At 45.1% G+C, this 122143-nt stretch overlaps 5 protein-coding genes across 11 annotated transcripts; 1 reads left to right on the forward strand and 4 right to left on the reverse strand.

The window, feature by feature from the left end:
• Positions 1-1619: 1619 nt before the first annotated feature.
• On the reverse strand, positions 1620-20355 carry MALL (mal, T cell differentiation protein like). Its single transcript, XM_074949754.1, has 4 exons — positions 19482-20355; positions 4581-4748; positions 2790-2927; positions 1620-2015 (listed from the first exon to the last, which is right to left on the reverse strand). Exons 1-4 carry the CDS (start codon positions 19587-19589, stop codon positions 1953-1955), a joined length of 477 nt encoding a protein of 158 aa, XP_074805855.1. The 5' UTR covers positions 19590-20355; the 3' UTR covers positions 1620-1952.
• Positions 20356-22757: 2402 nt separating this feature from the next.
• Positions 22758-63008, reverse strand: NPHP1 (nephrocystin 1). Of its 4 annotated transcripts, none has more exons than XM_074949750.1 (20): positions 62881-63008; positions 62286-62359; positions 59747-59807; positions 58595-58731; positions 57432-57657; positions 55702-55803; positions 54771-54871; positions 54226-54268; positions 53796-53880; positions 53094-53188; positions 51612-51740; positions 50446-50520; positions 48641-48751; positions 43511-43593; positions 39249-39325; positions 37627-37726; positions 35821-35933; positions 29090-29163; positions 27241-27285; positions 22758-25315 (listed from the first exon to the last, which is right to left on the reverse strand). In XM_074949750.1, the coding sequence occupies exons 1-20, from the start codon at positions 63004-63006 to the stop codon at positions 25106-25108; spliced, it is 2067 nt and encodes a 688-aa protein (XP_074805851.1). In that variant the 5' UTR covers positions 63007-63008; the 3' UTR covers positions 22758-25105. The 4 variants fall into 4 exon arrangements, with proteins under 4 accessions (XP_074805851.1, XP_074805850.1, XP_074805853.1 ...); XM_074949749.1 differs by having other exon boundaries at positions 22759-25384; positions 62881-62987; XM_074949752.1 differs by lacking the exon at positions 29090-29163 and having other exon boundaries at positions 25131-25315.
• A 1856-nt stretch (positions 63009-64864) lies between these two features.
• MTLN (mitoregulin) lies at positions 64865-71119 on the reverse strand. 3 transcript variants are annotated; one of them, XR_012638706.1, is made up of 3 exons: positions 70926-71119; positions 70191-70417; positions 64865-67076 (listed from the first exon to the last, which is right to left on the reverse strand). XR_012638706.1 is itself a non-coding variant. In XM_074947204.1 (2 exons), exon 1 carries the CDS (start codon positions 71111-71113, stop codon positions 70931-70933), a length of 183 nt encoding a protein of 60 aa, XP_074803305.1. In that variant the 5' UTR covers positions 71114-71119; the 3' UTR covers positions 64890-67076; positions 70926-70930. The 3 variants fall into 3 exon arrangements, 1 of the variants encoding a protein (XP_074803305.1); XR_012638705.1 differs by lacking the exon at positions 70191-70417 and adding an exon at positions 69912-69980 and having other exon boundaries at positions 64885-67076; XM_074947204.1 differs by lacking the exon at positions 70191-70417 and having other exon boundaries at positions 64890-67076.
• Positions 71120-78540: 7421 nt separating this feature from the next.
• On the forward strand, positions 78541-110003 carry LOC141985533 (two pore channel protein 2-like). The gene is made up of 19 exons (XM_074949755.1): positions 78541-78653; positions 81484-81566; positions 83995-84109; positions 85503-85631; positions 86112-86228; positions 90255-90373; positions 90655-90756; positions 91634-91760; positions 95207-95408; positions 96593-96737; positions 98630-98815; positions 99947-100011; positions 100649-100736; positions 101510-101579; positions 102272-102491; positions 102753-102843; positions 103578-103691; positions 104665-104783; positions 106442-110003. Exons 1-19 carry the CDS (start codon positions 78615-78617, stop codon positions 106585-106587), a joined length of 2277 nt encoding a protein of 758 aa, XP_074805856.1. The 5' UTR covers positions 78541-78614; the 3' UTR covers positions 106588-110003.
• TMEM178A (transmembrane protein 178A) lies at positions 108204-118998 on the reverse strand. 2 transcript variants are annotated; one of them, XM_074949756.1, is made up of 4 exons: positions 118635-118998; positions 113008-113121; positions 111727-111867; positions 108204-109207 (listed from the first exon to the last, which is right to left on the reverse strand). In XM_074949756.1, the coding sequence occupies exons 1-4, from the start codon at positions 118996-118998 to the stop codon at positions 108966-108968; spliced, it is 861 nt and encodes a 286-aa protein (XP_074805857.1). In that variant the 3' UTR covers positions 108204-108965. The 2 variants fall into 2 exon arrangements, with proteins under 2 accessions (XP_074805857.1, XP_074805858.1); XM_074949757.1 differs by having other exon boundaries at positions 108214-109207; positions 111727-111864; positions 118635-118758.
• Between the last annotated feature and the right edge of the window lie 3145 nt (positions 118999-122143).

A 122143-nucleotide genomic window follows, 5' to 3' on the forward strand; every position in this document is an offset into this window, starting at 1 on the left:
ATACATACCTATGTGGGGAACAAATATTTGATGATGGGCTCTTCAAACTAGAAAATAAAAGGGCTAACAAGATACTGTGTCCAGAAACTGAAGCTAGAGAAATTCAGACTGGAAAAAAAAAATGTAAATTTGCAACAGTGAGTAATTAACCATTAGAACGACTTGCCCAGGGTCGTGGTGGATTCTCCATCATGGACAGTTTTTCAATTCAGAGTGGCTGTTTTTCTAAAAGATCGACTCTGGGAGTTATTTGGAGGATGTTCCATGCCTGTGTTATTCAGGGGGTCAGACTAGATAATGACACAGGTCATTGCTGGCCTTGGAATCTATGTATCGAGGAACCCACATTCCCTGCCATCCTTCCCTCAGCAGGGACCATTCTTGGAGGTCTGTTGTGCTCCATAGGCACAGCCCCAGGGATCCCAGGAAATGCAGTTATGCCTGGCTGCTGTGTCGAGGGACAAGGGGGCTGTTCATGTCTTCTCCATGGAGCAGCTGGCCCACTATGACTAATGGTCTGTCTACACTGCAATTAAAAACCCGCAGCTGGCTTCTGCCAACTGACTCCGGCTCACTGGGCTCAGCTGCTGGGCTGTTTCATTGCAGTGTAGACTTTCAGACTTGGGCTGCAGCCTGAGCTTCTGGGTACCTCCCACCTCACAGGGTCCCAGAGCCTGGGCACCAGCCCAAGCCCGGTCATCTACACAGCCCCTTAGCCAAACCCATGCAAGCTCAAGTCTTGGACGAGCTGCAGGTGGTCTAATTGCAGTGTTGACATAGCTCTAACCTCTAGGTAACTGCATTATGGGATTTGCTGCTGTTCCCATGCAACTTGCAGAACAGAATCTCCCACCAGCAAGTAAAGTGCTTAGCCATTCATGTAGATTTCATCCCACAATAGTGACACGCACATGTCTATAGGTAGCACAAATGTCTGCTTGTGAGATTGCTTATTAATAATCCCAGTCATTAATACGCACACACCATTCCAGTGCCTTTCCTCTGAGGATCTCAAAGCACCTAGGAACAATAATTAATGTAGTCTCACAACCCCCTGAAAGGTAGGGAATTGCCACCTGACTTATTTGCTTCCATTTACAGTTATTTCCTTTGGGTACTGTGGTTTCCTGTTAGGGCAAATTGCTGAGAAGGGAACACTGGCTGACACCTCTGGATGGAAGATTACAGCTTCATAAAAACAAGACTATCACGTTGCTCTCTGACCATGCAGTGAAGCCTTGGCCCCACTGACATCACTGGGAGCTCGGCCATTGATGTCAGGGGGGCAGGACGTCACTGCATAGGTGTAAATGGGACTGAAGGGCTGCCCAGCCCTGGTGCTGGCACTCTGCACAGGGATGGATTTCAGAACATGGAGCAGGTGCTGGAAACGGGGCCAGCTAGTCATGGAGGTGAGGGGCGTTTCACTACACAAGCGGCAGGAGATGTGTGAACTTGCTCAGAGGAACTGTAGTTCTAATCAGACCGGAATGACAGAGAAACTTAACTAAAAACAATACACAACAAAGCAGCTGTCATAAGAAAACAAAGAGACCTTTATATTTTCCAATAAGTTAGTTCATGTAACCCCTACCACAGGCATATGTGACCGTCCAGCCAGAGAGCCTTTGGACACGACCAAAAGCTGAGATGTGATACGTGGGAAAGAAGATGTCAATATTCTGTGTAGGGCTACTTGAACAAGCTTTTCCCCAAACTATACTGTTTTCAGACAGAAAATACACAATATGGTATAAAACTTCTTAAGATTTCAATATAGATTTATATAAGTATCTTTTAAAATTAAAATGGAGCAGAGCCAGGCTCCAAATGACCTACATTTATACTGAATTATGTTCTTAATCCAATTAAACCATTGTTTTAGGTACACAAAGTCCAGGTGTCACTGTTGTGTGTCTCTGTCACCCTGTTTCTCTCCTTGACAGCAGTCTTCAGTGGTAGTAGATGCTGAAGGCATGTAAAATATACAGCAGAGCAGTGATAAAAGCAAAGAACTGAAAGGAAAAATGGAAATAACATTACTAGGCAATGAAATTACCAATGTCCTTTTTTCAATGGATTTATGTCCTTAAAATGATCGTGCCAATCTATTAATGAATAAAATCTCAAACCCAAACCGTGGGACAGCTCCAGAGCAGAGTTGAGTGAAAATCAGAATTTTCTGTCTTTCCCGTCCCCAATTATGAGGAAAAGACAAAATATCAAAATTTTCCATGGACCTACAAGTTACAAAAAATTTCAATTCAGAAATGTTGAAACATTTTTGTTTCGTATCCTCCTGAACAGCCACAGTGCCCCATGGGAGTTGTAGTTCGGGTGCTTTGTGCCCACACTTTCCAATGGCTAGATGACATTTTCCATGGTAAACTGTGACCCTAGGATCCTATGATACACCACTGCTGTTCGGCCAAAGGGGAGACCGCGGTGCATCATGGGAGATGTAGTCTGGCCAGGGAGCCCAGTGGGGCGAATAAGGGCATGAGGCTCCCAACTACAACTCCCATCAAGCACCATGGCAGCTCAGACAGACTCAGATTAAATGTCACTCTGACATGACACTAAGTGGTTCAACTCAGTTTGACAAGCCAGACTCTTTCAATTTGGGATGACCTACCTGACCTGAAATATTTTGCTTTGATTTTTTCCAACAAAACAAAAAAAACTGAAAAAATTTCAGCAACATTGAAACTTTCCCATGGAAATTATACAGGAAAGAGAGGTGCCTACAAGAAACGGTGGCTAATCAATACTCTAAGCATTCAACTTACTGAGGCAGCAACATTGATTTGATAGTAACGAGGAATATATTGTGCAAGCACTTCAGTCTCAGAGCGGATTGTTGCATTAGCTTGTAAGACTGCAGCGCTCATATAGAAAATTGCAGTGGCCCCATGATACAGACTATCCTGCAAAACAAGAGACAGAAGAGGAAGGTTTGTGATGTTGAAATACATATTCACAGTGCAGGTACCTCCTCATCACTTATATAACAGCGTAGCTATGGTCCTTCAGCTGTCCGATGTCTGTTTTTCAGTTCTACAAAAGTGGGAAAGGATGATGCCTGCATGACTCAAAAACATCTGGAACAATTTTTCTCAAATGTTCCACAACAACTAAATCTTCTTTGGGTTGGGACCAGGCATGTGACAGTCATGCTCAGGAGGAAAGATTTTGCAAGTCACAAGCAACTTAAGAGTTGGTTTAGAATGAAAGTGTCTCCCCAGGCTTGCAGTCCATGATGCTACGCTATTAATTGAAGCAAAACAGTATATTAATGGCACATTAAGTTTGCACAGTTAATAATCACAAAAAGAGAAGAAAGGCCCAAGTTAAGGTTCAACAGCATCATTTACTCACTTGTATATTTTATTGTATATATTTACTATACATCTGCTTATAAGCCCTACACCATCACTACACACTCTCAGAAATGAAATTACCCTTATAACATCCCTGTATGGCAGGGAAATATTATTAAACCAATTGACAGATGGGGAGCAGAGAGACATACACCAGGTCACCAAGGAACTCTACAGCAGAGAGAAGAATTGAACCCAGATCTCCTGATCTCGTGCCTTAATCCCAACACCAACTTTCCCCTTGAGTTTAGTGTTTTAAAGGCAATACGTTATCTAGCAGGAAACAAGAATGGAAAATGCTGCATATGTTCAACGTAGTTGAGGGCTTGCTGCTGTAAGTGTAGATTCTGCATGTCCAACTTGAGGTAAGCAGAATAGATGGAGCATTGCGAGTTCCTACCGTTTCTGCTGCTCTTGTTTGGGCACAGAGGGAGTTTTTTTGCGAGACTGGCTTAACAGAGCACTTGCCCGTCATGTTACATTGGGATGACTCATTTTTGCAACAGTGGGAAACTGAAGTTTTCTTTTAAGCAGCAGCTTAGAATTTGCAAAGGCTCTGAAATCACAGAGTCCAGGCTATTGCTCTATTATTACCATAGTAGCATTTCAGACCCCCAGTCTTGTCACAACGCTGTCTTCAGCTGCTTTTGCTCTAGCCCTGCTCAAAAGGACCCGGCTAGAGCTTTTGTGTTATTTTCTTTTCTCCTTTCCCTCTCCCAAAACTTAAAAATGACTAAAGAGATTTTCTTCAAACTCAAAAAAAAAAAAATCACCTCATTTCAGCCCAAATGATAAGCTACGAACATGTGAAAGTAGCTTATAATGAAAACTCTTTTGTGGCCTTAAGTACACCAAGGCGCCTCGCACCCTGTTATTAACCAACTGGTTTTTTAGCTACGAAGGAAGTACCAAGAGGTTTGAATCAAACAGAGGATTCAGGTGACCCTGGATCTACCTTATTTTCTGTATTCTAGTTGAATTGCATCAGTTTCACATGCAATGTTAGAAGAAATGTCAGAAGAACATTGCAGAATGACCTGGGACGATTCCATCTGCCGGCCCTGTTGTGTGAAAAGATTAGAAAGTGCAGAATACATGGAAAGTCCATTCTGAAGTCAACTTTCTGCTTGAGAGGGGAGACCTGAAGCTGAAAGAGCCACCACCGGCAGCAACACCCGGAATAAGGGAGTGTGTTCTTACCACTACTTTCCATGAGTTACTGTTTCTGTGAAATCCAAACAGGTAACACAACAGGAACATCAGGGAGAAGAAAAACGAACTCAGTGAGACGTACATAACCCATCCCTGCAGCATAGGGAAATACACTGTGGTGGCAGCTACGAGGATCCAGACCCAGCATCCAAATATCTGCCAAAAACAAACGAGAAACCCAATGAACCCAACTGAGAGAGTCATTTTGCTCTTGTTCATACATTGCATTTCTCAACATCCCTAGCTTGGTTGTCTCAATATTAAGAGACAATACACCCGGCCCACCAGCTCTGCACTCATTATCATTTGCCAAACTCACAATATGAATGCAAGGAATTTATCAAGTGAAAAACAGTAGAAGTTCTAGAATGCCTGCTGAGCAAAAGGAGGAATTGGAAGAGAGTCACAAAATACCGGGCACTAGCATATACTACAGAGCAAAAACTTGCAAAGGTTCCTTCCTATGCTACTTTTCCTGGCTGATATCATGCAGCCAGTATATCCCGGTAAGAGGCTGTGGAGAGGAATTTTATTAAGGGGGAAGGAAGCAAATGCCATGTAGAAACGTGGATGAAATTCATACCAAAGTACAAATGGTAATTCCACTCTCCCGCCATGCAAAGTTAGATCCTGAGATTTGCAGACCTCTCTCCGATTCAGTGAAGGGGCAATAGATGAAGGGAGATAAACGCAATGTACTGGAGGCCTTCAATCACATCCAAGGCTGGATCTTGCTCCCGTGGAAGTCAGTAGCAGTTTTGTCAGGGATTTCAAAGGTTGCTGCTGGGAGCTATGTACGTTGGAAGAGCAGATCACTTTTTTTAGGTGGCTCAATATGGACGTAGAAGCCTGTTAGATATTCATATTTTAAAAACTTGACCAGCATGCCTCGTTTCTTGAAAGCTAGATCTGGTTGGCCTCTGCCTCTAAAGTTCAGAGTACATTAGTCACAATACTTAATGCCGGACTGGAAAGTGCTTATCTACTCCATTATTTCAATTTATTATTTGTATTACGGTAGCGGTTAAAAGCCCTAGTCACAGCCCAGACCCCCTGTAATGAAGCGGAACTGTTCTTAATGTTTCCTCTGAATATTGTGGGGGTGCCTCAGTTTCCCCTAGGCAGTTCTTAAGTATCTAGGTGGTGGGGTAAGGGTGTATGATCATTGCAGAGCCTTAGAGGGCAGGTGTGTGCAGGGGTCTGGACCCAGAGAACGGCCGACACCCTGTTTCCTGGCAACTGATGGCCTGGCCCTTCCCCCCTGCAAGGTGAGAGCTAAAGGGTTGGAGAACAAAGGAATCAGGTGACCTCCTGGCCCGGGAAAGGGACAAAGCCCAGAGGAGGAGGGGCTGGAGAGAGTTTCAGTTGGGGGCTGGCTGGGGACATGGAGTGAAGTGCAGATGTGGTTGTCTGGCTCACTGCCCCCCAAAATGGACCCAGCTGTGGGGTCCTGTTCTCTGCACCTACAAGCTCTGTTTTAGACCATGTTCCTGTCATCTAATAAACCTTCTGTTTTACTGGCTGGCCGAGAGTCCCATCTGACTGCGAAGTTGGGGTGCAGGACCCGCTTGCTTCCCCAGGACCCCGCCTGAACTGACTCGCTGTGGGAAGCGCACGGAGAGGCAGAGGATGCTGAATGCTCCGAGGTCAGACCCAGGAAAGTGGAAGCTGTGTGTCCTGCAGACAGTCTGCTCACAGAAAGGAGACTTCCCCAGAGTCCTGCCTGGCTTCGTAGGGAGCAGTTCCAGAGCATCGCCCGGGGACTCTGACACCCCCGTTGTGCTAGGCACTGGACAAAGACAGAACAAGGAGATGGTCTGGGCTCCATGGAGCTCACAGTGATGAGGACGGGGATCCAAGAAGCTGTACAGCATAGCAAAGGCTAGAATATGGTTTAGAGACGTGGCAATGACATTTGAACGTGAGGGGAATTCAGTGTTGTTCCCAGTTATGTGATGTATTCTGCTAAACCAGGCCATTTTCAAGAGAAATCGTTTTTGCTGCAAAAGAAGGCTCTACAAACTGGAGTCTTGTGAAATTTCTTGCAAATGCCAATTTGGAGATGGGAGGAAAGGGGGAGGGCTATGAAAATGGGCAAAAACTTTCTGCATTTTCACACAGGTCTGTTCCATAGGGTCGTGAGTTTGTCCCTTCATAGTCCTTATCCTCACCCGACGGTCCAATGGGACTCTGTAGCATGCTGGGCAATGCTATCCCCCCTAACGTCATTATCCTACCGACAGCTCTGGCTATGTGGCCTTGAGGGCCAGCGCTGCTGAGAGCATGTCACTCTTTTGCCAAACTGAGCCACAGGAATAGTCAACAACAGACAACGTTGTGTAGGAAACATTATTCACACCCACAGGGCTCCAGTTCACTCCCTCAGCTGTCATTTCTTCTACCCGCAGAGCACAGGTGGTGGGAATAAGGCCAGGGGCGGCTAAGGCTCCCCAGACAGCTGGCTCGCTGCCTTTGGAGTGCACTGCTGCCAAAAGGGTGGGTACCCCAGCTGTGGCCCCGACTGCGCTGCTCTTCCTCTTCCCGTCCCTGCTCTGCCTGCCTGGGAGCCTCGCGGGAGGGCGTGAAGAGACACCGAGCGAGGGGTGAGCAGCCGGCAGGCTCAGCTGCCCAGCCGGTGGGTGGGGGGTCTGTGGGAGGGGGCAAAGAGGCATGAGCAGTGGGAGACAAGCAGGCCTGGAGCAGGGGCAGACCTAGCGGCGGGGCCATGGTCTGGGCATGTGCAACCTCCCCAAATGGACGAGTCACGGGCCGCCCATGCTGCAGGGTATTCAACCTCCCTTTCAAAGCCATCTGTGCTCCTGACTTCCATCCCTGTCACTACAATCGAAAGTCACAAATGTCAGGGGCCCATCCAGCACCCATGGAAGTTAATGGAAAGGCTCCCACTGAAAGCCAGACGGGGCTCACGCTGGATGTGAGGAGGGTGCAGTGCTCATGAGTGCCTCTCCCAGGATATGGTCTTTTATTCCTGTGGTCAGCACCCATCGTGGAGAGAGAATGGCCTTCCAGCATTCCCTCTGGGGAGGAGAAGAATGCTGCCGTTGTGAAATAGCTCTAGCATTGTTCTAATCCTGGCCCGCGAGGGCGTCACACTCTGCTATGCAAAGGCAGCAGAGGTGGGACCATTTATTTATTTATTAGCCGTGACAGGCAATTTAGAGGGGATAATTGCACTTTTCAAGCAGTTGAAACCACTTGACCTTCATCTTTGTGCTGCACAGTCCACCCCGAGGCACTGACTAACTGCTCAGAAATGCTGCACGCATCGTATCTTATTGCTTCCCTAACACACTCTCCCTCCTATCCACTCTCTCTCCTGCGCCCTCCCACTTGGATCTCCACCCCACCTCACCCACTGCCGCACCCAGCTCATCAGACTCAAGTTCCATTTTTCAGCGGAGAGCAAATCAGTCACTTCACAGTTTATTTGCATTCAACTTTCAGGAATGCCCAACTGAATGGAGTAAGACTTGCTCTATAGACCTCTGATGAGTATATTAATGAGTCTACGGGTTGATTTATGAATTCTGGATGCCAAGAGATCCTAGACCTTAATTAATCTGGAACTTTCAGATGGAAAAGGAGGGAAGAGGACTGAATCTAAGCATACTGGGTTCTTTACTAAAGGTAAAGGTCTGGGATAAAGGCTCAAGAACAGCATCAAAGTGGGAGGTGGTTACCATGCATGTGTGTTGGCCTTCCCTTGTACAGGCTGCAGAATGGACATTCTATTATGTGAAGGATAAAATTAAATGTAAGAAAAGAAATAATAATCTGCCATTGACCCAAGCTCACCAGGTGTCACCCACCTTCCACATGGAGACCCTCGTAGGTCTAATATACTCCAAATCCTCCTGCAGTGGCTGTTTCTTCTGGTCACAGGCTCATGCCTGTCAGCCCTGATCTAGGTGGAGAGAGTCCATCCAAGAACTATTAATTTTGTTTCAAGCCCTGTGTTTGCTAAGGCCTTTGAACCAGGTCACGTCAATCTGTGGACCTCTTCCCGGGAGTTCAGAGCCTCTGCAGCGAAGCACACCCCCCCTCCATTATTCCTCAATCTCATTGTTCTCTTGCTGTCCAGGGTCACACACGGAATGCTGGCATTGCCTAACTTTTGAGGGCTTGGCTTTGCGACTGTCACGTTCTTGTGACATCACTTTTAGTGGTGTTGTCTGTAATATTTCATTACAGGGGCTGGGGAAGTATTGAGCTGAGTTATAGTACTGCTACAAAAGCCACAGAGAAAGCAAGATACATCAAACGGCTTGTTACTGGCATTGTTTCAGCATTAGTGACCCCCCCACCCATTGTCTTTACTTCCATCAGGAAGTGTCCTTTGACTTACCCAAATCGCCAGGAATACAGTCTCTAACAAGCTCACAATTACATATAACATTTAGGAGTATCTCCACCAGAGCCAGGAGAGTTACACCAGCATCAAAGAGGTGTGAGAGATCTAGATCTCCTTATCTGATGCAAAACCAATGAGAGACTGACCCAAGGCCTGTTGTAGTCAATGGAAAGATTCCCATTGACTTTGGATTGGAGAGTCTTATAGCTTTGTGAAACTCAGTTACACTACAGAGGCTCAGGGGAGCATTTCTTTGTTTTCAGTCCACAATGGTGATCAAAACGAAACCCAAGTCAAAACTCCATTCACTGTGGTGGGATCACATTGAAAGGAACCCCCTGAGCTGGCTTAGGTTCACTTGAAATGCTCACAAAACCCTAGCAAACCTTCCAGTGGACTTGGTGCGAATCTTCAATTTCTGATCAAACAGAAAAACAGGTGGAGCATCAGCACAGCTCTCATTGTACTGCATGCGCTTAAGGAGGGTGTGCCTGCCTGGGTGCTTCCCCAAGTCATCATTCTTTTGGGAAAACAGAAGAAAATGGCCAGGTGTGAAACAGATGGTGGTACCACCAGGACTGGTTACCATGGTGTGCACCCAGTTCCTTTGTCCCATGTTTGCCATAGCTCTCTGGTCACCTGCTGCTTCTGCTCCCCTTACCCGAGCCCGTGTTTAAAGACAAATAAGAACAGACCTGATTTTTGGAAATGTTCTGATACCAGTAAAAGACCAATAGAAATAAGGTGAACTGTGGCCTGAAAAAAATCAGCCGAACCCACGGAAGCAGGAAAGCAGTGATGAAGCCGGGCATGTGTCAGATGTGACTCTGAAGTCAATCAACCAGGATGAAATAGGTCACAAGTGAGAGAAGAATACATGGAAGGTCACAGATGAGGGTTTTGGACAAGAAAGGATGGTTAGAATTTGATGTGATTCAACAGGCCTTGTACTGCAGAAGGAACAGCACAATGTAATGGGGTTCAGAGGGAGCTCTCTGGACAATTAATGTAAAGCAATTACAAGGTGCCCTGTATCCAACTCCTCTAAGTGGATCAGGAGTATTAGGTTATTCAACAAAGCAACCAGAATTTCTAAGACCAAACACCTGGAAGGGAGAGCCTATGGGAGATACCAACAGAACCACCTGGATAGCCAGGAAACTTGATGGCAGATGGAAAATATCAGTCACTGGACAAGCCACAGAACTCGTATGCAGCGTAATTGTAACCGTGCCCCAGTCCCAGGATAGTAGAGAGTCAAGGTGGGGGAGGCAATAGCTTTTACTGGACCAACTTCTGCTGGTGATAGAGACAAGCTTTAGAACTACACAGAGTTCTTCTTCGGGTCTGGGAAAGGTACTTCATCTTGTATTTAGCTATGATCCTGGGAGTATCTTTCCCAGACCGAAGAAGAGCTCTGTGTGGCTCGAAAGCTTGTCTCTCACCAACAGAAGCTGGTCCACTAGAAGAGGTTACCACACCCACCTTGTCTCTAGAAGCCACAGAAGTGACATTTTCTTTGGAACTGAGACCTCCAAATCTTCAGGCCTAGCAGTTCCCATGGCAATAGTTATGGATCTGTACTGTACCCTGCAGATGTCCCCACAGATAATATTTCTAGTATTTCTATTTCCCCTCTCACAGCCACACAGAGCTTAGGCAAGAAGATTCATACTGAGAAAGTAGGGCAATCAGCTAATTAACTTAGGTGCCTGGACACGAATGCAAGAAGCCTGGGAAACAAGTGAAAAGAACAGAGAGGCTGAAATGAACAATGAACAGTGGCCACTGTTGGAAGACAGAATGCTGGGTTAGACAGACCTTTGGTCTGGCCATTCTTATGTTCTTAAGAAAAACAACACATCTGATTTGGATTTCTGCATCACTGTAACTCCCGTTGACTTCAATAGCTACTCCTGATTTACACAAGACAGTGACATCAGGCCCAAATTATTCATCCGGCAGGTGATACCTGGCCCTGCTGAAGGCCATGGGGGGGGGTTGCCATTGATTTCAATAGAGCCAGGATTCCACCCTTTGTCTTGTAATACAAGCATTTCACAGGTAATGCTCCAGGCAGTGTTGGCGGGATAATGGTGTAAACAAGAACATTGCCAGCTCTCTCGCTCTTTGAATGTTTGCTTCTAGCAAAGCCGCTCAGATCAATGATGTAAATGCAATACATACTTCGCAAAGGTGTTCCCAGACCCACCCTGAGCTATAAAAAGTAGTGCCAAGAAAAATCTGTCTTTGAACTTTTCACCACCACCCCTCCACCGCTGTTACATTAGTTTCAGTTTATTCAGGGCTCTCCTTCCATTTCTAGCAACAAAGCCAGAAGCAACCTGAAGAGAGGCACTGACCCGCCCCCATCAGCGATCAGACAGGTTTTTCAGGATGAGAAAGAAATCCATTTCACCTTTAAAAAACATTAAATTCAGAAATCCAGTAACTCACTAAAACTGTAGATTTATGGCATGAAAAGCCTTATATTGACCTCAAAGGAACCCTGATCATTTGAGACTTTCATTAAGACAAGGGTGATGTGGGACAGGAAACGTTGCAGGTGTCGTGTTTCTGGGATCCGACTTTGATTTCCTTCCATTCCAGTGCTGTCCCAACATACTGCTTCTGCACATTTGGATCTTGGGCAGGCCACGTTTCAGCCGTAGGTGGTGTGGTTTGGAGAGGATTTACACCTGCAGAGTTACAGGGGCACAGTCAGCATTGCTGACAGACAGATACAGATAACCTTTAGAAAAAACTTTCCAAAGATTGTACCGTAAAGCCAGCAGAGATAGGACCTTTCAGACCCTCTGTTTGCAGCTGTCAGCCTAGACCCTGAGAGTTTAAAACAGTCAATCTTCTCCTTAGAAAAGAGATTTTTGGTTTTTCCCAGGGGTTGTGGGCTGCCCATATCCCGGGCAGAGCCCTAGAGATTCCTCCATTTATTTGCCCCCCAGCCACAGAGTCTCATATCCCAGCCCTATGTTCAGAGTTGCGAACACCTGTAGCTCCCACAGGTCCCCTGCTGGGATTCAGAGTGTACAAAAAGGGGCACAGTTGCCAAGGTGTCGTGCGAGGTGAAACACACACACACACACACACACTACATGGTCTCAACCTGTCCCCTCTCTTCCTTTCAGTGCTCCCCTACACGCTTTATTCAACCCCCCTGCTGTCTCTCAGCAACTCCAGCCGCTAGCAGAGTCCTTCCGCCTTCTTCCCCAGAATGGAAGCATGCCGGCGCTGCACACCTCTGTAGCCTTCCTCGTTTCCATGCAGAAAGAAACCCCCCAGCTCACGCACAGACTTTCTCTGCCTCAGCAGCGTATCTGTTTGCTGTACCCCTAGTAGTTGTTTACGAGGGTGAGTGGGCCCTAGCTTATACCTTCTATTTCTAAGAAGAGGTGGATTTCTAGTGGGTAGAAGCACAGGGCTGGAGTCAAATGTGGGTTCAATTCTCAGCCCTGCCACAGACACAGTCTCTCTCTCTGTGCCTCAGTTCCCCATCTGTACAGTGGGGTTAACCACACTTCCCTGCCTCCCCGGCATATTACAAATGCTTCACGCTGTGGCTCGAAGATGCTCTAGAAGTGCAGGGCAAGATTATTATTGATGCCAGGTCTTCAGAAAGCATGTTTCTCAACCCACACCCAGCGCCTTCAAAAACCAGTCGGGTTTTTTGTGCCACTGCTTTCCTGTTGTATCATTACCTTCCTGCAAAGGAAGGCGTTTCCGGGAGGTGTGCATAAGGCAGGAACGTTCTCATGCGGACCACTGATTTGAAGGACGCTTGCAGGCAGGCGGTCCAGGATTTCATACCAATAAATCCTACAGTCGGTGCGTTTGCTACGATTAGCTGATCTGTGACTACAGGAGCCTGTTCTGAACTGTAGTGCTAAAGATGTGCCCGACTCTTGTGGAAGGGAAAGCATGTCACAGAGAAGAGAGTCCGGCTGATGTACAGGGTTTCACACTGTGGGTCGTGACCCCTAGCACAGTCAAGGGACATCGTGCAAAAGTTATAAAATCTGGCAGTACCATTGCTTAATTTACATAATGACAATAAATGGATACACAACATAAAGCCTAGAAGGACATGTCCCTTGAAGACCACCCTCTTGCCGTACCTGGGAATCCTGGCCCGTGGCTCAGGGCAGAGTGCAGGCTGTGGGGGATGGCCCTTTAAGGCCACCATAGAGCTGTAACCCATAGGGCTCCCCGGCTGGCCCCAAAAGGGAACGAAGCCTGCCCTCCAAGCTCAAGCTGGCGACAGCTCAGAATCAAGGGCCTGGATTCTATTCTCAGGTCTGCCCTTGGGTAACACACCTGTACCTCAGTGACAGCAGTGCCGCTCTCAAACGGATCTAACCACAATTGTACCTCCAGGCTCAGTTACTTGTGCCTAAGGTGCTCGGAGATCTTCAAATAAAAGGTCCCAGAGGCATGCAACAGGGGATTACCAGTCTTTTGCAATCAGCCAGCAGGCACCGGAGTAGGAGGAAGTGAACAATTCTTCCCTCACCGCCAATCCCCTTCCTTAGGAGTTTGCACTGCATGGTCACCAGCCCTGCCGCTGCAGTCACTGTGAGCGCTTGGGTACCACAGTGTGTTGGTAACTGCATCAAGCCCCCTGAAGGCAAGCGCCATCACCACTCCAGCTGTTAGAGTCACGTGGGCACCTCCCACCCAGGTTCACCCAGCCCGGACACTCACCTGCAGGGGGACATGCACTAAGAGGCCCTTGCTGTCCGCCCAGCAGAGTCATGCCATGAGACAGACAGGGTAGCTCTGGCAAAGCAGCTGTGCTGAACGGTGGATACCCAAAGGGCATCACACAGTTAACCAGCCTGGTCGTGACCACATGGTCACAGTCACCCCGTCTGCTCTGGCCTGGCCTGCTGGCACAGGTCCCTGCTCCTCATGTTAGCCCAATGGATGTTTGGGGATCTGAGACCCACCTCCGTATGAGTCAGGGTTGCAGCACTCTCCCAACATATGCTAATCCCCCCAAAACTAAGTTAAACTGGGGTATTTCATTTGCGAGACCTCTCTGGAAAGTCTTCACTTTCTTCAGGTCCAGGATTAGGCCCAGGTCATCTGTCACCCTGGGGCACAATGACCCAGCCTACCTGCTCCTTCTGTCTATGGCAACATGACAAAGACACCCTGTCTCCACCACATGTCCTGGCTTTGAACGGTAATGTCCATTTTCTACAGATGGTTCAATCTGAATGGGATGGAGTAGGGGGACTAAATGAAACAATCAATAATCACCTAAAGCAGCACTCTGTTGCTTAAAATGGGTATGTTGCTGCCTAAAATATAGGCAGAGCTGGTATTGCCTAGCGTTACGGTGTCCCGACGCTTTCCATTTCCCTGTGTTCATGGGGACAATGAGGATAAGACAAAATATTGACTAGCTGCTCATGAGCTCCGCCCAGCCTGTGCACTGCATGAGGCAGGGTCCTCTGGAAAAAAACCCAGCATGAGATCATGTAATTACAGACTATCATGAATACACACATGGGGGCCAAACTGCACAGAATCTTAATTCTGGCATTTCCGACTTCTTGGTTTGCAGCCTTAATGTTCTTTTGATGTAGTTTTTTTGTGTGCGTGTCATTATATATTTAGGGCCTGAGCCAGCTCCCATTGATGGCCATGGAAAGACTCCAATAGGAGCTGGATCAGGCCCTTAGAGTACATCTACACTGGGTAGACAGACTCGCGCTAGCTCCACTTGATCGAGCATGCTAAAAACAGCAGTGTGGCTGTTGCAGTGCGGGCGGGCGGCTGAGATGAGCCGCCCGAGCCCGCGCCTGCCCAACCCACTGACTCTGAGCGTGGGCGGCTAGCCCAAGCCACCGCCCAGGCCCAAATGTGCCCACACAGCTATTTTTAGCACACTAGATTGAGCGACGCTAGTGCACACTTGTCAACCCGGGCAGGGAGGCTTGCGCCCAGCTGGAGTGTAAACAGACCCTTAGGTACCTAACTCTAGGCACCCTAGCTTGAAAACCGGACGAGGCCTGTAACATCCCGTGTTATCGAGACAGCCCTGCAATATCTAGTCACAACAAGATGTCTTAAGGCAGAGCAGTGCCCAGACTGCTAGGTCTGCCAGCACTTTCCGCTACGACTCAAACGTTTTACCCTCACTGATTTCTGTGTTTTGCTTTCTCTGTGGTTTTGGAGCATCAACTAAATAACTCCCCTGGCCCGGCAGTGTAACATTACAGACACAGCCGCCCAGCGCGAGGTCACAAGAACGTGACGGTCGCAATGCCAAGCCCTCCAAGGTTAGCCAATGCCAGCGTTCCATGTGCGACCCTGGACAGCAAGAGCACCATGAGCTTGAGGAATAATGGAGGGGGGTGTGCTTCGCTGCAGGGGTTCTCAACCTTTGAGGGCGTGGGAACTATTTGTAAATGCTACTGGCCTGCCGCCACCCAGTACATAGGCCAGGGGGGTGTGAGGGTTGGGTCCTGCCCCTGGGTATGAAGACCCTGGGGGTTTGGGTCCTCTCCCCAGGGGGGAGACAGGAGTTGCAGAGTCCATCCCACACTCTCTGCAGCAGTGGCTCCTGTGGTTCTGGTCCTGAAGGGATGGCTGAGCTCAGCTGTCCAATCCAGGCATTGCAACCTCCAGGGTCTCAGCACTGCATGGGTTTGGCCCCATGCCCTGAATTTGTAGGAGAGACATTGCATCCTGGAGCATGGGGTCGCAGCGCCACTCACTCAGATTTGGCCCGGCCGGCCCCCCTGTCATCATGATGACCCCCGAGCTTGTAGTGATTGGAGCAGGGGCGCTGAGCCCAGCCTGCCACACAGGACCAGAGCTGCAGGAGCCCCCATGTGACTCTTGGAAACATTCTGGTGACTCAATTTGGAGTTGTGACCCACAGTTGAGAAACCCTTCAGCCCCTATCCCCATCTCTACATCAATCCCTCCAAGCTCCTAGCCCCTTTGCCCCTCCAAAATCCTGTCTTCTTCATCCCCTTCTGCTCCTGTACCTCTCCCCTGAGCTTCTACCCCCGTTCCAACTCTGCTTCTATCCCCAATGCCCCCAGCCCACACTCCAGCTCCCGTCTCTCTCTTTCCCGAGCCCTGCCCCCGGCTCATATCCGCTCCCACCCCCTGGCTCCTGCTGCCATTCTGTCCCCACATGTCTGCTCCTGTCACTGCTTTCCTAGCTCCCCTCCCAGCTAGACACCTCGTCCTCCTCTTCCCCAGGGCCCCGTATCCAGCAGGGGGCACTGAGAGCACAGCAGGGCTGTCTCCCTGCTCTCAGTTCCAGTGCCTGGGGCCACAGCCGCCTCCAGCTGCCAGGAGGAGCATTTGTACGGAAAGTCCGGCTCAGCTCCTACATTCCTATGATGGTACACGCTCAGTCATCACACATAGGTGCTGGGAGGGGGAGGAACATGCTCAGTTAGGGTTGCCAACCCTCCAGGATTGCGTCTCCAGGAATTAAAAACTAATCTTTCATTAAAGATTGTCATGTGATGAAACCTCCAGGAATACATCCAACCAAAACTAGCAACCCTATACTCAGGGCCAACAGAAGCTTTGAACAATTTAGCTGTCCAACTAAAACAAACCTCTTCTGAGCCTTTATGAACTGCAATTCGCAGGGGCTCATAATCTGGGCCAGTTCTGGCAGATTTTCATAGGGATGGCAATTGGCACATCCCAAACACCAGAGTGGTTCCCCCACCATGTTTCAAGTCCCTGCTGCAAAGCACGGAGTGGCTGGAGCTTCCCAGTGAAATCGCTGTACGCTTTTTTTTTTTTTTTTTAAAAACATGGGCAAAACCACATATTTTTCACTAACCTAGTTCTTGGGAAGGGCAGAATTCTTTTCGCTAAAACGTTCCCATAAAAATATCAGCCTGAGGCAGACACCAAGTGTGGGAAAACCTCAGCCCAAATGGTTTGGAAAAGTAACAACTGAACAGAGTCTTATAGTGGAAAATGGTAGGCAACCTTAGCTATAAGCATTGATCCGGTCCCCCAGTTAATGCTTTACACATGTGAAGTAGCAGTTCTGTAGTAGGAAGTTTTGACGTGGCACAATGACCGTCTTATAGCAGCTCAAAAGCAATTGTGATGTGTCCATGTAGGCTCCTTTTATCCTCCATAACGTGTAATACCCTCTAATATTATGCATCTGTTACTGGGTATTATTCACACACCAGTTCAACCCCATTGGGCCCAGTTCAGATCTCACACTGAAGTCAGTGGGAGCAACATCAGTTTAAAATTGTTGAGAGGAGACGTGAACTCATTGACTTCAGCCAAGGTCACTCACTTCTGGTTTATGTCTTAGGTTCCTAAAAGCTCATGCTTCAAGGTTTCATCTAGCCATCAGCAGGGGTCAGGAAGGGATTTTTCCCCCTAGTGTATTCTGGGAGGGTTTTTTTCCCCCCTCTCTTTCCTCTGAGGAATCGGAGTTGGCCACAGCTGGAGATGGGACCCAAGAGGGGGAAGGCTACGGCTCTGAGGTGGCACTGAGCATTCTTGCTCTCAGGTGCTTAGCTGGTTGGTTCTTGCTCACGTGCTCAGTGTCTAAGTGATCACCATACGTGAGGTCGGGAAGGAATTTTCCCCAGATCAGATTGGCAGTGACCTTGGAGGTTTTTGCCCTTCCTTTACAGCATGGAGTGTGGGTCACTTATCAGGATCATCTCACTTAAGCATTTCTCTGCCCCTGCACTGGTGCACCTGAGTCCCTCCTGTTCTCTGCCTGTCTTACCATCTAGTGTCCTGTGAGCTGTCATACTTTGGTCTCATTTCAGCTGTTGGGATGAGTGGGCAGGGGCTGGGTGGTAATGGTGGCCTGTGAGATACAAGAGGTCAAGCTAGGTGAGCTGGAGGCCTTAAACACTATCCTGATCTATAGCAGTGTGAGTGGAATATCAGGCCTTATACATTGTACCAATGAACAGTAAGAATGTATGACGGGTTGGGACTTTAGGAGGTATTCTCCTTTTGAGACACAGGAAGAGAGACGCTAAATAGGTATACAATACATAACATGAGATTTAAGAACTTCAGAGACGACAGCTATTGTGTATACAGAGCACTGGCGGTAGAGATACCGTCCTCTCATCTCCATGAAATGGGATCCAATCAAGGGATAAATCTTAGCTAGGCACTCCCACTCCCAACAATATACGGTGCTTGCAAATTTTAGGCAATTCAGGTCATTTAAAATAATTTTAAAGGTGTCCAAAGTCACTAGTTCATACTAAAGAAGCATAACACTGCCTCTGAGACAAAAAAGTACTTAAAATGAAAGATAACACATGCTACAATGAAAGGCATTTCATGATTTACCTCATCAATGCTCAGACTGAGGTTCGCGAGCTGAAAGTGGCTCATTAATGTGTCTCCTACAGCTCTTTGCAGCACATAATATTAAAACACCAATTTAATTATTAACCAGTCTAAGTAATTAACCAATCAGGATGCCTTTACTATACTATTAACCAATTGTAGTTGATAACATAATAATACTTGGTCAGTCATTGTGCTGTAAGAATTTTTATATATATATATATATATATATATATACATACATACACACACACACACACACACACACACACACACACACAATTTTCCCTCTCATACTGTTTAAATATGACTATATAACACTATAGTAAATGAAAATGAATTCACACTACTGTGGCTCTTTTGGGTTACGCTGATCGCTAATTTAGCCGTCAATGGCTCAGGAGCCGAGTATCACTCCTTGACATGTTATTTTATCAGTGTTGTGTTCATGGTACCACAGTCAGCCCTCAGTTTCAGCACAAAGCCAATGATAAAGACAAAATGCTGAAGTTTCTAATGGAAATGTCAGCTTATCTTTTCCTATGGCTGTCTGAATATGAAGCTGCAATTAACAAATATGCCAAATAATTGTTTGGGTGGGTGGTGCAGGCTCTGTGTTATCGATGTAATGACTATGAACAGACCTTAATGATGTATTGTATATCAAAGTACATCAATTGCCATAATCTGACTAGATACTGGAATGCATGTCCAGGACTCTGTACTCAGGAATATTAAGAAAATCTGCCATTGCTTGCGTATGACAAAAGCCGACTGCATGACTACAACCTTTGAGCCCCAGAAAACTTCAATAAAGCCAGAGAAATACAGCCCTGGAGAAGAAAATGACAGACACTTCTTTAACTTCCAAGATCTGACTTAATAAAAAGATAAAACAACTTCTACACCATGGAAGGATGACAAGCTGATTTCAGTGCTTTACATTATTTTGGTTGACTCAAGCCCTGACACAGACCTTACGATTTTTAATGTAAGTAGCTGCAGAAGTAAACTTTCCCCCCACATAGTTTTCTTCTTATCATGGTTGTTTTTTGTGCTAGTTCTGGACACTCTCCCCCGCCACTGCCACACACACCCCAATTTGAAATAGCTTTTAGTTTTTGCCATAGCAATCAATCAAACAAACAAACCAAAACTTTCAGTATACTTACTAGCTCTGGTAGGATAAAAGCATATGGCACGGTTCTAAATATTTTTGCTCCAGATGGCACATCAGGTTCTGTGTGGGTAACAGGTAGAGGGGGATCTTTTGACGCCATCTCTTCTCTGCTTAGACGAGTAGAGGGTCTGCTCCACTATCCTTGGTTATCTGTGCAACACCATTGGCATGCACAGCTTAAAGTACTAGCCACTGACACGCCCATCTGGTTGTAATCAGTAAAACCAGTTCCAGCCTGGCAGGTCATTCCACTCCTTGCAGCCAAAAGAATCATCAGCTACTCTGTGGCTAATTAAACAAAGGGCTCAGGTGAGGCAAGTTGTCATAAATATAAAGGGAACGGTAAACACCTTTACAATCCCTCCTGGCCAGAGGAAAAAACCCTTTCACCTGTAAAAGGTTAAGAAGCTAGGATAACCCCGCTGACACCTGACCAAAATGACCAATGAGGAGACAAGATACTTTCAAGGGAGGGGGACAAAGGTTCTCTCTGTCTGTATGATGCTTTTGCCAGGAACAGAAAAGGAATGGAGTCTTAGAACTTAGTAAGTAATCTAGTTAGATATGTGTTAGATTCTGTTTTGTTTAAATGGCTGATAAAATAAGCTGTACTAAATGGAATATATATTCCTGTTTTTGTGTCTTTTTGTAAGGGGATTCTCTATGTTTGGAATCTGATTACCCTGTAAGGTATTTACCATCCTGATTTTACAGAGGTGATTCTTTTACCTTTTCTTTAATTAAAATTCTTCTTTTAAGAACCTGATTGCTTTTTCAGTGTTCTTAAGATCCAAGGGTTTGGGTCTGTGTTCACCTATGCAAATTGGTGAGGATTTTTATCAAGCCTTCCCCAGGAAAGGGGGTGTAGGGTTTGGGAGGATTCTGGGGGGAAAGACATTTCCAAGCGGGCTCTTTCCCTGTTATATATTTGTTAGATGCTTGGTGGTGGCAGCAATAAAGGTAAAATAGTCTGTACCCTAGAGTTCAGAGTGGGGAAGGAATCTTGACAAAAGTACATTCCTTGGAAAGGGAATAAGAGCATGAGTGACAAAGTGGGAATGACTTGTAATATTTTTAGGATTCTGATATGTGCCTCAGTTTCCTCCTATACCTTGCACAGCTACCTGGCAGGGAATGGGAGGATTAACTCTGCTCTCAGGACAAAATACAAGCCATAATGGGTGTGTCACCTAGCTGTCTGGGCCATTAAAGAACATGCTGAAACCAACCCAGATCAACAGAGGATCCAGCAAGACAAAGACACCCCAATGACTGAACAATCTACACTGAACAGCAGGAAAACCCAGCAGATGGGACATGTGCACTGAGCTGGAGAACCAATGGGGAAAGCGCTAGGCGATGGGGACAAGGACTGCCCTTTGGAGGGACTCAGGAGCAATCACCTGGGTGGACAAAAGGGACGAGAGAAGGAGCTGGAGAGGGAGACCATCACCTCATGGCACTGGTTTGACCACAATGGACTATGGTGTAACATCTGCCTCTCTGTGCTAACCCAAAGGACTTTCAGACTCTGTAGCCAGGTGACTCATAAACGGTGACCTTGTTTTGCAAAGGCTGCCTGTGTCGCTCTGAATACTCACTGAGAGAATTATGCCCTGAAGGGGCACAGTACGATATTCACGCAGGACTCCCGCTTGGCTGGATTCGCTGCAGGGAGCCACGGAAACAGGAATCCCAGCTGCCAAAGGCCATAGACCAGACCCTGGGACTCCATAACAGCGTGTACTTACACACGTATGTATGCACCAGGGCCCCAGGAGTTCGCTTGCAAACCGGCAATGCCACGCAGTGTGTAATCAATGCCTTAATCTTAGAAAAGAATCACAAAAATTAGAGAGGGAAATGTATTAAGAAATCCAGTCTATCACGCTGCCAGGGCAGGAATGTTTCCTACAGTGCGTTATCTGCTAACTCTCAAACCTCCCAAGTTCTGGGTCTTCCACTCCTCCCATTAAGAGATTATTTCACCCAGGCCTTGCCCCTCGGACTACCCTAAATAACAGTTCTCACCCTTTGGTGTGTCCAATCTGTTAACTCCCCCCACAGCACTGCCCTCTCCTCTGCACGTTACAGTACATCTGCATCACAAATTAAGGTCTGACTGCAGCATGGGTGGGCATAGTCACGCCAGTTTTAATGTAGAGGTAGCAGTGATAATGAGGACATGGCAGCATGGATATCGGCCCAGATCAGCTGCCCCAGGATAAGCCTACCAGGGACCCTGAGTACATAGGTTGCTGGCCCATGCCAGGGGCCACACCGCCATGTCTTTACTGCTCTTGTTACCCATGCTAGCAGGATTAAAGCTGGCACAGGTATGCCTACTTGATTTGCAATGCAGGCCTACCCTGGACAGTGCTCACCCAATATGTAAGAGAGACACAAACACCTACATTAAAAAAACATTATTGAGGTTGTATCACAGACTTAAAAGTTAGGAAATGCCAGAGTCAAGGGTGTCTGTGCAACTTTCAAACTCTTGCCCATCTTCTCCAACCTGTCTCTGCCCCACCCCTGGTTCCAGTGCAACCCTTTACCTAGCTAGTCCCAGTATCCATTCTCAAGCTACTCATCTCAGCCCCAATGTCCTTGCCTAGCAAACACTAGTCCCACCTCTCTGGAAATACCGTCCCAGGCTCCTCACTCCCGGTCCCACTTTCCTTGCCCAGCCAGTATCAATTCCATCCCCCTCTGGCTCCTCATCCAATCTTCTCTCCATTTCCCCCTCCCCCACTTCGGTCCTTCAGTGCCGCCGAACACACCGGGAGTGAAGGACCCACCGCCGCTTCTTCTGCTGCCGGTCTTTGGTGGCAATTCGGCGGCGGGGGTCCTTCCGCTCCATGTCTTCGGCAAATCCCTTTCCAATCTCCTCCAAACTGCATTCAGGCCCTGCCCCCAGGCTCCTGGCACTGCTGGCTGCCCCCACCTGTTTCCTGGGCACTCCAGACAGGCCTTGTGCCAGCAGGGAGAGCAGAGAGACTGCCTGGTGCCACTTACTACATCAGTTCCTGGTGACCAAATGCAGCACTAGACTCAGAACAACTCAAGACAATACCAATAACTGATCTTTTCCCAACAAACACATTTAACACCATCTAACAGACTGTCAAGCAAGGAACTTTTCCAGTAAAAGGCTCTATCCAGCGAGAGGGAAAAGAAATAAAAAGTTGTATAAACACTTTTTCTCCTAAGTTTCTAATGCAAGTCTGGGCTTTTCCTTCTTCTTCCAGGAGTTTAATAAAAGATTAAAAGTTGTTAATGGCGGTGGTTACAATAGAAGTAAGTCAGTGATAACTTGACACCAAACCCCAAAACACAAGTATCTGTTTTAACATTGTAAGAGTATAGAGGTTTTATTTATCCTGTTGAGCCCCTGCTTAGCAACAAAACCAGCATACCTTTTCTGAGTGTCCTAAGAAAACACTAAACATATTCTTCTAAAGTACAGTAGTATCCTGCTGCTCATTACGTGGGAATGCATGATAAACACTTATTTCTCAGCCTGATTGACTTTGCTAAACTAGTTCCCTAAAAGAAGTATTTTATTGCTGTTTTCTTTGCATACCAATTTACCTGGTCACTTGGGCATTGTGCCTAGATTCCTGCATTTTTCACATTAAGGAGACGCCCATATTGAAACTGAGAAGTGAACACAGCCATTCTAAATGAACTATAGAAAATACTGTTACATCTAAATAGTTGGCTCAACTTTATGGTCCATGCTTCGTTAATATTATTTGTTATGGGATAAGAGGGAAGGCCCTCTCATGGATCAGAAACTGGTTAAAAGATAGGAAACAAAGGGTAGGGAATAAATGGTCGGTTTTCAGAATGGAGAGAGGTAAATAGTGGCGTTCTCCAGGGGTCTGTAGTGGGACCAGTCCTATTCCACATATTCATAAGTGATCTGGAAAAAGGGGTAAACAGTGAGGTGGCAAAATTTGCAGATATAAAATTACTCAAGATAGTTAAGTACAAAGTTGCCTGTGAAGAGTTACAAAGGGATCTCACAAAAGTGAGTGACTGGGCAACAAAATGGCAGATGAAACTGAATGTTGATAAATGCAAAGTAATGCACATTGGAAAACATAATCCCGACTATACACATAAAATGATAGGGACTGAATTAGCTGTTCGCACTCAAGAAAGAGATCTTGGAGTCATTGTGGATAGTTCTCTGAAAACATCCACTCAATGTGCAGCAGCAGTCAAAAAAGCGAACAGAATGCTGGGAATCATTAGGAAAGGGATAGATAATAAGACAGAAAATATCCTATTGCCTCTCTATAAATCCATGGTATGCCCACACCTTGAATACTGCATGCAGCTATGGTCGCCCTATCTCAAAAAAGATATATTGGAACTGTAAAAGGTTCAGAAAAGAGCAACAAAAATGGTCAGGGGTATGGAACAGCTTCCATATAAGGAGAGATTAATAAGACTGGGACTTTTCAGCATGGAAAAGAGACGACTAAGGGGGGATATGCTAGAGGTCTATAAAATCATGACTGGTGTGGAGAAAGTAAATGAGGAAGTGTTGTTTACTCCTTCTCATAACACAAGAACTAGGGGTCACCAAATGAAATCAATAGGCAGCAGGTTTAAAATAAACAAAACAAAGTATTTTTTCATACAACACAGTCAACCTGTGGAACTCTTTGCCAGAGGATGTTGTGAAGGCCAAGACTATAACAGGGGTCAAAAAAGAACTAGATAAATTCATGGCAGATAGATTCATCAATGGCTATTAGCCAGGATGGGGAGAGATGAAAACCATGCTTTGAAGTGTCCCTAGCCTCTGTTTGCCAGAAGCTGGGAATGGGCAACCGGGGATGGATCACTTGACAATTCCCTGTTCTGTTCATTCCCTCTGAAGCACCTGGCATTGGCCACTGTCGGAAGACAGGTACTGGGCTAGATTGACCATTGGTCAAACCCAGTATGGCCATTATGTTCTTATTATTTGTATTATTGCACTGCCTAGGACCTCTAGTCATAGACCAAGATCCCAAGTTGCTAGGCATAGAACAAAAAGATTGTCAGCTCTTTGAGGCAGGGATCATCTAAATATAAGTCAAGAGACAACAGATGGATGCAGACAAACCCATATGGGAGTACAAGGAAACAATAAGGCAATATTGGTCTCAGCATGACAGGTTGTGGTCTCAGCACACCAGCTGCCTAGCCGGTTTTTGTAGGCATCACGGCAAAGGAGAGTTTTAAGGAGGGTTTTTGAAGGAGGATAATGGGTTACTTTTGCTTCACAACACTCAGCTACACAAAACAGGAGGAGCAATGGATTTCACTGATAACGGTACTCATTTGAAAATGAAAACAAAGCTTTTTTGTAAAATCATGTAGATAAGGAGATAAAATACTTGTTATAAACCAGTAGTATATGCTGTGTAAAAAAAAAAAAAAGTTTGACGTGCAAATATTGTTATGTACAATACAATTTGCTTGCAAAATATGCTTTGGACAAACAATAAACCCAACCCATGTGGTAATATAATCCTCTCTCATTTTGGTAAGATGATTAGTTATGTTTTTAATTTAGTCTTGTACACGCGACAGTGTAAGGGCCTTAAAGTCCACTCAAACTGAGGCACTGCTCTTCCTTGCTTGCCCTAAGAAGTCGTATGTGATCTCTGAAATATCAAAAGCTTTGTGAACACTTTCTGAGGAGAGCAGAGAGTAGAGTGCACTGTCTTTTTCTTGGTTCCGCTTCAGGAAGTCAGCAATCACTTTCCAGCGCGAGGCTTCAGACTCTTCATCTGCCCACTTGTGCTCTGGGAGAAAAGTGGACTGGAGAAGAGGGAAGACACAGTCATGGTACACCAGGAAAAACACAGACTTCAGAAATTCTTGGTCTCTCTAAAAGTAAGAAAATGAAATCGTTCAGAAAGGCCCCCGCAAAAGCCTGTGTGGTTTGAAAGCATTTCTAGTGAGTCATATGTACAAAACTAAAATGAGAAGATATAGTAATTCTGCTGACTGTTATTCCCAGTTCTCAGGAACATCTTTAGATACTCGGTGTTGACAAACCCACGATGCTTCAAAAAATTACTGTCATGTAAATGCCAGCAGTGTTATCATGTACACTGATGTTTAGTGTGCCTAATTTGGTTTATTTTAAAATGTTTAACCCTAACTTTTCTTGCACTATACTTTAATGTACTAAAATACAGTGGGGCCAACAAGTACCAATTCTATTTCATGACACTCCTGATAAAACTGCCTTGATACAAATGGGCTCCTTTGTGAAAGGAGCTTAACTGAAAAAAAGAAATAACATGAAACTGTTAAGTGTAAAGGGAAAAACTGTGTGTGTCCTTTACTGCTCCTTTAAGATCTACCATATAGAGACAGTCTTAAAGCCCCTTTTCTTTTCCCCCAGAAAAATGTTTTTCCTGTTTGTGTTTTTACATTTGAAATACCAGGGATTTCCAGTCTTGTCTTCACTGGTTTTGCTGGAGGGAAGCTTATTTATTATGGGAAAAACTGATGTAATCTTTATACAGTATGTCAAGGACCTGATCCAAATCTCCCATTGACGTCAATGGCCTTTGGTTCAGGCCCCAACAAAACTACAAGGGGTACCTTTTTATTCTTAGCAGTTCAACTTTAAAAGCATGTGGCCTACAGCCAATAACACATGTATGTTCAGTGTTACTTGTTTATAAAACAAAATAGTCCGTCATACTACACTGACCAAAAACCACTAGGGGATATTTACATTTATGGACTATGAGGGTTGCAAAGCAACCCATGACGATCCTATATTAACACTGAGGCAAGCTGGCTATAATTACAAGCTAACATCACATCCCTTCTTTGTTGCTTTGATACTATACTACAAGTGTGGATGAAAAAAGATGGGAAGAACTGCATTTATAGTACTTAATTCTTCTCAACCCATTTCTGTTAATGACAGAAATCAGTTTAAAAGTAAGTACTATAATCATTTTAGTGACAGAAATTATTCCAGCTAGTTACAGCACTGTAGCGGGGTCGTCACCCCGCTCCTGCCCGGAAGGGGTTAAAAGCAGCCCCGGGGGAGGGCTGTGGCTGGGGAAGGCTGAATGGAGAAGCAGCCTCAGCTGTGGCCACGCCCCAGTCAGGGCCTAACTGGCCCTTATAAGAGGGCAGTGGGCAAGGAGCAAACAGTCTCTCTCTGTCTCTAGAGGGAGAAGGCCTGGCAGCTGGGAAGCTGAATAGAGTACTTGAGGGGAGCAGGGCTGGGGAATATGGCAAGGGAGCTCCCGCCTGGAAAAGCCCCAGGCTGCGGCCTTGTCAAAGGCCAGAAAGGTGCAAGGATGCAGCCCAGGGTAGGCAGAGGCAGCTGGTCCAAACCCCCCTTGCCTGTGATGATTGGCTTTTACTGACTGCAGTTGGCCCCAGTGAAAGGGGGCTACATGGTGACTGGCAGTAGCCACTGAAGCGAGGTGGGGATAATGGCTGGGGGTTCCCCTGTGTGGAGAGACCCAGAGAGCGGGTGTAATGCCAGGGGGCAGCGCCCAAGGACAAAGGGCATCGGGTCTGGGAGGGACACGGGGGCCAGGCGCAGCAAGGCACCAGCCTGCAGAGGGCACTCTGGGTCAAAAGAGCTAATTCCCAGGACGACTGACAGGTGGCGCTGCAGGGGTGAGTCTCGCCCTGTTACAAGCACTGATAGCAACACCTTTGGCTTGGATAAGATTTAATATCGCATAGAGAAAATCTGTTCTTACCTTTTCTGATCGCTTTAATGTGCTTTCCTTTTCTGCCCAAGCACTCTAAAATAAAATGCAGAACTTGACATCAGACTGAGTTTGGAAAACTGTGAAGATGCATTTAAGGACATTTTTTGAGCTGCAAAAGACATTTCTTTGACTTGATTCAATCCAGTTGATACTTGGAGTATTGTCCTCAGACATCAAAGAGCAGACGAGGCCACAAAGCAGGATGCAGAGCTTTCTAGCACAAATCTGGGATCTGTCCTCCCTCCACCTATCTTTCTAGTCACTGCCATACATTCTCCAGAACAAGCGTGTTTAGCAGGACAGGACTTGGACTAGAAGGATGAGAGGGAAATGACAGTAGAGAGAGAGAGACCAGGGGGAGGAGAAAAGTTTTTCCTGGAACTTTTAAGTACCTCTGGGAGACCAGAGAGTGACCCCCCACTCAATACTCTAACATTCTTCTCACCATCTGGGAAATGTCATGGACCCAAAGAGGACAAGGAGGATTCAAGTAATAAATAAAGATGGTTTCCATGTCCCTTTTGTCAAGAGGGTGCATAATTATGGTCATTTCCAGGAGCAGTGGTAATCTGCAGGGAGTTTTGATAAAGTCAGCTCAGTCTATTCCCAAAATCAATTAGATTTCATTGGGGGAATTTTTGCCAAAATCTACGGTGTTTCAATGGGGAATTTTATAAGAGTTTATTTTTTGTTTAGTTCACATCTGAACTTGGCCTTCCTTATGTTTAAGGAATCTAAATGTGTATTATCATTATTTAAACGAATGACTGCTGGACCAAGTTGTGTAGAAACCACCAGAAGTTGCCCCTAACTAGTTAGAACCCCATTAAAAATAATCTAAGGTCAATCATTTTTTAAGAAAAAAATTCTAACACAGTTAGGGCCTTCTTCAGACTAGGTGACCAAACAGTGTTGTAACATTTAACTTTGGTTCCTTAATTTGGACTGAGGTGAGTGTAGACAAGGAGAAAACCTGAAGACTGCAAATAATTGAATTTATTTAAATTGTCACTATTTAAATGTTTTAAATTTAAAAAAATTTGTAAATTTTTAATTTGCAACCTTATTTTTGAAGAACATCAACCATATGGCTGAACAGTAAATGTTTCTGCTAAGACCATTAGCAATCAACTTGCTTAATACCACTTTGAGATCATCATGGCAGCTCACATCTCAGAGTTACTACTACAGTGTGGCTGCAGACTCAGGAAGACAGCAGTGCACTGGTTTACATCTGCAAGGTTATATTCACAACTACACAGGTTTAATATTTTTTATTGAAACCCTACATTTTGCAGATAACATTGGAATGCCAAATACTTTCTGATGCCACAAAAATCTGCATTTTACTTGTTGGGCGTGTCCATTTCTCTGACAGAAGAACGCCTGTTGTGTACTGGTTGAATTTAATCCGTTAACAAATTGTGAAGAGCAGTAAATATGAAAAAAAGAAAGATGTTAGTAAAATTAAAGTCTGCTTTTAAACTGTACTATTTCAATTCATTTGTTCAGTTCTTTCCTGTTAAATAGTTCACCCTTGCCCGCCTCCCAAAAGAATCCGTCTCCAGACACTATGGGAAAATTTTGAAGTAGTATTTACACATCTTTCTGCTTTGCTTCTGTCACACATACTTGATTGCCTTCCTTAATTATGATGTAAATGAGTAAAAAAGGAATGCAGGCTCATCGAATCTGCACATGCTTGAAAGAACTGTAGTTTCTCTGTCATTTGCTTTTTCCATTTACTACTTACAAGACAACAAAAAAACCTCACCAAATCACTTGTAATACCTTAAAAGCCTACAAGTGTCATATCAATATGCTATGTATTACATACCCTAAGTGCATCCATAAGGTCAGGCTGCTCCATGAGTTTGGGGAAAGTTGCTAAAATAGGATTACTGATTAAATCTGAAATGGAAAACAATTATCTCTATTATGATTAATGAGATTTTAAATAAGATTACTATTACATCCGCACTAAAAATGACTCAGAATTTCAGCATTAAAAATATCATTGCACTTTCTCATGATTTTGAGTAACAAAGAGGAGTCCGGTGGCACCTTAAAGACTAACAGATTGAACACAATGTAAACTATTGTACTGTTCTATTGTATCCACATTTTAAAGGTGAAATATTCAAGGTTTAGTAAATATTAGTAATTGACCATTTTCAAAATGTATCAGGAAAATGAAACACTGAATTCTTTTTATAGAGTTTAATAGGCATTTTAAACTGCCTAATTCAGGAGTATTCATTATTTTAAAAAATATACAAATAACTTTTACATAACTCTGAACAACATCCATCTTGCCTGGTTTTCCCTACACAGAAAAAGGTATAATGAGATCCATTGGTTGGAAGCTGAATCTAGAAAAATTTAGACTAGAAAAAAAAGAGTTACTTACCTTTCCGTAACTGTTGTTTTTCGACATGTGTTGTACACGTCCATTCCACTGTAGGTGTGTGCGCACCTCATGCACAGTTGTCAGGGAACATTTTCCCTCAGTTAGAATGGCTTGAGTGCCCTCTGCCACAGTGCACCACTGCAGAATAAGGGAGACGTGGGCTCGCAGTCTACCTGACCAGTGATTGCAGAACGATCTGTCCAAAACTGGCATCATTCCTGAACTAATGGAAAATGGCATAATTAGCAGCAAAAGCGTGAACTGATGATCAGGTTGCTGCTTGACAAATGTCTTGAAGAGGAATTTGCGCTAGGAAGGCCCCTGATGCTGCTTGCGCTCTAATCAAATGAGTCACTACTCTTGGGGGTGTTGTGACATTAGCTGACTGGCAGCACAACTGAACGCAAAAGGAAATCCATCAGGAAATCTCTGGAGTGGAAACCGACTTGCCGTTTGCCCTGTCTGCAATTGCAACAAATAACTGAGGACCAAAGTGGTCCGGTGCGGTTGAAGTGGAAAGCCAATGCTTTTCTCATGTCCAACAAATGAAGCTTTTGCTCATCTGTGTGCATATGAGGCTTTTGGAAGAACATTGGCAAATACATTTCCTGGTTCATGTGGAAATTGGAAACCACGTTTGTCAAAAATTTCGGATGAGGACATAGGTAAACTCTGTTCTTATGGGCAACTGTGTACAAAAGTCCTGAGACGAAGGCTCTCAGTTTGCCCACTCCCCTTGTGAGGTTATTGGAACCAGAAACACCACTTTCATAGAGAAGTGGAGTAGGAAGTATGCCACAACAGCTTCAAAGGGAAGCCCCATTAACTTTGTTAGCATGAGGTTGGGATCCCATGGCAGAACAGGTTGTTGAACCAGAGGGCATAATATGTGCAGCCCTTTTAGAAATATGATAGTTATGGGGCTGGAAAAAAACAACAGTCTATTCCCAGTGGAGGGTGGAATGCTGAAATAGCTGCCAAATGTACTTTAATGGAACTAACCGATAGGCCTTGATGTTTTCGGTGCAACAGATAATCCACAATGTGGTTAATGGAAACCTGCCTTGGAGACCTCTGCTGAAACCAGACAGTTTCCATTTGGCCAGGTAAATACACCTAGTTGAAGGCTTTCTGCTCTTCAGAAGCACCTCCTGAATGTTTTTCGGTCGAGTCACTTCTAGTTAGCCATGAAGCATCCATGCCATCAAGTGGAGGGCCTGTAGGTTGGGGTGGAGAAGGCAGCTGTGGTCCTGAGAAATCGCATCAGAATCTAATGAGAGAGGTGAAAGAGGCCTCACCAACAATGCTAGCAAGGCCATGCTGGTGTTATTAGAATGAGGCAAGCACGATCCTACCTGGCCTTGAATAGAACTCCGGATAGTAATGGTTTTGGAGGACAGGCATACAGCAGGGAGTTTCTCCATGATAGCTGGAAAGTGTCCATCAAAGATGCAGGGCTGTGACCCCCCTTGGGAGCAGAACTGATGGCATTTTCTGTTGGTCTTTGTTGTAAACAGGTCCACTTGGGGAATTCCCACAGCTGGAAGATGGGCCTGGCTGTGTCTGGATGCAGCACCCACTCGTAGTGAGCGGAGAAAGATCTGCGTAGGTGATCTGCCAGTGTGTTCTACTCTCTCAGGTTGTAAATCACTTTGAGGTAACGGAACTGGTTATGCAGATCTCCCAGAGTAGAACTGCCCCCTGATACAGTTGGGACGAACGCACCCCTCACTGTCTGTGTACGTAAAACATAGGTGCTGTATTGTCCATTAACACTAGCACACTTTCCCCCAGAATACTTGGGCGGAAGGCTGAACAGGCTACACAGATAGCGCATAGTTCCCTGATGTTTATATCAGCCCTCGGCTCCTGTGAGGACCATAGCCCTTGGGTTTGCAGGGTTCCAATATGTGCCACCCATCCCAGGGGTGGGGCATCTGTGATCAGTGTGAGTGCCAGCTGCAGAAAAATGAAGGGGGTTCCCACACTAACATTCTGAGGGCCTGTCCACCAATCTAGGGAGGACAAAACTACCTCTGGAATGTGAATCGCTTTGTCTAAACGATGTCAACGGGGCATACGTTGACGCTAGCCATCCTAGAGGCCTCCTGAGGTGAAGGCTGGCATGCTGTACCAAATACGTACATGCTGCCATGTGTCCCAGAAGTCTGAGGAAAGTGCTCACTGTGGTAATGGGATGCACTTTTCGATGCAATAATAGGTTTTGGAGAGTTTGGAACCTTTACTGGGGCACAAACGCTCTGGCTTGTGTAGCATCCAGTAGTGTTCTGATAAACTCTATTGTTTGCACAGGTTCTAGAATTGATTTGTCCTGAGTAATACCTCCAGTGCATCGAAGGTCGACTGAATGATTGCCATGTGGGACAGAACTTGAGATCAGGACCTGCCCCTTACTGGCCAGTCTCCCAGGTAGGAAAAGACATGGATTCCCAGTCTCCTTTGATACATAGCTACCGGCACCAAGCATTTAATGAAAGATATTACTTCACCATCTTGTCTCTCTAATATCCTGGGACCAACACAGCTACAACTACACTGCATAAAGCAGTTCTTGGTGAGCCTTGTAATCCTCTGGCGGGGGAGAATCGCTCACCATCTCTACAGCCTCACCTCTTGATGAGGATGCTGAGGCAATGGCTGATCTGCCTCTGCTGGAGGAGAAGCTGTCTGAGCAACTTCCAGTTGCCTGATACTGGGCATGGGGGAACATTGTGTGCAGTGCCAGTGATCTCTGTGCACCCTCGAAGAAGCCAACTCTGATGGATGAGGAGAGGTCCTAGCAGCGGGAGAGACACCTCATGGCATCCAGAACAGCCACTGATATGGTGATGATGGTGGTGGTGGGCCCCATAGCTGTGCTGGCCATTGCCCCTTACTGGGACTGTTGAGACATTCATGGACCCTACAGCTCAGATGGAGGATAAGCTTCCTGTCTGGTATGGGACACGAAAGATCCCACTTCAGAATCTGATGAAGATGACTGAGTGCCATGACAATGGTGGAGCTGAATCCATGTGGACCAGGGATATTAACAGTGGCTTTCCCCTGGAAAATATCAGCCTCCTAGGCACTGGAACTGGCATTGGTACCACATGTTTCTGCAGGGCTGGTGCAGGGATTTCAGTTGCTGATACCAGCTGAAACCCTTCTTGCATTACTAGGGACACTGGAGCCAAGAGAAGGTGTCTAGATCTCTGGCGGCAGCATAGGCTTCCGGTGTCGTCAGTACTGGAACTGGATCCTGGGTTTGATTAATAGAAATTTCAGGGGTTGGCTTTGACGGACCTGACATAGGTTCCAGAGTCAACTAGCCCCCCTTTGCAGGAGAGGAGCACTCTGGGGAATGCTTTCCCTCAGAGTCCCTGGCAGGGGCCTTGCTTTTAGCGGGCCTTGGTACCAAAAGTCTTGCTGAGCAAGGTACCATGTCTTTGGCAGCTCTGTGTCTCTCCTTTGGTACCAGAGACACTGAACGTGGAGCTGAAGACATCTCAGGAGGCGCACTAGCCAGGGCTTTGGAGCTGTGCTCCGGCTCTGCTCCAGCTCCAGGCAAAAACCTGCAGCTCCACTGCTCTGGAACTGCTCCACGCTCCAGCTCCGGGCTCCGCTCCAAAGCCCTGGCACTCAGTACTGTTGCCCCTCTCTGAGAATGCTCTGAACATGACAGCTCCAATGGAGGGCCAAGTGCTGCCTTCATAAGGAGACACTTAAGCCTCACTGCTGTATTCTTTTTTGAGCACAGCTTAAACCCTCTACAAGCGTAACACTTGTCACTGACCTAGGCCTCCCCCAAACACTTTAGGCAGCTGGGGTGTGGATTACTGACCGGCATCAGTCTGGCACAGGACCAGCAGGACTTAAACGCTGGGGAGCAAGGCATGACTCTGGTCCTGAAAACCAAATATGGTCCAAAACGGACCTAGCAGCTAAAAGCCTACCACTAACTGAATACTAAATAAACTCACTACTAAGCATTAAATGAGAAACAGACTATAAACAAAGAGTGAGCGAGATAAACTTGCGATAGCAAGAGTGGAAGCACTCCTACAGTCACTGGCGATAGAAAGAACTGAGGGATGGCTCTGCCCTCTTATATTGGCACATGGTGGCGCGTGGTGACAGAGGGCATTCAACCCACCCCAACAGGTACTACTGAGGGAAAAAGTTCTCTGATAACTGTGCACAAGACAAACACACACCTATAGTGGAATGGACATGTGCAATCACTCAAAGAAGAATAAGGCAGAAACTTTTAACAGTAAGGGTAATTGACCACTGGAACAACTTATTAAGGATGTGGAGGATTCTCCATCACTTGGAGTCTCTAAATAAAGAGACCGTGTCTTTCCAAAAGGCATGCTATAGCTCAAACTGAAGTTATTAGTTATTGCAGGAATCACTGTGTGAGATTCTCTGGGCTGTTAACCAGGAGGTCACATTCAATGATCACAACGGTCCCTTCTGGCCTTAAACTCATTTAGTAGATTATTGGATTTTTATCTTCAGAGTCTAATTTAATAAAATAATAATGAGAGGTTATACATGCTAAAAATTAAAGAAAGTGTCTTATTTTAAGATGTGCTGAGTATCCACAACACAGATTACCTCTCTGGAAGCCATGATGGGAATTATGACTTTGAGCACCTTTGAAAATTAAACGTATTTGGGTATCTAAATATGAACTAGAAATGTTGGCTTCATTTTATTGGTACGAGCACTACAGAAGTCCTTACCCTGGGAGTAGCCTGTACATTATTTAGAAAGTCTAGGGGGGAGATAGAGAAGAAAGCCTCATTCTAAAGTATGAATAAATATCAACCTACTACACCATGGTTAACACTCGTAATGTATTACATAGTGGCTTTTTTAAATAGTCACAATTAGAGAACACAGTAAAATTGTTATACTTTTACTGAAAGGTATATGTCTGAACCTGTATCTATTAAGATTCATTGATTTTATTCTTTCTGCTGTCAGACATAGGTTTTAAGAGCTCCTCTACTCCTCTCCTACCTACCCTCATGATTAGGGAAACATGAGAAGAATTATTAACCATAATGATAGAACCACTCTCCAGTTTGCTTGCAGATATCATGAGAATATACACATCAAAAATGAACAAGTTAGGTTTGGATCCTGACAGTTAAAGGCCCTTGTAAACACTTTCAAGAGTGAAAAAAGCCCTCCTTTAGGGACATTCCCTGTCATGCTGTACACTGCAGAAATGCATACTCAGCATTGTTAAAGCATTGCAGCAGAATTTGGAGATAACCTGGAAACATAGGAAATGCAACATTGTGATTCTGAGCGATGAGGAATTCCTAACTCCTCAGTGAATGTTTGGTGAATAAGGACCACAAGTGTTGCAACAAATACTTCTTTTTCAAAATAATTTTTTACAGTAGACTTTTACACTTCACTGAAAAAACTATGCTTGCAACGTTTGCATTCCACTGCGAGAACTTTAGTCAAATATGACAACTCATTTGATGCAAGTTAAAATATTACTAGCCTGAAATACAAAGACGTACTTAATAAACTTTAAAAAAAGACTCTTGAGTAGAAACAAGGGACTCTAAAAATGGCTGAAGGAGAAGAGAACAGGAGTACTTGTGGCACCTGTTCTTTTTGCGGATACAGACTAACACGGCTGCTACTCTGAAACCTGAAGGAGAAGAGGTTTCATTCAGTTTCCTCTGGAAACTGCAAATGAAGTTCCTCCAGACTGAATGGTTATAGAATGTCTATACACTCTAGATACGGTGTGCTACTTTCATTCATACTTCTTAAAATTGGAACATGTAGGTTAAACAGCATAAGACGGCAGGAAACATAAGGCAGTTAACACAATGGGCCCCAGATCTTTCTTAAACTGGAGTTAATGACAAACGATTACATTACAAAAACAACACACTGCCATCCTAATTGGCTGAGATCTATTACATTGTGCAAATCTTTAAACTTCTTTTTAGAAAAGTAAAATATATACAAACTTGGGTGCATGTATATACTATATTCTGCTAGGCCTAACTTCTAGTAATTCTGGAAACATTCTCTTCCTGAAAAAGTGACCAGAAGCAGAGAGTACCAACACTACCTTTTCCCATCTGACTCTTTTTCACTAGAACAACAATTCTTACCAGCACTTTGCATGCTTATTCTGTCCTTCAGGAGCACATCACTGAGAATTTGTCGATAAAATATCAAGAGATGAATGTAGCACATACTGCCAATTAACGTTTCTGGTAGCAGACTGTTAGAAAGAGAAATAAAAAGTTATAGATTTGTTTTCAAAACAACTCATGCAATGCATTCCCATAAGCTGGAAAACATATTACAGCCATATCAATGTATGTGAATAAACATATATTATATGAAGTTACAGATTCACAAAGCCATCACTATGACCATGTGTTTTATACATAGACTGTGAGAAGCAGTTCAGTGCCACCAATAAATGACTCAGACTGTTCAGAATCAGGAAAAAATTGAGAGCTAGTCAAAAGTATTGTGAGTTTGATTGTGTAAATGGAAGAACAGTCATTAAAATGCACATCTAATTTCAGATTTTTCCCAGACAGCAACATATTTAAACCCTACACAGGAGACACTTTGGAGAGACTAAATTGTTCTTTAAAGGGTCTGATTCTTCTTCCGATGAAGTCCATGGCAAAACACCCATTGACTACAAAGGGGGAGGATCAAGCCATAATTGCCAAATTAGTTTATATAGCAACTGCTGCAGTATTGTCAGTCTAAATTCAGATCCCACTCTCAAAGAAGCTTACTCTCCAATACAAAGTATAAATTATGTATGAATCTTGAAACAGTAACCATGTACATTCTAAGGACCAAAAGAGTTCTCCATGTGCCTATGTTTAATTCACACACATGCCATATGCTGACCTTCACCAAAGCACCAAAAAATATTCTCTTGACTTCCAAAGTCTAGGCCAGATGTTCAGTTGAGGTAAATGCCTTGGCTCCTCTAGCTTCAACCCAATATAAACCCAAAGACTTGTATCAAGTTTGAATCCTTAAGTGCCTTCAGTTTCACACTTTTTTTTTTTTTTGCTAAAGAACTCAAGTCCCTCAAAGAGGACACCCCAACTCTGTACATCCAGAGGCAAAGCCGAATGTGAAGCCAATTGTTCTCTATATCATAGTGATGCCACCAAGTAAGCCACAGTATCTGCTGTTTTATAGGAGAGCGTGTTTGGCCACTTTCTTCCATTAATGCCACTCCCATTTTTTAGATTCCTCCACTGAAGCTGTTCTAGGGAAGGAGATCTTATCTTGAGAGAAAAATCACAGTGGGCCAATAATATGTGATAAGTCACTATCAACATTTGTAGTGTTGCTAAGGAAATGAATCTTAAGGGAGCTAACTTCCTTGCTTTCTCATCCTTTGCAGTGGTCTTGTGAGTTCTTCCTGGTCCTGCTTTCATTAGCAGGAGACTCCACCAGTGATCATCATGTAACCCTGAACCACACATTCAGTTCTTTGAGGGGAACATACATAGCCTCAGTGGTCACTGTTTTCTACAGAGGTTACACTTCTGGAGTAAGCACTCTCTCCACTAGGGGACCTATAAAGAGGAAGGATGCTCTTGTACTTAAGGCAGTGGACAAGGACTCAGGAGGCTGGCTTCAGTTTCCAGTTCCGGCAGTTTTCCTGTGTGACCTCAGGGAAGTCACTCAATCTGCCTGATAACAACACTTCCCCAACTCATGAATTGTATGGTTTGATTAACATTTGTGGAATATGTGTTTATACTATGGTAACTGAGGCTATGTAAGTACATAGAGAGCTTTCTAAAACAAAAAACACAGACAAAACTTGGTGATCAACTTTTGCAAGTTATGCATTAAATTCGAATTGATCCACTGACACAAAGTATCATGGACAGATCTTCACTTTATTTTTCCATACGTAGAACACTTACTTCAGGATGCCTTTTGATCGTGTGCTTAATGATCTCAGTTTCACTAGAAGTTGAGGCTGTTTCTTTAGTGTTATCATCTGATGGAAAACACCACTGCTTGCTTAAGACATAAACAGTTGAAATAAACATCAAAAATTGAATCAGATGTTTTGAAGCTAGAGTATTATAAAATGAAAAGGAACATTTAAATATGCACAAGGCAAAGTGAAGCTAAGTTTCCAAGTCCACTTTTCAAGCATGAAAAGGAAACTTCCTTTCTGATATTGAACCAAGAAAAAAAATAATTTAAAATTAGCAAATTCTTAAGTCAACATCTCATAAGTGCACTTGCATAACCTCATGATCTAGGCAGCAAGTACCAAAGAACTTTTTTCTGATTTGTTTTAAATACATGTGTAGCCTTGGGTGCATCTTATGCTTGAGAGAGGCATAGCACAGTCAGTGCTTATCTATGAAAGGAAGCCTGGCACCAGTGTATGATTTTTCAGTAAAAGTAGAGACATATGCTCTTTCAGCCTGTTGATCCGACCCTTGAAACAATGGTAAGAAGGGGAGGGGCAAATGAGACAGAACAAAGAGAGAGAAGAGCAGGTCATTTGTTTGGAGGGAGTTGGGAGAGGCCAAGGTTGTCCACGGCCTGCAACAACAAGCACCTCTGGCAAACAGGTTTATCACAGTGAAGGAGGAACACTGGGGGCACCCCCTAGTTAAAATATAGACAGTGCATTATTTGAACCCACTTACGGTGAAATTTAATTTACCGCAATGGAGGATATGCACACACATGCTACATATACCATAACAAGTAACTTATTTAAGGCTGCTAAGTGCAATTCAAGAAACAATACACTATTGTATGCATCCATTTTAAAACAAAAAACAAAAAAACCAAAACTCAACTATTAAAAATCATGAAACTCTTAAGACAAGGTAAGAGTAACATTGGCTGGTGTCATCATTGTTTAGGTCAATGTTAAGATCAAATTCACTCAGACACATAAACAGAAAAATGCTCCTAGCCAGCACTCAAACAACCTCTCTCCGCCCCTTCATTTGTGGTACTATTTAAAGGGATAATTTAATGGAAGCTGGGTTGTGCCCTCCACTGCTAAGGTCTATTTAAGATAATCAGGGCATGGATAGCTTATTTGGAAGGATATGTTACAAAAGAAAAAGTTTGCCATTTGTCTGAGGTAACCTCATTCTGATGTGAGTTGAAGCCAAGTCTGAATAATGTAGGTTATTACAAAAAAGTGGCAATAAAAACTATCATCAACGTGCCACATATTTGTTTTATTACAAGTCTCTTCCTGCTTATCTCCCTTTGAAGGACATAATTGTAGATACTATAGATAATGGTGATAATACATTGTCATGAATGACGATCAGTAACAAGTTTAGAAAAAAGTCAATTTCCTCATTGTTTGTAAAATAAAGCTGTTTATGAGCTCATGCCTGCTCTTTTTCCTCTCCCTGCAATTTGCCAAGGGAATCTGAATGTCAAGCATTGTTACACACTACACTCAGAACCTCAGAGGATATATAAGCGTGCAAAGGTGCAAAATACAGTACCCAATTGTTATGTGTCATTTCATTTATGTAATGTACATGTGAAACTGTACCTCTTCTTGATATTGATGGGTCCACCTCAATACCTCTCTCATAGGGTGTGCCACCATTCAAAAGAAGCTCATATGTCCTGTAAATAAACAGTAATATACTTTAATAAACATAACCAGGGGGAAATGAAAACAACAGCATCACTTTTCTCTGAAAATAAAGCAAAGATCTCTCTTATTTTTAAAGAAAAGAGATCCAGTTTTTATTATTAATATTTTAATAGGAGCTGATTTTGCTTAATCACTCACAACAGTTGAAACTCAAGAAGCAAACCTGAAGCTTCTCTTTTACAGTAACAAATTAGCCACATTTCAAAATAAATATTAGCAATAATTCTCTCAAATGCAACTCCAACAGTGTGGTTTAAAATGAAATATAACAAAAAATTCATCATGTTTTCGTTCCCAAAAACCTGTATATCTGCAGTCTGAACAAAGGTCTCGTCTCACTCACACATTCACAAATCGCAGTCTTCATCTTGTGTCAATTGTATTTGTTCATTCAAACAGCAACCAAAAGGTATTTATAAAAATACATTTTAATAATGTGAAACTGATTGTGTTGACACTGCTCAATCATTCAGAGATGACATTTCTAATGGACAATTCTAGACTCAACTTTCTGACATATCTCATGTTTCAATAAATTTGGTAACGGAACAGGCTCAAGATTTCTGCTCACTTACTACTTGATACTTCTACTACTACTTGAGAAATTTTAAAATTTGTATAACTTAAGTTAGGCTCCTAAATCCACAGTGACTTTGGTGCCTAAAGTCAATCTCCTGAAACCATATTTAATTTAGGCATCTAAATATTAATTCATGAGTCAAACTTTAGCCATCAAAGCTTTAAAGTTTTCAGCCTGAAGATAAACATGTAGTTTCAAAATTCTAGACTCTGTGTTTACATCACTGTATTAGCAGCAGGGCAGGACATGAGTCTTATGGAAGGACCACCAATAGAGAAAAGAAAGAGAAGAAAACTGTTTTCTCTTGTGCTGTATGCTTTTTATTGTTAAAAGGAGTATTGACAGAGCAGACACTAGATTTCTTTTTTATTCTTCAAAGCTCACTTCATCTTCTACCCTATTTTACTCCATTTGTCAAAGCAGATATAACATTTATGGGAGACAGAGCAAACAATGCAATCAGCCAATAAAACATTCATTATGCACAGGAGGAAACTGCACATGTACAAGCACGATTTTTTTTAAATGGTTTGGACCATTTTAGATTTGAGTCAGGCTGGACTGAGCCATATTTCAAACAGCTCAGTGTATGTCACTATACTTTATACACCCATTTAGCAAGTGTGATATCTCAGAAGCTGCTGACAGAGTGGATACGTAACAAATGACCCCAAGTTTCAGTTCTAATCCCATTCCATTCAATTATTCCACTATTGGGTCTTTTGGCATAATTTGACTCAACCTAGAAGAACATGTGGCGAGAAAGGCACGCTCTACAGGACGCTTCCTTGGGATGAGCCCACGGAGTATAAAACCAAAAGAACGTCAGTGTCTGAAAGTGCTGTTAAATTTGATTAGTCAGTTTTGTCTTGCTTGGCCTTTTTTATTGAAGTACTGAAAGAAACAAACTGTATGTTTACAGCTCTGAATGCTGGGCAACAATATCCATACTGGAGTAAAACCCCAACTCAAAATGACTTCACATCTCACCTATCGTTTTAGGGTTGATACCATTTTGGAAGGAGAAGAAAGGAATGTGCACCTATATGAGAGAAGGACAGAAAGTGCAGGTGTTGATAATGCAACCCAGAGGTGTGTCTGTTTGCACAGTTTTGCTCTTAGAAACTGCTAGTTATTGCATACTTATTGCTAACATTTCAAATCGATATAATTTATTCTCTTTGTAAGGAGGACTAGCCATCGCATTGGAGTGCAGTGAGGTTATAATACCAATACTTAAACTATCCTGAGAAGCAGTGATTCTGAAAAGGATTTGGGAGTCATGGTGGATAATCAGCTGAACATGAGCTCCTGGTGCGATGCTGGGGCCAAAAGGGATAATGCCATCCTGGGATACATAAACAGGGGATTCTTGAGTAGAAGTAGAGAGGTTGTTTTACCTCTGTATTTGGCACTGGTGTGACCACTGCTGGAATACGGTGCCCAGTTCTGGTGCCCACAGTTCAATAATGATGTTGATAAACTGGAGAGGGCTCAGAAAAGTGCCACAAGAACGATTAGATTGGAAAAAATGCCTTATAGAGTCCTAGACCGTAAGGCCAGAAGGGACTTCCTTTATATCACAGACCTCTAATCTGACCTCCAGTATATCACAGCCCACTAAACACCACCCAGCACCCGCACACTAAACCCAACAACTGAAATTAGACCAAAGTATTACAGTCCACAGGAGACTAGACCACTATGTGCCACAGGCAGAGAATAGGAGGGACGAAAGCCACCGCAATGGCACGAAAATGATTAAATTAGATAAATCTAGATAATCCTGGCATATGACCCACACCAACACTCTGCAGAGGAAGGCGAAAAAACTCCAAGGTCACTGCCAATCTGACCTGGGGGAAAATTTCTTCCTGACTGTAAGGATCCACAGACTAGAACCTAGGTCTGCAGAGCCTGAGATCACTAACATTCCCACAGTGCTACTGGGAGGCCATGAAGAGCCCTAACCAGGGAGCATGGGGAGTAGCAGCCACAGGAAGTACTGCCCAAGGGACCCAGAGTGACAATACTCTGCAGCCCTCTGACTGGCCAATTGCACTATTTAACCCTGGAGGGTGCCCCAGGAAGCTGTCTGGGCAACCCACACAGACTTCTGGCCTGCTGCATCTCCAGATCTCACCTCATCTCCTGATCTCCAGTCTCTGACCCCAGCTCAACATTGACCCTGACTCTTGCCTCCTGACCCCAGCTGGTGCTATCTCTGATCTCCAGTCTCCGACGCCAGACTGACTCTGACCCCAACTCCTGCTTATGGAACCCGGCCCTAGCGATTCCCCAACCCCTGCTCACCAACTACATTCCTTGATGTGTGAATCCCAGCTCAGCTGTGACTGCTGAGCCTGATTGCCTATGCCCTGGTCCCCTACGCTAACCCCACCTATGGTGATCAGTTAGCCCCAGAGCACGTGACCAAGAACCAGCCAGCCAAGCATTGAGAGAGAGAGAGAGAGAGAGAGAGAGAGAGAGAGAAATGCTTCGTGCCACCTCAGAGCCATGGCACACCCTGTCCAGTGTTCCATCTCCAGCTGTGGCCATCTCTGATCCTTCATAGGAAGGAGACCAAAAAAACCCAGAATACATGGGGGGGGGCATGCAGGGGGGAATAATCCCTTCTTGACCCCTACAGGTGGCTGTCTGAAGCCCGGAAGCATAAGCTTTTGGAATATTAGACATAAACCTGTAAACAAAAGACATGATGATAGGAGTTCAATCTATTCAGTTTAACAAAGAGAATGTTAAGGAGTGACTTGATCACAATTTATAAGTACCTGCATGGGGAACAAAAATTTAATAATGGTCTTTTCAGTCCAGCAGACAAAGATTTAACAAGATCCAAAGGCTGGAAATTGAAGCTAGACAAAGTCAAACTGGAAACAAGGTGCAGAATTTTAACAGTGAGGTTAATTAACCATTGGTACAACTTACCAAGAGTTGTGTGGATTTGCCATCACTGACCATTTTTAAATCAAGACTGGATATTTTTCTAAAACAAATTCTCTAGTTCTAACAGGAATTAATCCAGGGCAGTTCTATGGACTAGATGATCAGAGTGGTCCCTTCTGGCCTTATAGACTATGGATCTATGAAAAAGTTAAAGTGACCAAATTGATTTTTGCTGTCTAGGCCAAGAGAAATGCAAAAATATAAACTGAGTGTCAAGGGGATTAATAAATTGGATTTTTAATTTTTTTCCACTTAACCTAATATCTCTGTAGTAATCTAGATAAAAAACAATCATTCTGTAAACAAAGATTTGCAAAATACACTTGCATTCCAGTTTTTGGATACTTAATTTTGAGCCTTTGAAGGGTGGGATAGTTAGGACAAAAATATTCTGATTAGAAGTTCCAGCATCACCTGAATATTAAAATCCCAAATCTGATTAATTTTTCTGCAATTAAATACATATGCCCTTATACATACAGTTAATACATGTGAAATTCCAGCTCTACTGCTAACTGCAACAAGAATTTTTACATCAAAAATGCAAGCAAAAGTATGAGTTTAAAAAAGAATCTTCATACTCTGAGAGAAAATACAGCCAGCTTACTTGGAAGAAACTGGAATTCCACTGGAGTCGAAGAGTTTTAGAAATGTCCAACCACAGCTTAACTCTCCTCTTTCACCAGTTGACTAGAAAGTAAGAGAAGAATAAAACTTCTTATTCAGCCAGCTAAAAATAGAAAACCTAAGAGATGAATGACATTTTGTGGAACCACAGATAAAAGATCTCCCTTAAAAATATAAAAGGTTCCAGAACTATGTAAATATACCTTGAAAATTTCAGGGGATTGAGTATTGATCACAACATTTTTGAGTGTCTTTTGCCCTAACCTTGTGTGTGTTATGTATGTGTTTGCAAGCAACCAGAAAGTTAAATAGAGATTATGGGCCTGATTTTCAAATAAAGGTTGGGCTGGAATTAGACAATTGTGCAGCTATTATCACAACATGAAAATATCTATCCAGTTGTGTGTCCAAAGTTACCCTTAGTCTACGGTGAACTTAAAAAAATACAAACAACAAATCCACTCACCCACAGGCCTTTGAAATTACATCACCAGACAAACAACCACCACCACTAGTTAAACTGGAGTTGAGGTTGAGAATTCATAACAGTACTTTAAGAGTGTCAAAACCTTACAAAAATGTTGTAATTATAAAAAACAAGCTTTAGAAAGCCAGGAAATTCAAAGAGAAGATTAATTCTAAAGAAAGCAAGACATTAAAGACTTGCCTACACAGCACCAGCAAAGCAAACTGGGTTAACATGACTAGGTTAACACAAGCTAAGTACCTTTCAGAGCACACTGGCAGGGTCTACATGGGGCGGGTAGAGTGCAACACATTACTAAAAAAAGAAAAGGAGTACTTGTGGCACCTTAGAGACTAACCAATTTATTTGAGCATAAGCTTTCGTGAGCTACAGCTCACTTCATCGGATGCATACTGTGGAAAATACAGAAGATGTTTGTTTTTATACACACAAATCATGAAAAAATGGGTGTTTATCACTACAAAAGGTTTTCTCTCCCCCCACCCCACTCTCCTGCTGGTAATAGCTTATGTAAAGTGATCACTCTCCTTACAATGTGTATGATAATCAAGGTGGGCCATTTCCACCACAAATCGAGGGTTTAACAAGAACGTCTGAGGAAGGGGAGGGGGGGTGAGGGTTAGAGATAATCAAGGTGGGCCATTTCCTCAGACGTTCTTGTTAAACCCTGGATTTGTGCTGGAAATGACCCACCTTGATTATCATACACATTGTAAGGAGAGTGATCACTTTACATAAGCTATTACCAGCAGAAGAGTGGGGTGGGGGAGAGAAAACCTTTTGTAGTGATAAACACCCATTTTTTCATGATTTGTGTGTATAAAAACAAACATCTTCTGTATTTTCCACAGTATGCATCCGATGAAGTGAGCTGTAGCTCACGAAAGCTTATGCTCAAATAAATTGGTTAGTCTCTAAGGTGCCATAAGTACTCCTTTTCTTTTTGTGAATACAGACTAACACGGCTGTTACTCTGAAACAACACATTACTGCACTTCACAAATCTCACTCCTCTGGCATACTTTGCTGCACCATGTACCTCAATAAGGAAATGCATAGTTGCAAAGCCTCCAAACAACCTCTAATGATACCCTGAGAAAAAAAATTTACTGAGTAAAGCTTATCAATCTATAACAACCATTTTTTATGATATCAGTGACCACAAACACTAGAATATTTTACTTGTAATGGAGGCAGTGTTACTTGGTGGATAGAGCACTGGAGGAGTCCTATTCCCAGCTCCATCACTGGCCTGCTGGGTGACCCTGGGGGAGTCACTTTGCCTCTCTGTGCCTCAGTTTCCCCACGTGTAAAATGGAGCTAATGATCCCTACCTTCTTTGTAATTTGCTTTGAAATCAACAGATGGAAAGTGCTATACAAGATCTAGGTATTATTAAGACCAACAGGGTGTTTGCACAAACTCTAGCCCTTATACAACCATATTCTAGCCACACATCCTTAATAAAATCCTGACTAGACAAATAGCATAATGAAGGCCATCATTCCCCAGTAGGTCCCTCCAGACCACAAATGATCAAAAGACACAGAGCTAGTCTATTTATATATACAATTCTCCTAGACCTAGACCATGAGATGATACCGGCTACAGGGGGACGGGGGGGAATCACGGTTAATGTGGTGACTCCCTCAGGGAACAGATGGCCAGGATCCCCTGGGGGACTAACATGAAGGGGAAGGGAGTCCAGGAGAGCTGGCTGTATTTCAAGGAATCCCTGTTGAGGTTACAGGGACAAACCATCCCGATGAGTCGAAAGAATAGTAAACATGGCAAGCGACCAGCTTGGCTTAATGGTGAAATCCTAGCAGATCTTAAACATAAAAAAGAAGCTTACAAGAAGTGGAAGGTTGGACATATGACCAGGGAAGAGTATAAAAATATTGCTCGGGCATGTAGGAAAGATATCAGGAGGGCCAAATCGCACCTGGAGCTGCAGCTAGCAAGAGATGTCAAGAGTAACAAGAAGGGTTTCTTCAGGTATGTTGGCAACAAGAAGAAAGCCAAGGAAAGTGTGGGCCCCTTACTGAATGAGGGAGGCAACCTAGTGACAGAGGATGTGGAAAAAGCTAATGTACTCAATGCTTTTTTTGCCTCTGTTTTCACTAACAAGGTCAGCTCCCAGACTGCTGCGCTGGGCATCACAGAATGGGGAAGAGATGGCCAGCCCTCTGTGGAGATAGAGGTGGTTAGGGACTATTTAGAAAAGCTGGACGTGCACAAGTCCATGGGGCCGGACGAGTTACATCCGAGAGTGCTGAAGGAATTGGCGGCTGTGATTGCAGAGCCCTTGGCCATTATCTTTGAAAACTCGTGGCGAACGGGGGAAGTCCCGGATGACTGGAAAAAGGCTAATGTAGTGCCAATCTTTAAAAAAGGGAAGAAGGAGGATCCTGGGAACTACAGGCCAGTCAGCCTCACCTCAGTCCCTGGAAAAATCATGGAGCAGGTCCTCAAAGAATCAATCCTGAAGCACTTACATGAGAGGAAAGTGATCAGGAACAGTCAGCATGGATTCACCAAGGGAAGGTCATGCCTGACTAATCTAATCGCCTTTTATGATGAGATTACTGGTTCTGTGGATGAAGGGAAAGCAGTGGATGTATTGTTTCTTGACTTTAGCAAAGCTTTTGACACGGTCTCCCACAGTATTCTTGTCAGCAAGTTAAGGAAGTATGGGCTAGATGAATGCACTATAAGGTGGGTAGAAAGTTGGCTAGATTGTCGGGCTCAACGGGTAGTGATCAATGGCTCCATGTCTAGTTGGCAGCCGGTGTCAAGTGGAGTGCCCCAGGGGTCGGTCCTGGGGCCGGTTTTGTTCAATATCTTCATAAATGATCTGGAGGATGGTGTGGATTGCACTCTCAGCAAATTTGCAGATGATACTAAACTGGGAGGAGTGGTAGATACGCTGGAGGGGAGGGATAGGATACAGAAGGACCTAGACAAATTGGAGGATTGGGCCAAAAGAAATCTGATGAGGTTCAATAAGGATAAGTGCAGGGTCCTGCACTTAGGATGGAAGAATCCAATGCACCGCTACAGACTAGGGACCGAATGGCTAGGCAGCAGTTCTGCGGAAAAGGACCTAGGGGTGACAGTGGACGAGAAGCTGGATATGAGTCAACAGTGTGCCCTTGTTGCCAAGAAGGCCAATGGCATTTTGGGATGTATAAGTAGGGGCATAGCGAGCAGATCGAGGGACGTGATCGTTCCCCTCTATTCGACACTGGTGAGGCCTCATCTGGAGTACTGTGTCCAGTTTTGGGCCCCACACTACAAGAAGGATGTGGATAAATTGGAGAGAGTCCAGCGAAGGGCAACAAAAATGATTAGGGGTCTAGAGCACATGACTTATGAGGAGAGGCTGAGGGAGCTGGGATTGTTTAGTCTGCAGAAGAGAAGAATGAGGGGGGATTTGATAGCTGCTTTCAACTACCTGAAAGGGGGTTCCAAAGAGGATGGCTCTAGACTGTTCTCAATGGTAGCAGATGACAGAACGAGGAGTAATGGTCTCAAGTTGCAATGGGGGAGGTTTAGATTGGATATTAGGAAAAACTTTTTCACTAAGAGGGTGGTGAAACACTGGAATGCGTTACCTAGGGAGGTGGTAGAATCTCCTTCCTTAGAGGTTTTTAAGGTCAGGCTTGACAAAGCCCTGGCTGGGATGATTTAACTGGGAATTGGTCCTGCTTCGAGCAGGGGGTTGGACTAGATGACCTTCTGGGGTCCCTTCCAACCCTGATATTCTATGATTCTATGACTCAGCAGAGCAGGACTATATGACCCATGTGGAACTTGTTATATTCTGCCCTGAAACAATGGCAAAAAGTACTGCTAGACAGAGGAACAAGTGATTCTTCAGAGCCAATATTTCATGAACCTTCAGAAATGAAAGCTAGGAATCTCTGCTTTCCAGCAGTGTAATTATTTGTTTTTATATCTCAGAGTTCATGGGAGCTCATGCCTCTGATAACTGGTTCTCTGCACATCACCCTCTAGTCTCAATCCTTATAAGTACCCAATCAGACAGACAGTAACCACTGGAGCTAGAAACCAGTATGTTATACATTTTTGAAACAGTTTGCAATTTCAGCTTTCAAATTATATAAAAGATTATTCTTGAATGATTTGATTATGAGCTATTAATCATGCCAAAATTGGAAGGCAATGGGGAAAGCAAGATGATAACCAGAATGACAAGAAATTGGTCCTTAATAATCACAATTAATGTCAGATCTTTGGAAGACAAATAAAAATGTTTTCAGGACAGGTAAAACTTTCTGATGACCAGTGATCAGAAAGAGAAAGTGTTCTGATCGCTAAACAAGGATGAAAAACTACCTCTCTATTCCTCCACAGATGGTAGTGGGTGGGGTGAGATGGATATCATACCTTTTCTGTGGAGAAATAGAACTTCAGCTTCCATTGCTGTCAATCTAACATTTGACTAGCACTAAAAATCACTTTAAAAAACCTAGTAAATCCAAGGAAAAATAAAAAACAAAGTTTTCTATTGTACTACAATTATTTGATGTTGAGATTCTGGAAGTAATAATAATAAAACATTCAGTTTTGAAAATGTATCCATCTTTATATGCTTACATTGCGAATATAAGTGATGCCAAGTTCAAATAATATACCAATGTCTGGAGATGAAGAATTGGACCTGATAAAACAGTCACCATCAAGCAAGCTGGGTAAGATGCCTGTTACCTAATAAATTAAAACAAAAATAAGATGTGAGTGTAGATCTTCAAGATTCCAATTTTTAAAAACCTCTGAATACAATGACTCTAGCATCTTCTATAAAAGACTCAATCTCATTATTCATCATTTTCTTTTAACTAAAAAGATTCAATTTAAGGCAAAAATACTGTTCTGTTTTTCCATAAAATGCTGCTAATCTGTAAAAGTAACTCCTTTAGTAATAATCGGCTCTCAAAGCATTTTACAAATAAGAGATGATTTTTCCCACCAGAGAAACACAGCCACCACTGGAGTTAACATACAGCAGCAATTTGACAGCGTACAGTGATCCTACACAACATCAGTTGAAGGCAGGTTATCAGTCATAAGCTATGATAATGAAAATACAAAGGAAGTTTATTCACAGCAGCACTCTCCTCCTTTCCATTGCTAATAACACATTCTCGTGTTCAAGTTTATACTGAATCCAAGCACAGAGTGCCACCTGCTGAATAACTAACATCAGTTCCTCACAGCATTTCCTTGGTACACACAACTTTATTTGTCAGGATTCGATTTAAATTGACAGATGTTGTCAAATGTCAATTTCAACTTCACACTGAAATCGACAAAAAAAAATTATCCATCGGCAACAGATAGCACAAGTACGGCCTCCCTCGCGCACCCTGTGCCTGCAAGAATGGCATGTCGCCGGCCCTACAGCAACGCAGAGAGCTCTCTGCTGCCTGCTGTCACATGAGTGAATAAGTGAGCAGAGCCGTGACTGCAGAGCTGCATGGCTACAGAGCTGGTGACAATGAATCCCTGCAGATGCAAGGTGTGGGGGAGGCTATGGTCGTGGCCGGCCAGAGCAGAGACCCCCTGGTCAGGACCGGGAAGAGAAGGACAAGCCCTCAGCCATGGGGGAGGCCATCCTGCTGCTGAATGGCTCCTCCCTAACCCCAACACTATCCTCCCTTAATTTTCCACAACTGTAAAAATAAAAATAATTAAAAATTGATAAAAATAATAAAAATCAATATTGTTGAAACAAAAAAAAAAATGGAATTCTGCCAAGCAGACACCTAACCCAGTCCTGAATAGCTAATAAAACCTTATCAGTTCCACTCTGAGGTGGTGCAGCTGTGGGTCTTACAACATTTACAGTATCTTCGCTATACTGTACTTGTTACCTTGGGTATGTCACTTCATCTGCGCGCATCAGTCTTTCCACAGGTAAAGCAGGAATTACAATGCATACCCACTTTTGTAGAAGGTTTTGAGATCTATGGGTGGAGACTGCTAGGTATTATCATTAACATCACATACTTCCCCCAAACTGAAAATTTATTGGGTCAGATCTGTTGGCCCAGAGAAATTGGAACAGCCTTGACTTAAGTGAGCCAACAGAGACCCTGTGTTAGCCCAATCCTGCAAACACTCCCAAGCAGAGTGCTTTAGGGTTACTGGGTACTAAGTGCTATACTCGATCGCAAGTATTTGCAAGATATGTCCCTTCATTCAGAGCTAATGCTTTTGAGGGCTAAATGCCTCAGGCACGGTACAATTAGTCCCATTTTCACCTTTCCAATATATGAAGAAAATGTAAGAAGACTAAAAGTGAGACGAGCCTATTAGCTGACAACATCTAAATACGCTGTATTACAATAGCAGATACACACACATACTGGCCAAGTCCATTTGCTATGCTAGATACCCACCCGTGGAGAGAAGGTCCATGTTTTGGGATTTTTAGGTTGCCATGTAGCTCTAACTGTATGAATGTTACTCAGTACCTAAAATGAGACAGGAAATTATGGTGGGGAAAATATTAAAAACTAGTTTTCTGGAAAATTATGTAGCTCTAAGAAAATACAGTATCATGCAAGGCTAGTCCAGCACTCTGCATTGCAATGCAGGATCAGACCATGTCTTCCTTCACCCTTCTTAGCTAGGACGTGTTAAGAGCACTGCTGAGGAATCATATTCCCTGAAAGAAGAATCACCAAGCACAGCACAGCCTCTCTAGCAATGCTTCTAGCAATTTAGCAGCAGCTGCAGAAGGTGCAATGCGACACTCCCTTGCCATGAACATACATGATTTGATGTAGGGGTGAGAATAGTGGGGTGAAATGAATGAGGAGAGTCCTCTGAACTCTGAGGAATCCACAGAGGTTGGTGGCAGATTATAAAAGCTTTTCAGAATTTTGAAACTCTGGATTATAAGATTTTTATTCATCTGGATTTAAGAAACGAATGTTTTGTCTAAAATTTATACAATGGTATAAGTATGCTTGGTGCTTTTTAGACAAACAGAATCAAATTTGTACTGAGAATTTATTTACTAAAATAATGTGAGTTTACATAAAGCTCTTTAAAAAAAAAGTATCTGAAATTGGCCCAGTTATAGTCAGTTTATATATTTCATTTCATATTACTTTTTTAAAGGTGTGTAAACTGCAATTAAGATGAAAGTACAATTGTACTCCAAAAAGTGACTGTAAAAAATAGCACTTACTCAGCAGATCTGTTTCTTGTGTGTAAAAAGCATCATAAATGAGTTAAATGAAATTGGGGATCTAGGGTAAAATTTTCAAAAGAACCTAGGTGACTTAGAAGTTAAGTCCCATTTTCAAAAGTGACTTAGGCATTTAGAAGTCCAAGTCCCCTTGACTTTCGATGAGACTCGGACTCCTAAATGTTTCAGTCACTTTTAAAAATGGAACTTAACCTCCTCCATCACTTAGGCACTTTTGAAAATGTTACCCATCATAAGAGGCAGCCCAAATGTGATCATTTTAAATCCCTTCAGAAATCCCTTAAATATATCATGTTTTAACCTCGCTGTTTCTGGAACGTTACGTTTTATTGCATCAGAGCAACTCACCCTGTTACCATCAAAAAGACAGAGTCGAACATGTCTACTGAGAACCTGTATGCTCACTCCTGGAAGAGGAATCATTTTACAACTCCATAAAGTTAAAATCATTGACACTCGAGTTGGTCTTGGCTGAATCTATGAATCAGACAAAATAATAAAAGAGAGAATTAAATCTACATGGTCCGCCTAAATATAGTATTGTGTGTGTGTGTGACTTGTGACAGGTGTCACAGTGCCATGGAGACTGGAATACTCTATCCACAGAGCAGGTATAGCACAAGTGGCAACAGCAAAGCTTTTCCGCAATATCTCAACCCTTTTGTGGAGAGACCCCTTCTAAGGGACAAGTCAGTCTCCGTGCCATTCAGCTCTTGGCCGCTCTGCTCAGACAACAAGTGTGCTAATTAATGTTAAGTGTGATGGTGCTTTTATGAACACAGGTCTACCAGGGTCTGGCTTGAGACCAGCTCTATTTCACCTCCATCAAGTTATCACACAGTATTTTTATAAAAAGCCATCTAACAAGCCCTGCCAAAAAGCACTTACACTTACAGTTAAGGTTGGACACAGGCCACCTATTTGCACAACACAGATTGTTTTTAATAACTACAAACATCTGAAGCTTAACCACCATGCCACAGTGGGCAGGATACACCAACTCCACCCCACTCACCCTTCAGTTTTGTCCACAGACCCACACTCCAGATACAGGCCAAAGTTCAACACTCTTCCATATCCATCTTGAACATGTACCAGGAGTCTGTGTCCTATAATGTACCCTCAGACAAGACACAGGGCTGAGAACATCCTGTCTATCCAATATAAGCTGGAATGGTTGGTGCAGATCATCTCTTTGTCTTACGGCAATGACATTGTATTGTAATTCACATCCATAACGTGGAAGATGCAAGTTAATTTAATGTGACAAACAGTAGGTTCTCCCATTGATAACAAGATAAGCAAAGACCCAGAAGGAAGTCTGGCATTTCAATTTTCTGAGCTACTCTCTTCTAAATGCCAGGCTTATACACATTTTTGCCACTACAATATTCAAATGATGTTGCAAAGTTATGCTAGAAAATGAACCAAAACCTCACAGTGAGAAACAACTACTTAACTGAACTGAGGGATTTCACAATGTCAGACAAAAGTTTAAGATCTAACTAAAAGATTAGTTCAGCCTTGTACAGCTGTTTCACCTGGAAGACAGGAAAGCAACAGGTATGCTCAGCTGGAATTGGCTCTGATCTGGGGGCTGACATCACATGTTTCGTTTGACGTTCTGTCTGTCAGCTAGTAGGATGAGATTATATCTACTGCCTGGAATGCCCAGGAGTGACACAGAAGAATGTTAACATTTATCTCACTTCAATATTTACTAATAACATGATATTTGTTTTGTGGGCTCTGGACCTCTTCATCTAAAGACTCTGGTCATCTATCCTGAAAGTGACAGCGTTCAGAGCTTTATCAACAGAAATTACTTACAGTGTCTTTTTCAGGGTTCCACACTATGTCTTTGAAAGCCAGTTGTGAAGGAGTCAATTCAGGCTGTATGAAGTAACTGGCTTGAAACTGATTCCCTAGAAAAACAACCTTTTAATGTTTTATTATATTGTTTACACTCCCTCACCCATCTCTTCTAATGGCATAGATTCAATTTAGGTATAGATTTCATCATTACAAGGAAACATCCATCTATGGAACACAGTGTTTTCTACCCAGACCATCTTATTTCTTAGGACAAAAGGAAATCAAAAAGTACAATTAATAAAAAACATTGCTATCAACATTCTTCAAGTGCCCTCTTAAAGAAATGAAGTCCACAATTAAGTTATGGTTACAGAAATTGTGGCAGGGGAGGGGGAAAAAAGGCTTTTTAGTATTCTTATCCTACACTGCCTACAGGAACTGCCTTGGAGATTTCTCCCCTTCCAGGGGTGAAATCATCAAGGTCACAGGGAGTTTTGCCATTAACTTCAGTGGGGCCAGGATTTCACCCCAGATGAATAAAGAAAGAAACTAAGAAGACTCCTGCACACTACTGAGTCATATACAACCAGTATGGGCAACCAATCATGGATAATTTAAAATGAAAGAGACTGTTCTTAACAGACAAGTAATTTGGACCAGAAACTCACCACAGATGATAATGAATCCTGCACTGCAATTACTGCAAGAAAATCTTACCTTTTTCTAAGAGCTGGGAGAGAGTTGATGGTCGGAATCCTGCAGGAACAGCTCCCATGGTTGCTAACACATCAATGGTATTATTCTGCTCAAAACATAAGATTAGGTTTTTTTCTAAATTTGCTGCAGTTTTCACTAACCACCAACTAGCTTATGTCCTTATCCTAACTTCCAATCCCAGGGCAGCCAATCACAAAGGAGAACACACAAATCTTGGGATTCAGTCACCTGTTCCCCTAAGTTATCTTAAGAGCTATTTTGGCCTCTCAGCACAAAACATCTTTAGACTGACCTCATGGATGATTACACACAATCTCCCATTTTGCTATACCACACTGACAGAACTTGCTTTGTCGAGAAACAGTGTAGCCACGAATTACACTGACATTACAACATTAAGGTAATATTACAAGAAATATGGTATACCCACCTCTGTGATAGCTTTTCTAACAGCACTCCAGTGAGAATCTGTTCTGCAGGTAGGGTGGGGAATAAAAGGATATAAAGCAAAACAATATGAATGCATTGCCAACATATGGATGCATAATGAACAATTACTATATCTATAAGACACATGTATCTGTCTCTGAATGGTGGAAGTCTAGTACATCTGGTGGATGTGCGCATCAACAGGTAGCTGGGAAACACATTACTATTTTGCACTCTGTAGAGTGGTTTATGAAGCTAGGACAGCAGCCACTCTTTGGCTGCATGAGGCAAAAAAACAAAAAGCAAAAAAAAAACATAGTAAAGAAAGAAATGACTGGAAGTTTAAAGCAAAGTTCAAACTGGAAATCTACACAATAAATACAGCTGCCCCTGTACTGAAAAAGCCATTGCTACAGACCAAGAGAAACATAACTAACAAAGTATTGCATTTCAAATAATTTACCACCCACATTAAAAAAAAATAAAGATGACAAGGGGGGGGGGGTTACATTTCACTTCATTTTCTCCAATGCAATCTCATTTTACCTTTTTTTAATTTCGGTTCTATCTGCTGTTTCATCAACCACCTCTATGTCTTCCTCACTTTCCTCTTCACTTGGCTCTTGGCCAACTCCTTTATTGCATGCCTGTAATTCAGGATTAAAGTTGTCAAGTGTTTTACCTACTTCATAGTTCAGACTTTAAAAACAATATGAGCGCTCATCATGATGTCTCAATAGCTTAGAAGAGGAGCTTAGCTGGTTTTAATGGTCAGTGAACAAAATGACTGACATCTACAGGGTACCAAGAGAATATGATGTTATCCTTGGTTCTGTAGCTAAAGTCAGTCATTTAAAAATTTTTATGGCAGCAAGTTTTTGCCTCTTAAAATAGTAAACAAAAGAGCTCATTTCCAGAGCAAGCCTCCTCAGAGAGGAAAATGCACCTCAACCTTGAAGTACAAAGTAACCATAGCTACTTGATGTGCTCTGTGATTTACCCTGCAAGGGTCTCTCACAAGAGAGAAGAACCAGTGCAATGCAACAAGATACAAAAGATCAGACTTCAGGACAGGACTCAATCTACCCAAGTGGGGTAATTAAATGCAAATTTATGCATCATGTTTTCTCATTAGATATCTACCCAATTTAAGTGCACAAATGCCAGGTATGCACCTAAATAAGTCTCATGGGGCACAAAAACTTTGGTACATAAAGTTAAAAGGAGCTTTTGAAAGTATTCTTTAAGCTCTGAATATGAATTACTCTATAGCACTCCTAGGTATTCACAGCTGCCCTTACATGTCAGACGTCATGTTTCAAGGGCTCTGCTTTTGTTTACAAAAAATTAACAGCAATATAATTTATCTTTGTGAAGTGAGAAAAAATGCCTTGCTAACCATCTGTAGCTTTATACACTCTCACTCATCATATTTCTGATGTACAAATACAAAGGAAGAAGATGGAAGCATACTAACCATGAGATAAGTTTTAGGAACAAGGCCTCTCTCCCCTTTGGAATTTTTAGCCATCCACCAACCATCAGGCTTTTTGTCAAGTATGAGCAACACTTCACCTTTCTTCAGTAATGGAGGGTGGGGGAAAAGAGAGAAGAAAAGAGACAAATGCACTGATATTCACATGTTTAAAAATTATTCATGGAACAACTGTTGGTCACATTCTGTCTTAGAATAAAATGCAACTGCCTTTTAATTTGTTCTTAAATCTAATATTTATCTAGGACTGGTTTACCCTGATGATTTCAGATTCTGGTTTATCATGAATTCTTTGAAATAACTGCAGTTTTAGTGAACCTAGTTTACTTTTCCCTGATATCCTATGGTGGTAAAAGCTCAACTTTATTTTTAGGTAAGAAAAAAAACTTAGAAGGCATTTCAGTAGAGTTACAGGCCAAGCATTCTCTAGAATATGCCTCCAAGGTTTCCTCTTGCTCAGCTCTTCTTGAAGGTAGATTTGGGGGAAATGTAAACAAAAGATACTTAACCTTACAGAGTCCCAAAGGCTCCTTTCTGAGCTCATCTATCAAATATGCTCCTGAGTCAAGAGGAGTGGTTGCTAGATGGTTCCTCACATTCAAAGGGCCAGAAACAAGAGACGGAGGTCCAAACACCCATATGCCATATGGTAGCTCATAGCCCCACCATGCTAGTTCATGCTTTGGCATTCTCCAATTTGTTAAAGTGATTTTAAAAGCACGGACTGATTTCACTGTTAAGTGTGCATCTGTAAGGAGTTTTCTTGACTGCTTTGCTCCAAATAGTAGTCTGAAAAAGCTTCATCACAACATTTCCAACCAGATATTACTAACCATTTTTGAAGCACACACACACTGCTCTTTAACAAAGATAAGATACAGCCCAGCCCCAAATAGTTCACAATCTAAGATAGAACATATGACAGCACATCAGATAATGGAGGTTTTGGTGAGTCTTTGTGAAGACCAGTGTAGAAAGGATTCATGGGAAAATGGATATCAAAGGAGTATGGAGGAATGCTTAGTGGACAAAAATAAAAGGCTACCCAAGTTTAAGGGAACATGAAAGGCACAAGGGCAAGAGTGGGAAAAGGAAACAAAGGGAGCAACAAGGAAAGAGAATTAAGAGGGACATAGGAAGGGCTGAGGTTTATGTAGAGATCTGAAGATGTGCATAAGGAGTTTGAATTTGATGTGGAAAAAAAAAAATCAGCAAGTGCAGGGAACTGGGTGTGGTCAGAGCAGCTGGATAGGAGCATTACTCCAGAAGCACTATTTTGTATAGACAAAATAGTCTGACAAGATGGCATGCCTAGAACAGTGGTTCTCCAAATTCTGTACTGGTGACCCCTTTCACACAACAAGCCTCTGAGTGCGATCCCCCTTATAAATTAAAAACACTTTTAAAATATTTAACACCATTATAAATGCTAGAGGTGAAGCGGGGTTTGGAGGTGGAGGCTGACAGCTCGAGACCCCCCACCTAATAACCTTACGACCCCCTGAGCAGTCACGACCCCCAGTTTGAGAACCCCTGGTCTAGAAGAAGAGATGGGCAATTGGAAAGGAGGGACTGAAGAGAGCAGTGGATTTGCATTAACTTCTTTAATCGGAGTTCTGAGGCGTCAATACACACACACAGTCATTTATGATATTCGGAGGATGCAGTATGTGTTCAAACACATTTTATAATGTTTTCAAAGATATATGTACCTTAAACGTGAGATCCCCTTCCTGCTGAGCAACAAAATCACCAACTGTGATACATTCTTTAATTGTTGGTTGATCTTCCAATTCATCATCATCATCATCCTCCTCTGCATCATTATCATCATCATCCTCCTCCTCTTCAGCATCTTCCTCCCCACTACTTTCTTCATCCTCCTCCTCTTCCTCATTTTCCTGTTCTGTTTGAGGACTATTTTGACATTTCCCATCTCTGCACAAGACAAACGATACCCCACGTTTACCACAATTTCTTATTTTAATGGGTCATCTCCAGATTATTCTACAGCAGATAAATGAGAATTACTTTCCTTATCATTTAGCATCTCCGAAGTTACCTTGCAGCAGGGTTCTCATTCCTGGGTCTCAGCTTCCTAGCACAAGAGGCAGAAATTCCCAAACTCTAAAGGTGTGCAGTGGTCCCTATGGGCAGGGGTTGCAGTCCAGCAGATAAACGCCCTTTCCCAACCCCTGATGGTCACATTCTATTTTGGACCTAACCACAACCCATGGAATCTTCTAGTCAGATCCTTCTTGTCTGCAGTCAACAAAACTGCTCCCCACAGGAGCTGTGCATCTTCAGCGTGCACAGTGCCTACCTACTTACAGTATTCTTTTATGTGCCTCTCCCTGCCTTTCAGTCAGGTCTGGCCCTTTTAACGTTTTGGTTTATTTTTCTGACCCCACATTCCTGATCCTCAATTTTCCCTAAGTGCAAAGAGGGCTCCAGCCTCCAGGAACCCCAGAGAAACCTCTTTCCCATGGCACTGCTCTCCAGTTTAGCAACTTGTGCTTTTCTTTGTTCTTGGTGCTAGAACGCTTGGGGCAAAAAGAAGAAAGTTTTCTCTGAGGGAATAGGTGAGCAGTGGCCCATGCTTCAATGTCTGGAAGGGGCATACTGTAAAAAGACAAAAATGAAAAGGATATGAATGCTATAGTGACCACATTTCAGAACAGTTGATATGGAATTTTTTGGTATTTTATCTTCAGCTTCTGTCATATGAGAATGAGTCTGTTTCAGCTGTACAAATGAATACATTTTTATAAGAGTATGAAAACAAGCTCTATGGGTATATAACGCAGCCACCTGTTCCCTAATATTTCTTAACAATACGCTAATTAAAATGTATTTGCCTGTTTATGCTACTTACACATTGTAACCCTTGGTCACATTGTCCTGACTCAGGACTGCAGCAAGTTTCTGTAGCTGCTGAGAGAGTGTTAACAATTGTTTTTCTTCCTCTTCTTTTCTCTGATTATAATTCCCCACAGGTGCAGGCTCATCAGCCTAAGAAAGAAGAATACACCAAACTGCTGAAGGAGTCAAATGACGCTAAACCCTCAATTAAAAAATTGTGTTTTCTAATCATTTATGCCAGAATGCACAAAAGGAGTTAGGCACCTAAATCCTTGTTTTGGCACCACTGCAATGCACAACCCCCCCCGCACCACCACCACCAAATCCTGCAGATGCTTAAATTCACTCAGCACCTAAGTTTTTGCAGTAAAAGTTCCCTAGGCCCCTAAGTTTCCACCTCTGGGCTTGCACAGTACTGCCTCCCTCTAAGCATCTGGGCACCTATCTTCTGCCTAAGCCCCAGAGCAATTCACAAACCAGGGGAAGATAAGTATTCAGCCACCTAAGTCACATGCAGGGCCTGATCCAGTAGGCATGCTCAGAGGCCACCTACTGGATCAGGCCACTCCACTGAGTTCACATAAAACAGCCAGAGGTGGGCAGGGGAGGGGGGCGGAGAAGGAGGAGTATAAGGATTGAATGCATTCAGGCCTTAGCGCTCTCAGCTAATTTTATTTCTTGTTTGATCAATATGTTCTAGCTTCTTGCCTTGATATCATTTAAGTAACTAAGCATGGGGATGGCCATTTTCCCATTTCCTGTTTAGATAATATCAGCCCTGAAATCTATTACTATAAAGTTTCCTTAATATTTTTCTAGATCTTCCATCTAGCCAAGAGGGGGGTGAAAATCTATATTCTTATTCTTCAATTCCATGATATTTTCCTATTAAAAAACCCACTAGAATATTAAGTAATGTTAAGAAACACTTAAACCACAGAACTTTACATTATAAGGTATACAGAAAAATATATAATTATTTAATATTAGACTAATCCCAAAGGACCTCAGTCAAGATCAGGGCCCAGACAGACTAGCTGCTATACAAAAAGTCAGGGATGGTGCCTGTCCTGAAGAATTTACACTCTAAGAATATTATCGTTCTCTGAACATTCTGTACAATTTATTTTGGGAAAATAGGAAATGCTTTAACCTCAAAACTTACTTTTTTCAAGTTTTGAAGAACAGATGTATTTTCATCCACTGATTTCTTCAACTCCATACATCTATATTGGAAACAAATGACATAGGTTGTATGATCTCTTCTGATGTATGAACAACTAAAACTGTGTATAGTTTCTGAAACATGTAAGTTAGCCCCCTGATCCTGAAAACACTTATGTACATATGTAACTTTACAAACATGAGTAGTCCCACTTAAGTCAATGGGGCTATTTAGTGCACAAAGTTAAGCATGTAAGTGTTTGCAAGACCTTAGGCAAAGGGGCTTTTCACAGGTGCAAGGACCTGGATTAATCCAGGATCAGGACCTTAGATTTTAAGCTCCTTAGAACAGGAACTTTGCCATCCTAAACTCTTTGGAAGCGTCTATGGTGCTATGTAAATAATAGCATAAGAAACAACGAGTATTTGCCTCGTGGTAGGCTAAAGCCAACATCATCTGACACACAAGCAGAAAGAGATTACAACTTTTTAAAAAACAAAACATTTTTAAAAAGGAGAGCAAGCCACAAGGCATCCATGTGTCTTTTTTCACACAATGGAGCCACACACAGAGGTGCCTCAGAACTTTGGCTGGAATAATTTTCACAAGAAGAATGGCATTATGATGAGAGGGAGAAATGATGACTGGACTCAGCACATGGCATTGCAATACATGTGAAATTCATTTACTCAAGCTCTCTTTCCTATGAACAGAGCTACATCTCTCTGCTACAGTTTTGTGCTGCTTTTTCTCCGAGCAAAGTGGTCAATCCACTGCACAGAAGATATACTATGCCTGCCAGGGCTAAGCACCACAAAGTTGAATAGAACACTATCAATTTCAAACTTGTTGTTTTCTCTTGCACAGTATAAACCTGTCAAAAAGACAACATTTTAGCACATCAGAATAAAAGTGCGTTTAAAGGGGTCTCATTGTATTATTAAAAATATTTTGATTCTGTCCTGAGAAAATGAACTCATTTAACAAATATTTTATCTCATATATTTTACCAAAGAGTGCACTAGAAGTGTAGGTCCCAGTTCTGCACTGTGTAGCATACAGGCCTGCACCTGCATCGAACCCTGCTGACTCCCATGGGGCTCATGCAGGTGCAGCAATCTGCCTGTGCCCCACACAGCAAGACTGGGGCCTTGCTCTGTTAAATAATAAGAAATAACCTTATACTTGAGCTACAGCCTTTATACCAGAAATTCTATCCAGCAAGTATCACATTCCCTGAGCATAAAAAAATATTTTTAAAGTTAAGTAGCATAAGACCTTTTTGAGACCTGTTCATGTCTAAAAGGCTTGATTTTAAATCTTCACTGCATACGTGAATAGTTCTCAATGACGCTTTCTGGTACGGAGAGCTGAACAGGTTTCTTTCAAAACTACCAGTTTTGAAAGAAAAAAAATGGTTTTGTGGCTGTATAGAAAAACTTTGTACTAAGTTTTAAGCTATATAATTGGCAGAATTGTACTGATGCAGAATGTGATCTGCACAATACTGCAACTAGGTTGTTTATCAGCACACACAAGGTAAAAACGTCAAACACAGCTGTACTACACCATAGTGTCACAGGTGGATTCTCTTCCTTATTTATTTTTAACAGAAAATTAAATGTAAAAGGCTTCTAGTATAGTACTAGTTCGCAAACAAGAAGTAAAAATATTAAAAATCTAAGATTCATGGGGCAACCTTAACTCACTCATACACATACAGTATGCCATATTTAAATCCTTTATTATTTATGTAGTACCATAGGTGTCCACTAATAGTGCACACAGTCAAGTACTAATTAGGCCACTGAATCCCTGATCCTGCACATACGTCTGCATGTGCTTAACTTTGCTGCTAAGAGTAGTCCTATTGATTTCAGTGGGACTACCCACTGTAGTAAAGTTAAGCACATGCGTAACAGTTTGCAGGATCAGGGCCTAAATGTGTATAATATTTTTGTTTATGCATATGTTGTGTGAGAGAGTTAACATCAACCTCTCATATTTTACCGTTTCCATTGCCTGACTTGGGAGTTCAAATTTGCCACTTCAGAATAGATTTTTATATTTAATGTTTTGATTAACTGAATATTCTAAAATAATTATATTAGGTTCATCAACTGAAGCTTCTGATCCATGGATAACAAAGCAAAGGAAAGGAAGGACAGTATATAATCCTCATTTTACAGGTGGGGAAAAGAGGAACAGAGAGGTGAAACAGCTTGATCAATACTGCATAGGAGGTCAGTGGCAGAACTGGGACTAGAACCCATGTCTCCTGACTCCCAGCCCACTCGTCTACTCTGCCACCCAGTAATTCATTTACATGGGCATCCCTCCACATCACTGAAGATGAATTTATCAGCAAAATAGATTAGGAAAATTTCTATCAAAACCAGCTACAGCTATCTCTCAGTGGCAAATTGCTTAGCCATGAGATAGCTAATAGAGCATCACACAAATGTTACCCCCACAGCCTAGATTTCAGATACAGCAGTGCGCTTTGCTCTATGTAGCGTGCACTGTTAGGGTTAATTACCTCTGAAAAAGGTACTTCCTTTTCGCAGGGTCTAGGGCCCCCCTCTCCTTGCTGTCAGAAAGCAGCGCCTCCACCTGCATGGTAAGAGTCCAGCATTCAGACGTGCACAGCAGTGGGCAGACAGGCTCAGTGGCACATATATCAAAGTTGTTCCCAACCCCCACCCACAACATCAGGGGCAGACTGGATCCCACCGACCCCACCAGGAGGGGGCACCACTCCCCCCCCCGCCTCTCCAGCAGGGGGCACCGCCCCTCCTGCCCAGACTGGATCCCCCCACCCGGCCAGCAGAGGGCGCCGCTCCCCCCGCCCAGACTGGATCCCCCTCACCCCACGGCAGGGGGCGCCGCTCCCCCCGCCCAGACTGGATCCCCCCACCGCGCCAGCAGAGGGCGCCGCTCCCCCCGCCCAGACTGGATCCCCCCACCCCGCCAGCAGAGGGCGCCGCTCCCCCCGCCCAGACTGAATCCCCCCACCCGGCCAGCAGAGGGCGCCGCTCCCCCCGCCCAGACTGGATCCCCCCACACCCCACGGGCAGGGGGCGCCGCTCCCCGCGCTGGAGCTTCGGGGCGGGGGTGCGCGGGACGGGCGGTACCTGCTGCCGCAGCTCGCGGCCCCGCCGCTGAGCCCCCTGCAGCGGGCTGCGGCCCCTCCGCCCGGACATCGCGTCGCTAAGGAGACGAACGCTTTGGATGTCGTCATCGCCGCGCGTCCCGAACATCGGAGGGCGGGGGAGCCCGCTGCGGAGCCAGAGGCGAACTACGCGTCCCAGCATGCAACGGGGGCTGGCGTGCTTCTCGCGGTCCTGAACCACCGGCAAAGACTACGCGTCCCAGCAGGCAGTGGGGCCCGAAAGTCGCGCTCCCCTACCCCGGGCCTCGCGGTGGGAGCCCGGTGAGCAGTGCATGCTGGGGGTTGTAGTCTGCGCTGGCCTCGCTCTCCGTCTGGGCGCTGTGCGTCCAGATTCGCTAGAGGCCTGGAGTTGTAACCAGTGGGTGCTGCTGATTGCACCTCCGAGGCGGCTGTGGATGCGCACAGGCCAGATACTCCCCCTGATAACTGACGGGTCAAGGGCAGCAAAGAGAAATGCTGCTTGAGCAGGTCTAGGGTCCCTCGCTGAATAATGATTGTCGTCCCCCACAACCGTGACAATTTAGACAGCTATCCATTTGACAACACGCCCAGAAATAAACATCCACATTATCCCCCCCAATTCTACAAAATAAATTCTGCCAAACTTGTTTTTGTTTTTGCCATAGCACTTAGGAGCTCCACTCATGGACCAGGCTGGACGGACCCACCCTGCTACAAAATGAGTCCGCACAGCAGGGCTGTGTTGCAGGCAGAAATTCTACCCCTGCACCTGCCCGAGTTCTTCTCTCTCACACCCACTGAGCCATGGAAGAAGCAATTTAATTTTCTTCATAGCCTTTTCACATTAATTTGACATATTCAGAAGATTTTTTTTCTAGCAGGTGATCTACGAGACTGCTTCCCTCTGAACTCTGAACCAGTGGTTCTCAAACTTTTTTTTCACAGACCACTTGAAAGGGTCTTGGCGGATATAGGGTGACCAGATAGCAAGTGTGAAACATCAGGATGGGGGGGGGGGGAATAGGAACCTATATAAGAAAAAGCCCCAAATATCAGGACTGTCCCTATAAAAATTGGGACATCTGGTCACCCTAGGCGGACAACTTAATAATCTTTCCAAATGTTGTTTGTACTGTTAGCTAACTCTTGTAAAGTGCATTGGATAAAAGCGCTATAGAAAAAAAAACCCTTAATAAACTTTTTTTGTTCTACAAATAAAAGCACACAACTCATATTTTAATACCAGTAGCCTTACCTTTCTAATATAATGGATGTGCCCTCTCTCCCCTGCTGTGGCAGCCCCCGAGCTGGGGCTAGGAAGGGAGGGGGCTCTCTCCCCCGCCACAGCAGCCATAGAACTGAAGCTGGGAAGGAGACAGCTGCAGCCCTGGAGCTGGGGAAAGTCGCCTCTTTCTCTGGCCGCCATAGCCCTGCACATCCCACATTCTCCCCCTCCCACCTACCTCCTATTCCCCCCAAGGTCACCACCTCACCTTACATGTGCATCTTCTCCAGGGTCCAAGCACCTCATTAGTGGAGCTATGCTTGCACAGCTCCACTAATTAGGTGGGTGGCCCTTCATTCTCTTGCATGCAGCCGCCCAGGCACGCAACTTAGAGGGAACTATCTGCGGATCACCTGAATGAAGCTCGCGGACCACAGTTTGAGAACCTCTGCTCTAAACAGCTCATGCACTTAAGTATTTGCTGTTTAATCATTTTCCAAGTATTAGATAAGGAAATATAGCAGAGATGTACACAAATTAATAGTGTTGTCAAGTTACAACCTGTACTTAAGTGGGAGGAGATCAAACTATGATGTGCACTTTCCACATGAGGGTTTACTGTTTTTATTTATTTTAATGATTTTTTAAAAACACTTTTAGGGTTATTCACAAGGCGAAAGAAAAAACTCCTTTGTAATCGTACTAAAATGAGTATTTACACTGATATATGCAACACCGGATTTAGAAAAACTATGCTGATGTATCCAAAGAATTATTCAAGCCACTATACAGAAATCCCAAATTGTCATGTCTACCATCTCCCTTTTTTTCTTCCTTTTTACCTTTTCCAGAAATAAATACTACGTACACATTAAAAACATAACAAATAATCCACTGCAAAAAAAATTAAAGCACCCAAGATTTTTTAATAAATATAAGTACAACTGTATTTTAACAGGTCAGTGAGTGCAGACTTTGAGCTAGCACATGAACCATGTCTTCCAATTAATGACATTAAAATACCTGAGCTCAGCTCCATTTGGCACAGGATGCCCACAAATGTATGCCATATCACCACTAAATCAGCCTGATACAGCATTACACAGAAAACTTCTGTAACCAAGTTACATCTCAGCTATAAAGGACACAAGATTTCCAACTTGGGAAAGTCAACATTTCAAGATTCTGAATGGCACTGTAACACAGCAGCTAGGTTCTTTTGTTGACCCACCATGTTAGAAGGCATTGGAACTCTGATGGGAGATATTAGTTAAAAACCTCTTCATTCATTGTGACAGGTGCACCTCATGAACTATTTCTGGGTACAAGTGAAGCGAGAGTGCCCCCTGATCAGAGGGGTCTATGCCAGTGTTTCCCAAATGGTGGGTCTCAGGAAGATTCTAGATGGCTCACCGTGTCCAGGACCAGGTTTACGCATCACTGGGCCTTGAACTAGGCAAACGTACACTTTACCAGCCAGGTGCAGAGAGGAGGGGATTGGAGAGCGAGGCTATCCCACACTCACCCCACAGTGGTGGCTTCTGTCCTGCGGGGCTGGTCCTGGGGAGTGCAACCAGACACATGGGGTCGCAGAGCCACTCAGGTTTAGCCTGGCCGCCCTCCAAACCTCGGTGGTGCTGTGACACTGTGCACCAGGTTATAACACCTGGAGCAGAAAGCTAGGCCTAGTGCAGCAGAACAAGAGGCAACTCAATGGGGTAAGTGCAGGGTGGGCCTGCTCTCCAACCCCCTTGCCCCCAACTTCCCCTCTGCACTGGGCCAGGATTCAGATTGCAGCACAAAGGCAGAGGGAGCATATATGTAAGAGTGGGTTGCAAAAAGAAGTTAAAATGCAGTTGATGGGTCACTTTAGTAAACTGTTTGGGAATCACTGGTCTAAGTCTCGCCAGTCCTAAGAGAAAAATCCTAAGAACAGCCAAGCTTGGGGAGAAGGCATGGGCAGGAGTGTTTTTTTTTCTTTTTGCATTAGCCTATTAATAAAGTCAAAGCTAAGGGCAGGGGATGAATTCTGAATCTACATAGCCTTTAACTATTCTGGCACAATGTGGGATTGGCATCTGCTTATAAACATAAAAGGAGAACAAGACAGAAACACTTTAAAAATGCACTGATTAGGAGATTTTTTTTGGAGGGGAAAGCTGTGCACGTATGAATGGAAGTAACAGAAAGATAGGGATAGCTGACATATGTAGCATGAGGCCCAGCCAAAATTAATCAAAAGAAGTCCCAAGGATTCTAATTCATGATGTCCAGCATTTTTGCTGGAAGTGATGATGTGGAGTAGTAAGTATAAAGGGCTGATATATTCTGAGTTAGAGAATTCTATGTCTAGATCTCTTACCAACTCCATGAATACTTTTGCTGAATTTCAGACAAGAACCCCAGCATTACTGATTTAATACATGAATTTATCTTATCAGTGTACACTAGTATGCTTTTGCCTTAATCTGTTTGACCGACTCTTTGGGTTGTATACTTTCAAAGATCTAAAACATTTAACATCAGAATCTTTACGTGTTTTCACTCCCCACTTAACAGACACTTTATTACAAATTACTAGTAAGTAACTTAAATTATATCATTTTTAGTTTATTAAAATATAAGGGTCAAATGTAGCTCAGGACGAGCCTTAAGAGTCACAAAGCAAAACAGACACAAATAACCTTTAAAAACATAATGTGACAGGTTTGCAGTCATAATGCATATGAATTAATTTAGCTCACCCCATAACATTTTGGTAGATAGGTTATTCTGATACATCTGAAGATAATTTTTGCTGATGTCAGTTGGGCAAATGAGATGGTATGATACCACAGATGCCTTCTTTTTTAGAATACGGTTGCTTATCAAAGCATTTGTTTTTAAAGTCCATCTTTTAAACTGTGTTTAGATACCAATGCAGCAGAAGTCCAATTATTTTCATTCAGTTGTCAGCTTTCATCTGTATAAGGCTGTTAAAAGAAAGTGAAATAAATTACAAATTGCACACAATTTCACGTTTGTTTTGTTTTTTTTAATTTAAATTGCAAAGGCGCTCAAAACAATGTTCAGTCAGATTATAATGTATCAAAAAGAAAAGAAGAAAATCAGAAGTAAGAGAGATACTAAAAGGGGACGGACAGAACATTCAGTAACCAAAGGGAACAGGACAGAAACAATATTTTATGTCAAAAATATTAAAGTAGAAACACTTAATTAAAAATGTACCCAAAATCATTGGTGTTCCCTCAAAATTTCATTAACAAAAAAATTCCATTATTGGACATTTTTGGTGTGAACAAAAATGTTTCCAGATATGTACCAATACAAGCCCATTGTCCCTAACAGCTACATCTCCTCAGTGTATGCTCACAACCAGAAATCAACATTTATGCAAGAGCAAAGGTAAATCAATCGATTTACAGCACCATTACAATATTTCAGTTATTAAGAGACAAGTTTGTGAAAATTAAGTTTAGTATATGGTAGTTAAATAGTAAGTCTCAATGCTGTTAGCACTTTAACTGAGTATTTCCAGATTGTCATTTAGATTTATGGACTACAATACAGCAACCTGGACAGTTAGGGATTTAGAGTGGGCTCTAATAAATTATGTTGTAATAATCTAGAATATATGATCTATTTACATTTAATATCTGACTGAGAAAATTTCACTACATTTTGAAGCAGAGGACAGTCAAAGACAGACAAGACTAGGATATATACAGGAGTGCCAGCAGTGCATTCCCATGTCAGGCCACATGGAAACTTGAAAATGGGAGCTCTGTTGCATTTCAAACCCTTGCTGAGAGAAGCAGCTCTGATTTTCCAAATGGTCCCATGTCAGGAACATCTTTGTCCAAATACCAACCCTCCCCTTTCCACCCCCCTACCCCTGCCCCACACAAAAGCGTATCCCCTATCAGAGGTTCACACAGTTTCAAATACTGGTTTAAGTTTTTTTGGGGAGGGAGAGGTAGATGTATCTATTTTTAAAATCAGGCTCCCAGTAGAAAACTAGCCTGAACTAGACAGTAACTGAAGTGAGATACAATAGTCTCTCTGTATTCAGTAATACAAAACAAAAACCCACAATGCCCTCCCATATGCAAAGATCAAGTAAAGCAAGTTTTATATATGGGAGAAGTGTAGGGTTGGAGGGAAACAATCCTTCTTCCCCCCAGGAGGCTGAAGTTGATTCATTATTCCTGGTTCCTCTTACGTGGTACCAGTTCCTTACCGTATGGTTACATAGTTCCTTATTAAAAGGTCAAAATTACCTTAAAAATATATCAATGTATGATTACATTTTTAGAAATGCCATCAAGTTAGCATGATTGGGTGTGATAAAAAATTCCTAATTACTTCATTATTTATGAATTAAATAATTAAGGCACTGGGTTTTGACTGGCTGTATGTGACAAAATTAGTCTCAAATCACCCGATGTGACTCATCCCTGCTGCCATTGGACTGTTTTGAAGTAGTTGGGACATGCCATTCATCAACCTGATGCTTAGTTTCTGGACAGTATGCTCTGAGACATCATGCCCTCACTCCACTTCCATAGGTACTTATGGCTTAAATAAGGAACTGTGTTTTTAATTCACTGTACATGACAAAACGTGTCTCCAGTCACCCAATAGATACATCCCTGCGACTGTTAGACTGTTGTGAAGGAGCAGGAACGTGCCATTCCCTACCCAAAAAGTTGTTCTTCTGCAATATGCTTCCTCACAACATTTCCCCCTTCCACTTCCATATTGCAAATAGGGCTTGAATAAGGAACTGTATGTGACAGATAAGTTTCAGGTCTGGTGATAACTGGGCCGACAAGTTTACCTTTATTGTTAGCTCAACTGTGAGAAGTTAGGTAAAGTTTGTAAGATCTCACAATAATCTATAACAATAAATATTGATGGGAAAAGATGCAAAAAGATGACAACAATTAAATTAGTCCAAACAAAGCCTTCTAATATAATTCAAGGACTGTGTTAAGATCATTCCTGGTAAACAAAAACCATGTGGAATCAGAAATCAGTGGAACAAAATTCATATGTCAAAAATTAGACCTAACTGGTAAACAAAACAATGAGGGTATGGGCTATTAGGGGGTGATAAAAAAAAAGAAAAAAGCTTCTTGATTTCACCACCAAAGTAACAGCTATCTGCCAACTACCACTGCCACAAGCTTTACTATCATAGCTGCCACTCCCACCATCTCCCGGGATTCTACTGTAACACTGTTGGGGCCTTCATCATCCTGATCCTGAGATATGTCCTGACCAGACTGAGACAGAAAGTGGGACTGAGATCACATTGCCACAGGCATTGGCTCTGGCTAAATCCCAAAACATCAACTGGAAGACTGTCTCCCCTCCCACATGTCCTTTTCTTTCCCCACCTTATTTCTTCTCTTTTTCCTGTTCCTCTCTTTTTCCTTCTATCTAATAAGAGCTTGGCTTAGCCACCTAAGACGAAGTACAGTAGAACCTCAGAGTTACAAACACACCTCATTTGGAACCAGAAATACGTAATCAGGCAACAGCAGAGAGACACACACGAAAAAGCAAATACAGTACAGTACTGTGTTAAACATAAATTATTAAAAAAAGGGAAAGTTATTAAAAAAATATTTGACAAGGTCAGGAAACTTTCTGTACTTGTTTCATTTAAATTAAGATGGTTAAAAGCAGCATTTTTCTTCTGCATAGTAGCTTCAAAGCTGTATGAAGTGAATGTTCTGTTGTAAACTTTTGAAAGAACAACCATAATGTCTTGTTCAGAGTTATGAATATTTCAGACTTACAAACAACCTCCATTCCCAAGGCGTTCCTAACGCTGAGGTTTTCCTGTATTTTGCCACACTGTTGTAAGCCTGTTACCAGAAAGAGACAGCTAAAAGCAATGCCTTCACCCCAATACCCATACAAGTTTGCTAGGGTCTCAGAGTGGCTGGTAATTGTGATCAGCCCCTTATTCAAGAAAAAATCCGAGACATTTAAAAACAAACTCTTTGTATGACAAATTGTGAGTGTTTATAGATAGTAAAGAGAACAGGAGGACTTGTGGCACCTTAGAGACTAACCAATTTATCTGAGCATAAGCTTTCGTGAGCTACAGCTCACTTCATCGGATGCATCCTTTTCTTTTTGCAAATACAGACTAACACGGCTGCTCCTCTGAAACCTATAGATAGTAAATTATTCCCTGGTATTAGGGCATGCGAACAAGAGGACTGTCTCAAGGAAACTGGCTCCTGAAGAAGAGGGCTTTGACCCTGAGGGACCAACAGAAATACAGGATACATCTTCACTGCAAAGAAAACCATGCAAGAGCGAGCCTCAGAGCGCGGGTCAAGTGACTTGGGATCATGCGACAGGGCTACCAGCACCAGCGTAGCCATTCCGCTCAGGCTGGCGCCTGGGCTCGGAAACCCAGAGGGGGGTACAGTCTCGGAGCTGGAGCAGGAACCTCTACGGCGTTATTTTTAGCCCTACACAAGCCCTAGCGAGGGGATCCCAAAGCCGAGACTATTGGTTTTGGGCCCTGCAGACGTGCCGCCCGCAGGCCCGGATCTGCGCTCGCTTACACAAGCGCTTCCCCCCGCTACACGCTGAGTTTGGGGGGGGGTGTTGCCCCACCCGTCAGAGCCTGGCCGCGTCTACACTAGCGAGAGCGGCACGCGGACCGTGTTCACACCCGCCCCGCCCCGGTCTGTGAGACGGGCCGGTCACACCCGGGGCCAGCCAGGGCCCCGCCCCCAGCCAGAACCGCCCCCGGGCCGCCCAAGGTCACGGCCCCGCCGCCCCCGCCGCCGCACCCCGCTCAGGCCACGTCCAGCTTCTTCTGCGTGGCCTCCAGCAGAGCCTGCAGCCGCCGCTTCCTCCAGGCCAGGAAGCGCCTGCGCACGCGGTGGGCCTGCCAGCCCAGCAGCACGCCCGAGGCGAAGGCCAGCGCCAGCGCCAGCTGCACCGGCCGCTCCCGCAGCGCCTCAGCGCCCGCCGCCATGCTCCGCCGGCCGCCCTACGGCGGCCCCGCGCGCCCAAACTGCCGCGGCGCGCGCCCCGCGCCTCTCCCAGGCGCCGGCCTGTCGAGTCCCGCGCGCCGCCACGTGGCAGGAGCGGCTCGTGCACACGATCCGCCCGGACGGTCCCGTGCAGCCAGCCCCAAGCTCGGGCCGAGGTGGCTCGTGTGCATGGTGGGGCGGGGGGACACAGCCAAGCAAGCGCTGCAGGCAGGTTGGGATCTGGCCGCTGCTGGGGCTTTTGCTGTGTGGGAGAGGATGCCCTTTTGGGCGGGGGGCGGGGGAAGGGACTTGGAAATCTGGGGCTGTGGGGGGTTGTCTTGAATGTCTTGCTGCCCACCCTTCCCTTCCTTGGGAGCAACTTGCACCCTGCTGCTGGGCCCTTGCAGAGCAATGGAGCAAGTTACAGCTCTTAGTGCTATTGTATCAGGCTCTCCGCAAATTCAGGCAGACACCACTGCATCAGTTCCACCAGAGTCACATTTTCAGACATGGGAGCTAGAAAGATAAATTTTTAAAAACAAAATGTTTGTTTCATCCCTGTTTTCAAACCAAAAATGCAGACCAATGATTCTTGGTCCATTAAGACCACCCATTTAACACATAAGTAAATCTGGATTACTTCAGAGGTGAGCATTCCTTCATTGGGTCAGACTTCCCTTTTCCTTTAGATAGCACATGCAAGGTGAAGGCAATTGCTTTCTAGCTGGCTGTTGCTTGGTCCACCTAAGAAACGTGGTGGGCCAGATTCTCCATTGGTGTAACTCCACTGGGTGTAATGGAGTAGCATCAGCAGGTAATCTGTTTTAATGTCTGCAGAGGATTAGATCAACACCTATGATTGATGGGATGCAGCTGTCATTTTTGATATGACAGTTTCACAGTATAAGATTCTTGTTAGATTCAAGGCTGCTGTTGGATCCAAGGATGCTCAGACAAGCTGGGGCATGGCCCAAAGCACATTTTCTTATCTGTACTGGATGAAATGGATGTGACCTTCCTTTCAGACATGGGCCTTACTACTATTACTCACACATTTCATCAATTTAAACCCAGACTGCTAGCTTCCAGAGTCAGCTGGGGACAGGTGAAGCTAATGTAGGGTTCTGTCTGCATGGCCAGAAAGCCCCTCCACACATTATCAGTCATTTTTCCCACTGTCAGTCACTTTCTATAATGTGGGAATTCTCTGTCTGTTCGATTTTTTTTGTTTCCTTCCCCCAGACAGAAGGAGGGCACTCTCACTCTGGATCAGCAAGGGCAGAGCAGATTAGCTGGCGCATCTGGGCAGAGGTGAAGGAAGGTGGTGGTGCTGACTGGGTGGTTTAGGGACTTGTTAAAAAGAATGCTGTGTTCTTAACATTTTCTCATAGGCTGTGCACTTGCCTTGTCTATTTAGAATTTAAACCTTGGTGGCAGGGACTATGTGTTTGTATAGCATGTAGCACATTTTGGGTGCTGCAGCAATGTAATATATGGGGGTACACTGCACTGTCAGGTTCTCCTGCAATACCTACTTTCACACGTCACCAGTATCAGCACCCTATCTCTGTAATATCTGAGCACATTAATGAACTTACTCTTGTCAGGGCAGGGCAGTGCTATTAACCCCCTTTTACAGAAGGCGAAACTGAGGCAGAAAGAGAGCAAAGTGACTTGCCCAAGGTCACACAGGGAGTCTATGGCAGAGCCAGGAATAAAGTTCTGATTTCCTGAGACCCAGTCCAGTGCCTTCACCACGAGGCCTTGGGCCTCTTTGCCTAGGGCTAAGCATTAAGTCCACATCTACCCAAAAATGTAAATGATGGTCCGTTCCTATCACATGGAACAGAGAGAGTGTACAGGAACTGGGTGCTCATCCCAAAAGAGATTGCACAGGAATAGCAATAAGGCTAATTATCCATTGGCATAATTTACCAAGGGTCCTGGTGGATTCTCCATCACTGGTCATTTTTAAATCCAAGCTGGATGTTTCTCTGAAAGATATGCTCTAGTTCAAAATGAATTATTTGGGGGGAGTTCTATTGCCAGTGTTATACTAGATGATGTCAGACTAAATGATCACAAGGGTCCCTTCTGGCCTTGAAATCTATTAAACAAGCCAACTCTAAAAGGAGCAGAGAATAGCAAGCTGGCCAGTGAGGACAAAATGAGATTGCTAAGGAGAGAGTGCAAGAGTAGCGTAATAAGAACGCTATTACCAATTTTAAAAAGTAAACCACTAGAAATAACCTCGCATCACTTTTTGCAAGATTAAGAATGATAATTTGGATGTCCTGGCCAAATTCCAACTCAAGTAATTACTCTCTGCTCAACGTAAGGGTCTGATCCTCTAGCTGTTTGACACTTGGAATTTCCACTATGGTGAACAGGAATCAACCAATAGCTCTAACAATACCTTTCTGTTTTTCTGAGTTGCAATTGGGCAATATGCTCTCACACCCCTTCACAGTGTCACAGAAACTCACACTGACATCCATGGGGGCCAGATTGGGCCTAAAACGAGACAACAAAAATAGTTAATAGCGTTGCTTCACTTTCTTCAGATATCCCGTGCCTGAGTTTTCAAGGAGATTTAACTGTAAGGAGAAACTGAAGAGATAGTAGCAGGGATAATAGCAAGGTGCTTTTGAGCTCGAGGGATCAAAAACAAGCCAGAATTTCAAACTAAGATAATTTTGTGATCTGTAACTCAGATTGATAACATTTCTTCTCACTTTATGGAAGTATTCTTTATAAACTTTTCAGAGTAAATGTGACAATTTTCAGGCCAAATCTTCTGAACCAAAGTTATAGGAGATCAAAAAATGGGTTTGATGATGGAAGCTGGCTACAACCTTGATTATAGAGAGTCTGGCACCTCTCCATAATACCAGACCTCTCCAGACTGCTGAATCCAGACACTCCCAAACTCTGGGGAAGTTCAGATTTGTTTTCCAACTTTGCGGCTTGGGCACATCTCTTAGCTAAATATTGTCAAAAGCGGGAAGGGAGAAACCTATTGAGGCATAATGAGCAATTCACTCAATTCAGTTATCTAAAAAGTGTTTCATTTTATTTTGCATTTACTACATATCTGACCCTATATTATCTCTGTCCCTGCATAGATAAATGCTTTCTCAGCAGACCAAAAGCATAGACTGCTTATGGAAATACCAAACAATCACATAGAAACAGGAGGGAGGGAAAACTCTAACTGCAAGCTGAGCTTCCTTTTCCTTTCTGCTGACACCACACTGGCAGAGGGGCCTTCTGAAGAGGAAGGGAGAGCTGAGAGCAGGAACTGATTAAGCCTGAATGTGAACCAGATTTACCACAAACCCAAGACAGCAAATCCACGCATGCATTTCCTCTGGATTTGGTGGAGTCAATATAAATAACACCAACAATTTAGGTGACAATTAAGGTTGCATCAGGACACACTCCAATGACCGAAACCTTCTGATTTCCATGCTTTTAAGGTTAATCATAGAGTCAGAGGTTAAAGCCAGAAGGGACCACAGATCATCTTGCCTGACCTCCTGCACATCACAGATCACTAAACCCCACCCAGTTACCCGTATAGTGAGCACAATAACCTGGATTTCACAAAAGTATTACAGCCCTCCAGAGACTAAACTACTGTGTGCCACAGGCAGAGAATAGGTCGGACTGAGGTGCCCAAGCTACCAGTGCCCAAGCCACTGCAATGCCAGGGAATTGATTTGGTGAGACATAGGAGAAATTGACCTGTATTCCTTGCCACCTTTACATCACCTATAATGCTATTGATAATACACTCCAATATAAGGCTGTCACTTCTGTCTCCAGCAGATACTGAAAAGCAATACATATCCAAACTTCATCAAGCTTGCAGTCTAAATGCAAAACCTTAATGGTGACCTGATGCACTCTCCTCAAATCAACAGATTAGCACCTCTGACCATCACACAGTCCATGCACGTGGGAAGTTTCATAGGTTTATAGATTAAGGCCAGAAGGCACAAAGTATGATCATTCAGTCTGACTGCATAACAGCCCACAGAGTTTCAGCCAGTAATTCCTGCATCAAGCCCATAATTTGTGTTTGAGCTATAGCCTGTCTTTTAGAAAGATATCCAGTGTTGATTTAAGGACTCCAAGGGATTGAGAATCCATCATATCCCTTGGGGAGTTCTAATGGTTTAATTACTCTCACTGTTAGATGTTTGTCCCATGTTTCTACTCTGAATTTGTCTCGCTTCAACTTCCAGCCACGGAACCTCATTATATCTCTTCCTCTAGATTCAAGAGTACTCTGATACCCAATTTCTGCTCCCGTTAAGGTCCTAATAGATCATGATCAAGTCACCTCTTAAACTTCTCTTGGATAAACTAAATAAATTGAGCTCTTTTAGTCTGTCACTGTAAGACAAGTTTCCCAGACCTCAGATTATTTCTTGTAGCATTTATATAGTGGCATTATGATATTTTCTATCTTATCTTTTCCTTTCCTTGTGGTTCCTCACACTGTTAGCTTTTCTGATTGCCGCTGCACATTGAGGAGATGTTTTCAAAGAACTATCCATGATGGTTCCAAGATGTTTTTCTTGACTGATAACAGCTAATTTAGACCTCATCATTTTGTATGTATAGTTGGAATTGTTTTTTCCAATGCGCATTACTTTGCAATTATCAACACTGAATTTCATCTCCCATTTCATTTCCCAGTCACCCAGTTTAGTTAGATCCCTTTGTACCTCTTTTCAGTCAGCTTTGAACTTAACTATCTTGAGTTATTTAGTATTATCTGCAAGCTTTACCACCTCACTGTTTACCCCTTTCCAAATCATTTACGAATATGTTCAACAGCACAGGTCCAAGTACAGATCCTTGGGGGACCCTGCTATTCACCACTTTCCATTGTGAAAACTGACCATTTGCTCCTACCCTTTGTTTCCTATCTTTGAAGCAGTTACTGATCCATGAGAGGGCCTTCCATCTTATCCCAGGACTGCTTACTCTTACTATCCCATACCAAAGACGGGAGCTTGTCAGAGGCTTTCTGAAAGTCCAAATACACTACATCCACTGGATCAGCCTTGTCCACATGCTTGTTGTCATCCTCAAAGAATTCTAATAGAAGAGGTGAAGCGTGATTTCCATTTACAAAAGCCATGTTGACTCTTCCCCAACTTACCATGTCCATCTATGTATGTGACAATTCTATCCTCTACTATAGTTTCAATCAGTTGCCTAGTACTGAAGGAAGGCTTACCGGCTTGTAATTGCCAGGATCACACCTGTACAAAATTTATATCTGCGTCCAATCTGCGATCCACAAACAGGGTCCGTGAATATAAAGCGAATAGCTGCAGATTTGCAGGGCTCTACACATCTGGCGCCTTTTTTCAAAAAAACAGATACATACAGCGAGTTCATAGTATCAAGCAGAATTCATAATTTATAGATAGACAGACTTCCCAGATCATCACACCGATACACGTTCAAGTAATCCTCCTTATTGTCCTTAACTCTACTGGACACAGATTTTTCAGTGATACGTTTAGCTTCCCTATCACTGCCTGCATTTCATAACTCCTAATTGATCATAATTTCCCCTTTTTTCCCCATTTCATAAAAAGTTAATTCCTAGACAGTGGGGTCTAGTGGATAAAGTGCTGGACTGTGACTCAGGAGACCTAAGTCCAGCTTTATCACTGATCTTGGGCAAGTCACTGCGTCTCCCTGTGCCTTAACTTCCCCATCTGTAAAATGTAAAGTGCTTTGAAATCTACTGATGAAAAGCACTATGTAGGAGATAGGAATTATTATTATTATTTACATTTCTGTCTTAACATTGCGGATGCCTTTTAAGTTTTGTGTATGCGTTCGATGAAGTTGTACAACCCTGAAGCTGCTCCTACTTAAGGGTCAGCCAGCACCACAAAGTCACAGCTCCAGCACAGTTGATAATGGGCCTATTTGAACACATATGGCAGGATGCTTCCTGGTATTAGTGTGTGTTGCCTTGCCTTAGTGTTTGACTCTGTGTACGTGTTGTGAGGGGAGTGAGAGAATAACGTGTGTTTTGTTGTGTGTGGGTGCTTGTTCTGTATGTGACTGTGTCCTTATCTGGGTATGAGAGTTTGCTCTGTGTGTGTTTCCTCTCTGTTGTTCAAGGTGACGAGGTGGAGCGTTGGGTAAGGGTGTGTTGTCTTTCTTGTGCCCATGTCAGTATAAGCCTCCTTCATCCTGTCTGCCTGTCCCCCTCTCCCCCAGCCTCCGTGTCTATCCCTGGCTCATCTCTGCCTGTCCATCGACTTCTCTTCCCCTCAACAAGCATTTAGTCTCTGTCCTGACCCTGACTGGGATCACCTGTCTGATCATGGCTGCCAGTGCCCCCCTATCTGTCTGTCCAGCCGCTCCTGGCCGTCCCTGGGTGGCCCTTGTCTGTCTGTCTGGCCCTGGCTGAGCTCCTCCCTCGGCTCTCCCCCATCTGTCTATCCCCTGTACGTGGCTGAACTTCCCTTTCCCTGTTTGTTGTCAGTCCGTCTGTGCCTTGTCCGTCTGTCCCGGTCTGCAACCCCCCCCCTCCCCCCGAGTCTGTCTGTCTCTGCCTGGCCAGAATCCCCTCCCCCCCAGTCTGTCTGTCTGTCTGTCCCAGGCCGGGCTCCCCCTTTCTGTCCGTCTGTTCCTGTCTGCCATCCCCCCTCCCCCCTCCCAGTCTGTCTGTCTGTCTGTGCCTGGCCAGAATACTGCCCCCCCCCAGTCTGTCTGTCTGTCTGTCCCGGGCCAGGCTCCCCCTTTCTGTCCGTCTGTCCCGGTCTGCAATCCCCCCTCCCCCCTCCCAGTCTGTCTGTCTGTGCCTGGCCAGAATACTGCCCCCCCCCCAGTCTGTCTGTCTGTCTGTCCCGGGCCAGGCTCCCCCTTTCTGTCCGTCTGTCCCGGTCTGCAATCCCCCCCCCCGAGTTTGTCTGTCTCTGCCTGGCCAGAATCCCCTCCCCCGCAGTCTGCCTGTCTGTCTGTCCCGGGCCGGGCTCCCCCTTTCTGTCCGTCTGTCCCTGTCTGCCATCCTCCCAGTCTGTCTGTCTGTGCCTGGCCAGAATACTGCCCCCCCCAGTCTGTCTGTCTGTCTGTCTGTCCCGGGCCGGGCTCCCCCTTTCTGTCCCTCTGTCCCTGGCTGCCCTCCCAGTCTGTCTGTCTGTCTGTCCCGGGCCGGGCTCCCCCTTTCTGTCCCTCTGTCCCTGGCTGCCCTCCCCCCTCCCAGTCTGTCTGTCTGTCTGTCTGTGCCTAGCCAGAATACTGCCCCCCCCAGTCTGTCTGTCCGTCCCGGGCCGGGCCGGGCTCCCCCTTTCTGTCCGTCTGTCCCTGGCTGCCATCCCCTCCGCCCCAGTCCGTCAGTCCGTCCCGGCCGGGCTCGGAGCCGTTTCCGCTGCCCGGAGTCACGTGCGGGCGGGGTTAAAGCTCGCGGCGGGGCTCGCCGGGGCTGGAGCTTGCAGAGTCCTGAGCGGAGCCGGCCCGGCCATGTCCGCCGCAGCCCGGGACCCGCCGCTCGCGCAGCAGGTAACGGGGCGGGGGTGCCGGGTCCCCCCGGGGCTGGGCTCCGCGCACCCCTCCCTGGCTGCTGCCTTGCAAGCCGGTCCCTGGGCGCCAGGGTGGGTGCTGTGCCCGCTCCCTCCCCGGAGCCTTGGTGGGCAGGTCTGCACCCCCCGTGCACGCTGGGCAGGAGCTCTTTGGCTATAACCCCCCCTTTTCCCCTTTGCAGAACAAAGCTGGCAGTCTGCCCTTTGCCCCCTGCGGGCATTGCTCATTGCAAACTGCCCGCCCTCACCTCCGGGCGAGGGGGCCACCTGCAGGGGGTGTCCGCTGGCCACGCTTCCCTGCTCGCCCTTGGCAAGAGGGGGAAGCCCTCTCTCTACCCTTCGACCTCCCTCTAGGGAAGTCTGGGGTTGCAGGGCTAGCCATGGCGTGTCCGGCTTTGGTTTGCAGAGGGAGAGGGGCCTCAGCAGCTCCAGCTGCTTTTGTAGCTGTATTCCCTGTTAAGAAACTGGATGGAGACCTCTGTGTAAGGAGGCAGTGTGGCCCAGTGGATAGAGCATGGGATTCAGTCAGGAGAGGGACCTGGATTATTTCCCTGGCTCTGCTACTAGCCCTCTAAAGAGAGGGGAAGTGACTTGGTCAGTGGGTGGGGATGCCATACCATTGTATTTTAAAAATCTGTTGCCCATGGGATTGCAGGAAGGTGATGGAGAAGATAAAGGCCCTTTCTACATGGCAAAATGTTTGGTCTTCTAACTGCATATACTAGCTGTGTTCTAAGCAACACCCAGTTACAGCACTTCTCTCCTGAACTCGAGAGAGCCGGGTTTTATTTCATAGGGAATGTCCACACTGCAGTCATGGGGTGTGATTGCAGCTTGTGTAGACCTATACTGAAACTAGCTTTAATCTCGTGAGCTGGGCACTGATAGCAGTGAAGCCACAGTAGTATGGGTCTCGGCGTGCACTGTGCGAGACCTGGGGCCCTTGGTAATTACGCAGGCAGCTAGCTTGTGCTTTTCTGCTCCAGAACCTGAGCTAGGTAATGTTTAGCTTGGGTCTGTCTCCGTGAGCTGCTGTTACGCCCATGATTGCGGTGTAGACATACCCATAGTGTGGCTGGTGCGCTTTTTTGACGTGTCTACAGTCAACACAATTCAGCACATCCACCCAGCAGTGCTTTTTCTGACACCACTGTGTTAGCCTGCCTGTTTCTTCCCCCTGTGCAGCGGTGTTTGTATCCACGCATGCTGGGAAATTCTGTGTGACTATCGCATGTTGCCGCGCAAGAGGCAGCAGATGTGTGGGTGTTCTCCACACGGCCCAGTGTCTTTTGGAGTGGCCTTCTACCTAGGGATGAGCTGGGAGACAGAGGAATGGCTAAGCTGTCTGCATAGATGTTGATTTGTGGGTCCTGTCTACTCGCTGGAACAGGCTGAGACCGAACTCATGGCCTGAGAGTTATGTTGCAGCCCTGGTCATGAGCAGAGTTGAAATACAGTCCAGAGACCTGGTTAGAAACCATGTGTTCATCATACTCATGTGTCTATGTGTGGACATGAGCTGTGTGTAGTCAACCATGTTACAAACTCACTCGGGGGTGGGGGGGGGGACCCAAAACACCTGTAGAGCCGGTGGATTAAGAGAGCGTAGAAACGAAGAGCAGGTGGCTGGGAGCAAAGAGGCTTCCTTTGGCACTGCTGCAGTTCTTTGTGAGATCCACTAGATGTCAACAGGTTCCTTTAAGCAGTTTCTTGAGAAGAAAGACCCTCAATAACTGCATTTTAATAGTTAAGCTATTAAACTACAGTACCCACAGTGTTCACCATTAAGTCCTGTTACAATACAGACTTGCAGACGCAGCCAAAATTTCCTCTCATGCCCTCTGAACTAGAGAACCTGTGTTGTTGCTCTTCCTTGCCACATTAACAAGGCAGATGACTCAATGCCTGGGTCAGCTGTCAAGTGCAAGCTGCCAACCTGACTCCTCCTCGTTTAAAGGTGACCCAGAATGCTGCTGAGCATTGGCTAAACAAACTCAGTGTGGCGCTAACTCCATCTATGTGTTAAATACTTACACTGAACTCTTCTTTCTTTTGAGAAGAGCATGATAAGCGAATCAGCCCCCCCCCCCGTTCTGAGTCATTCATGGAATGACATAATTGACAGAAAGTAAAGGGGGTACTGTATTGTAAATAGTGTGTATATGGTACAAACGCAGTGAGATGGTAGGGTGATAATTTACATGTTTCCAGGAAACAGAATTCAGGTGTTTGAAATCTATCCTAGGATGGCAGGAATCCTAGGTAGCTCATCCCTTTGAGAACTCCACCTCCACTTCCCCATTAAGAGTACTGCTAGGAATACTTAGCTGTTGGCTACAAGAGAGGGGAAAAAACAAACATCATTTTCTCTGCAATGAGGAAATTAGCATAAGTGCTCTCTGCACACAGCACTTGCCCAGCAAAGTACTTCTAAAGTTAGTAGGCAGTTACTAACCACCAGGTGACCTCACCTAAACCTCTCCTTGCATTGTATATTTCTAGCTATTTTAAATGTATAGTAAATAATCACACAACTTTGGGTTCCTCTTCCAATATGAATAGGGTGAGGAGAAGGCTGTATGTTTGCTTGTGCTTTTATAAATTAGAATATATTTCAGAATCTACATGTCATGAAGTCTCTTTGTAGCACCATTATTCAGAGCACCATTTATATTCACCTAAATGGAATATCTCAAGGTAAAAAGATGCTTCCAAGGAAGCACTCTTTGGAATTGCCTCATTAAAATGTAAGTTTCAAATTCTGACTAAATTAAACTGTGTCACATTCTCCCCACCCCAATCATCAACAGGACCTTCTCCTGGCAGCAGCTTATGTGTATGATGCTCAATATAACAGAAACATTCCGTTTGAAACCTCACCGCAAGCAGTCAGGTAAGGAAACACTCTAACATCCAGTACAACAATATTCTGTGTGAAGAATTAAAATATTTAACTGGGAAATATTTTCACTTAATTGGAGTGAGGGGGACACTCAATACAAAGGAAATTTTGATTTAAATGAAGTTAATTTATTCACTAAAGCTCGTCTTCCACAAATGTTTATGCACATGCTTAATCTAGCAACAAAGAATGTAGGCCATACTTAAGTGATGGGGGGACTCTATCCTCGAGATGTTGAGAACAAAATTAATGAAGGAACCAAAGGACAGGAAAAGAAGAAATTCTTGAATTGCCTGTACACCAATGCTAGCAGCCTGGGTAAACAAGATGAATTGGAATTACTCATTTATATGCATATATTCGATCTAGTTGGTATTACTGAAACCTGGTGGGATGATTTGCATGATTGGAATGTTAAAATCAATGGTTATAACATATCGAGGAAGGATCAAGTGGGCAAACAGGATGGGGAAGTGGCAGTCTACATCAAAAATGGCATTATCTGTTTCTGGGTGACTGATAACTCGGAAGAAAATTATCTTTGTTCCATAAGCATTAATGTCTGAACAGACAAAGCACATGATGGAGTACTCATTGGTGTCTGCTACAGAACCACCAAATCACACTAGGGAACAGGGTGACCAACTCCTTACTCACCTGTCTAGAAAGTATGTGTGTCAGAGGTGCAAGGGGGGAGGGGCAGGGGCAGGAAAGACCTGCATGATCCTGGGGCACTTCAGTTTGAGTGACGTGCTGGAGGTTCGTGCTGCCCTCACTAAAACATCCTTGCAATTTCTAAACATAGTAGATGGCAATTTCCTAACTCAAAAAGTGTTGCAGCCAACATAGGACAAGGTCTAATATAGAATTCCCCTAATGGATAAAGAGCAATTGATCACACAACTAAAAATTATAGTAGTTTAGGTACAAGTGATCATAACTGCTCACATTAGTCCAGGCTAGTAACATATGCACACAAATCAACATGGGTTTATGGAAAATAGAGCCTATAAAACATATTTTTATGAGATCAATAGATACAGGTAATAGTGTTTGTAATAGAAGTCTGTAAGGTGTTTGTCATGGTACCACTTGACATTAGATTGCAAAACTAAAGCAATATAAAACTGATAGATCTCAAAATGTGATTGTAAATAGTCAATCCCCATCAAGTGGCTGTGGTTCCATTGCGGCCCAGCAGGGACCTGTTCTTGGCCCTACCATATTTAATGTTTTTATTAATGACCTGGAAGGAAAAACTAAAATAATCACTGATAAAGGTTGCAAATGACCCCAAAATTTAGGAAGTGTTAAATAACAAAGACAACAGGTCATTGATTCAGAACGGTCTGGATTGCTTGGTAAACTGGCTGTAAGCAAGCACTATGCATTTTAATACAGCTAAATGTAAATGTCTACATCTAGGAATAAAGAATGGGGGCCTCCATTCTGGAAGCAGCGACTCTGACAAAGATTTTGGTGTCATGTTGGATAATCAGCCAAACATGAGCTCTGTGTGACTCTGTGGAGAAAAGGACTAATATGATCCTTGGATACGTAAACCGGGAAATCTCAAGTTGGAGTAGAGAGGTTGTTTACTTGATAGTAAAATATGGATCGGTAACTGTTGGCAGGCATGTAGCCTTCCCCGCATCTTGTTCCTGGAGGGATCCAGTGTTACCAGCCCAACAACAGTGCAGGGAGCCCTCTGCAGCCTGGCTGTCATGGACCCACACTCTCACTCTTGTGACAGCGGGGCTGTATAGGGTTCCCTGCAGGCGCAGGGCATGGGGAAGTCTGGGGGCCTGGCCTGGTGGAGCAGACAATGCCAGCCAGTGCCATGAGGAGGATGTTGAGGCCAAGGCTGTGCGGGAGGCCACCCTGCTGCTGTAATGCTTCTGCCTTGGGATGGAGCTGGGAGCTCATTCTCCTTCTTGTGGTCCTTGCCATGGGAAGGCGTCTCTGCTCCGCCAGGCCAGGACTGCAGCATCCCTTGCACTCAGGTGTTTTGGGCCCTTGGCTGTGCTGGGAGCCCCCTGCAGCCCCCCTGTCTGTGCTGCATGAACCCTTATCCCTGCTTTAACTTCCAGTAACTGCAAAAATAGTTAAAAATTGGTGGGTGGGGGGGAGATATCTTTAATAAGTTATATTAATTGTCAAAATTAGAAAAAAAAATGTGAATTCTGCCAAGTCTATTTGCAATGTAGAAAGACAAACTCTTCCCAGAGAGTGTGTTCTTGCCCTCTCTTTCTCACCTTAGTAATGTAAAGTCTTGATTTTCCCCCCCCCCTCCTTTTGCTGGAGAAATCGTCAGAGAATCAGCATGGAACAGCAGTGTCTTGCTACTGTGAAAGAATAGCTGTATCAATACACATGTACTAGTGCCCTAATTTGTAATATCTATGGTTTGCCTCTGCAGACTTTACTATCTCTATAACCATTGGACTATGCAAGCAGCCACCTACTTCTTTATCTTTGTAGACCTTTTCCTTGCTGTGTTTGAAGATCCTGCTGTGTACCCACTCCCTTTTTTGGTAAGCATTTGGGTAAAAGGGAACAACAGCTTTGTCTTACTGATGGATGGAGAAAGTTCATGTCTTCTATACTCCAGCTTGCTGTATAAAGGAATATTTCTCTGCTTGCATTCAGTAGAGGAGGCTGCTGGATTTTTTTTGTAGTAATATCGGTGATCCCTGATACTGCCGAATTAATCTGATCTACAGAACTCTGTGGGAGCATAGCAAATATAATCCTGTGCAAACAAGGAATGGCTCTCCTGTCGATGTGTGCAAGCCCTGTTAGTGGTGATGTGTGCTGGGCATCCATCAGCAGTACCATGGAGTGCCCCTCTGCTCCACCACCAGGTTCAAAACGTTGTTGGCTCACTTTCCGTATTCTCGGCTTTCTTCCATGCTGCCCCTCTGCACAGCACATCTTCCACTAACCTCACCTCCTGCAAACTCTTCAAGAAAGTGGCCGGTGAAGACGCTTAACTATTTTATTCCTTATTTTAAACAAATGTCTGTCTTCCCTCACACTGTGTGCCTAGGCCTTTTTGAGTAACTAGTCTTCTATTAAAACTGGCCCAACACCCTTCCTGCGGTCTCATCACATCCAAGGTTGGCTTGTGGCAGGGATTATGTCTCAAGCTGCTTAGCGCACCATTAAGATGATTGTTTAGTGTTGACTTCTGCTCGGGGGTTCTTGTGTATACGTCGGAGGGCAATGTTGCATAAGGGATAGAGCAATTAGACTGGGACTTCAGAGACCTGGATTCTGTCCCAGTTTGGCCATTGTCAGGGAACTTGGGGAAAGTCACTTTGCCTCTCTGTAATGATACTGGCCTCCTCTGTAAAGTGCTTTGAGATCTGGGGATGAAAAGGTCTCTAGAAGAGCTAGGGGTACTATTTCCAGAATAGACTTTGATACCAGTGCAGTATGGTTTACCTTGACAGACATCCGTCCCAAATTCAGCATACATGAAAATCTACTAACTCCCTAAGATGTCACCCTCTTTAAATTCCTAGTGTTACGTGAGACGCACAAAATAATAGCAGCCAACATCAAACAGGTGACTTTATTTCTTTTTAAATTTTATGGTGAGAGTTCAAAAAATAGCTCAATCATCAGCAAATTCCCAGTGAAAACCAATCTGACATGTCCTCCTTTCTGTGTTTCCTGTGACTCCACCTTCCCTCAGGCTCACTCTCTGAACCTGTCTGGTGGCAGATAGAGAGTAACATAGCTAGGGAGAAAGAAAAGGAGTACTTGTGGCACCTTAGAGACTAACCAATTTATTTGAGCATAAGCTTTCGTGAGCTACAGCTCACTTCATCGGATGCATAGCTAGGGAGAAGATATGGGGGCAGCCTAGAAATACAGTCTTTAAGCCAAAACAACCCCACTTTGTTTGTCTTCCCTTTGTAGGCCACTTCCCTGGTCGAGGTATTGTGCCTTTTGGTGTTCTTCGGGCGACTGGTGCATTTTGCCAAAGTCACCCCTCGCAATGTGTTTTGGAAGGATACAAAGAATATCTGCATCATGATAGCAATACTGGTGAGTTGCGACTGTGGTCACTCTGATGTGAAGGAATTAGGTGTGTGAAGCTAGATCACCTGTAGGCTTTTTTCCTACTTCCACTGTCATTGTGACAAGGATCGTGTGAAATGATGATGGGGCTGGTTGATAGCCAGGTCTACAAACAGCCTGTTGTATGTTCTTCCCATTTGTACAGCTCCAGTGTGTCCCCCTCTTCTCTTAATAGATCCGTTTCAGAGCATGACTTGCAACAGAGGCATAGTTTCTGAAATTCTGTTGAAAGTACATGTGGCAAGTGCAACTTTTAAAATTTATTTATGCGTTGTCCGTCTTAATGTCATAACATGGTCTAATCTACTGAAACTTCCATCTCCTGCGGGAGAGAACACTACCCCGTGAAACTGTCATCTTTTAATGGTCCAAGAACAGGTCCATGTGTTATAATGAGTGGTAGACCAAACCCTTTCCTGTGATTTGTTGCTGCTCTTTCTTCCACAGGTGACCTTAATTGACCTGATTATCTATGGGGCACTTAAAATCTCGAACGTAAACAGCATTAGATGGTCAAGGTTCCTGAGACCCATTTTCTTAATAAACTTTGCAGAAAGTCGTCAGGTAAGCAACACTTCGTCATCACTTGAATGGGTTGGGTTATCTTGGAGTAAGAGCATTGGGCAGAGTGGCCGGAAGGTAGCACTTACGGCTCTGTTTTCTTACCGTGTCTGCCAAGGCCCTCTTCTTCGAAGATACCCTTGTGGTTGGTCAGCGTGAGCAGTGTTGGGTGTGTGCAAACACACCCCTCTTTCCCTTTGGCGTGAATCCAAAATGCTTCTAGAGCTTCATTATCCCTGACAGTTGAGCTCTTGGTGCCTGGCTGTGGCAGAGCAGAGGGAGTGTGACAGGGAACTCTTGTGTTCTGGGCTGTGAGAGAGGGAGCATAGGGTGCATATCGGCAGGGTTTCTCTCCTGTGCTGAGTGAAGATCGCTCATTGACAGCCAGGCGAGAAGAAAGTGACCCCTGCTGGCAGGGGTTCCATGCCTTGGAAATGGTGGAAAAAATGGGGAATTGCAAGTAGCTTCAAAAACAAGCCTCCATCTCCTCCTCTATTAGCAGTAGGGGAAAATCCTTCCCCGCTCATGAAGAGCGAGAGTGCCTTCTACCTATGCGGTGATCTACCTAATCACTGCCGGCTCTGGGAACAGGATTGAAAAGCTTCCGGCTGGAACCTGAATCCTTGCATGGTCCCAAGTTCTTTGGGGTCAATTCACTTTGTTTGGATTCTTAATTTAAGTTTGTGTCCTAATTATTCTTCCCTAATCCTGCTTCTGTTGCCTGCTCTGCTCACTTGTCAAAAATTACTTGTTTCTAGAACCCTTTTAGGCGAGCGAGAGCACAGCTGTGCTAATTACACTGTCACCTAAACCGCATATGCTGCCCAGACTTGGCTCATTCACTCCTGTGTCATGAACAGACTGAATCATTGCCTCCAACGCTATCTTGGCTCTTGCTTGAAAATCAAGGCACCGCCTTTGCTGTGGGGAGAAAGCAGATTCAAAAGATGAGAGCATGGGACCGGCAGCCTGGAGTGACAGGTTCTAATCCCAGTTCTGCCTCTGAGTTACCATGTGACCTCAAATTGTCTGTGGCTGTGAGAATATGGATGCTACCTACCTTGTAGGGATTTGGAGGGTTAGCTAAGATTTGTTAAAAGCATTTGAACTCTGACGGAGCTCCAAGGTGCAAAGGGATGAGGTGTGTATTTGGTGTAGGGGCAATTATCATTCTGCTGTGCTAGGTGAAGGGGTTGGGACATGACTGATTTAGTCATTAGGCTGCCATTGATGGGGCTGGTGGAAACCAGGTGTGGCCAGAAGATGGCACAACTTTTCCTCTTCAGGCAGGGCAGGTGGATTGCTACTGGAGGGCAGCACGGAAGCCATGCTGTCTGTGGAGGGCCGTCAGTGTGGCAGTGACTAACGTGAAAGAAGGGGCTTCAGAGACTTGATGGGCAGCACTGTAGCCCCAGTGGTGAGCCACATGTGACTAGCAGGGCCGGGGGAGGTAGCCTCTTAAAACTTGGCCTGGTCTTGAACTGTGCCCATCACCGTAGTATCTGAGCACTCTCTAACCAGCAAAATAGAAGATGGGAGTATTTCTTCCAATGTGCACATAGCACTGAATTTCCAACTGTACATACAGAACGATGGGGTCTAAATTAGCTGCTACCACAAAGAAAGATCTTGGAGTCATTGTGGACAGGTCTCTGAAAGCATCTGTTAATGGGCTGCAGCAGCCGTCAAAAAAAAGCTAACAGTGTTGGGAGGCCTTAGAAAAGGGATGGAGAACAAGAGACCAATATCATCATGCCACAAGAGACAAATATCATCATGCCACTATATAAGTTCATGGTACACCCATATTTTGAATACTTCCTGAAGTTCTGGTTGCCCCATATAAAAAAAAGATTAGAATTAGAAAAGTTGCAGAGAAGAGCAACAAAACTGATGAGGGGGATGGAACAGCTTCCGTATGAGGAGAGGTTAAATAGACTGGGACTGCTCAGCTTAGAAAAGAGACAGCTGCGGGAGGGATGTCATAGAGGCCCATAAAATCATGGGGTGTGTGGAGAAAGTGAGTAGGGAAGTGATATTTACCCCTTCACATAACACATGAACCAGGGGCCACCCAATAAAATAGATTTAGCAGGTTTGAAAGAAACACAAGGAGGTACTTCTTCAATCAGCACACAGTCAACTTGTGGAACTCCCTGCCAGGAGATATTGTGAAGGCCAAAAGTATAATGGGGTTAAAAAAAGAACTAGGTCCATCAATGACTATTAGCCTAGATGATCAGGGACACAACCTTACACTTTGGGTGTCCCTAAACCTCTGACTGCCAGAAGCTGGGACCGGGTGACAGGATGTATCACCTGATGATTGGCCTGTTCTCTTCATTCCCTCTGAAGCATATAACACTGGCCACTGTCAAAGTCAGGCTATGCCACATGCACCATTGGTCTGACCCAGCAAGGCCTTCTTATGACTTACCATCTGTCATGTGTGGTCCCATCTCCATTCCTTTCTCCCCAAAGGGAAATCTCCATGTTTTTTGTGTAATCTTTCATCCCTCCTCCTCTGACTTAGAATACAGCTCAGTTCAGCTGTGGCTTATGGCCTACGCATGGTTTGAACGTGACTGCCTAATGTTGAATAACTCTTGCTCTGCCTGCCAGGGAACTGTTGGATGAGAGGATGACTTGCTTTACCAGCTTGGCGTATTTGGGGTCTTAGAGCAGGCTTAGGCTTTGTCTACACTAGCATGTTTGTCAGTCAGGGAAGTGGGGGGGGAGGGGAATGTAAGTTTCACTGACAAAAGTACCGGTGTGGACTGCGCTATGTTGGCAGGAGACGCTCTCCCACAACAACTACTGCCGCTCATTGGGGGTAGTTTAATTATGTTGATGGGAGAGCTCTCTCCCGCTGGCATGGAGCAGCTACACGGGAGACCTTACAGCGGGGCAGCTGTGCTGCTCTAAGATTTGTAGTGTAGACCTAGCCTTAGACACTTGTCTGTGCCATGACACAGGCTTCTGGGTAAAAAAGCTTTTCTAAGCAGTTGTACGGAGCAGTGACATACATGAGAATGATGGTCATGGGTTTAAAGTTGATGCAGTCCAAGACCTTCTGGTGACCGGCAGAGTCTGGCACTGTTTGTTCTTCTTCAAAGACTGAATTGTGCGTGGGAACACCTTCGGGCTGGTGTGAGATGAGAACCTTTGCTTGCTTCCCCTTTGCAACAGTGTGTCTCTGCTGTACATAGGTATGGACTCCTCTTCTGCCTCTCGGGGATGGGGGAGGAAGGCCCTGGTATTTTCCCAGGCTCTACCTACATGAGATGCCATTCAGATTGTGCACGCTCAGTTGGCCAACAAGCGCATGGAACTCAGAGAAGACTCCTCCATGGCAGTGCTTGTCTATATACCAAGTGTGAAGTCGTGTCTAACACTGTTAATTGAAATGTGTTGTGTCCCCGTCCCCCCCGGCCAATTTTCCGTGATGAGGCATTTTCCTGGTGGAACATACCCTTACAGCAGACTGTGCAGATCTTCCTAGGATGATTTCCCCCTCCTTCCTTATGCACTTCAATACACCATAAAATAGCTAACAATATTGTTAATTAAATCATTGTCGCAGAACATCTGGGGCATTACCCCATTGAAACAAGGCATTGGGGGGCCTCTCAAAGCTATCATCTCAGGCTGCCTGCAGACTCAGGCAGATATTGTTGCACCAGCTTTCACTTGGCTCATCTTTGGACGCCGGAAGGTTTTCTTTGCAAACATAAGGGCTAGAGACTTAGCTTTGACATTCTGGGGACCAAGATGGCATCCTCCAAAAACCAAGTACCAGGCAGCCAACCTGGCTTGACCTGACCCAGCTTGGGCCCTAGAGGAACAGGTGGTGTAAAGTTGCGGAGTGGAGTTTGCTGTTGATTGGTGGCTAGATCCATTTCTCTCAATGGAAAGAACTCCTGTGTCCTGCTTTGCCTGATCATGGGGGAGCTACAAACTCCGGTGTGAAAGCCATGGGGAAAGCTGGCGCACTTTGGTTTCTAAACGCTCCCTGTTGTGTCTTGGCAGATCCGGAGGGTGTTCCGCAGTATACGAAACACGCTGCCAGAGATCACGTATGTCTTCCTGCTCTTCATGTTCAGCGTCCTCATGTTCTCCCTCATGGCTCTGAAGCTGTTTGGTGACAGGTGAGAGCATTTTCCACTCTGGAGTTCCCCATGTGGGTTTCAAGCTTTGGATCCGAGGGACTCTGCCAGCTCCAAATCCTGCAGATGAGGAAGTATGGCTGGGGTTCCAGAACTGCTGAGCAAACATGACTGTTTTATCATCTGTGGGTACTGGGGACTCCAAAAAATAAGGCCATAGGGGATCTGACTGCAGTGTCAACTGCTCTACTGATGCCCTGCAGTAGCTGTGTGTCAGTGATTTGGTATCTGCGTGTAATTTCATGGTGCCTCTTCCTTTTCAGGAATCTCCGGACAGTGGAAGGATCTCCCTATTTTACAAACTACCTAGAAATCGTATTTGATCTCTATGTGCTGGTGACGACAGCCAACAGCCCTGACGTCATGTATGTACCCTGCTCTGCAAATACCAGGCGATCTAGGTGCACGACAGTATCTCTGGGCGACAGAGAAGCACTGCATAGTGCATAGAACTGGAGCAGCAGTCTAGGGCCCAATTCAGAGCTCGCTGCAGTAGAAGGAAAGACACGCTGAATCTGTCACCATATTTGACATAAAAGGATCTCTCTGTTTTCTGGGTCTTTAAATCACAGATGATAAAATCTAGGAAATCAGGAAGTCTCAAACAGCACAGTACTTCTAAAAGCCTCCGTGTACTGTGTGATCCGACTGGCTTGGGTGGACTTTGCATGTGGGGAGGTGGGAGCATTTAGCCTTGCCCTGATGCTGAGTGGCTTGACTTGCTCCTCACCCTGCACTGCAGTGGGGACTATCCCCACCTCCAGGCAGCACCCAAACCCTGATGAGGGTTTTGTGGCTTTTTAGCCTTTAATTCAGCGTTGCATTTACCAGTGAGAGTATATCTCTTCCCTCCCCCACACCAGCACCTGCATCTCTTGTACAATAGCCTTGGGACCAAGAGAGCTGGAGAGGATTGCAGCATGGGGTGTCCTCTGCTTTCCCTAGAAGGGCCAAATTCTACACTCCCCTTCCCACCCACCCCTATCCACCTCATTAGCCGTTGCAAATGAGCACCCATGGGAAGAATTCTCGCTCAAAGAACATGCTGTCTGTGATTTCTTATGGAGTGATTGACTTGTTGAATTTCAAACTGACTTGCTCCAACGCTGCATTCAGTCTCGTGCCTAGAAGGTGCGATGTATCCTGAGACAGCATTTTGGAAGCTGTCCCAGAGGTTTTATTGCTCTATATGAATCCCTGCTTTCACTGTAGAATGACTAAAGCCACTCTCTCCCCGTCTAGGATGCCGGCCTTTGACTTCAGTTGGTGGTATTCCCTGTTCTTCATAACCTATGTAGTAATCAACACCTACCTCTTCATGTCTGTCTTCCTGGCTGTTGTGTACAACAATTACAGGAAACATTTAAAGGTAAAGTGTGTGTGTGTGTGTGTGTGTGGAAGAGTATCTCCTGAACTGGGCACAGCAATAACACGACTATACCCATCACTGCATGGAGTGTTCTGCTTTAACATCTGTTTCCTCTTCCGGTCCTCTGAATCTCAAGTGTTTGTGAATCCAGTGCAGAGTCCGACTCCCAACGCTAGGCCACTAAATCAGTGGGACGGTGTGTGTTAGAAAACATCAAGTGGGGTTTTGGTTATCCAGTTTAGAGCCCTTCTTATGGTACAGCTGTAAGGTGCTGGCATTACAGCAAATCTCCTGTTACGGCCTAGTACTGGGGTTGTACCACAACGTTGTTCAGTGCAGGGGGTGGAAAGAGGGGAGAGACCCACAGAGCATCTGCAGGGAAAGGATCCTCAAGGCAATGTCCTGCAGCCAGCCACTCCTCCTTTCCAGGGGACAGTATGATTAATCGGCTGCTGATTCTGAACCATCCTTTAGAGCCATTTAATGAGGTTTCCATCTGTCACTTCACAGTTATACTATCACTGAGAGACCCTATGGGATTAGGCTTGGTATAAACCTATGGAAACATGGGCCCTGCCCTGAAGAGCTTACAGTCAAAGACCAGGTGGGGAGAAGAGGGAAGCTCTCTAGGCAGGGACTGTCTCCCTGTTCTGTGCCTGTCTGCCCAGCACCTAGTACCACAGGGTTCTGGCCCATGCCTGGGGCTCCTGGCTGCTACTGCAATAAAAATAAACTGCACGATACAGAATGATTTAACACAGATAGTGCCATGACCACCACTTGTGTTGACTTCTCACAGTAAATGTCCCATGTGTGTGCTCATCAGTAGACAGGGTGCAGTGATCTGTGCACTGTTCCTGCTAAACATTAGGCAAACCTCCCTTCTGGAATGTCTCTACTGGGAAGACAGCTGCTATCCAGTAGCAACTCTACGTACTGTGTGGTTGCTCTGTAACAGGTCGGCAACCTATGGCACGCATGCCAAACACAGCACGCGAGCTGATTTTTAAGGGCAAGCTGCTCCCTGCTGGGTCCCAGCCGCTGGCCCTGCTCAGCGCCCGCTGCCAAACCCAGGCCGGGACCCCGGCAGGCTGTAGAGTGCCGTTAAAAATCCTGCCCGCCCCGGCCCTCTCTTCTCCGCTCTCCCCGCCCCCCCCCCCCCACACACACACACATGTGGGGGCAGGGTGAAGAAGCTTGGTCCTGCCTGCTGCAGGGCAGGCAAGTTCCCCCTCCCCCGCCTCTTCCCCCAGCCTGCTGGGTTCCCGCCCCTCCTCCTCTCCCTCCCTGCCACCGATCAGCTGATGGCCCTTGCGAGGGAGTGGGAGAAGGGGAGCCGCAGCACTCTGGCTGCTCCGGGGAGGAGGCAGAGAAGAGGTGGGGATGGGGCCTTGGGGAAGGGGTGTGGAATCAGGGCATATCCCCTCCAGCCCTCTGCCGTGAAACCGCTCTGGGCAGGAGGCTGGAAGCACTCCCACGACCCCAGCCCACACCCCCAGCCCTCTGCCCTGATCTCTGCACCCCTCACACACACTCCAGCCCCCCCACACCCCATGCCCTGACTCTTGCACACACCCCCACATTCTTACTCCCCACTGTGAGCACCAAACAGGAGCTCCTGGACCCCTCACACCAAATGGGAGCTGCCCAGGTAAGCACTCCACACCCAAACCTCCTGTCCCAACCCTAAGCCCCCTCCCTCATTTTAGCTCCTGGCCAGACCCTACACCCCAACCCCCAGCCTGCTCCTTCACTCCCAGCCCTGTGCTCAGTGCACTCCCACCCTCAGCTCAGTGCAGACAGAGGAAGAGACTGGGCTAGAACCAGGGAGAAGGTAGGTACCCACTCTATGTGGGCAGGGCCAGGATCCCAGACTGGCAGCGGGCTGAGGGGGCCGGGACCTTGGCCGGCAGGAGCCGGCGGACGGAACCGCAGACCAGCAGGGGGTTGAGTGGCAGCAGGCTGAGCCGCTCAGCCCACTGCTAGTCTGGGGTCCCGGCCGTCCGCCCCGCTCAGCCCACTGCCGGCCTAGGTGAACAGAACCCCAGGCCGGCAGCAGGCTGAGTGGGCCGGCTGTGTAAGATCAGCATTTTTAATTTAATTTTAAATGAAGCTTCTTAAACATTTTGAAAACCTTGTTTACATATGACAATAGTTTAGTTATATAATACATAGACTTATAGAGAGACCTTCTAAAAAACGTTAAAATATATTATTGGCATGCGAAACCTTAAATTAAAGTGAATAAATGAAGACTTGGCTCACCACTTTTAAAAGGGTGCCGACTCCTGCTCTGTAACATACCCTTAAAGCACTGACAGGAGGACAGAGCAGGGGGCACTATATTCAATAAGAGCGGCGTACATCTTCCCTCTTCCAGTAGCACCACCAAATTTTGGGGTAAGTGAGGACACTGTAAGCATGTCTAGTGCTTGCAATTATAGGGCTAATGCTAAAGGTTCCAGTGAACTTTCATAAATAGACTAACCTTCCTCTCTTATAGGCAAGGTCTCTTGCCATACGCACTAACAGGAGGCCACAAAAACCATCCCTGCATGCTGTCTGCTGGGCAGACTGCCTAGTGGAGGTAGGGCACAAAGTTGGCTGGCTCTTCTGCCCAAATTCCTGGAGCTAGCTGTTGGCAGGATCATCTCCCATCTGGATACCACAGAAATCGGACGGGTAGCTGCTGCTTTCCAAGTCCTCGCTTGTTAGTGTTGATGTGATGTCTAAATCGATTCCCTCTTCTCTTTTACTCCAACTTGAGGGCCTTCCAGTCCATGATAAAGCCCTTGTGACTCACCTCTCCCTGCTGTTCGTTACATACCAACACCCTTTTCTCCCCGCCCCAATTGCACACTATCTTCCAAGGCGTAATATAAGCCATCTAGATTTTTAATCTGCTAAGAGGTATCCCATGGGAGCAAACTGTTGCAATGGATCCTACCTGGATATGTTTGGGAAGTTTTTGATAGACTGAGCAGGAAATAGGGGCTAGTGACATCTCTGCAGTGGAGGAGAGGGCAGGACTTCCTGGTAGCCTGCTGCATCTGCTTCACAACTGTCCAGATGAGTCACTCTGGACTATTGAAAAGAATAGGAGTGCTTGTGGCACCTTGGAGCATAAACTTATGCTCCAATACATTTGTTAGTCTCTAAGGTGCCACAAGTACTCCTATTCTTTTTGCAGATACAGACTAACACGGCTGCTACTCTCTATTAGTCACTCTCTGCTTCTCTGGCTGAATGTAGCGTTGTCAGCTGGGAACTTTTTTGCTCTTGGCTCATTTCCTATAGAGTCCTTCTTGGCAGTCTGGTATAGAAATGCAAGAACAAATCTGGTGTTCATGAATATCCCAAAACTACATTTAAGTTTAAAAATAAGTGGGAGATGGGAGAGAGAGAAACCCATCCTCCAGGTATCTGAAATCCATTGTCTCCTCCAGAATGAGATCCGCAAACTTGCTTACATGAAGCGTCACAAGATGGTAGAAGCCTTCAACATCCTAAAGGTCAAGGAGGGCACAGAGTTTGTTGTTAAAGAAGCCCAGTGGAAGCAACTCGTCAAACTAGTGGCCCCAGATATCAGCACTTCCCATCGAGAGCTCCTGTTGAGAGTATCCGATGAGGAACAAAAAGGTTATGTAGGTGAGTAGCAGTAAACAAACACTTGTTGGGAACGGGTTCCTGAAGTAAGGGAGGACCTTTTTGTTTAAGCAGTGAGATCTGTATTTTTCAATGTGCCATATGTAACCAATCTGAAGTGAATGCTGAAAATCTACCCATCTGGTCACTTGGCTTTGTGTGATTTGGTGACACTGTCAACCAGGCATATCCTGCTACCTCACTTATCTAAGCTTGTAGCACTCAGTTTCTTTTCACACATTCTTTCTACTTAATTCTAACACTTAGGCCACTTTGTTTCCATGCACAGAGTGTCTTAGAGCCTTCATGACCTCAAATTAAACTACATGATAAACGTGTAGGAGAATCTCCAAAGATATTTGGCATTTAAAAAAAAAACTTCTCTTGCCATACAGATGAGGAAATCTGTGATTTCGCCATGGCTTTTAAGCTCAGGGATATAAATTCTCCTGCTGCCAGGCTGAGCCAGCCTCTCAGTGCAGCGGGTTAAGAAAATAACCTGATTGGGGAAGTTTTCCTGCTGTGGGGTTTCTTGCACCTTCCTCTTGAGCATCTTGTTCTCCTCACTTCTAGAGACAGGATTCTGGGAAAGATGGAGCTCTCATCTGATGCAGTTTGGAAATTCCTATGCACTTTAAACGTGCTTTCAGATTTTCAGGCTCTATCTAGGAACAAACCTCCAATGAGGACTACTAAAAAGCCAGAATTTATTTTTCAGCAAATTCCTCAGTTATCACCTGTTAAATAGAAAAATGTTATTTGCAACCACTTATGTTAATGAATGGTGATTACTTAACTGTGGATGTGTGATTTGACCACTACATGTTTGCCTAAAGATTGGCCTTCTTGAGATGAGGTTTAAAATTTGGCAAGTAAGGAGTGAAATGAGTCCTATAGATGTGATTTTTTTTTTTTTTTTCCCCCCCTTTCTCTTTTCCTTCCAACAAGTCTCTTTACAACTTCCTGCCACAGCTCCTTGCACAGGTTAAGAGGGCTCCTAGCTAGTATGGAGCTAGCATGGCTGAAGGAAGCTCCCTTTTTGCCCGTGTGGTCAAGTCCTGTGTGTTCTCTGCATGTGGACAGAGTGAAGTACTGCTTTTTCACATAAGGACTGTATTTCTGCAAATATGAAATGCTGCCATTTATTATGCTTGTAGGCTAATGGGCATCTTTCCTGTCCACTGCAGACAAAAAATCTTTTGTGCGTCTGGCAGACCTTCTGAACATCCAGGTGATTGCAATGAGGATACAAACCCACCCCCTAGAACACTGGATGCCCCACGTGTATAACTCGGCAGTGAGCCTATTCATACGCAGCATGGTTCAACACAAGTAAGTCTGTCTCTTCCCTCACAATGAGCATCTCATAATGATGCTGCAAACCAGCATTTACCTCTGGACAAGTATTCATCTGAATGGCAGGCTGGAAAATGCCAGCACTGCAAGGGGAACACTACAGGTGGGATTTTTTCAGAAGCACTCAGTCTGCGCCTAACTCTGCTCCCACTTGAGTCAACGGGAGTTTGATCCTAAGCTTGAGCAGGAGCAGTTAGACCAATGCTGAATGCTTCTGAAAATCCCCATCTTCAAGTTCCAGTCCCTCTAACTCAGTCGTATTGTAAGCCTTGAATGATGTCACAAGTATTATCAGCTTGTAGATCTGCATCAGCTTGTATGTTCTGGCTTGAAAATACAGTCTTGCTCAAAAGGAGTCTGAATTCAGGTATGAAAACCTATAATAACCAGCAGTCTCTGTTGTAAAGTGGTGTTACACTCAGTTTCACCGACGCCTATTAAATTGGAATCAAGAGCTAATTTAGGGATCAGTCTGATGTTTAATTTTCTCCAATTCCTTTCTACTCTTCTGGGCGGTCTCACATCTATGAGTGCTGCTTGATTTGATGCAGACTGAACTTCTAGCTCTCAGTGATGTTTGATCTTGTCAGCTGAGTATACACATTTGCGGTAACTGGCTTCTCAAATGTAAGGTTAAATTACATCAACTCTCCTAAATTCTCCATCGGGGAAAAGGCTGTTTAAACTGAAACACTGGCTGATGTATGGCAAAGCTGGTTTTGTAACTGGGTAATGGGGATGTGGATGGGAGGGTTGTGAGGCTTTCTAGGGGCATCCAGAACTGTATGTCCCTTTATTACCTCTCTGCCTCAGCATCAACAGAATCTGCTGGTGCTAAACTCAGTGACCGCTCCCTGCCACTCCCAGTTTAACTGGCCCCACAGATTCCTCGGGACTCTTCCAGGCCTAACTTTGCCTTGCAGGTTAGTCCTTGGTGTGGATCCATTCTCAAACTCTGCAGAAGTGTCTCCCTGCAACATTGAGCCCCATCACTGGACACTCACAAACTAGCAAGTTTGCTGTCTCTAAAGAGACCATGTACACACCAGCTTGCTTGATTTAACCGGGAATTCACAGTCTGCTTAATATAACAGCAATGATTTGTGCTTATGATAAAACAAGAAGCTTATTAACCATGAACTGAAAGGTGATGCTAAGCAAGACTAATGGACAGAAATGGTTACAAATAAGACAGAGGTATAACACTCCAAGTCACTAAAACTTAACAGGCTACAATCCTTGACTAAGATAAGAAAGTTATCTAAAGCGCACATTCAGCAGCACCCACCCGCATGGTAGGGGATCCACCTTTCATGGATAAAAAGAATGCTGGACCCCTAAGTGATGGATAGCAAACATCTTTTTGCTTGTCCTTGTATTCCCCAAAGTTTGTCTCCAGAGTCAGGATGATGCAGATGCCAGTGTGTTCCCATGCTGATTTCACAACCTCCTATTAATTTGTTCTTCCTGTTTTTTATCTCTGAGGCAAATGAACTGCCCATGGAACATGGTGATGCCAGGGACCGTTCCCATTAGAGATGGGGAGGTAACTCTTCTCCCTCTTGTCTGGAAGAAAACCTGGTTTTCCATTTATTTGATCAGACTTTTTAAAGCATAATATCAACAAGCATCCATAATTCCTTATATAATACGTGTATTTCACAATGATATTAATGACTAGTGTGCCACTGGCTTTCATTTGATATCGTAAACAACATTCAGAATGACACAACAGTGGGCCTCTTGGCCAGTTAGCATTGAAGGGCTCTTAAGGTCACAGGGGTATCTTCTGAGGGATTATTTATTTTATTTTTTAAACCTTCATAGGCAGGAGCAAACAAACTCCTTTTCTCTCCCCTTTCTTGCAGGGGCTTTGTTTGGACTTACGATGTAATCATTCTAATAAACGCCGTATTCATTGCTTTGGATGAGGAAAACCCACTGATTTCCTATGCAGAGTGGGTTTTCCTTTCTTTATATATCATTGAGATCCTCTTGAAAGTGTACACTTATGAACCCAGGGCATTCTTTGCAAAGACCCAGTTCTGGAACTGGTAAGTAGGATGCTGAGTTGTGGTGGTTTGGGGGTAGAAGGGATATGGGAAGAATGTCTTGCAACTTTCTTCTCTTCGCAGCCAGAGACTTTATATTCAGCCTCTTACTAGAATTAGATTCTTCTTGTAAAAACACCCAGTGCTAGACTGGTAAAGTTCATACTTGCATAACCAGCATATAACTAAAGCTATTGCAAACCTGAGATGGCAAGAGAAATGCTCTTAACTGAAACTGGAGTGCAGGATTAGAAGACTGGACTGGACTCTGGATTCTCTTTTCATGAAAACATACATTCCTTTTTAAACAATTGGGTTTGTGCTGCTTTTTTAATACTACTGCAGGAAGGTCTGGAAGTGGGGTGGTAGCTCTTGTGTGTATCCTCTTTGCCCTAAAAATATTTGGAATGTCGAGCCATGGCCGTCACTGACTTGCTGGCAGACACATTGGGGCTTGTAGGTATAAGAGTTTTTTTTATCTTTTAAAATGTGGTGTGGGACTTAAATACCTGTTAACAGAAACAACCATTCATTCCAACAGTCAATACAAGAATCCCCTCACCCCTCTCATTAGCTGAGTTCTTCTCCCCCGTGATACTGGAACCCTACTAGGTCTCCAGTTGTCCAGAGACTTGTAGCACAGACTGGGCCTGAATTTCTATTGTAAACAAACTAGTAAAGAACATTCTAGGTCTCCTTTCTCCCTATAAATAAGGGGGGGGGGAAGCATAAGCCATTTTCCCCCCCTTGCAGGTCATGTTTGCAAACCACATGTCCAATGTAGAAACTTCGCTTAGTCCTGGATGGCTGTTTCAGTGCATGAAGTAACCCAAGGAGCCTTGACTAGGTCTGTTGTACTAGGCAGACTGTACAAACTCCGAATAAAATACAGTCCCTGCCCCAAAGAGGTCACAGTCCAGCCATTTAGGGCCCAAACCTGCAAACGCTCCAGCACATGAATAGTTCCTCTGGCTCGGTAGGAATCCTTGTGTGCTTAACTTTAAGCACACGCTTAAGTGTTTGCAGATTAAGGCCTTATATTGTGTCCATCACAATTAGTATCTAAATGCCTGCACTGCACTTCGATGTGCACTAGAATCATCCGTGTAATAGAACTCTTTCCCTCAACACTAGGTTTGATACCTCCATCATTATTGCTGCTCTAATAGCTACAATTCTCAACACTTCACTTAAATCAGGTAAGCAGGGCATTACGCTTTAAATCTTCTGTGGCATTAGCAGGCTGTTAATCTACAAGTGCCTGAGAAATTGTGTGGTGGGCTTTTTGTTTTTGTTTAAGCTTTATCTCCTAATATCACTCTTGACTCATGGTTTCAATTGAAACTGCATGTTTTGGGGGAGCAGGAAGTATAAAAAGATTTAAATAACAATCCGTGGAAGAATGAATCCATAACCTGTGCCCTTTGCGTAGGTAACCTTGTTTAGATTACAACATATTTGTGTGTGTTCCAGCTAAGTATGTAATAACGATGAAAGGTATCCATTTAAATTAAATACTACCTCTTATATTGGAAGGGCGCAGAAACAAACCCCTTTATTTTATTTTGGGTTTTGAAATACAAACCCCCTATCCCCGTCAGAATCTGAAGTGTTGTGTATGCGATTCCGGTACATGTCTTTGAGGATGATAGAAATAGAACCTTTTGTGATGCACAACCATCTCGGGGCTCTGTCTCATTCTGCTGTTGCACTGTGACTGATGGGGGACACTTTCTGTGCTTTGCCTAGTGATTGCATTAGCCTTTGTCTTAGGCAAACGGGGAAGCATTGGAGATCATGTGTACTAAAAGCTGCTGGTGCTGCTTTCTTCCTCAGCAAGTCAATACAACAGCCAGCAAGTGCTGGATATTGTCTTCATACTGAGAGTCCTCCGGCTCATTAGGATTGTGGATAGCATTCAAAGGTAAAGAATGTAATGGGGCTGTAGCCCTCTACCACTGCACTGAGCTGATCTAGAGGCTGGCAGGGGACCGGGTCTCCCAGCTAGCTAACGTCTGCTCAGCTGAGAAGATCGAGGCATTAGTGGTGTAGCTGGCTGCATCCACGCCGTATGGCTTTACAAGGGCTGCATGGCTTTACAAAGGGGCTTTGATACCCGTGTAATTATTCCCATATGGGAAGGAGAATAAGCTGTACTAGAATAAGGCACCTTTATCCTGGTATAAACTGCGTCCTTGCTAAAGGATTTTACCACTATGTTGATGACACATCATCCCCTACCCAGCGTAGTTTGTACCAGTGAAACTCAACTGTAGACTAGGCCTAAGGGCCCCAGCAGCCCTTTTCTCAAACAGGAATAAGCCCCACCACTCACCAAGACACCTAAGCGAGAGCCCACTAGAGCAGACACAGCACTGCCCCTGTGAAACTGGAAAGCCACACAAGGCCGCCCAGGGGCATGCAGGCGGGCAAGCAGACGGTGTTAAACAGGATCAAGCCTACAGCTCAGCCCCGTTCTGTATTAATGTGGGACAGTGGCAGAGAAATGGCACCAACAACCAGCAGAGGCAAATGGGCCAGTGATCTCTGAGATCTGTCATCTCTTTTCTCTCTCACCCCTGCAAAACAAAATGGGGGACTCCATTGCTCAGAGAGGCACCAACTATCGGGAATTCCTGGAATATCTCTTTAAATAAGTGTCTGGGCATGGGGTTCTCATGACTTGTCTTGTTCTAGATTCCGGGTCATCATGAATACGCTCATAAACATTGTGCCGACAATGCTGACCTTTGGTGGGCTGGCTCTGGTAAGCGCCCTGGACACTAACTCTGAAGTGCAGCAGTTCCTGCTGTAGCATGACCTTGTTTTCCTTAGAATTCTGATTTTTTTATGTTCAAGAGGTGAACTATAAAGCTTCAGCATGGTCACTCTCCGGCCAGAATCAAGGCTGTGTGGGTAGACCCGAATATTTTCAGGGTTATTTATGTGTAAAGCTATTTAATGGTCTGGTTCTCCCTAGGTGCCAGTTCAGGACTTTTTTTTTTTCTTTTCTCTCTCCCTCCCTCCCTGATGCTGCTGTCCTATGCAGAATCCTGAATGCTGATCTGGGCAAGTAACTGACATGGAAACTCTTGATTTCCCCCCCCCCCCCCCCCAAAAAAAATCTCCTGTTAAATTGGAAATACTCACTCCATCAACTTAGATTCCAGTTCAGTATTCTTCTCCCTCTGTTCTTAGTTTATTTTTAAACCTTACATGGAATCGCTACTTCCTGGACTAAGTCTCTGTTAATCTTCTAATACCAGCCATCCTCAAAGTGTCTCAGAGAAGCCACAGTTGGCTCAAGTGGCCAGAATCTGGGAAGCGCATTGGGGAATGTGCATTGGGGAATTTGATGATGGAATCTTAAATGCTTCCGTACTCTGCTGGGTAAAGCTGTCGCGTGACATTTCAATCTATGAGAATGGGTCTCTCTCTCTTTTCCCCCCTCCCCCCCAGGTAGTATACTACATGTTTGCTATCATCGGCATGGAACTATTCCAGGGGAAAATCCAGTTCTTTTCCAGGAATTCCACTGCCCATCACGCCCTGGAGTGCGGAAACCCTGCTTTAAAAGATTCTCTGTTTGCTCGAGCCAAGTACTGCAAGAACAACTTCAATGACCTCACGTCTTCATTCGTTGTTCTGATGGAGCTGACGGTTGTCAATCAGTGGCACGATATCCTTTCTGTATCTATCACACAGGCTCCAATCCAGAGCCCCCCGAAGTCCATGGAAAGGCGCCCCACGCCATTGACTTCAGTGAGGTCAAAATGGAGAAAGAAATGCGATCTCAATTCCCTTCAGTAAGGTTTTTAATGAGGAAGCATCACCAAGGGAAGGTCAAATGTGTCTTCTCTTGTCGTCAGCCTGACTGTCTCAAGCAGGCTGTTCTCAGCAGGGAGAAGTTTCCTATCTGTCCTAGTCCTTAACTTCATACTTCTTGCCAATGGGTTTGCCCTGGTCACGCACCAGGCTGCCAAGCTGTACTTCATTGCCTTCCACGTTGTGGTGGTGATCATGATAATTAAGTAAGTTCAGTGACATTTCTATCTGTCTGAGGTGGGGAAGCATGGGGCTTAGAGCCACAGCAGGCTGAAGGCCTGAGGTAATGAGTTCACAGGGCTCTTCCTGCCTGGGCAGCTGGAGCACTGCTGTGTGCTTGGGTTGATACGTTTGGGCTCTGGGTTACAGTGGTTCCCCTGCAAACGCCTCCTGCTGACGGATGCGTGAAGAGGTACTGAGCCAGGGGATGCCTTATGGATGTAAAGGGTGATTCTCCTCCTTTAGAAGATGGAACAGACTAGGCAGGAAGGAATGCAGGATTCTGTGTCCCCTGTGGAGAAAGGATTGGGGATGCTTTAGAGAGGGGAGGGGCATCTAGCCCTAAACAAGTCTCATGGACAACCGTGCTTACCTCTGTAAAGTGCTGCTTGGGGCTGGAATTTTAAAGAATAAGAATTAAACTGTGTCTAGCTGCAAATCTGACTGGGATTCTGCCAGTTCCTCCATCCCTGTTCAGTGCCAGGCCATGAAGACATGTTGGGGGGGGCTTTGGCAAATAGCAAAGGTTATCTGTTGCTCTGGGGGCATTTCCACAGTATCTATGCACTGACAGATTTGTACTGATGGGCCAGGAATTCCACGGTCTGCTACTGCAGAAATCGATGAATAATGTGAGGGCTTGCTCTGCAAAACATTGTATAATCCTGCCTTTAATTAATAACATGCCCAAACAGCATGTCTTTCCCCTCCCCCCTTTCAGTATTCTCATAGCATTTATCCTAGAAGCTTTCTTTGTGGAGTACTCACTGGAAAAGAGTGAAGTAGAAACTGCCATTGAGAGGAAAATTCAAGAGCTGGGAGTAGGAATCCAAGAGTAAGTAAACTACAGGGGAAACATGGTACTTTGTGGGTGGGTCTCTCAACACCTCCAGTTATTGATGGACCGTGTAATCAGATTTTCCTTAGTGATGTGCAGTTGAGAAATTCAAGAGTTCAGGCATCTGATCTAGGTTTCCAGAGTCTCCTGGGTGAGTTCAGTTCCATTTTATAGCCTCCCCACCATTGTGGTGATCAGATGCCTTAGAAAAAGGTGACTCTCTTCTGCATAGGATCTCTTACCTATACACCTCCACTTTCTCTCGCATTTCCCCCTTCCCTCCTGCACACAGACAGAGAGAGGGGGGGGGGGCCTTTGGCAGAGAGGGGTGTTCAGGGAGCTACTTTAGTGACATCAACAAAAGTGCCTCGGGCTGCTCTAGACGCTGTATTCAGAGACAGTCCAATTTCCCTCATTAGACCAGCTGAGTGGCTGCAGTGGGCATCTGGACTCTGATTGAAAGGTGTGGTGTTAGTTCCTTTAAACCCTAGCCTAGAACATGGCTTGGGCAGAGGAGTGTGAGCTCAGGCAGGGGACTTGGCCCATAAGGGGCCAACAGCTAAAATGAGACCCTCTCTGGACAGACATCTCTGCTAATTCCCAGTTGCAGGGTGGGAGGCAGACAGGCATGTGCTCCTTGCTGTAAGAGGCCAGCATTTCACTGACCCCACTGGAAGACTGTCAATAGCAGTTGTTGGTTTTATGTTTAGAATGGGAAAAGGTTGCTGTCCCCTTCTCCGCTTTCTCCTGCCAGAGGTGTGGGGGTTCTGTTCCTGCATCGCAGGGTCTGCTCCATTGATTCTGAGCCATGCTCTGCTTTGCATGCAGAGGGGCTTTTGGGGGAGGGACTTATGGGGCTCCAAGCCCCAGTAGCAAGAGTCTGGGAGAGCCAGTCCAATTCATGAACTTATGGAGAGCACTGGAGTGCATTTTTAAGTGGCTTCATAGGGATATATATTTTTATTTAAAGGGAAGAACTACGTGATGGCAAACTAATAGACAACATGGAAACCAACGAGAATGACCTTGGAGGGGAAGAAATAACCAAGAAAAAGTCTAAAGGGCTGATGTTTAAAATAGCTTCTAAAAGTAAGTCCATTCCCAAAGGCTCTTCTCTGGGGAACGAATCCACTGCTGAATTCTCTGCTTGTCTGTCAGGTCTCTCTTGAGATAACAAATATTCCAGGGTGATGAACTGCAGCTGGAAGACTCCTGGGGCTGGCAAACAGATTCTTACTGAGTTGCTGTGAATTGGCATTAATCAACCCACAGCAATGAGTCAGTGAGTGCACCCTCGCAGGCTATTGTGGTGTGTGTGTTTTTAGATGCAGTGTGCCTCTAGCCAACTGAGCCCCTCTCCAAACGCCTACTCGTGTGCAGTCGCCATTACAGGATGGCATGTTCACTTGACCATTTGGAAAAAAAGCTTAGTGGGACTCTAGAAGCCACTCCTGATGAGATGAGCTGTTCAAAACCTTAATTCTCTCCTGATCTCTCAAATACAGGTTTCCAATGGACTTCAGGTCCCAAGGCAGGGAGGGGAGCACCCCTGTGGAGGGGTGGCAGAGGAAGCTGATATAAGTGTAGCTGTCCCTGCAGCTAAAACCCACCTAGAGACTTCTTCTAAATCCCCTTTAAACAGCAGGCTGGGACCAAGAAGTCTTTTTAGGAGTATTTCCAACCCTCGCATATCTTCTCGTCCATGAAGTATGATGGTCACTGGCAGGGCTTAATTTTTTCCAGGGCTCTTGGCTTGGCCGTGCATAGCCCTGGCACCTCTATGCTTGCCGTGTCAGCTACGAAAGTAAAAAAATTGCTTGAGCCCCCAGCACCTCTTTCATCTGAGCATGCCACATGTTTGTGATCAAATGTGGCACGATCAAGCCCAACAGAGAATCACAACTCAGTTTGGGGCTTTTGGCACCCCCCCCCCAGTCAGATTCTAATAGTGTTTATGCTGTTTTTATTGTAGCACTTTCTTTGTCAAGCTCCTGGGCTTTACAGCACAAGCTCGTTGCCTGCAGGAGCTACTACACAGGAACAGTCTTGGTGGTTCAGCTTCTCCAGATGTTAGGAAGCCTCTTTGTTGCTGTTTTCTCCTTGTATCCACTTCACTTTTATCCTGGCTGAGACTCTTTGGTAACTCTTTGCAACTCTTACTGCTTGGTTTAATGCTCATCCTTCCTCTCCAGAAACATTCTCCCTGTATCTTGGCTGTTTCCTGTTGAATCCAGTTGAAGCTCACTATAAACCTGGATTTGCTGTTTAACGCACAAACTGATTGAAAGCCTGAGTCTAGGGGCCTCATATGGTGCTCCCTGCTTCTTCCTCAAGTGTTCTATCAAAACAGCTTCATTGGAAAAAGCCCTGAAAAGGCAGCAGTTAATGAAAACTGTTTGCTCTTTCATTGTGGATTTGTTCAGGATGTTCAAATAGTTAGTGGACGACAAAGTGCTAGAAAATGTGGTGTAGGGACCAATCTTACAGAGGGAGGTTCTCGCATGTACATGGTTTTTACAGTGGTAAATAACACACACATGCTGATTGAAAGAGCTGCCTTTGTTTGCTGGGGAATGGGGATGTAAACCAGCAGGGTAGACACCTCAGTGACTTGTCACCCAAAGTGAGGAACATATATCACAAAATGACTTAGCCTTTGAGAATAAAGTAAATTAAGGGAATGGCTAACTAGCCTAGGCCAGTATACAAACCAATGTTGTGTTTTTTGTTTTTTTTTCTTGTCTCAGGGTACAGGACAGTTGATGCTTTGCTTCAGCGTATGTTTGAGGCAGAGATACTACCAGAAGATGATGGGCCATCAGTGGATGAAATCTTAAACCTCTCCCCTGCTGATGTTTACCCAAAGAATCCCACCTTTGACAGCGCTGCATAGTGTGGAGAACAGAAGGGAATAGAAGTGGAAACACTAGCTCTGTCTCTATTAATTCTTAAGAGATCTCTGCTCTGACTCTAATTCATACAACTTTGGCACTGTCATGTACAAGATCTTTAGAGTTTTAGAGCAAGTCTGCACATTGATGCTCGTCTGCACATTGGACGGGTTATGTTTAAAGTGGCAGCACCCTGAGTCAGAGTGGTCAGTTTTACCGGGAGTAAAAGTCCACCTATAAATCAAGGAAAGTATTTTCTAAAGGGAAAGCTCATGGAGTGTCTATCTTAATAGCTCGGTCAGAGATCATGCTACCTAAAACTATTGTAGCATTACATATACTGTTTAAAAGTCTGACCTTATTAAGGAGTATTTAGCTACTTGTAACTGGAAATTTTCTAGCACAGTGACCTTTTAGATGCATTACCAGTCAAGACTATGGATAAATGTGTAAGCTAAAATAAAAATGATACAAAAGCCATTTTGCAGTTTGGCACAAAGCTGCTACTTAGTGTGCTATTTCACTAGCCCTTGCCATGACATGCTTTCAAAGGGCTAATTAACTATGGCAGCTAAGTAGGGGGTGGGCAGAGGTTGGTCAGTACCTTAACCTTTCTCAGCTGCTAATATTCCACAGCTGTGAGCAAATCCAAACAGCTTGAAATGGTGTTCTTCAGAGGGGTGTGTGCAGATGAGCCTCTCACTTGTTTTCTAGAGTCTCTGCTTTCATCAAAAAAGCTCTAGCTGTTCTGGTTGCAAAGAAAGTCATGTCATGGTCTTCAGACTTAACTGATGCAGAGATGTCTGCCTGAGTTTGCAAAGAGCCTCAAACCATTGCTCACTAAAGCATGTGAGGAAGTATCCTGCTGTAAAGAACCACCCAATCTACTCTGAGTAAGCAAGCACTCATTTGGGATAAGCCTGTATCAACAGTGTTGTGAGAAGGAAGGTATAGTTGATTTCACTTTCATACAGGGGCCACGCAGCTTTTTAAGACTAGGGAAACCCTGCCCTAAGGGTAGAAGGAAACGGGAACAGGTTTTTCACCAGTTATTCTTGGAGGGAGTTGCCTGTGTACATACATGCTTGTGGGATGGGGGAGGCGCTCAGCACGAGCCAACTTCGGGTTCTGTCTAGCAATACACCGTCTCCCTTTTTCCACCCCCAAATGTTTGACGCTGAGGTTACAAAAGGATTAGGTGCCCCCTCCAAACACCTCTGTTCCTCCTGCTAAATCACAAAGGTCTGACCCCGGAACAGTGTCTGAGGGCAAGGAGGGTGGGAAGTGAGACTGCGCCATGCCATGCTTTCGCACTGCAGTTGTAAATGAAGGATGTTTATACCTCTGCAGGTGGGGACCGTAGAGCTCATGAGGGGAATGGTGGGAGCACTGGTTCAGAGTCTGGAGGCTTAAAACCTGGGAGCCAGGGCCTGGACTGCCTCTCACAGAAGTCTGGTGAGAACCAAGAGGGGCACTTGACTGGATCTGTGACTACCCTGTCACTAGAAATCCTGCTGTAATGATTCATACTCAGGGTTAAGATGCATCAGTATCAAGAGAAAACCCAGTTCCAAGCCACTAACTTTTCTACTCAACACAAACACAATATTTGTGGAGGGAGGTGTTTTACTACTGAATTGTAGTTTAACACAAAGATGCTGAAGCTTCACAACAGAGGTGACTTCCAACGATATCCGTGGGAATGGTGAATCTCTCCATGCTGTGAATCTCTTAGCTATATAAGCAATAAACATTTTTTGGTTACTTATAAAGTACAAAGGGAAATAAAACCAAGGAGGAATCTTGTTTTGACAAAGAACATTCATATGGGGTACATGGACAGAGACTGGGTCTATCTGACAGCAAAAAACACCCCCCCCCCTCCGAAATTAAAGTTCAGAAGAAGCTGAATTGAAGTGTATTAAGTATGATTCTGTGGAAAGAAAAGCATTTTTTCTGACTAAGACTCATTTGGCAATGATTTTTTTTTCCTCTGATAAGTTACTTTATGTACAAACATTTGAAAAATAGAAATAGCCCTAAATTCTCATCACAGCTTTTCCTTCTCTTTTCCTGTGTGAATAGCCTCATCTCCTTTCAGACACACGTATACACAGTATATTGACTGAAGCAGTTAATACCCCCACTATTCTTGTCCTTGGGAAGGTGTTTCCTCTATTTGATTTCAGTCAGCTAGGAAGCAGAACAGAACTCCTCTTGTTTCCTGACTAGTAGATTTTGAAGGATCAGGTAGGTATTTGTGCATGGAATCCTGAATGTAACTTTCCTTTCACTTTTTTCTTTGTTGGGGTAAGTCCTTGAACAATATTGTTCACCTGTCACTGAACAAGGGTAGAGAACACCATCTTCTGAGAAGCAGTCATACAGAAGAGTTTCTGGCAGACTTTAGATGAATAATCTTGGTCCTGTGAACAAATGGATAAGCAGCACAAAGACATCCTGCTGCTACTATAAATCCTAAACTGCACCATGCACAAAATATAGACCAGCTGTATCCATGTTCCACATCATTAGGAAGACTATATATGAATGTTGGTAGGCGGTTTAGATCATATGATATACTTGCTGCATAAGTGCACAGAGAAATAGTGCAAAATATTCCTGCAAACAAAACATATTCTCAGGGTTAGTAGATTTATACAGTCTGGGATAAATAAAAGAGCAAACACACCCCTGTTAAACATAGTTTTTATAAATCAAAAAACTAGGCAAAAGCTGTTTTCTTACTTGGATAGAACATGTGGTATTAATGCTGGCATTCACAATGTTTCAAGGTCTTATCTGACTATACAAGTCTTTGAGCGCTGGCTCTGTATTTTAATTATGAACTTAATATAACTTCTTGTAGTTCCTACTTGAAAAAAGAACAGGAGAACCAGCGTGGGGGGGGACCCTTTTGTAGTGATAATCAAGATGGGCCATTTCTAGCAGTCTCTTGTTGGAGTCTGTTTTTTAAGTTTTTTTTGTTGTAATATTGTGACTTGTAGGTCTGTAATCAAGTGACCAGGGAGACTGAAGTGTTCTCCGACTGGTTTTTGAATGCTGAATTGGAATTAATTTGCAAACTGGACACCATTAAATTAGGCTTGAATAAAGACTGGGAGTGGATCTGTCATTACACAAAGTAAAACTATTTCCCAATGTTTAGTTTTCCCCCCTACTGTTCCTCACACGTTCTTGTCAACTGCTGGAAATGGCCCATCTTGATTATCACTACAAAAGGGTTTTTTTGGTTTTGTTTTGTTTTTTCTCTCTTGCTGGTAATAGCTCACTTTAACTGATCACTCTCGTTACAGTGTGTATGATAACACCCATTGTTTCATGTTCTCTGTGTATATATATCTCTTCCTACTGTATTTTCCACTGCATGCATCCGATGAAGGGGGTTTTAGCCCACAAAAGCTTATGCTCAAATAAATGTGTTAGTCTCTAAGGTGCCACAAGTCCTCCTGTTCTTTTTGCGGATACAGACTAACATGGCTGCTACTCTGATACTTGAAAAAAAGCTCTCGGTTTTTACAAGCAGTTTAAGGTTTGCTGCAGTTGTTACCCCAGAATTCTTTTAGAGCAGACATGTTAAGTGCCCCACCTGTGGATTCATGAGGCCTGTTTAACATATTCAGATTGGAGACTTCTCTTCTTGCACTCCTTAAGACCCAGGGCTGAGAGCAGCCCCTTCACACCTCACAAGATCCATGGTGGGCTGAGGCAATAGTTTTGTATGCACTTGACAAAATCTAGTCTGTACGTGTAATTTACTCAAACATGCATCCCCAGCCAGCCTTCCCCAGCATAGCTCTGATGTGGAGGAATGAGGTCCTCGTCTCTCAGCCACTGCACACCTGTCTGCAGGAGCTCCTCTCCCTGTCCAATGTGTCCCTCCTGGGTCTGCAGCAATCTATGGGGCTAGATTTTTCAGTATGCAGTGAAATTAGCTATACACATCCAGCCACAATGAATTTTTCCTTAAGCTTGCACTTTACAAGTTAATGGAATAAAATCTATGGTGCATGCTCAGATGTGGTTTTCAGAGGTTAATAACTTGGTCAAATCAATATAAATTTCCTCCAGACCAGGGAAAATAATTGCTTCTTATTAAGGGCTTTTCCCACAATGAATTTAACCTTTCCTACCCTTTTCCATTTTTGCTAGTTACAAATGAAAGACTTTTTTTTTTAATAATACGAACCAAATAACACCTGCCCACCTTCACTCTGCAAAAACAGCTGAACACTTTTCCTCAAACTTCCCCAAAAAGTTCATTTTTAGGAAAAGACCAATGATGGAAAACAGTAACGTGAGGGGTGAAAGTTTCAAGAAGTTATAAATGACTGGGACAAAAATAAAATTGTTACACTGACTTAACTCTACAACTGCTGCTTTTGTTGTAATTTAGACTTCCCCTTTGTTGTTTCAAGGACAGAGTTAAGAAGAAGGAATGGGGCGGGGGGAAACCTATTCACTCATCTTCCCCACTAACATGTGAAGTTTAGGGATAGATTTTTGTCTTTAGACCCAGTCTTGTGCAAAAGAGGAGATGTAAACTGCACCCCTCCAGGAATAGCCCTGGCAGACTTTGTAACTCAAACACAATTTAGTTTCAGCCTCCCTCTTTGCTTTGGAAAGAAATCATTTCCCAGCAAATTATGACACTCCCCCCATGCTGTCTTAGGTTTGCTGGCTGGTAAATTGAAGGCAAGGAGCCAAGGCTCTGCCCACTCTTCCTCATCCACATGCTCAAGCAGGGAAGTAAGCAATGGCACAATGCCCACTTGCCCCTGCACGCCCGGTCCTAGAGTTTGCATAGTCTGTGCAAGCGCTGTAACGGAGTGCCCTTACCCCTTCTTTCTCCCAGGCACAGGTATGGAGCATGAAGGACAAACTTTTTATTCCCTTTTTGGAAGAAGAAATTAAATGGTCCCTTTCTGTCTTCTTATAGTACTCAGAAAAATCTTGCCTGCTTTTTTGACATCTACCCGAATACCTGCAGTGGAAAGTCAGTTCTAACTGGAAAGATCAAAGGAAGGTGTTCTCTGCTGATGGATAATAAGCACAGTCTACCAAAGAGAAACCTAATCAAGGGCTTCATTTGTAATTAGCACACAAAGATGGCACAATACCTGTCATAAAGAATAGAAGGCCTGCCACGTGCTGCGTGAGGCTTTCCTCCCAAAAGAAACTGACTGCCGCTACAATGCATCCACAGAGAAGAACAGCAGCTGCCATGCCCAGAAAACCAGCTGTGATTCTTCTTAAATCTGCTTCCATAGAAGAAGTAGAGCAGAGATTAAACATCACCCTTTTGCTTAGAGCAAAAAAGAGAATGGCAAGGAACTATTTACAAACCCTGTTGGCAAATGCATGTTAATGCATATTGGAAGAATCTTTCAAGCCACTCATAGGCAAAGCTGGGTTCTAAATTAATTGTAACCACTCAGTAAGATGATGTGGGCTCCAGAGTGGATAGCTGACTAAACAACCTCCTCAGAGGACTAAACCCTCCTCAGTGTGTAGCAATGGTTAAAAGAGCAAACAAAATGTTTAGATGTAGATGCAAAGGAACAGAAACTAATACTGAAAGTGTTCTAATGTCACTACCAGCACCAATGATGTGACCTGACCTGGAATACCAGTTCTGGTCACCCTATCTAAGAGAACACAGCAGATAATACAAGTGGTTTAGAGACAGACAACAAGAAGGATTAGGGTCATGAAAAAAATTAACTTTCAAGTGAGAAGGAAAAGATTGGGACTGTTCAGACAGGAGAGGAATAAGAGGGGACTTGACAGAGGTATAGAATATAATAAGCAGTACAGAAAAATTAAACCAGGGGTTGGTTCCTATTTACCCTTTCTCATAACACAGAATGAGGGGATATCTAATGAAATTGCGAGGCAACAAATTTAAAATAGATAAAAGCAAATACATTTTTACATATTGTGCAGTTAGCCTGTAGAACTCATTGCCACAAGATATAATTTAGGCCAAGAGTCTATCAGGATTCAAAAAAAGACTGACCAATTATCTGAATAACAAGAACATCCAGAGTTACATCAGATGGAATTTAAAATAAAAAAAAAGATTTAGAAGGGATATAAACAGCCATGCTTCAGGGCATAAGCCAACCTGTAAAGGATGGGGGCTAGGAAGATATTTCCCTGTAGGTAGGTTATTCCATATTTGCTTACTATGGGATTTCTTACCCCTTTCTTCAAAGCGTCTGATACTGGCCACTGGCCAGAGAGAGCTTACTGGACTAGACAGAGCCCTGGTCTGATTCAGGATGGCAAACCCTATCTACAGACCAGCACGTTGTCTTGCTTTTTCATGTGAAACACTGACAGAGTTATGGAGAATCTTGTGCATCCCCAGATGAGAGGCTGACAATTCGTGTACTTACGAAGCAGATGCCACTCATCTTGCTGGATGGTCTTGGTTAAATTGAATGGAATGTTTCGTAAGTGCATTGGCTGGGAGAAGTGGTATTTGATAGCTGTGCATCTCTGAACAATACCTTCAGGAAAGGAAGGAACAGACTTCATTAACCCACCTGCTAAAAACCAAGCAGGTTCCCCCAGAGAATATTGTGTTAAACTCTGACAGCAAGGCTGTAAATTGTCTTCTAATATAATTAGTCCACAGTGCATTCTCTCCATTTGCTCTCCCCGTGCCCACAGACTACCTCGCAGCTTCTACCCTGCACTTCCAGTTCCACACCCAACGCCACCTCTCCCTACAAACGGCAGAAGCTTGATGCTAGTGAGAGATGCGCAAGCTCCTCGGGCTGGGAGAGTTCACCCGTGTGTGCACATGCACACGCACACATCCACCCGCTGGTCTGCGTTCACCCTGGGGCCTTTTCTAAGGAGCCCTCTCCCCCCCACAAGATGTTGAAGGAAATCCAGCCCCACAAGGTCCCAGGAACTTGGGGACAAATTTTTAAAAGTGCCTAAGTGATTTAGGAGCCTGTCCATTTTTTTCAGAAGAGATGTAGGCAGTAAGGAGCCCTAATCTCATTGAAAGTCAATGGGATACAGACAGGACCTAGCAACCAATGACTCTTGGATAAGGACTTCCCCATCTTTCCTTAGAGAACAACAGTCCCCCAGCTTGAGATCAAAGGACTGGAGAGGTATGAAGTGGGGAGATAAGTGTTGGCTGCTGGAAGGAGTCGGGACTCACCTGGGGTCTGATGAAGGAGGTCAGACACAGAGCGAAACCTTGAATCAAGGGGTTCCTTACAGCTTAGCTGGGCTCTGGGTTAACCAGAATGACCTATGCTTTAACCTTCAGTTCTCTATACTACCCTAAGGACTTCCTATGCTATGTTCCAGATGACTAATAAACCCGACTGTTTGGACAAAGCTGGGTGAGTGTCGCTGCAAATAATGGGCGAGGTGCATGAACCCCTGCAGAGTGGACAAGTCTCCATCAGGGATCTGTCTCAGCTGGACTTGCCGAACGGAGCTCACGGTGTGAAGCAGAGGTTCTGCAGGCCCAGAGGTCCAGTCTAAGGAGGTAGTGAAGCCACATGGCTTATCCTGGAGGAAAAGGGAGACCCCTAAGGGGTCTGGCACACTGAAGGGATTCCTCCTACAGACCAATCCAAAGCTGGGGACATAGCACCAATCCTGTGGATCTGTGATGGGTGGGAAAACACATGACGCACCCATGTCACAGTATGTAGCAGGTGCTGCTCCTGTGCGCGCTCCCCCAGCACATGTAGAGCTGTCTGGCTGTGCTCTCAGCAGAACAAATGCCTACTAGATCCGCCACTGGCGGTGTTCCCCGGCACTCCCCAAAAGGGGCTGTTGCTTTAACAGCCAATACCTCGCCCTGTACGGATAACCCCATGTTTGCTTTGCAATAAGGCAGTCTGGCTCCATTGTAAGGAAGCTGAAGTGCCCAGTGTACTGCCCTGACCGGCAGCTGCATAGCTGTTCTTAGGGGCTGATGGTGCAAGGTGCTGAGCACTCTCAGCTCTCATTGATTTCAGGTGGAGCTTGGGGTAATCAGTACTTGGCAGGATCCAGCCCTTACCCGCTAAGCTCAATGACATTGTGACAGGTTGCCTAGCATCAGTGAAAGGCTTCGTGACAGAGAAACCATGAGCAATTCTGTGGTATTTGTGAGGCAAACCTGCAGCCGGACCAGGGCTGCTTGCTCAGCTGCACTGAAGCATTCCGTAAGCACTCTGCAGTGACACACCCCTAGACACACTGCAGCAGCCTATCCCTGGGCAGGGCCTGGGTCAGATGTGTCTGTCTTGTCTATTTAGATGGTCAGCTCTTTGGGGGGCAGGGAGTGTTTCTTGTTTGAGGGGCCCTGTGCATTTCCCACTTGTGATTCTTGTGGGCTAATGTGCCCTGGCTTCAAGTGCAAATGCCAAGAGGAGAGGGAGTCAATCCCACAGGTGTGACTGCACAGAGGGAACTCCCAAAGAACAAGATACTATTGCAATATAAATAATAATGAAACTAAACTGGTTACATGAGGAGCTGAAAGTGAATCACCCAGGAAGGGGACTGAGTAAGAACTCTCTCCCTCCCTTGCCAAGGGCATCAGGGACAGGTCAGAGGACAGCCAAGCTACTTGGAGAGGTGCTGAATTGTAGGAAGCATGGGAGCTGGATGGAGATGGAGTCAAGGAAGGAGATGGCTGAACCCAATATGTGAACTTTGTCTCACATCCTCAAAGGCATTTAGGGGCCCAACTCCCACTGGTTTCACTGAAAGTTAGGTGCCTAAATACCCTGGAGGATCTGGAACCTTCCTTGTGAACCCTTTCTACCAGCACCTAGCCAGTGCGGTGTGAAGTGACCTCAGCTTGGAGCACTGGAATTTACTATTTTCCACCCACCACAATGGTTCCCTTTCACTATGTTTTTAGTTAAGATACTTTTGGGTCTCGGACCACAGTGAATTTGCCCCAATAACAGTCTATTTTCAAAAGGAAACACTCTTCTGACCTCTAGTGAGATGCACAAGAGAAGCAAACTTGGGACACTCAGTCAAGGTGACATCCAAGAGGTACTGGCTGTGGGAGATCAGCTGGTCACATGGGATGGCAGGAACTGGGGACCAAATGTTACTGATGTCCTTTTAGTTTAATTTACTATTAAAACAGATTAAACCCTTTTTAACTAAAAGGAGACAGCATATGGAAAATAAAGGGATGCAAGGTCGTGATCTCAATTTAACTATGCTGCAAAGGTGTTTTTTCTGAAGTGGTAAGCAACTGTAAATGCATTTGTTACTAACACACTTAATATGAGTCTCAGGAAAGAAGCCTATGCCTGAGAGAGCGGTGATGTTTATGGAAAGGAAAAAGTTACCTGTCTGCAGACACGATTATGTGTTTAGATTAGAGTTCATCTCTATGGGAATATCTATAAAAGGTCCTCTCATGCTAGTCAGGAATTAACGGGATGGACACACCAGTGTAAGACTGGAGAGAGAGAGGCAATGCAGGGCCTTTGTGATTTCTCTCATTGTACATATTAATATATGAAAGATACTCTCTGGGACATTTTGAGATGCATCCTCAGCTGGTGTAAATCTTCATATTTGCACTGAAGTCAATGGAGGGATGCCAATTTACACAAGTGGAGCAGCTGGCCCTTGGACTTTAATCAGAAGCCAAGAATGTTGGCTGCAGAGAACAAATGCCATTTTGGGTATAAACAGAGGCATGGGGAATGGGTTATGAGCAGGGCTGGCCCTGAAAATACAACATCCATCCCAGGGAAGGTATCTGCATGTGTTCTAGGGTGTAGCTGACTCCAAATCCAAAATGTTATTCCTTAAGGCACAAGCAATGAAATGTCACAATGAGTCTGCTGATTACGAGCATAAGAACACTTAAAGCAATATCTATTTTTGCATTTCTCTACTAATTTGCAAGTGTATTACTTGGCTTAAGATGGTATGAAATGCAGCACTCACATGTGCATCTTCATTGCCATAATGCAAGCCATTTACCTTATTCTCAGGCCAATCTGGTAAACGAAATTTTGTGTCTTCAGAGGCACACCTTTGAAATGTTGCATTAAGTTATGGATATTTTGTGCAACATTCACTCCACCTAATGTTAACAATATAACTAACTACCCTATTCCTCTAAACAAGTGGCTAAAGAAGATAAAGTGATGTCTGCTCACCCTTTTGAGCATGAAATAGTGTATTACACATTATTTGTTGGTGTAATTAAAAGGTTTATAATACTTATATAATATCAGAGTTAAATATTAGAAAAAAACAAAACAACTAACCAACCAAACAAAAAACCTGCATTAAGTCAATATGTGTAGTTTGAAAATGTTTAATCTATTGATGCAACATAAAAGAAATATATTATCTTTGTTCCCCAATATGTACTAAAGAAGAACATTAGCCCATATGTATGTGACATAAGGCTTGGCTGTTCTACAAAGGTCTAATTTAACAGATGACAATAAAGGGAGGAAGCAGAAAAGTCACATCTCAGATTGGGGTGACAAATGATGCAAATGTTTGTTGACGATTGCTTTTAATTTCTGAAGAGAGAGAAGTGTTATTATCTGGGCTACATTTGTTTTTTTCACTAAGGAGGAACAGAGGTTCTACTAGATGACCAGTGCATATTTTTACACAAAGAGGAGATGTACAGGAGGCCTGTTGAAGGCTGCTTCAGGTACACAGAGAAGTAACAAAAAATGGCCTGCTTAATATTAGGCAACATACGCTCAGACGTACACAGCAGCCTAACTGTGGGAGCAGTAGAAGAGTAGCTACTGTAGGGAGTGGCCAGCTACTCCTGCACATAAAGCACTGGCAGCCAATCCCAGAGGAGGGTGGGTGCTGAGGGTCCTGCCAAAAGGGCCAGAGAACACCCCAGGGTGCATGTGGATTGGTGGGTAAGAGGGTGCATAGTTAAGGGGTGCATAATCCACAGTAGCCGTTCATAGGGGATGTGGGAGCATGGTGCATTAAAGGTGCACAGTGCCAATGCATTCCTAGGTCAGGGGATACATGGTGTTTGGGCAGGGGAATCTTCGATGCACACAGTGCCTGGGCACTGAAGGCACTGGGGTGTACAGTACCTATGCACTGGGAGTCCATGGTGTACTAAGGGTGCATAATTCACATGCATTTGGAGCGCAGGGGTCCGCGCGGTGGGTGGTCGGGGGTGGGGGGAACAAGGCGCGCGGGGGGCGACCATGGGGGGGGGTGCAAGGTGCACGCTGGGCGTGCAGGGGGTGGAGTTGGGGGTGCAAGGTGCACTGTGGCCGCGCAGTGGGTAGTGTTGGAGGGGGGTGCAAGGCACGCAGGGGGCCGCGCAGGGGGGGTGCAAGGTGCGCGGGGGGAGATGCAAGGCGCGCAGGGGGGTACATGGTGCGCGGTGGGGTGCAAGGTGCGCAGGGGGGGTGCAAGGCGCGCAGGGGGCCGCGCAGGGGGGTGCAAGGCGTGCAGGGAGCCGCGGGGGGGGTGCAAGGCGCTCAGAGGGGGTGCATGGCGCGCGCAGGGAGGGGTGCAAGGCGCGCAGGGAGCCGCGCGGGGGGGGTGCATGGCGGACAGGGGGGGTGCAAGGCGCGCAGGGGGCCGCGCAGGGGGGGACCAAGGCGCGCAGGGGACCGCGCGGGGGGGGCTGCAAGGCTCGCAGGGGGGTGCATGGCGCGCGGGGGGGGTGCAAGGCGCGCAGGGGGGATGCAAGGCGTGCAGGGAGCCGCGGGGGGGTGCATGGCGCGCGCAGGGAGGGGTGCAAGGCGCGCAGGAAGGGGTGCAAGGCGCGCAGGGAGCCGCGCGGGGGGGGTGCATGGCGGACAGGGGGGGTGCAAGGCGCGCAGGGGGCCGCGCGGGGGGGCTGCAAGGCGCGCAGGGGGGTGCATGGCGCGCGGTGGGGTGCAAGGTGCGCGGGGGGGGTGCATGGCGCGCAGAGGGCCGCGCAGGGGAGGGTGCATGGCGCGCGGAGGGGGTGCAAGGCGCGCAGGGGAGGGCGCATGGCGCGCCCGGGGGGGGGTGCCCGCTGCCCCGTGCTGCGCTCCCTCACCTCTCTCCACCAGGCTGTCCAGGTCCGGGTCGACGCCCAGGGAGTAGCATTTCCTCCACAGGCCGGCGTAGCTGGCGAAGAGCGGGCGGGCGCAGCCGGACTGCAGCACGCCCAGCCCCGGCAGCGCCGGGGGGCGGCGAGCGGGCTCGGGGCCGGGGGGCGGCCCGGCGCGGCGGGGGGCGCGGCGGCGCAGGGGCAGGGGCAGCAGGCGGGGGCGCTGGGCGCGGCGCTCGCAGCCGGCGCGGTGCCGCCGGGGGTCGGTCTCGTACCAGTGGTCGGTGAGGAGGGCGGTGAGCAGCAGCCCCAGGGCGCACAGGCTGAGGCACAGGCTGAGCGCGCTGACCAGCGCCCGCCTCCGCCCCATGGCTCCGCCGCCCCGGCCCGCTGCCCTCACGCCGCCGGGCGCCCGCCGCCACAGCCCGGCCACATGCCGGCTGCAGCACAAAGGACAGCGGCGCCGCCGCCCCGCCCCGCCGCGCCGCCGCCAGGGGGAGCCCGGGCCCGCCCTCCGAGCCCGGCTCCGCCCCGCGCCCGCCCCCCGCCGCCGGCCCCTGGCCGGAGCCCTCACGGGACCGCCCCGGTTCCCGCGCTCTGCGGCCCGGGGGGGGTCCGGGGCCAGCCCCCCTCCCGCCGTGGGCGTGTGAGGGGCGGAGTCACAGGGTGCCCCTCCCCCCATGGGCGTGTGAGGGGCGGAGTCACAGGGTGCCCCCCCCATAGGTGTGTGAGGGTTGAAGTCATAGGGTCCCCCCTGTGAGGGTGTGAGGGGAGAGTCAGAGGGTCACCCCTGTGAGGGTGTGAGGGGGGAGTCAGAGGGTCCCCCCTCACAGGGTCCCTCTCCCTGGGTGTGTGGGAGGGGAGCTCAGGGCTGGGAGGAGTCACAGGCTCGCCCCCCCCCCCCCGCATGAGTGTGTCTGGTTCACTCACAGAAGGGAGAGTCACATGGTCCCCCTCATGCTTGTGAGTGGCCTCAGAGTGGTGGGGGAATGAAAGCGTCCCCCCATCTGCGAGTGTGTGAGAGGTGCTCATGGCTGGAGGAAATCACAGACCTTCCCAGGAGTGTGTGAGGGACGTGTGATGCTGCAGATCAGGTGCCAGCTCATGCCAAGGCCCCCTAGGCATCACTGAACACTGACAGTTGTACCGCTGTAAACCAGTCTGGCTCATCTCTATGTTAGTATTGTTACAATAGTCATTAGCTTCATGGAAATGCGTTTAGTGTTCAGACTTTATGAAATGCTTGTAAGTTGCTGCATGCAGTAATCTCACTTATAATATCTGTGACCCATGCTATAAGATAATATTTAAATATTTGCTCTGTACCTGTAAAAGTGTTTGCTCTAAAATTGTAAACCCCCATAGTTAGGAGAAAAGCATTACTGAGTTTGAAATACTAGTTTACCACAGGGAAGTGTTATCTCCTGACCAACAAAAGAAGACCCACAGACAAGCCATTGTGGAACATCAGAGGACAAAAACTTTGTTGATTGCTTCCCTCCACACCCATGAAGAGGAGAGGTGCATGGAGACTCATCCCATCCCTTTGAGCTCTGGGGGAACAGAATAAAAATCCCTGTCAAGAAAAAATTGTTATCCCTATGCAGCCTGGACTTCAGGGAGAGGACAAGACTTCTAAGCGTAAACAAGGGATCCCCGGTTGTTCAGCTTGGGTTAGCCCTAAAGGACACATACAGCTTGCATATTACTGCAGCTTCTATTACCTTTTGGAATCTAAGTTTGTAACTCATTTGTGTGGTATGTTTACTTGCTTTAACTTTGTAACTAATTCACTTCTTTTTTCTAATTCATAAATCTTTACTTAATTTATTATAGGAGTAGCTACAAGCATCTTTGGTGTAGGATCTAAAGTGCATTGACCCGGTGTAAGTGATTAGTCCTTTGGGACTGGAAGTAACCTGAGTATTATTGTGATTTTTGGTGAAAGAGACCATGTATTGTAATGGCAAGCTTACCTGGGTAACAAGACAGATTGAAGTTCTTATGGGGACCGTCTGTGACTCTGTGTTGAGGTTGTTGTAATGCCTGAGGACTTCACACTTGGTTGGTGAATCGAAGTATAGAAATTACAGCCAACTTAGGGTTTGTGCCCTACTTCTTAATAGTCTGCCCTGAAGTTGGTACTCATGCTCATGAGCCACTCCAGACAGCTTCATAGAATCATAGAATATCAGGGTTGGAAGGGACCTCAGGAGGTCATCTAGTCCAACCCCCTGCTCAAAGCAGGACCAATCCCCAACTAAATCATCCCAGCCAGGGCTTTGTCAAGCCTGACCTTAAAAACTTCTAAGAAAGGAGATTCCACCACCTCCCTAGGTAATGCATTCCAGTGCTTCACCACTCTCCTAGTGAAAAAGTTTTTCCTAATATCCAACCTAAACCTCCCCCACTGCAACTTGAGACCATTACTCCTCATTCTGTCATCTGCTACCATTGAGAACAGTCTAGATCCATCCTCTTTGGAACCCCCTTTCAGGTAGTTGAAAGCAGCTATCAAATCCCCCCTCATTCTTCTCTTCCGCAGACTAAACAATCCCATTTCCCTCACCCTCTCCTCATAAATCATGTGCTCCAGCCCCCTAATCATTTTTGTTGCCCTCCGCTGGATGCTTTCCAATTTTTCCACATCTTTCTTGTAGTGTGGAGCCCAAAACTGGACACAGTACTCCAGATGAAGCCTCACCAATGTCGAATAGAGGGGAACGATCACGTCCCTCGATCTGCTGGCAATGCCCCTACTTATACAGCCCAAAATGCCATTAGCCTTCTTGGCAACAAGGGCACACTGTTGACTCATATCCGGCTTCTCATCCACTGTAACACCTAGGTCCTTTTCTGCAGGACTGCTGCCGAGCCATTCGGTCCCTAGTCTGTAGCGGTGCATGGGATTCTTCTGTCCTAAGTGCAGGATTCTGCACTTGTCCTTGTTGAACCTCATCAGATTTCTTTTGGCCAAATCCTCTAATTTGTCTAGGTCCCTTGGTATCCTATCCCTATTCTCCAGCGTATCTACCACTCCTCCCAGCTTTGACACACCCCATGTCACAGGGTCTTTCTCATCCATGTGTGAGGGATGCTCACAGCTGGAGTTGGGAAGGGGGAGTCACAGGGATCATAGGGTTTTTTTTCCCCTGCTTCTTTTCTCCCTTTGAATTCAGGTCCCATCTCCTGTTTGTCTTGGGAGACTGTACGGGTGACTGGAGAGCTGCTGTGTTTAACGCTGTGCCCACAAAGGGCTGTAGCATGAGTAGAACTGGGAAAAGAAGTACAGGTAGGCTTGCTGGCCTGTTCCATGCTACCAATTTTCACAGTGTGGCTGTGATCAGTTATGCTTGCTTAGGGGTTCTCAAACTGGGGGTCATGACGCCTCAGGGATCATGAGGTTATTATATGGGGGGTCATGAGCTATCAGCCTCCACTCCAAACCCCACTTTGCCTCCAGCATTTATAATGGTGTTATTAAAAAGTGTTTTTAATTTATAAGGGGAGGTCGC

The sequence above is a fragment of the Natator depressus genome, chromosome 3, assembly GCF_965152275.1.
Source record: "Natator depressus isolate rNatDep1 chromosome 3, rNatDep2.hap1, whole genome shotgun sequence".
NCBI classification, from domain to species: Eukaryota; Metazoa; Chordata; order Testudines; family Cheloniidae; genus Natator; species Natator depressus.

Coding starts and splice junctions, on each gene's coding strand:
- MALL (XM_074949754.1), bottom strand. CDS start 19,589: ATGGCGTCAAAAGATCCCCCTCTACCTGTTACCCACACAGAACCTGAT. Junction 4,749..19,481: donor CTTTTATCCTACCAGAGCTA/GTAAGTATACTG, acceptor TGTTTTTGGCAG/ATATTTGGATGCTGGGTCTG. Junction 2,928..4,580: donor GTAACTCATGGAAAGTAGTG/GTAAGAACACAC, acceptor CTTGTTTTGCAG/GATAGTCTGTATCATGGGGC.
- NPHP1 (XM_074949749.1), bottom strand. CDS start 62,949: ATGTCCGGGCGGAGGGGCCGCAGCCCGCTGCAGGGGGCTCAGCGGCGG. Junction 59,808..62,285: donor AGGAAGTACCTTTTTCAGAG/GTAATTAACCCT, acceptor TTTCCAATATAG/ATGTATGGAGTTGAAGAAAT. Junction 58,732..59,746: donor TTCTTCAAAACTTGAAAAAA/GTAAGTTTTGAG, acceptor CTTCTTTCTTAG/GCTGATGAGCCTGCACCTGT.
- MTLN (XM_074947204.1), bottom strand. CDS start 71,113: ATGGCGGCGGGCGCTGAGGCGCTGCGGGAGCGGCCGGTGCAGCTGGCG.
- LOC141985533 (XM_074949755.1), top strand. CDS start 78,615: ATGTCCGCCGCAGCCCGGGACCCGCCGCTCGCGCAGCAG. Junction 100,012..100,648: donor CAACACTTCACTTAAATCAG/GTAAGCAGGGCA, acceptor TTTCTTCCTCAG/CAAGTCAATACAACAGCCAG. Junction 102,844..103,577: donor GTGGTGATCATGATAATTAA/GTAAGTTCAGTG, acceptor CCCCCCTTTCAG/TATTCTCATAGCATTTATCC.
- TMEM178A (XM_074949756.1), bottom strand. CDS start 118,998: ATGGGGCGGAGGCGGGCGCTGGTCAGCGCGCTCAGCCTGTGCCTCAGC. Junction 111,868..113,007: donor AGATGAGTGGCATCTGCTTC/GTAAGTACACGA, acceptor CTTCTATGGAAG/CAGATTTAAGAAGAATCACA. Junction 109,208..111,726: donor CCTTCTATTCTTTATGACAG/GTATTGTGCCAT, acceptor TTTTGTTTGCAG/GAATATTTTGCACTATTTCT.